Consider the following 120988-nt stretch of genomic DNA (forward strand, 5'->3'; position numbering starts at 1 on the left):
ACTTCCCGTCCTTGCTGTCATCATGATGAAGGGAAGTTACAACTTTTCATCCCTATTGGCCCCTCTTTCTGCCCATATAACCCTGGCTCTACACTTCATTGATTAAAATTACCTCCAGCCCCAACCACTTAAACATTCAACCTGTTCTGTGTTTTTGGTGATTGTCTCAGTTGATTTCATCCCCAGTTTCCTGTGTTGCTGTGATAAAATATCAATAGGCAAAAAGTAATTTAGATTAGGTTTATTTTCAGCTCACAATCCCAGGTTATAGTCTGTCACTGTAGAGAAGTCAAGGCAGATACTTCAAAGAGCCAATCATATCACATGAGATAGAAATGTATGCATACCTGCTTATTTGTTCATGCTCAGACTGGTTTCCCCACTCTTATATTGCCCAGGAATCCCAGCCTGGGGAATGGTGTCACCCATGGTGGGCTGGGTTCTACCAAATCAATGAACTTAATTAGACAAAGCCTCAAAGACACACCCACTGGGGAGCACAGTGCAGAAGATCCTTCATGGAGTCTCTATTCTCAGGTGATTCTAGGCTGTGCCAAGTTGACAGTTAAAGCTAACCATCACAGAGGTTTTGAGCAGAGGGGACCAAATATTCTACCCCCACCATCTGTGGTCCCCAAAGTATTGTGGTAACTTGGGGTGTAGCTTCACAGTCTTCGTGAAGAGGACCCAGCTTCTGCTAACTAATATTTTATTTTATTTTTAGCAGAACTTTGCCTTTTCTTTAAATATATTTTGATTGCATCTGTTTTTTTTTTTTTTTGCCAGGAGGAATGCTTCAAATGGATCTTTGTTCCACATAGTAAAAGTCATCTGTCTGCTCCAGATGTACCACCAGGTTTGTCCCCACCTCCCCTTTGGCCTCCTTCCAGCTGTTCCTTTCTTTGTGCAGCCTGCTCTATTTTATTGGCCTCCTCCTGTTCATCAAATACACCACACACAATCTTCTTCTAAAGCCTTTACACTGGCTATTTTTTTCTTGTCCTGACATCTGTGTGGTTCACTCTGAACTTCATGCCTTTGGAGTGCCCGTCTTGATCAACTTCAAGTTTCTACCCATTCACTGCCTGCTTCTTCTTCTCCCTCTTACACTCTATATGTTACTTACTTAATTTTTGTTAGCATATAAAGTACTAGGATTTGTTATGACATTTTCAAATGAAATTATTGAAATTATTGATATTTTCTTTCTCCTCTACTCTCATCTGTTTCTTTGCACCCTCTGCATACCCTTCCGCTCCCACAAGCCTCCCTTCTGTCTTCATGTTACATGTGTCCTATTGCCCATTCCCTTTCCTCAGCACCTCTTTTCTCTTCTTGTGATCTCCTTTCTACTTTCTCACACACACTGCCACCCCCCCCCCAACAGTAAAAGACAGGACATGTGTATGAGAGACAACACAAGATTTTTGTCTTTCTTAGTCTGGTTTGCCTCAGTCAATATCTATATAGTATTTTTTCACCTTCTCCCACACTCTCTAGATTGTATCCTTATTATGTGTGCAGCCTGATTTCCCCAGCTTGGCCATAGGTCCCCTGAAGGCAGAGGCTGTTCCTGCTTTGTACTTCCAGATATTTTCAGCAACTGTGTGAATTGGCTTTGTGAGCTATGCGTTCGCAGGGAATGCACTCCACTTGGCAGGGTAAGATCCAAGGAGCCAGTGTAGAACAGCTGCTGGGCTGGAGGGTGGAGTACCGTTTATTTTTACTTGCCTGAAACACTGTGACTCAACTAAATTGCCAAAAAGCACTAGCTGGTAAGATGGCTAGGAAATTCAAGTACATAGTGGGCACCTGTTGTCTACTGACTCCCGTAGCCAAGATTTTGGAGCTGTACCGATAACACATTGGTGGGAGTGTGTGAAGAGGTATGGGGAAAGCTAACAAATGGTGGTGACTTCTGGGTAAGCGTGTGGAGTCTTCACTACAAGTCAGGCTTGCTTTCCAATGCTGATAGAAACAAGATTGTGGGTGTCCAGTTCAAATCAACTTTCGTGAAGTAAAGGAACAAAGACATAAATTTCCAAGGGTTTTTAACATTCTGCTTTCTCCAGACTGTTTGCTGGTAGTTCTTTTCCCTTTCAAACAGTTTTCAATGATCTCTTTAAAGTTAATTCATCTTTATAGGAATATACATGTGTAGCCAATCCAGCGACAGAGCTGAGGTTGTCTAAAAAGACTTTCATAGCAGTGAGATCAAGCGAGAAGTAGGAAAAGTCTCCTGTCAATTGTTAGACTCATGACTCAATCTAAAATAAATTAACCCAGAGTAACTCATACACAGATTGAGCTTTTCTTTCAGGGAAAGGCACAGTTAGCAGAACAATCTTCCAATATTTTTGCTCATTTAACAATATGCTGTTGTAACTGACAGATGCACAAAAACCTTGCAAATGAAACATTAAAACTCTAATGGCAAATACACTTACCCCAAGAGCCATTGCTGCATCTTTATATTTGGGGTTGGTTGTTGTTGTTCTTGGAGCTGGATGCCCTGTTGGCATACGCAGACCAAGCTGATGGGTAGTGAGGATTCCCGGAGATGTAATGTAAGAAAGTTGCCCAGTCTGTACTTGGTTTCCTGTGTTTAGAAAACCCAGAGGTGGTTGAGGATGAAGAGCCATGGAGCTTGTTGGTGCGTAAGGATTGGGAATGGTGACATGCATCCCAGGGTAGGTAGTTGTCTGGGAAGACGTCATTATGTCCTAAGCAGCAGAAAACATACAAAAGTAACACATTTACCAAGATAAGAAATGAAAGGACACCTTGTCAAGTGTCCGTTTTCTATGCAAATGGGAGAGAGCAAGTGAGTAGATACTGGTTAGTGACAAGCAATAAAAATTTGATTCTCATTTGACCTTGGAATCCCATATATCCTGGGGCTCAAAATAAGTAAAGGAGGGATGATGGGAATACATTTCGTTTTCAGTTTTTCATATTGAGTTTTGCAGTGTGTTCATGTACATGTGCATGTGCACATGCATGTGTGTTTTTCTGAGTTCATTGCTTTTGAAGGACTTCAGAAGGCAAGGGGGACTGAAGTGTCAGGATTCTGAACACATGGTCTGAACAGGTGCCCCTATTAAAATGCCAGTGGTTTGATACAACAATGGGTTTGTTATATAATTTATACTTCGACAAAGGGTGAAGACATTCCTCCCCCAGGGCTCTTTGACATCTGTGAATACAAGAAGATGGCTTGCAGAGAAGATCTCAAAAATGAATCCAAGGATACTGAACACAATGCTTTTTGTGTGCAGTTTTCTTCTTTCTTTAAGGATTGCTAGTGACTTTTGTCCACATTTAATCATGGAGATTTACTTCCATTCAAGTTTCCTTGGCCACACTGGTATTGGAATTTAAAATAGTTCCACACTAGCCCAGACTGGGGTATAATAAAGGTTTATTTATTTAGGGGTAAACTCACAGAAAAAGGAGTGATCAGCAGTCCTGGAACTGAATCCAGCAGCCAAGGGGCTTGTGCACACCCCTACATCTGCTGATATAGTATCCAAGACCACCTCCTAAGTGGGCCAGCTTCCCAAAGGCCATTGGCTGAAGGAGTTCTCACAGCACCTCTCCCTTTTGTCTAAATAAGGAGGGTTCCAAACCCAATACAAAACTATATACAATAAGAACAAATACCAAGTATAAAAATTAGAATTCCAACCAGCATAAACAATATCAATCAAGAAACACATGCTAAATGTTTCAATAGTTATTCTATCCTAAGCATTCTAAGTCTTATATTAGAAATGGCTTGGCTAAGTCATGAGACAAAAGTAACTATGACTATCTAGTCTTCAATCCTATCAAAAACCCAAGAAAGGAAAAAGAATTCCAACAGCACATTGGGCCTGAGATGCTGAATGAATAAGAACCCTCAAGAGTAGTTTATCTAAATAAAATAACATTAGGGAGACTGACATCAATGGCCATATGTGAGCTAGTGATTTTCCCTAACAAATAATTTTAATCTTGGACCTCCTTCCTTGCCATCGAGTTGCATTATTGACATCAATATTGTTTTCTATCTGTTGCTGTAACAGATTAGCAGTAAGCTAGTGAAGCCTCCCCTCAGACTTCAAATGAACTCTTTAGGATAAAATTCATTGCATACTGCAGGAGGTGTGTACTGTGTTCAGTTATAAGCATCAATTTGGGCTTAGAATTCTGGCTCTGACACCAGCTAAAGTTTTGTCGAACTTTCTTTTCTGTTATTTCTCTGCAATACGGTGCTAAAATCAATAAAAGAATACCTTCCTTCTAGGGCTGCGAGGAGTGATTCCTCATGACATGCAAATAACTATTGAAACAGGAATCATGCTTGACAGACCGAGTTTCTGAGACTAAATATTATTCCAGACCTTTTTTGTCTCCAACCTGATACTTCATTAACTATGGTACCTTGAGCATCTTTCTCAATTAAATCCTTGTTAGCTCCTGCATCTAAGCTGTAAAACAACAGATGTTGCCATTTAGTTGGTACAAAGTTTGAATGATGGCAGTTTTCATAAAGCCATTTGAAGACTTGCCACCCTAGAGCAAGAGCTTGAAGAATAGCAGCGACTATTGTGGAATTAGCACCCAAAGTCTTATTTCAAGTAGAGAATGTAAGCCCATTTGGCAAAAAGGGTTGGACTTCAAGAGATCAGTGCAAAGAGGGAGGAGACAGGAGATGGGGTATAGTAATAAGGCAGGACAAAAATTCTCCTGGGCTTAAAAACTGAGTCCATTGAAATGATTGCCCTATGAGAGAAGGTGAGGGAGAAAGAGAGATAGGGATGGAGATAGAGACAGATAGACACACAGAGAACATTATTGTCTTTGTTGCAGATCATTGCATATTTTTGCATATATTTTTAAACATATCATTTAAATTTGTTAAGCAATTTTCAAGATGTTTATTTACCATCGATTTCTGATTTTATATCTGTTACCTAGTTTCTGCATATGGAAGTTTCATACATAATACAGACTCTATATTTTTATCTGACTCTATAAAACCCATGCAAGCCTCAGGATGTATTTGTGCCACATCAGGCTATTGTTTTATAAAATGATAAGAAATGACCCAGTCCGTACTTTTTGGTTAATACCAAAATGACTTAATGCATACACATGATGTCCACAGGTACAAGTGATGCCAGGATGACGATTTACTGATTATCCAGTCACAATGATGATGCACAGAAGGGAAAGCCAATAAGTTCAGTCACGAGTCATGTTCTTTTTTTATAGAGTTAGTTCATTTTTTTTCACTTAGCAATTGATAAGCTATTTATAATCAGTTGTCTTTTTTAAAAAAATGAGAACTACCACAACTAATTTTTAAGCACATGAATACATAAAAACACCAAATTTTTCATGAACTCTAAATCATAGGGACCACAACAATAAGAGAAAAACTAGCCAATAAGCTAATTTCAAATAAAGGTGGGAAAAACACAATTGTAATTTCTATTTTCCTCTTTTCTGTCTTTGAGCAGAGTAGAGTTGATACTATCATTTACAATGTATTACAGAGTAAAATTGGTACTATCATTCAGTGTACTACAGAGTGGAGTTGATACTATCATTTACAATGTATTACAGCATAGAATGAAACATCAGAGTGACACAGATATTTTCACAGAATCATGCAGCAATACATCTAAAGGCATCATCTTTCAGCAAATGTAAAATGCTGACCCAGTGAAGGACCCCTCTCCCCACCTTCATTTTCCAGAAAGAAGCATCTTAAATGTCTCATCCAAGTGCTTCAGTGTGTCTGTTGTTCTATGTGGTCCCATGGTCACCACGTTATTTCCAAGGATTCCCACTTGTTGGTTACTGTCCCTGGAATTTTATACATCTGCACCCACTGTTCTTAGCATGAGATGTATAGTTATGCATATAGAGATATACTTGAAGTGCCTCTAACCTGCCTTGTAGTAATTGTCTTCGTCTCCGGGTTTCTCTCTCCCTCCTTTATCAGCTGTCTCAATACAGACTCAAGACTTAACTCCAACCCAGAGACTAGAATGCGGCAGCGAACCCACCAGTCAGACCAGCCCCATTTCATACCCACTGAGAAAGAGAGGCAGAGTGGTTTCAGTGGACTTAGGCAGCTTTCCTGGCACCTCTGGCTTTTCTTTCTCAGCTCTAAGATCTGTTCTGGTCTCAGGTATTTATCTGGAGTTTATAAGTATCTTTACTTCCTTGCTTCAAATTAGCCTATCCCACTTCTACATAATTCCAAAGTCCTTTTATTGCCTGGTTTCACTCTAATTATGGGACTATGTTGTAGTTTACTTTCCTCTCATTTATGCTGGGAAGTGTGCTCTGGGTCTTGTTTTAAATTTATTATTTCTTTTTTTTTTATGTTTGAGATAGGATTTTATTATGTAATCTTTTTTTAATTAATTAATTAATTTTTTCATTGAGAAAAGAAAGGAAAAAAAACAAGTTTCCACCTCCTCCCAGCCTCCCATTTCCCTCCCCCTCCTCCCACCCTTCTCCCCCTCCTCCCACTCCTCTCCCCCTCCCTCTCCAGTCCAAAGAGCAGTCAGAGTTCTCTGCCCTGTGGTAAGTCCTAGGTCCTCCCCCCTCTGTCCATATCTAGGAAGGTGAACATCCAAACTGGCTAGGCTCCCACAAAGCCAGCACATTGCGTAGGATCAAAACCCCGTGCCATTGTCCTTGGCTTCTCATCAGCCCTCATTGTTCGCCATGTTCAGAGAGTCCAGTTTTAACCCATGCTTTTTCAGTCACAGTCCAGCTGGCCTTGGTGAGCTCCCAGTAGATCAGCTCCACTGTCTCAGTGGGTGGGTGCACCCCTCGTGGTCCCGACTTCTTTGCTCATGTTCTCCCTCCTTCTGCTCCTCATTGGGATCTTGGGAGCTCAGTCCAGTGCTCCAGTGTGGGTCTCTGTCTCGATCTCCATCCATCACCAGATGAAGGTTCTATGATGATATGCAAGATATTCGTCAGTATTGCTATAGGCTAGGGTCATTTCAGGTTCCCTATCCTCAGCTGCCCAAGGAACTAACTGGGGACCTCGGCTTGGGCTCCTGGGAGCCACTCTAGGTTCAAGTCTCTTGCCAACCCTAAGGTGGCTCCCTTAACTAAGAATTGTGCTTCCGTGCTCCCCTATCCAACCTTCCTTTATCCCAATCCTCCTTTTTTCCCCAAGTTCCCCCCATCCTCCCCTTCTCCCTTTTCTCTCCCCATCTCCCCTTACCCCCATTCTACCTCACCCCCAAGATCCCAATTTTCTCCCCGGCAATTTTGTCTACTTCCCATAGCCAAGAGGGTAACTATATGTTTTTCCTTTGGTTCACCTTCTTACTTAGCTTCTTTAGGATCACCAATTGTAGACTCCGTGACCCTTATTTATGGCTAGAAACCAATTATGAGTGAGTACATCCCATATTCATCTTTTTGAATCTGGGTTACCTCACTCAGAATAGTTTTCTATTTCCATCCATTTGCATGCAAAATTCGAGAAGTCATTGTTTTTTACTGCAGCGTAGTACTCTAGTGTGTATATATTCCATACTTTCTTCATCCATTCTTCCATTGAGGGGCATCTAGGTTGTTTCCAGGTTCTGGCTATTACAAATAATACTGCTATGAACATGGTTGAACAAATGCTCTTGTCATATGATAGGGCACCTCTTGGGTATATTCCCAGGAGTGGTATTGCTGGGTCCAGGGGTAGGTTGATCCCGAATTTCCTGAGAAACCGAAACACTGATTTCCAAAGTGGTTGCACAAGATTGCATTCCCACAAAATTTATTATTTCTTTTCATTTATTTTACTCCTGACCTCAGTTTCCCCTCCCTCCTCTCCTTCCATTCACTCCCCACACCCATCCACTCCTCTGTCTCCATTCAGAAAGGGGCAGACCTCTCATGGGGGTCAAGGAAGCATGACACACCAAGCTCCTCTCACTGCCTCAAGGCTGGGCGAGGCAACCCAGCTTGGGAATAGGTTCCTATAAGCAAGTTTAAGCGCCAGGGGCAGGTACTGATCCTACTGTTAGGAGCCCCACAAACAGACCAAGCTACACAACTGTCACACACACACACAAACTGCTTCTTTTGGTCCCAAACAGGCCCCCAGCTGTTGGTTCAGGGTCTGTGAGGTCCCACAAGTCAGCTATCTCCGTGGGAGAGTGGGTTCCCCTCTCATGACCTTGACCTCCCTGGCTTGTACAGTCCCGTGTGCCTCTCTTCATTAGGGCTTCCAGGGCTTGGCTGTGGATCTCTGCATCTGCTTTCATCAGTTCCGAATGAAGGGTTTCTGATGACAATTAGGGTAGTCACCAATCTGATTGCAGTAGACAGCCAGTTCAGGCACCCTCTCCGCTATTGCTAGGAGTCCTAATTGGGGTATTCCTTGTGGATTCCTGGGAGTTTCTCTGACACCAGGTTTCTCCCCAACTCCCCCCCCCCCACCCCGAAATGTCTCCTCATCAGACATCTCAAATTTCATTACTCTCCCCCACCCCAGTCTAGCTCCTAGCCTGCTCAACCGGATCCCTCATGTTCTCATCCCTCGCCCCACCCCCAGTTTATCTAGGAGATCTCTTCTCTTTCCCCTTCCCAGGGAGAGCCATGTGGTCCTTTTTGGGCCTTCCCTGTTACCTAACTTCTCTCGGGCTGTGGATTGTAACCTTTTACTTTACAGCTAATATTTACTTATGAGTGGGTACATACCATGTTTACCTTTCTGGGTCTAAGTTATCTCACTCAGGATGATTTTTTTCTAGTTTCATCTATTTGATTGCAAATTTCATGATGTTATTGTTTTTTTTTTTACAGCTGAGTAATACTCTGTTGTGTAAATGTACAACATTTTCTTTATTTGTTCTTTAGTTGAGGGGCATCTAGGTTATTTCCAGGTTCTGGATATTATAAATAATGCTGCTATGAACATAGTTGAGCAAGTGTCCTTGTGGATTTAACATTCTTTGTTTATATGCCCAAGAGTGGTAGGTCTTGAAGTTGATTGGTTGATAATTTTCTGAGAAACCACCTTTTTGATTTCCAAAGTGGCTGTACAAGTTTGCACTCACACCAGGAGTTGAGGCATTCTACATCCTTTCTGGCATAAGTTGTCTTTAGTGTTTTTTATCTTAGCCATTCTGACAGGTATAAGATGATATCCCAGAGATATTTTGATTTGCATTTCCCTGATGACTAAGGATGTTGAACAATTCTTTAAATGTTCTGGGACAATTGAGATTCTTCTGTTGAGAATTCCCTGTCTAGATCTGTACCCCATTTTTAAACTGGATCATTTGGTATTTTGATGTCTATTTTCTTGAGTTCTTTATGTATTATGGAGAACATCACTCTGTCAGATGTGGACTTGGTGAAGATCTTTTCCCATTCTGTAGGCTTCTATTTTGTCTTGTTGACAGTGTCCTTTGCCTTACAGAGGCTTTCTGTTTCAGAAGTTTCTGTTTATTAATTGTTGATCTCAGTTTCTGTGCTACTGGGGCTACATTTAGGAACTTGTCTCCTGTGCTATTACGTTCTAGGCTACTTCCCACTTTCTCATCTGTCAAGTTCAGTGTGGTTGGATTTATGTTGAGGTCTTTGATCCACTTGAACTTGAGTTTAGTGCAGGGCCATAGATATGGATCTATTTTCATTCTTCTACATACTGACATCCAGTTATGCCAGCACCATTTGTTGAAGATGCTTTCTCTTTTCCATCTATATTTTTGACTTTTTTGTCAAAAATACAATGTTCATAAGTGTGTGGATTTATGTCAAGGTCTTTGATTTCATCCATTGATCCATCTGTCTAACTGTTTTTTTTTTTCTGGTACCATGCTGTTTTTATTACTATAGCTCTATAATAGAGCTTGAAGTCAGGGATGGTGATACCTCCAGAAGTTCCTTTATTGTATAGGATTGTTTTAGCTATCCAGTTTTTTGTTTGTTTGTTTTTCCATATGAAGTTAAGTATTGCTCTTTTGAAATCTGTGAAGAATTGTGTTGGAATTTTGATGGGTATTGTATTGAATCTGTAGATTGCTTTTGGTAAGATTGCCATTTTTATTATGTTAATCCTCTCAATCTATGAGTGTGGGAAATTTTCCATTTGCTAATATCTACTTTGATGTAGGAGGCCCTTCTGTATTTGTGTTGCTTTCATTGGTTATTAAAGAAACCGCCTTGGCCTAGTTGATAGGGAGGAACTCAGATAGGCGGGGAAGAGAGAACAGAATTCTGGGAGGAAGAAGGCAGCAGAGAGAGAGCTGCCATGAAGCTGCAAAGTCAGACAAGCTGAATCTTTCCTGGTAAGCCACGACCTCGTGGTGACATACAGATTATTAGAAATGGGTTGAATCAAAATGTGAGAGTTAGCCAATAAGAGGCTAGAGCTTATGAGCCAGGTAGTAATTAAATTAATACAATTTCTTTGTGGTTATTTCAGGGTTAAGCTAGCCGGGTGGCCGGGATGACAAGCAGCCTGCAGACCCAGCTGTAAGCCAGTCTGGGACTGAATGCAGCCCGTTCCTCCTTACTAAATGGACTATGGATATTTTCCTTTGTTAAAAAAAAAGAGGGGGAAGTGGTTTGGGAAATTTGTCTGTATTCTGTCAATCATGTTTTAAATAAATGCTGATTGGCCAGGCAGGAAGTATAGACAGGTCAACCAGACAGGAAGTAGAGGTGGGGCAATGAGAACAGGAGAATTCTAGGAAGGAGGAAGCTCATTCCTTCCGGAGTCCTACCCAGATCACTGAAGAAGCAGGATGTGACCCGCTCTGCTGAAAAAGGTACTGAGCCATGTGGCTAACATAGATAAAAATAATGGGTTAATATAAGCTACAAGAGCTAATAAGAAGCCTGAGCTAATGGGCCAATCAGTTTATAATCTTATGGAGATCTCTGTGTGATTTTCCTTGGGGGCTTACTGGCTGTGGGAACTGGGCAGGACATAAACCCCAATAAGCAGGCCCTCATGTTACACTTCTTCAATTTCTTTCTTCAAAGACTTAAAGTTCATATAAGTCTTTCACTTGTTTGGTTAGAGTTATTCCAAGGTAGTTTATATTATTTGTGTCTATTGTAAAGGGTGTTGTTTCCATGACTTCTTTCTTAGCCTGCTTGTCATTTGTACATAGGAGGACTATTTTTTAAAAAAAAATTAATCTTGTATCCAGTCAGATCACTGCAGGTGTTTATCAGCTGTAGGAGTTCCCTTGTAGAATTGTCATTTATGTATACTATCATATCATCTTCAAATAGTGAAAGTTTGACTTCTTTCTTTCCAATTTGTGTCCCCATGATACCCTTTTGTTTCTTATTGCTCTAGCTAGAACTTTGAGTACTATATGAAATAGACATAGAGAGTGGCAAGCACAGACTTCAACATTGGCAACACACAGGCCGAGCATGGCAAAAACAGACTTCAACATTGGCAACACACAGGCCGAGCATGGCAAAAACAGACTTCAACATTGGTAAATAGGCCTGAACATGGCAAACACAGGCCTGAGCATGGGCAAACAGGCCTGGGCATGGCAAAAAAAGGCTTGAGCATGGCAAACATGGTGCTGTTGAGTTTTGGCCTTTCCCCCTTTTCTCTCCCTTGTTAAACCATTAGATCACATCCCTAAAGCTAGCCACCAAGGTCTGTTCCTTGGAACCCTGGAGAGGCAGGAAAACATCTTCTGACATTACAATAGTATAGTGTGTCTATTTCGTACAAGTATTTTGGCCTTAAAGTATGTGCCTACTGAAGAGTTTGAATCCCACTAGTAAAGGGTTGATAGGTTGTATGTCTCGCACTGGGAAGGTATTAAAGAGCAGAGCACATTTTCACACTCACTAAATGTTTGCTGAGGCCCAGCTCCATGGTGGTCATAGTCTGTACCTTTGTGATGAACACGGGAGGACATTCCTGCCACTTCTCTAGGCTGATTTCTTTAGGTCCCCCCCCCCCCACTTGTTTATCTGAAAGGGTTGACTGTGCAGAGTGTCTCCATCTTCAGACTTAGGATCTCATCTCAGAATCCTCACAGTTCCCTGGTGAGCATCAGCTCTGGCATGGAAGGGCACAGCTGCAGATGCTGCTGTGTGTGCTGTGTTCATGTTAGGGTGGGAAATGTTTCTATCATAGTAAAACCCTTTATTTCACTTGTCATATGGTTGAGTTTCAAAAAAGTATGACATTTATATTTTAAGTACAGAGGAGTCTGATATTGCTCAGATCCAATTGCCTCTGGAGAATTTTTTTTTATGAGCAGAAGGCCATTAACCATCTCCATTCCTGATTGAAATGGTAGCTAGTCAGAAAGGAATTAACGTTAGCACTCTGTGCATTTAAATACTTCAGTGGCAGATATTCTAATGCCAGTCTTCATGTACATCTTCAGACTCAGTAGATACAAAATGAGATCCCAAAGCATCCTACATCTTCAGAATCACTAGATAATTCTGACAGACGAAGCCTAGGAGAGTAGAAGTCTGTGAGTGCCATCAAGGCAAATTTCACACCTATTCAACAGAGCTGCTAAAATGACAAAGAAATACACTCTATTCATTCACTTCTGCATGACCATGGCACACAGCACCAGGTTTCAGAAAGATAATTTCTTTTAAACAGATCACTTACTTATTCCATGTTCAACCCACTCCCTCCCTGATTCTTCTCCCCTTCTCTCTGTCTGTCTGTCTGTCTGTCTGACTGACTGACTCTGTATGGTTTTGTGTATCTATATAAAATTCAGGGTTTATAAATGATAGAAATACAATATTTATCTTTCTGAATCTGGTTTATCTCACTCACTCATTTTTCTGCTGATGGACACTAGGCTGATCCCTAACTTGGCTCTTCTGAATGCTGCATTCTTGAACCTGAGAGAAGCAGAAGGGTGTCCAGGAGCTTCTTGTATTATTTTAAGACTGCAATATATGAATCTAAATTTATTTCCACAAAATAAAAGCAAAAACAATGGAAGACTTAGTATGTAAGGTCTTACATGGGAGGATTACAAATAGTGTTTGGAAAGAGAAGAAGAAAGTGGCCATGAGAATGAAGAACATTATGGAACCTAATGCAGACATTTGTTTCTGATTTCTCTTTCTCCTCTGCTTTCATATAACCCAGGGCAGACTGACTAGCCTCCAGGCCATAGAGAAACATCAGTATATCCCTCAAAGGGTGGTTGTGAGGGTGAAATGGGGTGAGCACATCATCTGCTCAGTATGTTTGCTGCCTAGAGCGGTTGCTAAGATGTCCTATTATTGTCTTAGGGACAGGAAAATAATCTTCAAAGCTGGAGTTTGTAGAAATATGGGAGTGGCGGGGCTGCATTCCCAGCACCCCGGCCGCCTGCTCGGCTAGCTTATGCCCCAAAATAACAACACACAAACTGTATTCATTTAAACACTGCTTGGCCCTTTAGCTCTAGCCCTTACTGGCTAATTCTGATATCCCGATCAACCCATCTCTAATAATCTGTGAGCACCGGTCTTACCGGGAAGATTCTAGCCTAAGTCCATCCTGGGTCGGAGCTGGGGCATGGCGTCTCTCTGAGGCGTCTGCTCTGGAGAGGAGAGCTGTGGAGTCTGAGCTCACTTCCTCTTCCTCCCAGCGTTCTGTTCTGTTTTCTCCTCCCACCTATCTTCTAACCAATGAAATGGGCCAAGGCAGTTCCTTTATTAGCCAATGACCTTCCTCCAAAATTTCCCCTTTTTCTGTTTAAACAAAAAAAAAGAAGGCTTTAACTTTAACATAGCAAAATTACATATAACAAAACAGTTAGCAAGTAAAAGTTACAATAATCTTTATCATAACTAAGGAAAACTATAACTATAACTAACTATTCTTAACTCCATCAAAGACTCCAGAAAGATACAATATGACCTAATCAAACAAGAAAAAAGCAACTTTTAAACTCTAGAAATGACAGAGACATCTCGCTACCTAGACAGTCACTCAAAGTTCCTCTGTACCTTTGGGGCATCCATCTTCAGCCTACAGGCCCATAGTTTGCAGCAGACATTTCCACAAAGCAGGAAATTTCAAAGGCAGTCACTATCTGCTTGTCCTGAAGAATGTCTTGCAGATTCTTTCATGAATCAGGAACCCCGAAAGATTATCTCACATTTAGGCAAGTTCAGTAGTCCTCTCTCTGCGGGTTCTCTGTGTCCAGGCAAGAGCAGTTTCTTGCCAAAATGGCTATCAAACTCCATAAAGATCCTCTTCGATGCCCATCTTCTTCCTGAAGTAGATTGGTGCTGCCAGGAGCAGAGTATCTCATTGTCATGCAAAGTCCCAAGTTATTAAAATATTTAATAGCATATTCCATAGTCTTTGAAAGATATGAAGAATGCCGATCTAACTGAAATATATATCTATATATCTAGAAAATCTAAGTAACATGACTACAAATGACTATTATTAATGATTATCCATTAACAACCTATATACATTACATTTTTAAGTGAACTATACAATCTCAATACCTTAACCAAGATCAGAAATACATATAGATATAACAAAATTGACCTTAAATCTCTACCAATAAAGCAAAATCTATACTAATACAAATTATTCATATCTATATCATATCCCCCTTTAAATGTTAAAGAACGTTTATAAACCATATTTGGGAACATGGGTGCAGTTTTTTCTCTCCAAACTGCTTCCTGCTGAATGGGGATGTTGTTAATTAGGTCTTTCATGGTATAACCTGTGTGCTAGTTTCATCTCAGTTGGCAGTTGAGCGAAGCAATTTTCTGAAGATGTTCATTCACAACAACCCTTCAGGAGGGCGTGGTCCACCATACCAAATCGGAATAGAAGAAATGAACAGGGTCTCATCCTCTGTGAAAACAAAATAAGAAACTCCTTTCCAAAGCATCATGTCCTTAGATCCAAATTTCAAAGTCATACCCTCATGATATCCGTTCTGATTCCACTTGGCAGCCCATATAATGAAATTTCTCTCTGTACTTAGCTCCTTCACAGTCAAAAATTTTAAAGAAAACACAATGTACATAATTCAGACTCTCTGTGAATTTTCCATTTTTACATGGCTTATTTTTACTCTATCACGTTACTTTATTCTGTCTCTTTAAAGACTTTACCTTTTTTTTTTAACATTAACTTTATTTTCTATATTCTTTTTCTTCTCTCTCCCAAGCCTACGTACATTCATCCAACAGTGTGACTCATTTAGTGGTCTGAATCTGTCCTATTGTGAATCTGCAATTTTTTACTATCCAGGAGCACTTTTGATTTGCGCCTTTAAATCACTAGGCGCTTAAGAATCTAAGCTGTGACATTCCTAGGTTAGCTTTTTGCTTTTTGAGCATATATCTTTGACCTGGAATAACTCTGTAGACCAGGCTGTCTTTGAACTCTCAGAGATCCGCCTGTCTCTGCCTCCCAGGCATTGGGATTAAAGGTGTTTGCTACTACACCTTGAACTCACAGAGATCCGTTTGTCTCTGCCTACTAGGCACTGGGATTAAAGGCAAGTGCTACCACACCTTGAAGTTACAGAGGTCTATCTCCCTCTGCCTCCCAAGTGTTGGGATTAAAGGTGTGTACTACCACACACAACAACTCTCTTCCTTTTTTTGTTTTTTGCTTTACTTCAACTTTTAGTCTGCATATATTTTTAACACACTTTAAACCATTCAGAAATTTTCTCTGTCTTTGAATCTCTCTTTACTGTATATCTCTCTTTTTCTGACCACATGAGTCTTTAATTTACCAAGCAATCTCAGTAGGACTAAAGCTGTGGCTTTGCCAGCTAGATCCAGTCCATTCCTTAGCTTTCCAGCCTCATGGCTGAGGTACTGGCTGTCGCCATGTTTACTGCCACAACTCTATGGCATTTCAAGGTCCCTGCCAGCAAGTGAGCTTCTGCAGCCTGTGCTTGCAAACTGCACGAACCGCCTGCGTAAAAGAGTCAGAGTTTGCCCTGGCAGGACAGCCCAGAAAGCCGGCATTTTTAAACGGCGCAGCTTTTTTCCTGCTACGGCTGAAAACCGAAAAGCATGCGTTCAGCTTTTCGTCAACACTGTTTAAGTGTTTCGTGGCAGGACCTCTTAATGAGCTGCAGGCTTTGCAGCTAAAGCTGAGTCAGGAAGCCTCTCTTAAATGAGGCGCTTGCTTGCCTCTAGCAAACAGAGTGCCACAAATGCTTTAAAGCCAGAGTTCACGCTAGCAGCACAGCCCCAAGAAATTGCCACAAGAAACGTGCTTTACTCTATTCTTTTCCAAGCTTTCTCAGGCTTTCTGTGGACTCAGTTAGCCACACGTCTGAGCGCCATTTGTAGAAATATGGGAGTGGCGGGGCTGCATTCCCAGCACCCTGGCCGCCTGCTCGGCTAGCTTATGCCCCAAAATAACAACACACAAACTGTATTCATTTAAACACTGCTTGGCCCTTTAGCTCTAGCCCTTACTGGCTAATTCTGATATCCCGATCAACCCATCTCTAATAATCTGTGAGCACCGGTCTTACCGGGAAGATTCTAGCCTAAGTCCATCCTGGGTCGGAGCTGGGGCATGGCGTCTCTCTGAGGTGTCTGCTCCGGAGAGGAGAGCTGTGGAGTCTGAGCTCACTTCCTCTTCCTCCCAGCGTTCTGTTCTGTTTTCTCCTCCCACCTATCTTCTAACCAATGAAATGGGCCAAGGCAGTTCCTTTATTAACCAATGACCTTCCTCCATCAGGAGTTGAAATGGATTTGGGGAGCAAAGGCAGTGGGGGGTCCTAGAGGAGTAACAGACTTGTCATGGGGACTGGAGTGATTAGGAGAACAGCCTGCTCTGAGGTGCACCAATGGGGCCTGCCTGTTTGCTTTAGGTCACAGGGCTTTATGGAGAACCAGAAAAGAGGATCCCAGGAATATGCTGCAAAATACCTGTTCCTCTCAAAACATTTGACCCAAGAGAATGAAAACCCAATGTGTTTAGAATTGATCTCTGAATTAAATTATTAATTATTATAATTGGTAAATTAAAAATGACATATGCTCATAGTGTACAATATAGTGTTTTTATATATGCTTTCCTTGTGGCATGATTAAGTCCAGCTCATTTACACATCTGTTCACACACACGCTTCTCCTTTGTGGGGAAGTTTGTGAACATCTTTGTGTTTGAATCTCAGGAGTCAGCGTTGCTGAAGGAAATTGTAATGAGGTGATTTCCCCCGAGGTTCTTGAAGAACAGAATCTGATGTAGTTATTTAAAGATTATTGACTGAGCAGGTAGGTGCTCAGGAGGCTGAGGTTAGGAATGAACGGTTTTGTTCTCATGAAGCTTTCCTCCTGATGATGTAGGCTGGCCCAAGTACGGTGTTTTGAGTAAGAATGGCTCCCTTAGTCTTGTGTATTTGAATGCCTAGTCACCAGGGAGTGGCAGTACTTGGAAGGATTAGGAGGTGTGGCCTTGTTGGAGAAAGTGTGTCACTGGCGGCAGGCTTTGAGGTTTCAAAAGCCTCTGACAGTCCAGCCCCTGACTCCTAGCCTGTGGATCAGGATGTAGCTCTCAGCATCCTCTCCAGTGTACGGCATATGGCCATGCTTCCTGCCATGGTGGACTAATCCTCTGAAACGATAAACCGCCCCCAGTTAAATGTCTTCCTTTATAAGAGTATAAGGGCCTAAGTTGCCTCATAGACACCCATCTTGAGACATGTGATGACGGGGAGTTGAACCTAGTTCCAGAAAAAATAGCTACAAAATGTGGTGTGACAGTGAAATTTGAGCAAATATCGTAGATGCAGCCAATTAGAAGGCAGGGCAATGAAGCTTAACAAGGTTCAGATATTTCTGCAGATATCCTGCTAGCAACCTGTGTTTTCACACCAACTAGCCTGACCAATGATTTTAAAAATTGCCTTGTCAGCTGGGTGGTGGCATACACCTTTAATTCCAGCACTTGGAAGGCAGAGGCAGGTGGATCTCTGGGAGTTCAAAGCCAGCCTGGTCTACAAGAAAAAAAAATTAAAAAAAGAAAAAAAAAGAAAAAGGAAAAAAAATTGCCTTGTCCCTTACCTCCTACCCAATCCTGAAATGCCAAGACATGTAACTTCCTGCTTGTGGATTTTCCTTTAAAAACTTTCCTTCCCTGTGTTCGGAGCCACACTCCCTCCCTCCTCTGTGTCTGTGTGTTGGAGAGCTGAAGTTCAGGTACGAGCTTCTCAAACAAAGACCTTTGTGTATTTTCATTAGAAATCGATTTTGTGGTCTCGTGGGGGTGGTGTCCCGTGACAGGGGCATAACAAGAGTTTGGGGGGGGCACAAGAGAAAAAAACCAAAAAGAATTGCTTTGATCCCCGTGTCTCTTCACAGCAGTAGAACAGTGACTAGAACACCAGGACAATGCACAGTTCTGAAATCTAGCCTCCCCATTAGAGAGGCATATCGAGTCCATAGGTAGCCATTACCTGGAACCTGCACGGGGACCGGCCTTGCTGTGAAGCTCAGGGCCTGTGGTGTTGCTGTGGTGCAGGAACAATCCTTGGTTTAAAAGCAGAATTTCTCTTGTTTCACACACTCTTGGCCTTGAATGTCTGCTTTGTACTCTTTCACTGTCTTAGTTACTTTTCTGTTGCTCTGATAAGACACCATGTCCAAAGCAACTTCCAGAAGAGAGAGTTTATTGGGGCTTCTGGCTTCAGAGGCTGAGTTCATGGCCGTGTGGCAGCAAGTATGGCAGCAGGCAGGCAGGCTGACGGGCAGGCAGGCTGATAGGCAGCAGGCAGGCAGGCAGGCAGGCTGATAGGCAGGCTGATAGGCAGGCAGCAGGCAGGCAGGCAGGCAGGCAGGCAGGCAGGCTGATAGGCAGGCAGCAGGCAGGCAGGCAGGCAGGCAGGCAGGCTGACGGGCAGGCAGCAGGCAGGCAGGCAGGCAGGCAGGCTGATAGGCAGGCAGCAGGCAGGCAGGCAGGCAGGCAGGCAGGCTGACGGGCAGGCAGCAGGCAGGCAGGCAGGCTGACGGGCAGGCAGCAGGCAGGCAGGCAGGCTGACGGGCAGGCAGCAGGCAGGCAGGCAGGCTGACGGGCAGGCAGCAGGCAGGCAGGCAGGCTGATAGGCAGGCAGGCAGGCAGGCAGGCAGGCTGGCTGACGGGCAGGCAGGCAGGCAGGCAGGCATGGCGATGGAGCAGCAGCTGAGAGCTCCCATCTTCAGACGCATCCATGAGGCAGAGACCTGACTGGGAATGGTGTGGGTCTTTGAAACTTCAAAGCCTGCTCCCAGTGGCACACCTCCTCCAACAAGGCTGTACCTCCTAATCTTTTCCAAATAGTTTTACCAACTGTGGACCAAGTATTTAAATATGTAAGCCTTTGGGGGGGGGTCATTCTTATTCAAACCATGACACTTGATTCTTCTCCAGTTCTGAGCTCCACTTATTTAAAAGAATAAGAGTCCTGTTTGGTGGTCTTTTCCATATTCTCCTTTGGGATTGGAGGGAAGGAGTGGAGCCCCATCCTGTCTTTCTGTCAGAGAGTAGAAGTGAGGGATTGAACACAGGGCATCTCTGCCCTGCATCATCAAAGGCAGTTTTCACTCCCCCTACCGTGCATTGCTCACTGGAGAAGAGGTGAGGAAGGTATAGAGAGCCTGGCATATCTTGAAGGCCATCTTTTCTTGCTCTTGGTCCTTCTCTGATTTTACAGAATCTTAGCCTTTGCATTGTTAACAACAGTTTCTTTTGGTAGGTATAGTCTATCTTAAAACATCAAAATAAGCAAAGCAAAGAACTTGGTGAAATGTCCTAGTTAGTTTTCTATCACTGTAGTTAAGCACCATGCCCCAAAGAACCCCAGGCAGGGAAGGGTTTATTTCATCTCACAGGTTCTCTTCATTGTGAAGGGATCATGGCAGGAACTCCAGGCAGGAAATTGGAGATAGAAACTGAAGCAGAGGCCATGGCAGAGTGGTGCTTACTGGCTTGTTCTCAGGCACGCTCAGTCTGGAGCCTCGTTCTAGGCCCTTCCTACTTTAATCAAGAAAATGGTTTACATATTTGCCTAGAGGGAATCTGACCAAGGCATTTTTGAATTGATATTCCTTTTCCCAGAAAACTCTTGCTTGTATCTTGTTGACAAGAAATTAACCAGGACAGTAAATGATGGCATTAATATTGTGCTGGATGGCAGACTATTTTAGAATGAAATATTGAAGTAAGTGTGGGAAACTTAGAGTCAAACCAAGTCATTTCTTAGGGACTTTTTATGTTATGGCCTCTGACTTTCATCAGAGTGAATCTCTGGCTCTATGTTGTTGTTATTATTATCACCATGATCATCATCGTTATTTTTGTTTTTGAGACAGGGTTTCTCTGTGTATATCTGGCTGTCTTGGAACTCACTTTATAGTCCAGAGTCCAGACTGGCCTCAAACTCACAGAGATCCCCCTGCCTCTGCTTCCGTGGTATTAAAGGCATGTACCACCATCGCCTGGCTCATCATTAATATTTAAATATCTCTTCCAGCACTTTTCTTAAGAGTTAGTCATGTACCTAAATACTTCACTGAATCTGTCATGTCAGGCTTGGTAAGACATGTCATCATTTTGCTTATCCCAAAGAAAGAAAAACTCTGCTATTCACCTATGATACTGTAAAATTTCAAACATGGTACAGTGTGAGGAAAAAGTAAAGAATTAATTCAATACAGTGCATCTAGGAAAAAGATGTTCAAATGTCTTTTGCAGTTCTGTGTGGGTAAAAGGTCTATAAATACACCCGAGGATGAGCTCTACTTTACTATTTTTGACAAGCACCTATATCAAGTTTATTTAAAAGAAAAAATTGTGTCATCTGACTAAAGTTGTTTTAATAATGTTTCCTAACATATTGCAGCACACACTTTTCCTGTCAGATGCTAAGACTCATCACGGCTGTTTCCTGTAACACGCAAAAGCCAATTTTTAACAAGTTTCATTTCCTACAAAGATGAAAGCAGAGCTGTAGGTCACAAGGGGTGGGCGGCCCCTTACTGCGAGAGCTAATGACGACTAATGTCAGAGCTGTTACAGGACAAGAGCTTTGGGACATTCTAGAGTCATCCACTTCTCAGCTGAGCCTCAGAGTCCTTGCCCTTGAGGCTGCAACCTGCACATTTATTTTGACTGTGTTGGCCGTAGTGGCTATTCCTGTCAAAGCTGAGGATCCAGAGCATGGTGCTCTACCACACACTACCGTCAACACAGCATGAGGACTTCAGTTAGCTGGAAATGACACCTGGAAGTGTGTTAGGACACCTGTGATAACCGGAGTGACATGAGCAGTAGGTAGTGCCAGGTATGCATCGCACCCTCTGCTCTACAGCTGTTGCTGGGATGCAGACTAACACATCAGAATTCTGGGTACCTACTGGAGACAGACTCTGTCTGTGCTGGTACGGCTAGTCTCTATCCTCAGAATGACACTGATGATAGCAGGCAATACATTTTGTTCATTTTGCTAAGAAACATGGCCTTGTACCTAGTCTGAATAGTTTCTTGCCAAGCTTCTTTGGTTTTTGGTTTGTTTTTTTAGAGACAGGGTTTCTCTGTGTAGCTTTGGAACTTGTCCTGGAACTGGCTGTGTAGACCAGGATGGTCTCGAACTCACAGAGATCTGCCTGACACTTCCTCCTGAGGGTTGGGATTAAAGGTCTGTGCCACCCGATTCCTGCCCTGAGTCTTATTCAAACCCCTGCCCATCTCTCTCCTTTACAGTAAAGATATCTCAAAAGCAGAGTCAACTCTCAGTGTGAATTCTTCGTAGCTTGTTTACTTTCCAGTGTACTGGACTCTATCTTTTCTTATTAATGCTTTCCTGCACACACTTCCCCTAACCTTGGACCCAGTGCCCCTTGCTCAGCTCTCATTCTTGAGAATGTCTCCATGGCAGTGTTCTGCTTCTCTTCCTTGCCCCTTGAGGCCTTTTCTCCTTAGCTTCCTGTGCTGGCTTGAATAGAATGGCTACTGTAGGCTCATATGTTCCCCAGTTAGTGGAACTATTGGGGAATTATTAGGAGGCCTGGTCTTGTTGGAGGAGGTACATCACTGGGGGCAGCCTTCGAAGTGGCAAAAGACCCAAGCCATTTTGGTGTGTTCTATGCCTCCGGCTTGTGGATGAGATGGGAGCTCTCTGCTGCCGTTCCAGCTGCCTGAGGCTTTGCCTTCAGTCCACCTTCAGAAACTCTCTGGAGTCAGAAGCCTTCTTTTTATAGGTTGCTTTGGTCATGAAGGGTTTATAATAGCAACAGAAGAGTAACTGAGACACTTCTAAAACAGGACTGTAAGTCCTCACCTTACTTTCTTATATGTCCTCAGTCTCATCTTCGTAAGTTGCCTTTTCTCTGACAGGTAATGCAAGCATTCCTAATGAAGAGCCACTGTCCTCTGGGGACTTTCGTCTGTCCCCGCATTTTCAGTCCATCAAGTTTAGGTGACTAATTCATGTACTTTTGTCTTCCTTTTAGGGATCGTCTTTCCTCTTTTTCTCTGCATATATTCTCACCTATTCTCTAAGATGTAGTTCAGATACTTCCTGTTTGAAGTGGTGTTTTTTTTTTTTTCCGTAGTTCACCTTCACTGAGTTTCCTCTTATGCTGTATCATTGAGCGATTATTGGATGCTGAGCAATGGGGCTTATAATGTCACTTAGTTATTCCTGGCTGCCTCTTATATCATGATAGCTTTTGAAAACACTTTTAAATACCATGCAATCCACTCTTTTAAGTTATTTTTTTCTTTCTTTTTTATCAAATTCACAGGATTGAGGAAAGATCAATTAGTAGCCACTCCACCTCCAGTCTCAGGAAACTGTTCTGAACATGTCATATAAATTGAATCAAACAGCATTTTACTGGCTTCTTGTTCCTTAGCATGTTGTCTTTAAGTTTCTGAAGAGAGTATCCTTTCAACCGACGAGTAAGTTTTCACATGGGTGGGCCATCATTTTTCAGGCTACTTCATTAGTTGATAGATATTCGAGCTGTTTCCAATTTTCAGTTATTTTTTTCTGTGGATAATTATACTCAGGTGTGTGTTCACATTTCTGTTGTCCTTGGGCAACTATCTGCCTGGTTGCAAACTTCTGGGGCCACATGGAAACTTTGAATTTAGCATTTTTGGTAATTGGAAAATAATTTTCCGAAGAGATTCATCACATCAGCCTGTGTTTCGATCAGTGTTTCATGAGCATTTTGATCCCTCCTGCTCCTCACCGGCGTTTGCTGCTTTCCTGCTGTTGGTAGCTGACCTCATGATGCGAAGCTGTGTCCGTCGCTGAGGTTTTCAGTCACATTTTCATAGTGCATAATGGACAACTTATTTGCTTGTTGGCTATTTGTGCACTTTGTTTGGAGAAATCTGTGCTCAAATCGTTTGCTAATTTTAAATAAAATTAGGCCATTTGCCCATGTATTATTTAACTTAAGCTTCCTCTGTGACTTCTAGAGACAGCACCTTTATCAAATTCAGGATTTGTAAGTGTTTTCCCCTTATGTGGGTTGTATTTACACTTTTGAAAATTGTGTCCTTCCAGTCAGAACATTTCTAGGCCCTGGAGAGGTGGCTCAACTGTTAGTAATGTTTAACTGTTCTTGCAGAGGGCCGGGGTTTGGTTCCCAGCACCATGTGGCAGCTAAAAGCCACTTGTCTCTCGTGCCAGGGGACCTGACACCCCTCCCTCTGGCCTCTGCAGACTCCAGCGCACACGTGACATGTGTGCTACAAATCAACTCACAAAGGCTCACATGCGCACACATAAGTCAAATGACAGTATTTAAAAATCACAACATTTAAAATTTATGATGGCTTTTTTGCTGGATGCTTGTTACTTTGGTATCACATTTAAGAAACTGCTGTCTAATTCAAGGTCACAAATCTTAAATCTGTATTTTTCTTCTAGGTATTTTTTAATGGCTGCTCTTACAGTTTTGGTTCTGATCCATTTTGAGTTAGTTATTTTCATACTGTATGAGGTAAACTTTCAGCTTATCTATTTATATTATTTTGTGTGTAGCTATCATGTGTCCCAATGATCATTTGTTGAAATGATTATTCCTTTTCCACCGTGTTTTCCTGGAGTCCAACTCATTATCTTTGTATACATTTTATTGTCTTCAATCAAGCACTAACATTTTTGAAGTTAAGGTCTTTGTCTTATTTTTAATTATACCTTTCTTAACAGCTATGCCTTATCACGTTATGGTTTGGCTCTTAAGTCCCCTCTAAACATCCGCTGCTAAAGCTTGGCATGCCCTTGAAGAGCTGTTGGACCCAAGCCTTTTCAGCTGTCTTTCTGCTCCCCAGCTGCCCCAAGGTGAGCAGCTTCATGCCACCTCATGCCTCCTTCCTTGATACTCGTCTGCTTAATAGTTGGTCCCTAAACAATGGAGCCAAGCAACCTCTCCACTGATGGGTATCTAGTCAGTAGGTGTAACTGGCTTCTTTTGTTTATTTCTTTTACATCCCAGTCAAAGTCCCACCATGCTCCCCCTCCACCTCCCCTTCCCTACCCCTCCCCATCTGCTCCTCCTCCATCATTTCAGATAAGGCAGGGCTACCATGGGTATCTGCCATGGTATATCAGGCAACTCACTTTTCTTTTTTTTAAAAAAAATTTTTGTTCTTTATGGCTACAAAATTGTTTTTACAAAAATAAAAATTGAGAGGAAAATCTAACTTAAAGCTAGAGAAATATCTGTTGTTTTGATAAACAGGTCTACCATTGGGGAATGTTATCGGATGCTACATTGACAGAGGATTCATGAGGGGAGGTCAGCAACAATTTTCATTCTTCTTAAATAGACATTAAAGTTATCCCATAAAGAGAATTTGGTAAAAATGGATTATTTGGAAACCTAACAATGGATAAAGTTCTTAAGGAAATGATGATTATCAGAGGGGGGAAACTTAGAATACTTCTTTTAGAGATTTTCAGCTGTTCCTCACCTCTCACTTCCCCTTACTCCAGCCACTGCCGCATTATTTAATTTAGGCAGGGGCACCTTCTATGTGTTGGATGTGGAGAATCATGCTGTGGCTTGCAAGAGGGAGCAGTAACTAGTAATGATCTACTGGATGAATAACTTCCTTGGGAGCATGCGTGAGGCTTGTAGGGATAGCTCAGTATGCCTCGTGTGTCTCTATTCTAACACAGATTGGTTTTCAATACAAACTGAGGCTGCAGAATCTGATAACACGAGTAAGGAAATACACAGAGTGGACTCAGCCATTGCAGCTGTGCACACACAGTTTTATTCATCTAGAGCTTGTTTGGAAGGCTTCACAAGGGGAAATATTCGACTTCCGTTTTCTTTGTAATAACAGGAAGTACCTCCCACCAGTAACTGCTCATAAAATGGGAATATTCTGAGGAGTGTAACTTAAGTTGTCCATATACCCATCATGCCTCAAAGCAAACTGATCGTGACATCTGACTGATAGGGTATAGCAAGCTGATCATGGCGTCTGACTGATAGGGTATAGCAAGATCTTCTTAGGCTGACAGTGTTTCTAGGTCAGGTGTTAGCCTCCCTGCACATGAACAGAGGGAGTGTGGAAAAGTAGGGTGTCCTGAGAGTTGGCATCTTAACTATGTTTTTTCTAAGATTATTTATAGCGCTTAGTATCTACATCTTATATCTTGCCAGCTGATTGCACGTTAATGTCTTGACTGGTTTTCTGATACTGTAAGTATCTAGGTGTTTATACTCACTTGGTGTCAAATTCAGTTCTGACTCTTCTATGACTCAACACATGGCTCATAGCCGTACAGACATTGGGTATAAATACTTTGGTCGTTTCAAACATCATCAGGATTTGAAGAGCTGGTCTGAGTCACGTCCTTACAACTATTAGGTGTGATGGGTCAGGATGCATTGGCTTGCTGCCTATTTTCAGTTCAATTGTAAAATAGTGCTAGGGATTTTCTCATGGTCGTGAGAGATCACATGAAAGTGTTCTGTAAACTGTTTTATCCTCTGAACTGTAAGCACAGCTGTTGTGTATGGTGTGAGGTTTGGGTACCCGTTATGTCACACCATCCTTTCTTCTCGTGGCTAAAGGGTTCAAGGAGGTAAACAATGTGATCAGAAGCCCAGAAACAGGGGTCGGACAAAGTTAAGACACAGAGACTCGCTTATGTGTAAGGTCTGCTGTTTGTACAGAGACAGGGTTAGTTACTGCCTTTTGCAGCTTTCCAAATGGGATCCAGAAGCTTGAGAAACATGCCACAGTGACCTTTCCCCTGAAAAAATTGTGCCTCATTCCCTTCCATCATTGCTTCTATTTTCCCTAAGACAGCAATGCAGAAAGGACTCCACCAAAACTGTAGGTAGAATCGGAGAGTTCAGAGGTGGATGGGACAGTTGTGTGTTCTTTCCCTCAGCTGCAGCTGCTGATGGAAAAATGGAGAAAAATTTTCGAGACCACTACGAAAATGCCCATTCCAGAGAAAGGTGGATGAGGAGTCTTGCAGGATTTTTGCCCTCGTAAGACTCGCATGCAAGCAAGGGACAACGCAGTCTGCTACAATTGCTACATTCTCCAAATGGGAAGGAGAGCTAGATGTGGCTTCTCTATGCAAAGATAAGCTGTAGAAACATGGAGACTAGACGTGGAAGACCTCAGGATGGGGGGGGAACTATGTGTCTTGGAAGCTCTCTAAATGATGATGCTTATAGAGGAAAAACGTTTAAGGAGAGATCTCATTTTCCACTGGCAAGGATTCCTGTTCCTGGGGAGGTTCTGGAAAGTTCACTTCTGTTTCCTCTTCTTCTTCTTCTTGCACTGGGATGATTTCAATTTCTTCTTCATTTTTTAGTTGGGGAGATACTCCGCTTAGCTCAATGATTTCTTCTTTCACTTTAATCGTCTGTTCTTTTTTTTGTCCAGCTGCTAGCAGAACTACATTCTAGAACACAAACAAATGCCTTTTGACATTTACCCTTGACATGCCTCCTAACACTCTATGTATATTCAAATGTCAACTTATTCTCATGTTCTTCATTTAATTAGCCATATACTATAGATGCCTGGTATAGGAGGTTCTTCTGTTCTTGTGTTGCTTTCATTGATTAATGAATAAAACTGCTTTGGGCCTGATAGGGCAGAACTTAGGTAGGTGGGAAAAACAGAACTGAATGCTGAGAGGAAGAAAGCAGAGTCAGAGAGAAGTCATGGATTCTCTGCTGGAGACGGACACTGGTTAGAATCTCCCGAAAGCCACTGCCACATGGCAATACATAGATTAATAGAAACGGGCTAAATCATGATGTAAGAGTCAGCCAATAAGACGTTAGAGCTAATGGGCCAGGCAGTGTTTAAATTAATACAGTTTCTGTGTGATTATTTCGAGTGTAAGCTAGCTGGGTGGCTGGGACAGAAAGGGGCCCTGCTCCCTCCAACAGATTCCAGGATTGGCTACTTGGACATGCAAATTCTCATCAAATCGAGTCTGAGTTAATTGTTAAGGACTTCAGGCATTTGGCATTTTTCCCAGAATAATCATACCACATGGAAAAATAACACCAAAATAGAGGAGTTGTATTCCAGAACTGATTTGCCATTAGTGATCATAATGATGGAAAGTTAGTCTCAGTCTGCGGTCTCCCCATCTGTATAATGAAGGAATCAGTGATGGGTTTGAAACTATAAGCTAAGTCTTACAGTCTGTAGTTTTGAGGAAGTTTATAAGAGGGTTGCTATTGGAACATTCATATTTCCCAGCTTTGGAGACTCTTTGAAATACATTGCTTTGGAAGTGAAATGAGGTGAAGAGGGTGGGGGGAGAGGGGAGCACTGCAAAATCCAAGAAGCAGCAACTTTATTGGCCTCCAGCCTTCAACCATCCACGTTACAGATTAAGTTGGGAGGGGCATGTAATCAAGGTATGCGTAAGAATGCCCCCTCCCACCCCCGTAGGCTCAAAATTTTGAATACTTATTCTGTGATTGGTAGAACTGTGGGAATGATTAGGAAATATGGCCTTGTGGGAGGAGATGTGTCACTGGGGTTGGGCTTTGAGGTTTCAAAAGTCAGAGCCATTCCAGTTAGTTAGCTCTCATGCTTGTGGATCAGATGTGAGCTCTCAGCTACTGCTCCAGAGCCACACCTGTCTGCTGGCTGCCATGATCATGGGCTCTAGCTAATCTTCGGGAACTATGCGTTCCAAATAAATGCTCTCTCTTATCACTGCCATAGGACAGTAACCAAGACAGGGGGGAGTGGGAGTCTGAAGAAGGACAAGGAAAGCTGGTGGCAGGCCCACTGTGCAGGTGTGAGGAACTGCAGGAGCTGCTTGACCAGAGCCTCACCTACCCTTCAAAACATCTGCTGCCACTACTGGTCGTTTCTGTTGTCCGGAAACAGAATAAAACCATTTTATTCCAATGAAGTTCCTAGTTTCAAATTTTTGTCAGATTATTCTATGTAAACAGTTCTTTATAGATACTAATTTTCTAGAAATATGTGGACAGGTAACTCCAACTTACAGGTTTGGATCTGGAACACACTCTTTTCCAATCGTTTTCCACGACGCCAGCTGTCACAAGTTTCTGGAAGAAGGCAAAGATCAGCATCACTGACAAAATGCCCTGGAAACCAACAGAACAGAGGCAAAGATGAGATGACGGCAGATGGTAGATGGCGTGCTTGGTGCTCAGTGACGCCTGACGCTTGACGCCTGATGCCGGGAACTCGGTGAGCGCCAATTCAGCTCAGTTCTTCAGGCGAATAAGCTGAACCGCTGTGGGGAATGGCTGCTACCAAAGGCAGTGTTTTTTACAGCCCACGTGCCAAACCCAGCAAGAAAGTAAGGTGGGCTTAGGGAACTGAAGAATCAATTCTTTGTAAGAAAGAGTCCCACGTTAAATTCTGTCAGCTTGGTCAGGTATGGTAGCTCATGCGTAGGGTACTCGCCCAGCATATTTGAGGTCCTGAGTTCTAGTCCCACTGTGTAAACTAGGTAGGCTGGCAGGTGCCTGCAAACTCAGCACAAGGGGAGATGGAGGCAAGGAGATCAGAAGTTCAAGGTCGTTCTTAACTACACAGTAATGTGAAGGCCAGCTTGGATTACATGAGATCCTGGAAATTGGATCAGCTTTAGAGGATGTGATATCACACCAAGGAAACTCCACAACACTTGGGAAATGCATTGCCTTTCCTCTTTAAACTGCATTTCTTCCATATTTTTATTAATAATAATATTAATGTCACCAATGATATTAACAATGATGAATGATGAACACATAAAGTGTGGTGACACATGCCAGTAATCCCAGCATTCAGGAATAGGCAGCATTGTTGCGAATTTGAAGCTAGTCTGGGCTAAATAGTCAGCAGCGGACCAGCCAGGGCTACACAGCAATCCCATTTCTCAGAAGAAATAATAAATTCACAGTTAGCATCTTCTGTACCATGATTCCACGTGCCTTGCTCATGCTAACTAGTTAGTTTCTCAAATCAACCCAAGGAGATACACAGTATCGCTCTTACTCTCTGTGTTTTCCAGCGGGAGAAACGGAAGCAGTTTATGAGGACGGTTTTTGCCCAAAGCCACATTCAGAAAAACAGCAGACACAGACTACCTGGACCCAGAGTTGATGTTCATAATAAAACATAGCACAGTTCTCTTCCTGAGGAGCCCGCTTCCGTGCTTACCAGGAACACAGACTGCATGCTGTAGCAGTACTGCGTAGATGGGGAGTGCTTGTGGGAGGAGTTAGCCGGCTCACAGTTGTAGATATCAACGTACAGGTTGGGAGCTTTGCTAAGATTCAGGCGCTCCATTTTTAAAAAATGAGAAACTGTGATGTTCAGTATGTCCATGATTGAAAGAATTATCCCAGAAGTGGCAGCAAAGAGGCTCAGAGAGTTCATTATCACTTTTGCTTTGACCTGGAACAGAGGCAGGTTTGTTAATTCAATTTCATTTCTGTTCAGAAAACCTAAAGCTGGGTGTGGGGTTCCAGCTGCCATCGGCACACCTGAATTCTGGTTCTGTTCTCCCTATAGCTTTTAGCCTCTCTGTCACTGTGAGACACATCTTTTAGCCTCCTTCTCCCTTCTTTTCCAGTCTTCTCATCTTATTCAATCACCATCCACCCAATATCGAATCCATAATTCCAGCGGTCCCTTACCCTCATGTTGTATCCCTGAACTTCTTTCATTGTCCCCATCTCCCCAGATGTGCAGTAAGACTTAATGAGCATCCAGATTATTATCACTTTGCATAGTGAGGCAGTGGGCAGAGGGATAAGAAGAATTTTATATCATGACTAAAGATGGTTGATGCAGATATAGATAGAACCTTCTAGGTTTGTACCATCCATTAAAAAATATGCATCGGCCATAATAATGCTCCACTCCCTACTGACCATGTCACCCCCAGTCAGCTGTCTCCCCCCAATACCATCAGGGCAGATGTCTCTCAATACGCAGGCCAGAGGATGTGGTTGTGACTGCTCTGTCCTGCATGGGTGATCAAAGTTTGACATATCCCATGCCAAGTACCATGATGGTATGGCATTATTGATGGCTGTTTCAGGAAACACATATTTCATTCCTAGCTACATGACCTATTAATGGCAATTTGGTAGTTTTGTTTGGATTTCATATTTGTAAACACTTTGTCTCTTCCCCTAAATTGAAATTTTCAGACTGTGTATAGAGAAGAGGCATCCCAAACCTCTGAGATCCTTACCAGCTCACAGTGACTTAGGTTAGCAAGTGAAGGTATTGTTAAGAGAGTTTTCTGGAGAGAAATTTGGTAGTGCGATCTGGTCCCCCATCCAGGTTTAGGAATTCTGTATGTTACTTGTTTTTAAGAAGCTATAAACGAATCCTTAAGGATGAGAACACACTGTAGGCCTTACAGATTCCACCGTCCTGTCACACACAACACCCCATTCATCTTTATCTTGATCCCCTATGTCAGTACTAGTCCCTCCATTCATGGGGTGAAAAGTCAGGGGTACCCCTGTATTCACTTACTCAGGGTTCTGACTTAGCTAGAACCTGACTCAAGCATATGGATCAGAACATTTTCCTAAATAGTGTGGGTGAGAAATGACTTTCTTTCAGAATATGTCAGGTCTATCATCTCTACAGGGGACCCAGCCTGGAAAGACTGTAAGTGCTGTCTTCTGAGCTCTGCCTTGGATTCTCTTGCTATGGCTAGACTTAAGGCAGATGCCAGTTGTAGTTTTTATGAAGAAAGTTGCATCATAACTAGAATGAGGTAGGATCCTTTGCTCCTAGAGAATCTATGATCGCTAAGCTCTTCAAGGGTCCCCAGGACTTGTTTTCAATGGAGAAAGTAGCCATTGTGTCTGGTGTGTGGGAAAGCCATGCGATCACTTGCCAAGCTCTTCCGGGAGGTTTGTTCCGCTGCTGCTGCCAGGAGTGATCCCGAAGTAATATACTGCAAAGAAAGTGGTGGGTAGGGAGGGGGAAGAGGAGAGGGAGGAAAAGGGAGCAGAGGGGGAAAGGCAGAAAAGGGTCACTGTTTTCCACTGATGATTTATTGGGAAGGAACCACCTACATTTTCAGTAGCATTCATTAAACTATATATCAAATTTTATCCCATTAAGTTATTTCTAGGTAGCTGTTTTTCTTTATTATTCAGGCTCACATACCCACTCTGTACTGTTCAACCTCAGGGGACCATTATTTAGGAAGACAATAAGAGAGACAGAATTCAAACTTCTGTGTCAGTGAGAACCCTTTGGGCCCATATCATCAAATGGAAACATAAGAAATCACCCTCAGTAACATGATTTATTCCTTAATTTGACTAGTTTTAAAACACAGTTAGGACTGGTGTCTGGGAGCCATAGGTAGGAGAGAATGTCAGTGTGAATTAAAACACTTAATCTTCTCCTTAAAATAAAAAGTAAATTATTATTTATTTTATGTGTGTGGGTACTGTGAATTGAACCCAGGTCTTCTGGAAAAGCAGTCATTGTTCTTAACCACTGAGCCTTCTCTCCAGCCCATCTCTCTAGTTGTAATAAGTGAAAATGTTCTTTTGGGGTCATCGTGATTTAACAGCTTTAACGTAGTGCATAAGGCCATACTTATCTTGAGTATATACATTTCACCAAAACGCTGGCCACTATAGGAAGTAATAGTGATTATTTCTCAACTCCCTTTCCTAAGGTTCAAGTGCAGAAAGGGCTTACAGCCAATCTTCCTTCATTCTGAAAGCTTCACTTCTGGACTCCCTTAGAGGGACACAGTCATGAAAAGCTTCACTTCTGGACTCACCCTTAGAGGGACACAGCCATGAAAAGTGTCCTGGCAGAATAAACACTACGTAGCCTCATGGCACACACAAAATTATACGTTTGTGAAACATGAACATTAAGTAGCCCAGAAGAGTGTTGCTGTATTTAGACATACAGAGGGGTTATTTGGGATGGGAATAATTTCATCAGGTTCCATAGTAACTAACAAGTTGTAGTGAGATGCAGGTGATTAGGATGTTCCCATATCTCCCCTCCTTCCCAAACACAAATATCTGGTGTCTCCTACCCTACTGGAGTTAGCTGTGGAGAGACCCTGCTCTGTGCAGTCTTCCTTCCCTGGGAACAACTGGCAGAGCTCCATTCTGTGAGTCCACATGAAGCGTGGCCATGCTCAACCACATGAGCCACGTGGTGTAGTCTGCCTTCTTCTCACTTGGCTATGTCAACCCCATAACCTTCTTCCTGTCCATCTTCATTAACATAGAAACAATCTAGATCTTCCTGAACTTTTCCCCTCCTTTAACATCTTACAAAGGATTGCTGTTGATCCTAACTTACCATAATGCCTCCCCAGAGAGGGTACCATACACTCAGACAGATGGGCGCAAAGACCCCCGTGGGGATCATCAGCAGTCCCCCCAGGGAAATATGGAAGAGGCCATTCATGATCTGGACAGCCTGGGGAGAGAAGAAAAGCACTGGTGGTGAACTGCGCCCATCACTGGTGGAGGTCAAAGGCAAGGTGGGAAGCCTGAGACCGGGTTAGAGACCATGCAAAGGTACCAAGTGGAGCAGAAACACTGCCAAGAATTTTGTCTCCTCATTCTCTCCCACCACATAGGGCTTTTCCAAAGAACAGATGTGTCTGGAATTTGAACAATGAACCAAAATGGAAAACCCTTAACCTCCAAGCCAAGAGATGCTATAAGATTATCCTGCAGTGGTCCAGGGAGTAACTCCCTTTGTACCCTCTGGCTCAGCCCACTGTGTGAGATATAAAGAACACACACACTTAGATCTGCCTGTTCAAGGTAGGCTGAATTCTATACATAGTCAGAAGCATTAGCATCTGTAGGCCAGAGCGTCTCCAGGGCGTGGAATGGAAGAGAATAGACTTACCCCCAAAGCCTTGGATTCTCTCATGAAGAACCTTTGTGTTGGGCCCACCAGCGAAGAGGGCCTCCTGAGGTTCGCCGTTTGAGAAGGCTGCATGGCAAGGGGGCCTTTGGTAGACTGTATTGGGAAGGTTCCACTCACTGAGTTTCTGGGTGTTGTCATTCTCTTCCCAAACTTCTGAAAATAAAACAGTCAGGTGAGATCAATGTCAGAGTCTTGGGCAATCTTATCTTCTGCCACCACCTAAGACTTCTCTTAGTGTTCTCTTGATGGTGCCACCGAGGCATGCCTTCTTCCTAGTAGCTTCAGGTGTGAGGCAAGGTCTAGCCCTATGCTCTAGGAAAGGATCTGGAGGGTCTATCTCAGGTAAGGCCATACGGGCCCAGGAGTCTGAGCTAGCATGCCTGCTAATCATGTCTGGACACATATTAATGTTCCCAAACCACTATGCAGTCAGTTACTCTACCAATGAGCTATACTCCCATAACAAATATGAATTTATGTTCATATGGGTTTTTGTCTGTTCTGGTGCTTGGGCCAAGGCCTTGTGAACGTTAGGAAAATATCACTGAACTTCATCCCTGATCTGTGCGTTTGTCCAGCTGGTCCCTCCTTTGGTGTTTTTCTTATGATTTCTGCAAAACATATTTTTTATTGACTTGTTTATCTATTTGTCTCTGAACAGCATAGTGGCCCATAGGTGTCATGCCTGATTATGGTAAGGACTGTCCTTACAGTCAGGAAGGGATGGTTCTAGGTCTCTCTCTCCCTCCAACTCTGACTTTGAGCAGGTCACATCAAGAATGCTCTGTCGTCACACGTAAGATCACAACCCCTGAGTCAGACTGTCTGCTCTGAAACATTAATTCTAATTACTCTGAGGTACTGGACAAGTTCTCTGGGTCTCAGGTTATTCAACTTTAGACTGGAAGTGGTAATGATTCTTGTCTCACAGCTTCTATGAGATAGATGGTGACAGTTTATGTTCGTGTGACTTTTTTCACCCAGGCTTAAACATTGGCTATCCTCAGAGGCCTTGTCTGAACCCTCAGCCTATCACGCATGCTCTTACATATTCTCTCTGCCTCAATGCATCTTGCTCTGTTCACCACATTCCAAGTATTACTATGGCAAATTACTCATTTATTGCAGTCTTCTCTCTACAGAAATAAATGACGTTGTTGCCTCTTGACCAGCAGCTAACATAATGTTCATGTTAAAGCTTCTCAGTAAGCATTGAAGGAATGATAGATTTATGCAAAGCATGCGCATCTTAATAAATATCAGCTGCCTTGTTGTAATTCTTTTCATATCCTTCTGAGCTGTAGTTTCCACTTTATCCATCTGTAAAGTGAGAACAGTACCCTTCTCATAGAATTCTGAAGAATGAGTGCGTATATGTGCCTAGGGGAAGAGGGTAGTGAGTGTCGTCTGTTAGTGCTCACAGTTGTTTCTGAGGCGATGAGGTGCTGAACCACATTCTCCCCAGCTCTGACAGGCTAAGGCCATCCAGCCTTCTTCACATGCTGTTTGCTGGGAGCATTCATCCATTGGTTACTATTGGATGTCAACCACATGTATGAATTCCCTTGATATTTTCCTGTGCCCTGGATCTCCTTCTCTAGGACCACACCTCTGGCTCATCTTTATTGATTGTAAGCTGTGAAACAGGCCTTGGGAATTAAGACTACCTGGGCTCCTGAGACTTACGCTAATGTCTTGGAGAGCTGGGGAGTTAATCTCTTAAACTTCTGCCAGTTTTATAATTACAAGGAAATCTCATCTGGGACATCTCTTCTGAGCCCAGTAGAGGCAACAAGGGATGAATCGTTGCCTCTGCTTTCCAGAGGAGAGGACAAGGCCGACAAGTTATGTGTGATTACTAATGATCTACAGTAAATCCTTCAACTTGTCAACTGCAGTGTCCATGACTCACTGCTTTGACTCCTGTGGGGGACAGTTTGGTTTCTCTTCCTTTCTCTTCAAAATATGCACACTCTACACGACCTAAAGTGATACAGAACATGAGCTGTCTGCAGCATGGGCTTTAGGGAAGAGTTTCTCACTTCATTTTCCTCCTGTTCTAAATTACCAGATGTCACTTGGCCCCAGGGGAATCTGCTTCATGCCACAAACCATCTCACGAGACTGCCAACCAAAATAAAAATTATTTACTTACCAAAATGAGTTCTGGTCTAGAACTAGAAAAATCTCAGAAACCAGTTTGCTCTCATCACAAATAAGGATCCTGTCCCTGGATGTGGGGCATGCTTTTGCAAAGACCTTATACGCAGTTGGGGAGCCATTGATACCGATGCTCATTCTGTGAACCCCAGGCTACACTGTATGACTGTAGCTGTTTAATTGAGCGTGTACTGTGTCCCCACGGATACTAGCTGTGCTTTCCCCAGCTTTTTTTTTATACCTCTCTCTTTTAGTAAGCATTGCATTTCCTTTTAGTGGGTGCATAGAGGTCCCTGTAATTTTTACCAGTATCTTTTGGCAACTATGAAATGAACTAAAGTTCACTTAACTCCATTCTAGGGGACTAATTTTAGTGATGGCGACTTAAAGTACAAGATCATAAATTATTTTGGGCGATGAAAATGACTGGACTAGCACTGTAATTCCAGAGGCTCCTTAAGTCTTGGTTCTGTGTTGTTGCTGATATAAACCTTTTATTTGGGCAGGGTTTAGTGGGGCTGTCAGTATGGGCTTTTGGCAATAATGGAGAGAAGAACATTTTGTCTTTCTGTTAGAATAGTATCTTTCTAATAACTTTATTTCTCCAAAGTGTTGAATAAATATTACTACAAAATACTATTTTATAAGCAAATATGACTGACATACGATTTTGTGCTAATTATCCACCTCCCCCTTCTCACACACATGGGGGCGCCGTAGAGGGTGCAAGAAAATTACATCCAGTGGAAACGCGTGAAATTCGAGCTGGTCCATGTACTCCACAAATGTAGATTTCTCCACCTTTGCCTTATCATTAAAATAAATTATACAGAATGGCTTCAGTGGACTCCAGCTCACAGAAAAGATTGTCTGATAGATTAGCAGAGGTTACTGACCACATTGGTCAAAATGTGACGACACAGGGCTTTATTTTCACAAATGCGAAAAATGCTGGCACTGAAATCACGACTTGATTTGCTCACACACCGTCCCATTTTATCCCTCCACTGCAACTTCCACAGCCCTTTTGACTTCCAGAGCCACCACCTTCTCGTTCCCCTCAAGATATCACAGCTTCTTCCACAGCCGTTTTTGACTTCTGGAGACATCACCTTCTCATTCCCCTGAATATATCACAGCTTCTTCTATGGTTTTGGTTTGAATAATAAGTTTTAGGTCCAATAACTCCATCATCTGCTGAGATGCTTGACGCCCCCAACCTCAACTTCCTCCTTCCATTCAGAACAGCTTTTTACTGACTCTTCCTCCCTCCTGCACCTATGGCTGCAGGCGAATCTTCTTACACCTTCCCTTCTCAACCCTCTCAGCCCAGTCCCTCCCACCAGGTGCTGCTCTTTCCAGAAATCCCTCTTCCTGGGACCCACTCTCGCTCTTTTGTGGCATCACGCACATCTATGACCTCTGTAAAATTAGGATAATATAAGATGTGCTGCGATTGATAAGGAAATAAATACTCAGGGAATAATTATTCCTGGCCCTTATCCAAACAAAATGTGCTACCTTGTTCCCTAGTCCCTAACCTCCCATCTAACAGTCTCGCAAGGTCCCCCATTACCACCCCATTTCCCCTTTCTTCACTTCAGCTTGTCAGATTTTGCTGTCTGCCACTTCCCCAACTTCCTCCTCGCTCACATTTTTTCAACCAGTTTCTGCCGCTCAACCGAAACTTCTCTGTAAAAGGCCTTCTCTGGACACAGTGCCTTGGGTCACTTTATTTTGCCAACTGCTCAGACTTAAGAGGTTTAAACGAGGGGGCTTGTGAGATGGCTCAGGTCATGTGTCACAAGCGTGAGGATCTAACTATGGGTCTCAGCATCCACATGAACTCCAGCTGTGGTAGCATGCCCCCCAGCATCCACATGAACTCCAGCTGTGGTAGCATGCCCCCCAGCATCCACATGAACTCCAGCTGTGGTAGCATGCACTTGTAACTTCAGTGCAGAAAGTCCAATCCCTGGAGCTTGTTGGCCAGCCAGTCCAGCCGAATTCATAAGTTTCAGATTGAGTGAGGGACCTGTCTTGTGACTGAAGAAGGCATCTACCATGAAGCTCCATCTTCCACGTGTGTGCATGGAAGTGCACAGACACACTCAGGCTTGGAGGCAGATTTTACTCTTGCTCCTTCAGCTCCCTCCCATATTCAGGCACTAGCAAAACCACACTATTTCCACAACTGCAGTACTGCTCACACACGGGCCTTTTCTCTACGTCTCCTATCACCTGCGGATTTATCCTGATTTCCTTTCCTGGTAGAGCACAAGAAAAAACGGTCTTGTGAATCAGACCATTGGCTTATTGGCAAGGCTGATGGCCCAGGTTCCCTCAGAAAACTGGCTCCTGCGGTGATCCTCTGACTTACCTGTGCTGGCCTCTGCTCACCACCCATTGCCTACAGCCATTCTGAGAGGCCGGCAGTTAGGGGGAGGGTGGCACAGCCAGCCTTGAAATCACCACAGCTGAAATCACGCTGCCCTTTTTGAAAGTCTCGCCAGGACCACCCCAGTCTGAAAGGCTCTCTAGTCTCTCAAACCATGACTCTCCTCATCCACCTCCCTTTCCAGTCATTTAAACAGAACAAGCTCATTCCTTACCTGGATCTCCAAGTCTTCAAGGCTCAAGGGCCGGTTTAGACACGGCTGAGTCAGCTGTCCGCTTCTCCTATCTCAAGTACTTGAAGATGGGTGAGATAGACCAGGCCTGGGGCTGGTGCCTCTGATTGACACCAGGTGACAGGAAATTAGTCGCTTCTGCTACCTTGAGACTTGATCCAATCACTTTGCTTTGATAGAAAGGATATACAAAAAAGTTTGTGCCTTACCGGGAGGTTTCACTTCTTGAAAAAATACCCCTGGGGCCTGTCGGCTGTGCTTCATGCTACCTTAGTTAGAAGAAGTTCTACAGCCACCACCCTGGAAGCAGCTGTGGGTGGTGGGTCCCTAAGGGCTAGGAGGGCGCTAGAAACTCTCCAGAGATGGGCTGCTCGGGATGGACTTTACCTTCACGCTTCACTTTTAGGGTTGAGCAGGTGGGGAGGCACCCATGCAAAGACTCAGAATCCCCGAGCAGGTCCACTTGGGAGTGGGGTACTTGTCGCCTTTCAATCACATTTCTCATTTGTGCATACGCTGTTCTAGGGGGCTATGTAAATCTTGTGTCAAATTTAGCAGAAATGGCCTGAAATACAATTTGGCCTCCATAGCACATGCACCCAGAAGCGTGAGGCAAGCAAGCTCTATTTCGGGTGCTGTGAACTGAAATGCCACGTTTACATATGAGCCCACCCTTCTCCTCCACCTTCCTGCTGCCCTCTCTCTCTGTAGTATTGCCTGGAGCTGTATGGCCAAGTTCAGTGCCAGGTCAAGGAGGTAAGTGGAGCGAGTTGGTGGCATGGGGAAACTCTAAATATCTGGAGGAGAATAAAAGATTTTTCTTAAGGATATTATTATCCTCTCTTCCATATACATATGCTCATATGTTAGGCTTCTTAATAATTTTTAATTTCCTTGTCAATTACTTTATTTCATTGGAGATAGAGAGGTGTAGAGAGGTAACTTTGCCCACTTAATCTGAAGGGTTGACACACAGGAACTATATTAACTAATCTGAGGCTATTCACCTCTCTCTCGCCTCTCGTTTCCCCCTCTGTTTAAGCTGGTTCGGAGATGTATAATCAGGACCACTGAGCAGAAGCGTTTCTGGGGAGGCTGGTTTTGGTGGAACATACAAGGGTCATCCCTCCATTACTGAAGTAGTTTGTTAGTGGGGTAAGCTGCTGTTTGGGTAGAGAACACACTGCCACTCAGAACACTCAGGTGAGGGGCATGAAAATGGCAGGTCCCCCGGCCATTAGAGATTCTTGGGCGTGTATCTGTTGTAGTGTGTCAGTAGATATGATGATGTAATGCCTTAGTCTGTTTGTGCTGCTCCAGTAAAAGAGCCAAAACTTTTGCAAATTTATAAATAACAAAGACTTATTACAATTTATTAGTCTGGGAAGGTCAAGGTCAATGGCTCCTTGCCTGACAGGGCTTTTGTGCTCTGATATCCCAGTGAGAAAGGCCTGAGGGCCAGAGACACACACTCAGGGAGGGATTGGGGGATGGGTACTCACTGGTTTCCATGGTGACAGTGTTAGCGTTTGTAAGGGCAGAGCCCTTATGGCTAATCACCACTTAAGGCTCACTTCTCAGTATGGTCACAATGGGAGCTAACTTTTCTAATTAAGGTCTTTAAGAATATGCTCAAACCAGGCTCTCCAGGCTGGAGATGACTGTGAGACCTGCAGCTTGTGTCCAGGCACAGTGGGTGGGTTAGAGATATGTGCCTTTCAGTGTATTGCATGTGGGAGCAGGGTGAGGCCTTGTGGATGTATAGCCTTTGAGAGTCCTGTCCAGGCAGGGATGCGCAACCTAACCTTCGTATCTTTTCCTAAGTTCCATTTTCTTCGCCTTGGGATGTTTATTCTTCTTGTCTTTCTAGCCAGTGAGATGGCCTTGTCTCCATGTGAATCCTCCCAAACTGACTCGAATTCAGGTTATATCTTCAACTCAAGTTGTCTCGGCTGGTTTGGACTGAGCGTGTTCAAATGCCCACCACAAGTAGGACTTGTGAACCACACCGCATTGGAATCTCCATTTTCTCCTGCTTTATGTTTGACATTTTGTTGATGCTATTACACCCTTAACAAATCTTTCCTTTGAAATATCATCTTGTCATTATCCCATGCTTCTGAGTTTGAAAAGATGCTGTCTGACAGTGTACATAAAAGTAGAACAAACAACTTACCTGGTTAGCCTTTGCAGACCCACATAGTCTCAAGTCCCCACCTCTCAGTACTGTGCTTCCCTCTTCTCAAGACTGCATTTTACACTATGATTATTTTGTCATTTCCTTATTCAGCCGTTGGTCTCTATGTCTTTTAAAAGCAGGGCTACGCTTTTCTGAGTCTTGTGCTTCTGAAATGTTACAAGACCTAAGGACTCTCTTGGGCTTTTTCTCCCATGAAGGTGAGGACCAGTAAGCTTCTCAGAATTAGTAAGTAAGGTGACGGCCTGTTGTTGGCTGCTCAACAGAGCCCTGGCACCCACAGTTACTGCCTTCAGAGGGATTTTGTTTCAGAGCATTGGTAAGGGAGAAGCAGGTTCCTCAGTACTGAGGTTCAGTATTGAAGTGAGATCGAATCAGGCTACAGGCCTGAAGATCCCAATGTTGTACTTACAATATAAGTTCAGATACTCAACATTTTTATAGTTCTTTGTATTCTGAAGGAATGTTTCCCAGTTTTAATAGGAAAGTAACATTCATCAGATGTCCATTCATATACCAAGCTCTGCCTGTGTAGAAAGTCTGACAACATAGTATCAAATGATAGCTTTATGATGAAAGAAACCAAGGCTCAGAAATGGAGAAATTAGCCCCTAGACACACTGCTAGAAATTGATAAAACTAATGTTTTAAAAGCAAGAAAATCCTAATTATAAGCCCCTATACCATTTACTCAGAGACTTAAAAGCTCCACGTGCTGACGGTTCACAGCAAGGCATTAGGGAGGCGTTACTGAGTTTTAGCCTTGGAATTTAAAGCCCATAGTGTTTAAAACCTCTGTTTAAGTCACATGACTTGTGCATGATAAAATAACATCTAATAATTCGTCTACTAAGGCCTTACCTTTATGTGTCAGGTTTCTCCTTTAACTATTTCTAGAGCTTGAACATCACTCACGCAGTTACCAAATATTCTTGGACCAGTACCTCAATCCGTGGGAAATAAAAACCTTGGTCTTTTGTCTCTCCCCCTCATACATGCACCTTCCAGCTTAGAGCTGAAATGTAAGAAGCTTGTAAGTTTATTCATTTGAACAGGATAGAGTTCTTCCTGTGCCCAGGGCAGCATGAACTATGAGGTTTGCAGTTAGGAATCTTAATTCAAATCCTGGTTTTAAATGAGATGCCTTTGTGCTCTCAGAACAGTGGGCTGCTTTGAGTTTCATTCTCATGGCTGTGACTGAAGGCACACCTTCCTTAATGGGCAGCCACGACGGTTGAAACGGCATGGGCAGTGTCTCAGTGCTAGTGTTATCAGTTAGCGTAGGGCAGTGAGGTACAGTGCTGTGGTGCTCAGAGTGAGGACTGAAAATCTTCCTGCATCCTCAGGACCTCTTTGGGATCCATGAGTTCAAAAGCGTTTTCAAAAACACGAGGACATTAAATGGTTTTATATTTTATTTGTATATGTGCCTGCATGGGTATATGTGCACCGCAATCATACAGGTGTCATGGGAACCTGAAGAGGGTGTAAGAGACCCTGGAACTTCAGTTCTCGGGTCTCTCCAGTGTGGATGCTGGCAATCAAGAGCAGGGAATACTCCTAACTTGAGCCATCTTCCCAGCTCTCCCTTTAGCTCTTTCACTAGAACATACTGGTGTATTCCACAGGTTACAGAGCATGAGACATGATGGACTGTAGGGAAGGGTCATCGGGAGTATCTAGTTGCTCCCACCAACACACACACACACACACACACACACACACACACACACACACACACACACACACAATGATGTCTTAAAGCAGTCCCTTCTGCATTGGAATCACCTGTAAATCTCTGAAAACTATTGAGTGGCTCCTACCACAGGCTGATGTAAGTGATGTGTGTTTGCCCACGGTGCACTCAGCTTTCTGGAAGTTCCTCAGACGATGTGAGTGTGCAGCCAAGTCTGCGAACTGTTTTCTTAGGGGTTTTGAGGATTAAACCAGTGCTATTCTTCACATTACTTTGAAACATATAGTTTGTTTTGGGAAAACATTATTTCTGTCATCATGTAATGGCTCTTAACTTTGAAGGGTATAAAGGGGTTCAGAGACCCAAAAAGAGCTTGAGAGATGGATACCCGTAGGTAAGGAGTGACACCTCTCGGGCTGTGGATTGATGTGACTTACCACAGCAATCTTTGTGACCTTGAGAAAATCGTATCCATTTCGTGCTTCAGCTTCCTTGTTTGGATGAAACAAAACTTGCCTCAGTATTTTGTGAGGTCAGATGAGCAGCTCTGTACCGTCTGACACAAAGTCTGGGATATGGTAGCTCCATCAGTATTTGTCATCCTTGATTACTGAGTATTCATTCATTTGCTTCTCTCTGTTACTATGGCAAATACTAGAACCGAAAGAAATTTAGAGGAGAAAGGGGGTTCTGTTTGGCTTATACGTCAGGTCTGAGACTCAAAGCAGGAATCGGAAGCAGAAATCATGGAGGAATACTGCTTTCTCTGCTCTCTGACCCATCTCTACAGCTCCCCCCACCTGCGGGAGATATCGCCTCTCACAGTGCCCCAAACATGACCACAGGTCGTTTTATCTGGGCAACTACTCAAATCGACCATTCCTCTTCCTAGTTAACTGTAGTCCGTGTCAAGTTCAAAATAAAAACGAAACAGCATGCTGCAGTCACTCTTGCAGGTGCTGGACGCATAACAATTGACAGCCTTGTGGCTTCAAGCTAAATTTTCTCATCAACTCATTCTTCCTTTCAATTCATCTTCCCGCTTCATGGAGCAGGAGCCCTTGTGTGGTGTCTCTTGGGGGACTTATCAGGAAACTGTCATGAGTGGAGAAGTCAGATGACGTGGTCACCCGAGTTTGAACTTCGGTTCATATCTTATAGAGTGGCCATGCCACAACGAGCAAGAAGGATGATCACACCAAAGTGAGTGTTCTGTTGGGTGAGGAAGTGGCCTTCCAAGGGTACAGGATGGATTTCATCACCCAAAATGGTCCCCCTTGAGTCACCCCCAACCTTTTTTGCTTCAAAACTGTGAGTTTTAAGTATGTATGTGTCTTGGCTCTTTCTCATGAGCCTACTATCCTCTGAGATGTATTGCTTTGCATCTTTATTTGCACAGTGCTATTCAAGAACAGCATTCCCCAAGTTATTCTCTGGTGTACCACAAAGTTGAGAAAAAGAGGGAGATGAGCAGCTCGGTAATGCTGAAGATCATCAGCATAGCCAAGATCCCCTGCAACAGAAGCAAACAGTGGAGTCAGGACATTAGGACAGAGGTGGCTTTTCTGATCACAATGAAGCAGTTGAAACTACACAATAAACCCTCCTCTCTCAACTTAGTGAAGGATAATGGGAACATAAGCTGTACTAGCATGGCACAGGAGAGCATTATTTTCTTTAAGAAAAATCAAACAGAATGTTTGCTAAATGATATGCAGGTAATTTTCCATTTTATAGACGCAGCATCCAAAGAGGAGTGCATATCAGAAAAGTAGTCTCTTGAAGGACAAAGACAGAAGAAATCCAAGAGATAGGAAATGGTAGAGACAAAAATAGAAAAGGCAAGGAAAACAGGGGGGAAAGGGAAAACTACTGCCCCAGAAAAAGAGCAGCACACAGAAAAGCAGACACGGAGAGAAAGCTAGACTAGAAACACCACTCAGTCCTTTCTAATTGCTATAGAAAATTTTGTTTGGTTTTGTTTTTCAAGACAGGGTTTTCTGTAGCTTTGGCGCTTGTCCTGGAACTTGCTCTGTAGACCAGGTTGGCCTCAGACTCATGGAGATCCGCCTGCCTCTGCCTCCCAAGTGCTGGATTAAAGGTGTGTGCCACCACCACCCAGCTACAGAAAACTTTTAAAGTAGATGGTACCATGCCGGCTAAGAGCACACATAGCCCTACACACTTGGTCAGGAATTCACAGGCTGGACCCTGGCACAGAGCTGGTCAAAGCCTGCCCTCTTCCAAGACTGGATCCTTCTGTTGCCATTGCAAAGGCTCACGTTATTGGCAGTCTATTCTATGCTGTATTTGTCTATTGTATTTTTATGATAGCTTGAATAACTATTTAAGATCCCCTGGTTTATTTTAACAGTGATCCAATGTGTCATGGTGTAAAGTATTTCAATACTTTACTCCTCTGTGACAGGAGCTGATATATTTCCTTCTTTTTTTGTTCTCTTCGCTGTTTGTTTGTTTTACTTTGAACAATGCCGCAGCAGTGTTCTTGTAACGCATGTTTATATATAGGTGGTTTGTTTGCAGTGGAGATCGACACTGGGCTGAAGCTGGGTACCGTTTATGTAAGTGGATGTTGTCTCCCACTCTAACATCTCAGATGATGATGCATCTTTACATCACGTCTCTGCTTGCCATCCTACCTCCTCATTACTCCTTGGCTGCAGCCTGGGACCTTCTGATTGAATCCTGCTGGATGCTGAATGCATCAATTAATACATTTCCAGGCTTTTGATAGGGAGAAAGCTAGTTGAGGAATTTTATACATGACTTAATCAAATTGAGGAAGTTCTTCCTCTACTCACGGCTTGTTGAGTGTTTTTGTCATTTGACGATGAATTCAGTCAAATGTTTTATTTTCTATGTCCACTCAAATATCATGTGGATTTCATCTAGTGTTTTGCTGATATGGTACAATAAATATATAGATTTCTTTAAATATACATTCCATTCTTGGGACACATGAAACCTGGTTGTAGTTGTAGTTGGTGATCCTGTGTATACATCACTAGATTCGACATGCTTGTATTTAACTGGGGACTTTTACAGCTATATTTATAAGAAATATAGGTCTGGAGTTGTCGTCATGTGTTTTTGGTGTTTGGGTCTGGTTAATTTCAGTCTTACAGAACACATATCATCCAGACACTGTCACAGTGTTGTCATGTTAGTAAGGTTGTCTATTAGTTATCTTTTTTTTTTGAGACAGGGTTTCTCTGTAGCTTTTGGAGCCTGTCCTGGAACTAGCTCTTGTAGACCAGGCTGGCCTTGAACTCACAGAGATCCGCCTGCCTCTGCCTCCCGAGTGCTGGGATTAATGGCATGCGCCACCACCGCCCGGCTCTATTAGTTATCTTAAACCTTAAACTAGCATGGGGAAAATAGAAAGATAAGAAAGTCACAGTTAATGGCCGCTGGCACTTTGAAGGAGGACACTTTTGCTCCAGTAATCTTTAATGAAGAACACGCAGTTGCTAAGCTCAAGGAGTTGGAGCTGCCTATGAGCTGTATCATATCTTGTAGAACATTTACTTTGGAATTTCTTAAGGACTGTTGTTTGAGACTATGTGAGGTGTGGCAGTGACGGTGGTGGTTTAGTAATGCTGCAATATAATCTTCTCTGAACATATCTATATGTTATATAGATAGAAACACATTATATCTAGTATTATATATATGTATATATTATCTTGTTGAAAATCATCACAAAGAGTGATGATTAGACTGTATTATTGGCATAGGAGCGCAGTGTATCTTGTTCCTGTTAGCTGCCATCTATAGAGTCATTTCTTTTTATACATGTTTTCAGTTTGGGTTGGAAAAAGTTAGAGGGACTTCTAGAAGCTATTGGTCATCTAGCCCCATATATCCTTTAGCGTTGGCAAGATTCAGTTCAAGTTGTGAGCATTCTTGGATCACCCAGTTGGTGTCTACTGAAAGTTAAATATCTCAGGGGGTGGGGATGGGGCTGAGGCATGGGAAGAAGTCAGATGTTTGGTTTGTGGATACAGTTTCTTGAGTTTGTTTTCTTCTCTATTTACTCTGTCCAATCAGTCCTCTGTACCACATTGGGCAGGGCCCTTTGTTTTATCCTTACTTGAAGATTAAGAAGCCTATTGAGGGCCCAGGACACTGTAGACCTACCTTGAGTGGACACTGGCCCTTCACCTTGCTCTCAGAATTAGATTTCAGAAGGCCAACACTGACCCACAGCTGTGACACATAAGCAGCTTGGGTGTTCTTTAACGTTCTGTTTAGAAATTCCAAGTCCTAAGCTTTTCTTCTACAAACTTATAGTTTGCAAATAGCAAACCTTTAAGGCTTTTAAATGTCTTTGAGTGAGTTTTGTTTTATTTGTTTTATAGGTAGCACTTTGTTTTCAGAGGATTGATTTGGAAAGTTCTGCTCAGCATGACCAACCAGTTTCCTCTTATATGATCCCCTTATCTGATTTTGGGGGTCCTATTATACTCAATCACACCAAACACTGTCTTAGAACAGCTCTCTTTTTACATGAACCCCATTCTCTCAGGTAGTTTTGAACTTCTTCAATAATTTTTTTTGGTGGCATTTGGATTAAAGCTATTGCCTCATCTCAATTAAGTGTGCACTCCACCATGAAGATACTCATGTTAACAGTCTTTAACTACTTGACAATCACTTTATTTCTATATAGATTCATTCATATCTTTTACATTATTTTACACTAATTATTGTTGTATTTTGGGCAGAGCAGAAATGTTTATTTTCAGTTTACCGTACTTTATCAGAAATATAATCTAAACATTAAAATCAAATAAAAACCATAGACAAAATTATAATGTATATTGGAAACTTTGAACCACAAGCATACAACTAAGCCTCTATCTTTTAGTATCATTTTCTATATATATTATACTTATTTTGCGTGCATGCTTTATACGCTTTATAAGTTATTGAGTGTTTATTGTTATACTCCACAATGCCTGACAAAATGTTGGTTTGGTCCAGTGGACTCTTGAATGTCTTGAGTACAGAGAAATGTACACATGTCCACAATACTGTCTGGATGGTGCTGGGTGCTAGCCTTTTGTTTAAACCATCTCTTCTCATTCTAGAAATGGCGCAGGGGACTTACAATGAACAGAGTGGTAATAACACCACACTGACTAGCATCTGGAGAATAGCCACAGATGAACTGTCCATCTAGAAGGAAACCAAATATGAGGAGAACGATTCCAGCTGTTGCTCCCAGGGCACTGAGTAAATTCATCACCTGGCTGATTTTTATCTGCAATAGAATCAGAACGGAACACAAGACTCAGGCCTACCTTGTGCCACAGACAGAGCAGTGGGGATGGGTGAATACTGGAGAGCTAGATTAGTCCCAACACCAAGAAACCACCATGTGATCATTTAAAACCTTTGCAGCTCATAATAGTCTTCGGGCATTCATCCACAGTGGATGAGAGAAGTCAGCTAACCTTTGATCCCCTCTCCATCTCTTAAATTCTGTGCCTGGGTTAACTTCCATTCAAATAGAGGTGGCTGTGGCCTGTTTAAATGTTCATTTAAGACTGTATTTAACCCAACACTGTACTCATTACTTTGTCACTGGTATCTTCCGAAAATTACAAACTTTTGGGTCTGGTGAGATGACTCAGCAGATAAATGAACTTGCCACCTGACAACCTGGGTTCCATGCCTGGGACCCACATGGTAGAAGGAGAGAACCAGCTCCTACAAGCTGTCTTCTGACTTCCGCAGGTACATTGTGACTTCCACAGATACACCATGACTGCCACCGATACACTGTGACTTTCGTGAGGACTGACTACCATGGGTACATTTGTGTGACTGCCCCAGGTACACTGGGACAGCCATGGGTACACTGTGGCGTGAACAAGCACCCCATACAATACCTAATAAATAAATGTAAACATATTTTAAAATTACAAAATGTTAGGATGTTCTTTGATTCAAATGACTTACTGACTTATCACTATCTAATGTCTTTGTTGCTTTGAGTGAGATAGAATACTCTATATCTACAAATTTACATAGACCAGCAACATATTCTTTACCTCTGGAGTCTGTTTATGATTTAATTAGGTTGTCTACATCATGCTGTTCCTGTGAGTCAGACTATGGCCTGGTAAAGCATCTAGTCTGCAGTAGACTCCAAAACTACTTATGGAAGAGAATGAATGACTAGAGATCTGAGACCCAATCTGCATAAAACCTAAGATCATAGACAATAATTGGACTGGTCCGTGCCTCAGTGTCCTTAAGTAGAACATGAAACTCAAACATAATAACCTGGAAAAGTCTCCTGATAGCTAATGACTTCTGACTCTATGATGACTTTCAGAGCCAGGCAAAGTATGTAGTAATTATAATTTTTACAAGGCAGAAATAGAACTCACCATGTAGTCCGTAGTTTTTCTTTTTAGTGCAATCAGAAATGCTCCAGAGTTAATGAACTACAAACAAACAAACAGATAAAAAGTATCTCCATGATGGACATGGTAAGCTGATGTGGAGTGTTTCTCAGGTCATGTCTCTGTCCACTTCTTCCTTATGCCTCTCTCCTAAGGTCACAGAAACACCAGGGAAGTGAGGAGGGTGAGCCACCTCTGTCCACAGAACAGAGGACGAAAAAGAGTCATGTCCTTTGTGAGCTACCTCTGTCCAGAGAGAACAAAAGGGCTAGGTCTGCTTTAGTCTGAGCCACCTGTGTGAAGAAGAGGCTGTTTTTACCTCACTGGACTTTCAATTTCCTAATCCATTTCCTGTTAGTGATATCATGACTCAGTTTCCAAATGACATCAGTGTCATCATTTTAGGAACACTAAGGTCATATAGTCATTAGAGTCCAACCAGTGTGTTCTGTTGGATGGGAACACTGGGTACAGTTTTGGTCAACAGACTGGTGAAAAAAAGAAAAGAAAAAGGAAAGGAAGGAAGAAAGGAAAGAAGGAAGGAAAGAAGAAAAGAAGGGAGGAAGAAAGGAAGGAAGAAAAGAAGGAAAGAAGGAAGGAAGGAAAAAAAAGAAGAAAAAAGGAAGGAAGAAAAGTAAAGAAAGGAAGGAGAGAAGAAAGGAAGGAAAGTAGAGAAAGGAAGGAAAAAGGAAGGGAGGAAGAAAGGAAGGAAGAAATCACACACACCAATTTTTATGGAGGTCGATCAAGTATGGGAGCCTCGTTGCTTAGTGGAAACTTAAAATCTGAGCTTGGCCCCAGCTATGTTTAAATTTTCAGCCCCGTGTTCCAGCCCCATTTGTAGTGGATGCTCTCCCAGACCGTCAGACAGACAACGAGACCTCCCTGCCTTTATATCCAGACACTGCCCTGTTCCCACTCTTTGTATACACTTTTTTCACCCAAGTAAACAACCCTTCATTCTTTAAGCCCTGGTCTTGCTGGAAATGACTGAAAAGTTCCCTTTACACTTAGATATCTTTCCTTTGGAAGCAGCTTCTGTGTCCTTGTCAAATACTTGTCATAGCCTGTGGTATGAGGACTTGTGGCCAGGGACTGCCTTCTACTGAATCCCGCACCCTGCCCCTTCTCTGATGCTAAGAAGGTGCTAAATTAATGTGGACTATGTGTGATTAAGTAAACATCTCTGCATGGCTCAGAAGGCACATCCAGGAGCTGTCCCTGTCCCTGCTTCTTCACTTTCTGCAGAGCAAACTGCTTGCTTATCAACATCAGAAGCAACACCACAAAGGTGTAAGAAGTACACTGATCTCTTGGCATGGTTTGTTTCTTATTAGACTGAATGTCCATTGGAGGATAATCAATGTCCTAAAATTTGAATCCTTATTGTCTTGCTCTATAAAAACAGTTTATCATGTGTTGCAAGAAATTTTGGATGAATTAATGGACCAATAAACAACCATAAAACCCAGAGAAATATTCTCTCAAAATTTCAAGACCCAAAGATGGGCTACCGCCGGGCGGTGGTGGCACACGCCTTTAATCCCAGCACTCGGGAGGCAGAGGCAGGCGGATCTGTGTGAGTTCGAGACCAGCCTGGTCTACAAGAGCTAGTTCCAGGACAGGCTCCAAAACCACAGAGAAACCCTGTCTCGAAAAACCAACCAACCAAGCAAACAAACAAAAACAAAGATGGGCTACCATCAATCTGGTGATTCAAAGGAGGATAAACGTAATTGCAATGAGGTTATTTATGCCTTTGTGACATCTTCTACAGAATTATATACCCAAGTCTGTCTTGCTTCATAACTAAGAATTCATTCACTAACACCTTGCCTGGTTGATATGCCTTTAAATTGAACTAAATGCACTGTACTCACCAAAGCAGAGCCCCAAAATGGATATCCTGAGATAAATATAAAAGGAAACCTTGGATATGGGTTTACCAAGGTGAAAAGGAAAACAACTCCAAATGAAAAGTTCATGATTCCACACAGGATCTGGGTTGTCTGCAAAAGAGGGGAAAGTGAGCTCAGAAGAGGCACAATGGTGGCGTCCATTCTACTTAAATCTTTAGTTATGGATTTGGCCGTCACCCTCTTTATAATCTAGGGAAGGATAATGGACGTCCCCTTATAATATTCCTTGATGTTTTGTTAATCCCTCCATCTGATTTGAATTTAAATTATGGAACCAGCTTGGCCAACCAAGGGGCTACTCAGGAAAATCCGTTTGGAGGTGAGTGATCCTCTGAGCCTTTTGAAGCAGGGTTGCATCCCCAGGCCTATGCTCGTAAGGCATATTCTCAACCTACTGTTAATGCTAGGCAGGGGGTCTGTGGGTGCTAGAGAAGCCTGGTGAGAATGACAGAAAGGACAGAAGGTGTATGACCCAGGGGCTTTTTGTCGTTTATGAGCTTTGCACTTTACTGCCTCAATCTGGGTGAGGTCTTTTGCTGCAGTACCAATTTTTGGTGGCCGAATCCTAAGAGGTATGGTAGGCATTTTTGTCATATCTGGATGTCTGTCCCTCTTAAATGTCCCAATACCAACTCAATCCATATGTCCTCAGATGGGCTCACTTTCCTTTTTTAAGCCTGGTTTTCTGACTTCTTTGTTGTTGATGCTGTCGTCCTTTTAGGCTTGGGGTCATCAGTTCACCTATTTTTTTCAACTTCCCTGAGTGCCACAATCCCAAAGTAGCTAACTTTCCTATTATCTCTAGTTGTGAAATCATGCATACTTCAGCCTGACACCAAGCCTGACAAGCAGAGCTCGATCCCTGAAACCCAGATGGTGGAAGGAGAGAGTGCACTCTGACCTCCACACGTGTGCTGTGGCATACATATGACCATCTCTGCACACAAATGAATGGATACAGGTGAAATATAAATAGCAGCCTGACAAAGGAATTACAAAATCATACATATTTGATTTGTATCCCATCATCCTGCTGTAGGCAAAATCGGGATGCTTATTTCATAACTTTGTTTTTCCACGTGTTGGTGGATATACAGAGATATTCTTCCATTGTCCGTCCCTCACCCAGGGCACTCATTGACTTCTTTCACTTAATATGAAAATGAGATTCTTTATGCTTCCTCTTGGCTTGTTACCCTCTTCTTGTATCACAGACCTTCATTACTGGGTCTATTATACTACGTGGCTAAAACATGACTAATTTATCAGGCAGGTCGAGTCTTTTTATTCTTAGTCTTCTTAAATCTTTTAAGCCCAGATTGACCCTTCCCAGCTCTCCTCCACCACCCCCTTCCCTTTGCTTCCTGGGCATCACTTTCCAATGCTTTCTGCATCTAGTATGCTTCTCTTTTCTTCTTTCATTTCTATTTGTTGGAATTCCATCATTTCTTCAGAATCTGCATTAAATGTCCAATTCATTGTGAGTTGTATTCATCCTCTTTTAATTGTCCCAGCTCTGGGCTCCCATTGCCACTGTCACTGTTTTTACTCTTATTAGATACTCCATTGAAATACAGTTCTCAGTATATTCATGCTATTTTTATGTTTGAATGACACCTCATTTTCCTCAGTGAGGAAAAACTAGCTTGTATTTATTTCTGTGAATACAGCAACTAACATAGATGCTTGCACCTAATTCCACTTTTGTTAAAGTAATATAAGTGATTTCATTCAAAATCGGATTCCATTGTATTTGAAGAAAGACTGAAGCAGATTGCACTAGTGGTCTTCCACTTGCTATAGGATGATCTTTCTTATTTCCTTCTTTTCTTTTCCCTGAAAAAGTCTACTTTCTATTTTCCATTATGGGAGACTGGAGTTCAAAGGACAAAATATTCTCAAAGATATGGGTGACATTATAACCTCAAGCATACCTCTCTACCTCTCACTTTCCCATTTTCTTAAGAAAGGTTTGGTAAATAAAATTAGTATTTGTAGAATGAAGGAGATGATTGATGGAGAAATTAATGTTTGCCAGGACTCCATCTGTGGACAGAGAACTACAGGCAACTAAAGACTTCTGAGAAAGGGAGGATTCATCTTTCCTATGCTCCAGCCCCACCCTGTGAATTGATTATCCAAGGGCAAGTGGTCAGCAACACTGTCAAAATCAGAAGATTGTTTTTATTTATTTTCTTTTTCAAATACAATCTTCTCATTTAACATAGCTATACCTATTCCCACTCTCTCCCTTTCTCCCACCCTTCCTTCCCCCCACCTCCCCATCTATTCTTCAGAAAGGGTCAGGCTTCCCATGAGGAGTCAACAAAGTCTGACATACTACTTCCAGGCAGGACCAAGGCCCTCCTCCCTATATTTAGGCTGAGCAAGGTATCCCTCCCAAAAAGAATGGACTCCAAAATGCCAGTTAAAATACTAGGAATAAATCCTGGTCCCACTGCCAGTGACCCCACAGAGTGCCAAAGCCTCACAACTGTTCCCCACATCCAGTGGGCCTAGTTTGGTCCTATGCAGGTTCCCCACTATCAGTCCTGAGTCAGTGAGCTCTCACTAGCTCAGGTCAGCTGTTTCTGTGGGTATCACCATCATAGTTTTGACCCCTTTGCTCATATTATTGCTCTTTCTTCTCTTGGACTGATCTCCAGAAGCTAGGCTCAGTGCTTCACTTAGATCTCTGTATCGGCTTCTATCAGTTTCTGGTTGAAGGTTCTATGATGACAATTAAGGTATTCATCAATTTGATTACAGGGGAAGGCCAGTTTAGGCATCCTCTCCACTGATGCTTAAAGACATAGCTGGGTCATCCTTGTGGATCCTGGAAATTTCTTTAGTGCCATATTTCTTGCTGGTCCCTTAACGACTACCTCAATGAAGGTATGTCTTTCCTTTCTCTCCTTCTCTGACCTTCTCTCTTCTTGAGCATCCCATTTCTGGGCTTGCATGAGAAGGTATAAAAGCATGTGTTGCAGTATGCCTCATAGGGAATCTGGCCTAGCTTCTACTTGATTGCAACTTTTTTTTTATTTTTGAAATTGACTAGAAAAATCTCAAAGCTTGTTAGTTTGGCGGTTATGGTTTTTAAGAGTCCAGGAACACTGAATTTATTCATCTTGTGTTTTCCTGTTCACAGAATCGTGTGCACAATTTATACAGAAGCACAGTGCTTACTTCATAATTGGAGTGGAAATGAAAGTTGGAGTTCATCCTTGTTGAAGAATGTGTGCTCAGATAGTTCTTACCCACCCCGCCCTGTATAGAATATACATAGGGACAAATTTTACTTACCCCCAAGACCTTCAGTTTTCTAATAAGGACTTTCTGCACTCGGTTTTGGACATTATAGACTGAGGCTGTAAGAGTTGTTTGTTGTTCTGGACTGATGACCTCTGGAGGAAATACCAGGAACATGGGACTATTCTTATTGTTTGAATCCATGATAGTGTAGCTGGTCTTTTTTAAGTGGAAGGGAAGGATGTAGCTGGTCATCCCATTTAGACCATGTTTGTTTCCTGTACTGAGGCTCTCTAGGGCACTGGCATTATTGCCCTCTGGCTTAGAACCATAGAACCATAAAGTCACAGAGTCATAGAATCTCAGGAATGGCCAAGAGCCCAAAGCTATGAATTAAAGTGCCCACGTCCGTGTATTGCATTGGAGAAGCTGACTAGTGGTCTTGGTTTGTCAGTAGACACTGTGTCCTTGGGCAAGTCACATAGTCCTCTGTTCTTACAATTACCGCATACGTATATTAACCTGGGAAATCTTTTAGATCCCAAGTTTCCAGTGTTTCCATTTTGATGCAGAGAGGACAAAATCTCTCAGGCCTTAGAACTATCCATATTTTTTTTAAAAAAACACACACCTTATTCATGTTGCTTCTCGCTTAGAAGATATTTTTTGCCACCTCACTTTTGTAGCTTTATGTTATAAATTACCCCAAAGCATAGTGACTTCAAAGAACTGCAGTTTTATATTTTTGGGCACTCTGCCATGTACATTGCTGATTTCTCCAGCTGGTACTGTTCTATAAAGCCCTGCCAAGTTTTGTCCCACATCTGTGGCCCGCTAATGGATCGTGTAGTTAGAGGAGAGGGGAGAGCATTAGTCACACATCTCAGAGTTCAGGCTTTTGTTTTGTTTCCAGGACAACAATGCTCCTCAGACATCTGCTGAGTCATTTACTAGTGTCCCATTGGCCTTGGCAAATTCTGTAGGCAGTTTAGACTCAAGTGATAAAGGAACAGACGACTTCATTACTGGGTCTTGTCTGTCAAGCTGCAAGGACATAAATGAGCAAAAGGTGCACGCATGCATGTGTGTGTGTGCATGTGTGTGTGTTTATGTGATGTGCATATGTGTGCAGGCATTTGTGGTGGTCAGAAGAGGTTGGCACAGTTCCTAGAGCTTTAACTCAGGGTGGTTTTGAGCAGCCCAGTGTGGGTCCCTGTAAGAGTGCTATTAACTATTAACTACTAACGCCAGCTAGCTGTGCAGCACTGCTGTGCACTCTCTTTCTGTTGATTTCAAACCTTCCTTCACTGAGTTTTCTGTCAAGTCCAGCATCTTGAGAGCTGAAGGTTACGTCCATAGGGCACAGTTTGTTTTGAGTGTACCTTCCTCACGTGCACCTTAAATGGACATAGATTCCTGCTGATGGTCAGCCTTCATGAAAACCATCAGGTCCTTTGAGTTCAGGAATCTTTGGGTCGATGTAATGCCCCATTGCAATGGGCTATGTGCACTTCATTGCTCATGTTTTAGCTTTGCTGTGGGCCATTTTCCTCCCACGCATGGTAACATTCTCATAACTGCCTGATAAGTGGATAAATGATTAATTGTTCATTATGTTTTAATTTATCCACATCCTTTCTCATGATGCAACACAAGATTCATCCTTGGAGCATGAAAATTCAGAATTAACCCTAAACCCTTTTTAAAGAGTTAAATTAAATATTTAATTTTTAAGAATTTTATATGTTTCCATGTTTCCAATGACTTTTTCTGTGTCTCATGCTCCAATAAGTTTATTTACTAGTTCTAAGATCAAGATAAAGTTATCCATTAGCTTCTAAATTCATATTAGTTTATTTATTGAAACATGTCTTATTTAGAGTGATGATGATATAATACATCTATTTTGTGTGAATTATGTTCTGATATGTAAGTAAATTTTAGTAAAAATAAATAAAAGTACTATCAGTCAGCATTACTTCTTTTATCGTTTCTGTTCTAACCATGATGGTCAAATATTTTGTCTCACTTTATTTCAGTAGTTCATTTTGGCTGCTTCTTTACCAGCTGAATATGTATCTATGATCTTAACTTTAGGAACCTTGACAGAATCACGTGAGCTGTGAGGATGGCACTGTCCCGTAGTTCTGCACTGCAGCCAGTTGTTTGCTATTAGACATTTCAGGTTTGTTCCCACATGGATGGTGTGTGAGCTCAGCCTTGAAAAGCTTTACATAGCCTCACATATCTTATTTTCTGACATTATAAAACCTCATCTTTTCAGGAAAGGCCCTCTAATCTTTTCAAAATTTATTTATTTTGCATCCCAACATCAGCCTCCCCTCTGTCTTCTCTTCCCCTCCTACCTCCCTCAATCCCTCTTCTGTATTTTTTCTTAGAAAGGGGCATGTCTCCCACTGGCATCAACAAAGCATTGCACACTAAGCTACTGAAGACCAAGCACCTCCCCCTGTATTCAGGCTGGGCAAGGCAATCCAGCACGAGGAAGAGGTTCCCAAGAGCCAGCCAAAGCACCAGGTTCAGCCCCTGCTCCTATTGCCAGGAGTCCCACAAATAGACCAAGCTATACAACTGTCACATATATGCAGAGGGTCTACATCAGTCCCATGAGGGCTCCCTGGTTGTTGGTTCAGACTCTTGAGTTCCCATGAGCCAGGCTAGCTGTTTCTCTGTGTTCTTCTGTGATGTTCCTGACACTCAGGTTCCTACAATCCCTCCTTCCTCTCCTCAGCAGTACTCCCTGAGCTGGGCCCAATGTTTGGCAATGGGTCTCTGAACCTGCCTCCATCAGTCACTGAATAAAGCTTTCTGATGACAACCTGGGTAGTCACTAATCCGATCACAGGGATGGCCACTTCAGGCTATACGTCCACTGCTGTCAGGAGTCTTAGCTGGAAGGCCCTCTAATCTTAAAGTGGTTTATGAATTACTGGATACTATCTTTTAGGCCTTAATGTTCTTCATTAAACCTTTTGTCTTAGTGTTTTTGTTGCTGTGAAGAGACACCATGACTAAGAGAACTCTTGCAAAGGAAAACATTTAATTGGGGTTCACAGGTTCAGTTCATTATCATCATGGCAGAGAGCATGGTAGCATGAAGTCAGACATGGTACTGGAGAAGTATCTGAGGGCCCTAACCTTGCAAGCAACAGGAAATGGTCTGTCTGTTACACTGAGGGAAGCTTGAGCTAAAGAGACCTCAAAGCCTGCCCCCACAGTGTCATACGTCCTCCAACAAGGCCATACCTCCTATGCCATTTTCTATGAGCTTATAGGGGACAATTAGATTCAAACTGCTGCTACCTTTATCACGCTGCTACCTGTTCTTGGGAAGTTATGACAATGCTAGCAGTCAGACCAAGGTCAAGGTGTCTTCTCTGATCCCCTAAGAAAGGCTCCCATGTCCTTTCATTGATATCATGCTGTAGATGAAGCTTATTTTTCTTTGTTTTGAAATGTCTTTATACTGAAAAATGCTCTTCTTCCAAAGACCCCTATCCAACCGTAGAGAGGACAGCGGCAGGTGTCCTCTGCCTGGGGACCTCCAAGTCTTCTGGGTGCCATTTGCTCTTTCAATTATAAACACTGACTCTAGATCTTACCCCCATAAAGGACTGTGAAAATCCATTATTTCTCCCAATGTTTTCAGCTATTTTGGGGGACTAACAAGGAAACAATAGAGGAAGAAAGTGGCTGGGGTTTCTGTTTTGCTGAGTTATCCTGGGCTGGTGTCTGACTTTTATGAATGGCGACTCTTCTCACTGTGTTGCCATTGCACTGAATTCTTATTACTTCCAAGTAGTAATAATGCAACATGTCAAGATGCATAGATTATTTTAAAGTAAAATTGAAAACTTTTTATAGAAGCCACAAGGGCAGGCACTAGGGAGCTCCTATTGGATATATCTTCTGACGTATACTTTCTATTTCCTGTTCATTGACGTATCACTATGACCATTTAACCTCTCTATATGTAGTGTTCCCTTTTCGACTACCAGGGATTTTTCTGTCAAAGACAAAATTGTATTTGATTCATGAGGTCAGATGATTTTTAATGCCCTTGCTCTTTCTACCATCTAAGAAAAAAATACGAAAGGTTTGTGTTAGTATTGTTTGGGCTGCCATAACTAAGCACCTGAGATTGAGGGATTTCAACAGCACAATTTCATTGATTCTAGAAAATTGAAAATATGAAATCTGGGTACCAGGAAAATTAGATTTCAAATCTTTTAAGATTAATATAATTACAACATGTCTCCTTTCCCTTTGTTCCTTTCTTCCAATCTCTCTCATATACCCTTCCTTGTTCTCCTTCAAATTCATGGCCTCTTTTTTCACTAATTGGGACTATATACTTATATATTTCTAAATATAATCTGTTAAATCTTTATGCGTATGTTTTCATGACTAACTATTTGTCACTGAACAACCATTTGGTGTGCCCTTCTCTGGGAAAGATCTCCCACTCCCAGCTTTTCTCAGTTGTCTGTACTATAGTTCCTTGTGTAGAGTGGAGAGATGGTGGCCTTTTCTCATCCAGTCTGGTATGTCAATTGGTGTCATCCTCATTCAGTTCCTGTCTGGGCAATCATGTTAATAAGACTTTATGGATTTAGTCTTTGATGTTACTACATGACAGAATCTCACACCAAACTCCCTGATTATGTGGCTCTTACAATTTCTCTGCCCTTAGGTGTGGTTTTGGTTTGTATGCTTCCACTAATACTGTGCTCCACAAATCCACACTTTGAGTCATTGTGGTTTTTATAGTGGTCTCTGTTGCAAAGAGAAGTTTCCTTGTTGTGGGGTAAAGATTACACTTGTCTGTAATCTGGAAATGACATTAACGTCCCCTCCCTGAGGACTAATTTTTGCGGTGCCAGAAGGTACCATACAAGCTTCCAAAAGAGGAAGGAAACCAATAGTCCTACCGAGCTATGATGCCAATGAACCACACCAACCAGCATGGCACCATAACCTTAAGGGTGTAAGAGTGGCACATAAATCTTGGTGGAAAACAAAAGCTCTTTAATTATACTTAAGACCCATTTGACAGGAGGGAAACCATACCTGGTACTAGAAACCTAGTTTTCAGTGTTGGTGAGATCATGGCTGCTGGAGGAGAATCTGCAACCCCTAATTTATTAACCCAGCATAATCCCAAACAACAGCTATACACAGCCGTTCTTATACCAGCAAAATTTAGGTTTTTGTGATAGCACTCTTGGCTTTTAGGTGGCTGATCTCTTCTGATGCCTTTATATGACATTTCCTCAGATCTGAAGAGGATTAGAAAACTGTGCTTGGCTTGGAAGACAGAGAGGGGAACTGAGATTTGTTTTTTTTTTTTTTAAACACAATTCACTTTGGCCACAGAGGGTGAAATTGACTCCCAGTACTGACAAAGCTGTGAGTGCAGGCATGTGTGAGAGAGCGAGCTCTGCAGCTTCTTTCAATACAGTCTAGTTTGCCATATTTTCTATTAGAATATGCACGTGACTACCCTTCCCTGACTTCTACTCTTCTCTCTCTAGCTTTGCTTCCTACTTCAGCAAGTATTGGGCAAACATAGTACACCTATCTTCAAAACAAATGTGCGGAGAAAAAAATATTAGCATATGAGAAAATAGATCCGTTAGGTAGTAAGCTGTGGGATGAATTGACAATCATACATTGGAATACTATAATCGATGACAAAATTGTATAGCTTAGATGAGATTTATTTCTTCACTCCCAGAAGGTTTTGATATAGTCTTGACATCTGGCTTGTTTTCATTTTGTTTTAAAAGGGAATGAGTTCTTTGAAGGTCCTGCATGCCCTTTATCTCTGGTGAGTGAATTAGACAGCCAGCACAGGTTAGAGAATCAGCTGCTTCATCCTCATCTGGCTCCATCAGCTGGGATCTGTGGTTTTTGGTTAGATGTGTATGTCAGTCTGAGTCCTCAGATTGCTGTTGATCTTTTTGATAGCATGAGGAAGAAGTGACATTCAGATCTTTGGATGAATCTGAACAGGGCGTATTGTTCTGCACCTCTTGCTCTGAAACTATATTGGATAAACAAGTTATATATGTGTATGGAACCAAGCTCTGACAAGAAACAGGGTAATTATCTGGCCTTATGTCTTCTGACTGCTCGTCTTTTGGTTTTTGGCATGTATTTTCTATGTCTTCTGTGTCTTGGGGTTCCCTGTCTCTTGTTTGTACATCATCTGCCGCATGCATATCTCCTCTTAAAACACCAGATTGTTGGTCGTTATCTTGACACAGACCTACTTGAAATACAAAGTTACGCAATTGACGATCTTTGATGTGTTGGACTATGGTGCTGCGGGGTTGGACTTCTTGATATAGTGCCCTTTGCCTTAAGGATTCTCTTTCTAATAGCTCTTGGGATTCCCAGTCCAAGGAAGGCTGTATTTCAAACTGCCATTCTTGTGCTTTCCAGTCTTTGTTTCTCCAGCCTTGACTTCTCCAGTCCTGGGATCCCAGGCTAACAGGCTGCCAGGATGGAGTTGACCAATATGAACATGACCTTTCTGAGAATTGAAAGCTTTGGGAGTCCCAGTCCAAACATGACGGCATCGGGGTTCTCCTTACTAGCGCTTGCTGTCTTTCTTGCTGGCTATTCAGGGCTTTCTGCTCTAGAGACTGCTCGTCTTCAGATGGTTGAACTTGTTCTTCTGGATGTGGCTTTTCATCACACTGCTGATCTTCTTCCTCCTTGCTGTTAAGCTGTTCTTCTGGGTATAGCTCCTCTACAGATTTTTGGTCTTTGCTTTGCTCATTTTGGGGTTGTTGTACTGGGACCTCCTCCTCTTTGACCTGCTGCTGATCAGATTGCTGGTGGAGGAATAGCTCTGAGGTTTGAGTATATGCATCTTGTTTCTCTGTGGTGTGCTTCTTTGTGGATAGCCAGGCTTTGATTTGCTGATCTATGGATTTCCGTCTTGAAGTTTTCCTTTGTACGTCCACAGAATGTCTCCTTGGGGCTTCGTCACCTTTGATTTGTAGGTCCAGGGAATGTCTCTTTTGAGAGAATATTTTATGTTTGCCTGGCAAGGATAAGGAAAGTCTTCTTGGGGTTGTCTTGCTCATATTAGAGTTCCACTCTTGAGTCAGCTCCATGACTTCTGTTCGAATGTCTCTATAAAATATTTCTGGATCTTGCTGGATTTGAACTTCAGTGTTTAGTTCTTGAAGATCTGAGGATGACATGTCATGGGCCACTGTATCTAGGGTTTGTGTGCTTTGCGATATTTTTTCTGGAGATAGTACATCTTGGTATTTCGAATCATGCGATGGAGTTTCTTGAGAGGAAATCTCTTGTGGTAGAGTTTCTTCAGATTGAGTCCTTTGGGATGGTATGTCTAGAGTTAATGTATCTTGGTGTGGGCTTTCTTGGGATGGAGTCTTTCGGGATGAAATATCTTGGTATGAGCTTTCTTGGGATGGAGTCTTTGGGGATGGAGTATAATGGTGTGAAATCTTTTGGGATGGAGTATATTGGTATGGAGTTTCTTGGAATAGAGTATTTTGAGATGGAGTATCTTGGAATGATGTGTCTTTAGTTAGTATATCTTGGAATGACAGCTCTTGGGATGGAGTCTCTAGGGATAGAGTCTCTTGGGAAGGTATGTCTTGAGTTAGTATATCTTGGTGTGGACTATCTTCTGATTGAGTCTCTTGGGATGATATGCCTTGAGTGAGTGTATCTTGGAATTGCATGTCTTGGGATGGGGTTTCTTGAGATGGTATGTCTTCAGAAGGCAAGTCCTCAGATGTCAGATCATAAGACTGCAAAATACGGGATGATGGGGGTTTAGATTGTAAGACTTGTGTTGACAGAGCTGCCATTAATGTTTGGGATGATAAACTGTCAGGTAACAAAGGGGAGAAATTATGTGAAGATGGAGCTTTTAGAAATTTGGGTGACATATTTTGGTCATCAATCAATTTGGGTTGCAGATCAGAGGTTTGACGTGTAATAGATTCTAGGTCCTCATCATTCAGGTTATTGCTTCTAGACTCTTTTGGGGAAGGAATATTTTCTGAAGACTTTGGTGTTAATGGGGGAGGTAAAGCATCCAGTTTAGTTTCTTCCTCTGGGGAGGGTGGAGGAATAGTCTCCTGTTCATCTGGAACATGCATAGAAGATGTACCCTTATCACTTTTCTGTGAGATATTTTTGGGAGCTGAAGGATTTCTTAAGCCTCTTAACTTGAAGAAAGCATAACCTCCTAAGAAAATGGCTGTTACATTTGAAGTTGTATTATCACTGGGAGAATATCCTTGAAATTCAAATTGTAATTGATTATTTTCTTCTGGCACAGGCTGTTCAGTATTTTGAGGAACTTCTGAAGGGAAGAAGAATACAGCCTATAATACCAAGGGGAAAACAGAGTGTTAGTAGGCCACAGCTGCCTTTTTGTCATTTTCTTACTGTATTCTCATACTATCTTTCCTCTCTCATGTGCACATGTAAGTAGAAGGGAGATGAAGCTCTCCAGCCTTTGCTGTCTGTTCATCAGCATTGATTTGGATGAGTCACTATTCATATATCCTAGATACTGAACAAAGAAATTTGATCAAAATTGCCTTTTTTCATACTGAATAATACTAAATTTTCTAAGACATTTAAAGTATCCAGTTAATATTCATATATTTACAATATCTAGTTAATGTTCATATACAAATGTCTACTATTTGATTTGTTAATTATTTAGATGAACTGAATGTTGGTGATTAAAGACAATCAGAACTCACCCTTTAAGTGCTGAAAATTATAACCAGAATAACATATGAGTAGATGATGATAAAAATCACCCAGTATGATGCCTACTATTGAAATAGGTACTAGGTTCTGAGGAAGAAGTTAATTTACAGTATCATTTAAAAGAATGATACATTCAAGAAAAATGTCTATCCAAGAAGATGAAAGACTTCTGCGTTGAAACCTCCAAAATATTGCTGAATGTATTTGTAAGAAGAATTAGACAAATGGAGATCTTCTCCATGTTTATTTATAACAAGACAAACTTGTTTAAAAAATCAATGCTATGCAAAAATGTAGTAATAAGAGCAGCGGGGCTGCGTCCCCAACACCCCAGCCGCCTGCTAGCTTATGCCCGAAATAACAACACACAAATTGTATTCATTTAAACACTGCTTGGCCCTTTAGCTCTAGCCCTTACTGGCTAATTCTGATATCCCGATCAACCCATCTCTAATAATCTGTGAGCACCGGTCTTACCGGGAAGATTCTAGCCTACATCCATCCTGGGTCGGAGCTTCATCGCGTGTGTCTGCCCGAGAGCGGGGCATGGCGTCTCTCTGAGGCGTCTGCCCCCCGAGAGGAGAGCTGTCGAGTCTGAGCTCACTTCCTCTTCCTCCCAGCATTCTGTTCTGTTTTCTCCACCCACCTGTGTTCTAACCTATGAGGGCCAGCCAAGCAGTTTCTTTATTTTTTTTAACCAATGGCCTTCCTCCATCACAAAAATATACAGATTTAATGCTATCCGTGTCAAAATAAAAATATCCTCATTCTCAGTTATACATAAAACATATTTCAAACTTATATGGACTCTTAAGGAGGCCAGAATAGCAAAACTATTTAATCAGAAGAATATTTGGTGATATAATAGTTGCTTATTTTGAAACTTCAATCAAGTTATGGTAAGATAGACAGGTAGATAAAATAGAGGACCCAGAAACAAGCATGATATAAATAGTTCATTGAGTTTCAACAGTGATGCCAGGATCACTCTTTGTGAAAGGATAGTCTTTTTTAACAATCAGCACTAGGAAAACTGTTTAGCCACATGCAAAAAATAGATTGAACCTTTACCCAATACCATAGACAAACATCAGTTCACATTGGATAAAACATTAAAGCCAAAAGGTGTGTACTTTTGTGGGCCCTATCCTCTTTAATTCCTTTAAAGAGTAGTGCTGGAATGGTGCTACCCACATTCAGGATATATTTTACCTACCCTTTCCTTTCTGAAAACATTCTCACAGACAAACCCAGAGATCTAAAGTCATCTAGGCTCTTTGTAATCCAATTAAGATGGTAACCGAGATTAGTTGTCACAGTTGGATTTGGTGGCAGTTTCATGGGTAAGACAACAAGAGAGGAATGGGGAGAAGGTTCATTTGACAAAGTGCCTGCTGTACAAGGCAATTCTGAATTAAGATGGCCAGAAGTCATGTAAAGCATGCCAGTGTGTTCTTGTTACTCTAACAGGTACAGTGAGAGATTCAGTCTCAAACAAACATAGACTGGTCCAATTGAAGAAAAATATACAATGCTGACCTTTGGCACAAACAAGGTGCATGAATACACATGCACACGCCACATACACAATATCACAATATACTCAAGCATATAATAACAAGAGAATGAAAAGAATACAAAAATCAGATTTGATAAAAATATGCCTTTTGTGCATTGAAGCTACTGTCCAGAATGTAAAAAAGATTAACAATCTGAAGGGACAGGATGGGATGAAATATTTATAGATCATATGTCTGATAAGAAATTACCAAACTGTATATATAAAACATTACAGTTCAACAACAACAAATGAGAAACCTAATTAAGAAATGGGCATGGGTCTATAAAAATCTCTTGTTCAACCTCTTGATCTACCTCTGCTAAGAGGCGTATGAAAATCGACATTAACCTTTGGGATGGTGGGGTTGAACTATATCTTGATTGTGATGGTCATTAAGTAGATATATGTAATTTGTCAAAACTTGTCATACAGCATACTTAGAATGAGTGTGTTTGATTGTTTAAAGTTAAAAGCAAGCAAGGAAGCAAGCAAACACTGTAACTGGAGATGTCTCATTCATTTCTGGTCACCCAGATCTGAATAATCACGTAGAAACTATATTAATTCCATCTCTGTTTGGCCTCCTAGCTCAGGCTTCTTATTAATTAACTCTTACATCTTAAATTAACCCATTTCTATTAGTCAGTGTATCACCACAAGGCTATGGCCTACTGGTAAGGGTTCAGTGGCATCTGTCTCCTTTGGCAACTACATTGCATCTTCTTAACTCTGCCTACTCTTTCTCTCTATCTCTGCTTGGCTTTTCCACCTGGCATTATTCTGCCCTGCCATAGGCCGAAGAAGCTTCTTTATTAACCACTGGTAATAAAACATATTCACAGCATACAGAGGGGAATTCCACATCAAAACACTGTCAAGCACAGTCCAGACTGCTGTCATAACTCAGAAAACACAGCCAGGAGCAGCACCACACTAGTCATAGAACACAAATCCTATGTTCTGTCATACCGGAGATGTTAGTTAATCCCTGTGTTAAATCTTAATTCATTTTGATGTAGAATAAGGGTGTTGTTATATATTAAAATGGTTATTATGTTGACACTGAGTGAGTACAATATTGTTTGACATTCTAAATGAACAGTAAGGGTATATGCTCTCAGGGTCACGTGCTATGGATTTTCCACAAAGTCCCATATTTTTTTTTATTATTTTCAGGATGATAAAGAATTCTATATGAACAGAGATGACTGAGGACAGTAGATAATTCAAGAATGGAAAGCAAGTTATCTTTATGTGAGCATCACTCTTAAGCTTGGACCCCTCTGATCTTTCTAATTTAGGAGTTTCAGTGTGGCATTTGAGCATATTGCCTCTGCACAGAAAATAGATGCCAATGTGGGGTGATGATCCCAGTGTGGATGCAGTAGTAGCAACCTCTATGCTATTTTTACCCTTAGAGGGAGGAAGCTTGTAGGCAAGCTGGCCTGGAGTATACAGTAGTGAATAGCAGGAGAGACCTTTTCTCAAAACAAAGGTGAGGACCAACATCTGTGGTTGTCCTTCTCTCTCCACACTCACACTGTGTACATACACACAAGAACACACACGTGTATACACACGTACATGCACACACAGAGATATTCAATTCTCATGATAATCTTGGGCGCACCTTTCTCGAACTGGTCCAGCAACTGCTTCTTAAGAATATAATAGTCACAGAGATGCTGAACTCCACTATGGTGATGATTAATAAAATGGACAAAATTCCCTAAAAATAAGAAGGAGAAAGAAATCATATTTAGGACAGAAGCAGCATCACTTTAAAAACAGAAGCCAAGAATACTTTAGACCCTATGACCAAGTTTGGGAAAACTTATATTCATGCTGTTCTGTAGCTATTAAACATTGCATCATTGTCATGTCTTTCTGTATCAGTAGGGCTAAGATAGTCTCTAGGGTGAAACAAGGAAGGACACAGTAGAATGCAGTAGCATTCCTATAGTCACTTGCCATTTAATTACAAAACCTTGTTTTGTTTCCTGTGTGAGAACACAGTACCCCAATGCCTGCTTTTTCCTGCCCCAAGGTAGCTGGGGATGCCCATGTTTTGGAAGTGAAAGTTTCAGTTATGTATTCACCTATGTGTCAACTAAAACAAACCTACAAGATGGATCGAGTACCCATATTGACATTTTGCTACAAGATGGATCGAGTACCCAGACTGACATTTTGCAGGCGCTACTTTAAGGTAGTGTCTTCATTGAGAGGTGGGAGGGTGCAGTATTCTAAAAGCTTAAATACTGAGGGCAGCAAAAGCTGGGTACAATTGTGCGCAAGGTCACACTTACCCGGGAGAGTGAATAAAGCTCCCTGTCTCTCAGTTTCTTTTGAACACCTGCAGAAGCTTAGATAATGGCCTGGAGTGTGTACACACCCTGCTGTGTTAAGTCCTGTGCTGTCTGCCTTCCAGCCCGAGAGAACTAGCCCCAGTCCTTATAAAACTTCCATCTATGCACTTGGGTCAAGTAGGGCAGGATTTTATTCCCTATAATTGTTTTCTGGCTCTCTTTAGGAACCCAAGTATAATTTGGGACTTTATCTCAGCACACTCAAGGAGGTCCTTTAGTTTACTTCAACAGATGATTGTGATTACAGGAATTAAATCACAGGAGATAATTTCCCATGATTCTACATCACTTTTGTTCTTATTGGTTCAAATTTTCAAATTCTAGGATCCAAGTCTTCAAGATGTTGCTATCAGAAACAGATTAAAAGTCCAGAGTTTTCTTGGGACCAGAGGAAAAGGCCCGTTGGCATCTTTGACATGATTGAAAATGATGTTGGGGCTGGCATGGTGATAGCACTTTGGTATCAAGCCTGACAGCCTTAGTTTAAGCCTCAGGATCCTCATGTTGAGAGGAGATAAAGAACTTCTGTAAGCTGTTCTCGAATGTTCACATGCAAGCTGTGGCATTGTGGACCACACATACCTCAAGTAAATAAATGTAAAAAATCATTAAAATAATTTAATGTCATGTATTGCTTATATGATAGACTCTTAAAACCTTAATTTTAATTAGGAGCTGGAGATAGTCAGAAATTTTGAGCACTGGCTCTTTCCTGGAGGACCTGGCTTCACTTTCCAGAATCCACACAGTAGCTAATAAACATCTATAATTCTAGTCCCAGAGCATCTAGTACCATCTCTTGGCTTCAGAGACACTAGGCATGCACATGGTATATAGTCCCACATTCAAGCAAAACACCCCCACACATACAAAAATAAATTAACAAAATAAAAATCACATGTATAATTATATTTCCTCATAAATTAATATATCATATACTCTACCAAGTAAAAATTTACAATGATATGAAATGGCTTGTATATTTAAAAGATTGCAACTCCTCACTTTCTCCCACCATAGTTTGTTTTATACCAATAGAGTAACTTTTTGATTATCAAAAAGTAAACTCTAATACAATTGAAGTAATAATAGTTATAATATAGCTATTGAGTATGTATACTTTGTCAAGTATTATTTGAAGTAATTCTTTCCACAGGTCAATGAGGCAGCTTTTATATTAATATCTTAAATTTTTACAAGAGAAAACAAGCCAAGATACGGAGCTGTACAATATTACACCAAGCTCACAAGCTCCCCGGAGCTATAAGTACGATTAAAAATCAAGAGACTGTGGTTCTAGAAGCAGCTATACTTGAGGTCAGGGGTAAAAAGCAACTCATCATTGTGCTGTGGACATAGCCTGGTGGCTAAGGTCACACAGACTCCTCATCCAGAATCAGGTCACTCACAAGAAGAAGCGTTCTGCCTACGACACACGTTCCTTCGAGGGAGGGCGCCCAGCAGAATTTGTGCTGCTGTGTAAAGCTGACGAGGATCAAGGCAATCCCAGCTAATGCAACCAGCGAGCTGAAGATATTCATGGTTGTGACTCCTGGTCTCTGGAAAATAGATTTAAGACATGGTAAAGTAAATAAAAACTAAAGCTAAAGATGCCTTGTAGGAAATTCTAGGAACTTTTCTAGTTCTAGAGGCTGCATCAGGTCCATGTGATTGGAAGGTCTGACAAGTTCAGTTCTGACTGGTCAAAGCCAGAAGGCAAAGCAAACTGTAGAATGGGCCAACAATGCCCTGTGTTTAGCGATCCTGAAATGTCCATCTCATCTCAACACAAATCATCTTTCACAACCTGGAAGGACATGGTGCCTTGGGAAATATCTCACCTTGGAAATCAGATTTGATTTTGAGTCCTGCTTTTATTAGAACTTGTACCAACTATTTAATCTGTCTGAGTCTCAATTTCTACCTTTGAAAATGAGAATGACTTAACTGTAATCATTTATTTTCTAAAGATTTAGTACATATACTAAATATATATCACTACCACATTAGGCCCCAGACATATAAAGATTCATGTGCGAACTGACAGCTCACCATCTGGCTCACTTACATTCCCCAGGAAGATTGAAACAATGACCAGCACAACTGTCTGGTTAAAGATGGTAAAATCTGGATTAGGGGTTAAAGTTGCCCTGTTTTGTTCTTCGTGCTCCAACATGGGAGGCATAAAAAGCTGATTGCTCCACTTAGTTCCTTTTAATTTTTAAAATTATTTCATTTATTTTATGAGAATTTCATATGTGAGTATTGTGTTTACATCACCCCCCCACTCCAGCTTCTCCCGTGTTCTATCTCCTCACTTCTCAAATTCATGACCTCTAATTATTAATGATTATTTTTTACATATATGTACATATAAATTTATAATACAACCTACAGAGTTAATTTAGTGTTGTTCATTTGTATGTTTCTTTAGGACTGAACACTTGGGATTAGATCATCTATGAGGCTTATCCCTGAAACAAACTGATTGCCCCTATCTCAGCAGTCATAGATTATAGTTCTTCAACTACTAGATTGTAGTTCTGGGGTGAGGCCTCATGATATTTCTCATTCATATTGGCATGTCAGTTGGTGTCATTTTTCAGGTCTTATTTAGGCAACCATGGTGTTGAGATCACGGGTTCAGATCCCCTGTCATAATGGAGGATGCAGTTGTACAGTAGATGCTCTGGCCCTTACAGTCTTTCTTACACCCTGCGAGCTGTTCCCTGAGCCTCCAGTTGTACTGTAGATAGATCAGTTGGTGTTGGGCACCCTCTGCTTAATTCCTTTTATTCGTTCTCAGTACATTTGATGGGAGAGGTGGGCATGTCTGAGTTTCTTACAAGAGAGCTGTGTTGTGGGCATCATATTATTTCCTTCATCATCATTCTTAATTTTTAGAAAGAAAGTGTCATTCCAGAGTGTATCTACTGTACCTCTGTGGGCTGTATCTTGTCTACTAAGGTTGGAAATGAAGCCATGAGTTTACATTCCTGGAGCTGTGGCAAGCCTGGGAAGTGCACTTACAGCTATTCACCCTAAGCTGAGATCTTTATTGAAGAAGATCTTTATTTGGTTTTGGCAAAACAAACAAACAAACAAACACACACACACACACACACACACACACACCCCCCCTCAAAATCCAAAAAGACACAAAACCAAGGAGCATGCAAATCTGTCATACACTCTCCATATTAAGTCCTTTGGTCTCTCTAGTCTCTGTTTTGGCTTCCACAGGGAACATTAACAGACTCAGGTCTCTGGATATATGACCCCTCAAGCAGATTGTGTCTTACAAAGAGCACAGCCAGCCCTAGTCCCATCTGATCCTTATTATGGGATTGTCATGTCAGGTAGACCCTTACTGTCCATCATGGAAGGAATTAGGAACTAAGTGACTGTGGTCATCCCATCCATGCAGTCCCACCCCCGTGTGTCATGCCATGCCTTCTTCCGTCTGTAAAGCTCTCCACGAGGCATAGATAACCTTTGTGGCTATCTCAGCTCTGGAAGAAGACAATATAGATGCTGTCCGCATCTATCTCCAGAGGAGCAGATGGAGGCATTCATTCCTCTCCCTAGGACCACTCTAGGGTTTGTAACTATCCCCAGGAAATTGACAGAGAGCCATGAAAACGGATCCAGTGACTCAGAGAGGAAGCCCAGAGCTCTAGGGCTTCCTGCAATGATTAGCTGAGAATAAGAATATTTACACAGCACCAAGCCTTTTGTAAGTATTATCTCAGTCCTCACAGTAGCTCTTAGGAATCTCCCTTCAAGTTGACAGAGCAATGAGAGCCAAGCAGCTCTGACTCAGTCCTACAACCAGGAAAGGCAGAGAGAGGAATATAAAGTGACAGGAGACAGAAGCTCAGGATTCAGTCTGGGGTTTCATAGAGAAGGCATTCAGCATTCAGTCTAAGGACTTGTAGCGACGGGATACCCCATTCGGTCTGAGGATTTCATATAGGTATGAACTAGTGACTGGCTGCTCTGCTTCTCTCTGATCTTTCAACTTTCACCCCCCTAGTATCTAACTCTGGGTTTTTATTATTAAGGTCAAGTAAAAATTGCACTACAGAAAAAAAAAATTGCACTACAGCCTCCGAGCAAAGCACCTGTTGTCATTGGAGGCGGGGCTGGGGATAGAAAGTGAGGGTGACAGGGTTCTGGGGTGGGTTTGGTTCAGATAGTGTTTTTCAACTTTGAGACTGTAGATGTTTTGTTCAGATGATTTTTCTATTGTTGTAGGAAGTCTTCCCATGTTCCCATTGGTTTAAAGCTTGCTTAGAGGGGGCTGAAGGGAAGACTCAGTGGTTAAGAGCTGGCTGCTTTTTTAGAGGACCCAGGTTCAGTTTTACATAGTGGCTGATAAATATCTGTAACTCCAGTTTCAGGGGATCTGATACCCTCTTCTGGCCTCATTGGGCAAAACACTCCTACACATAAAATAAAAACAAATTCAAAAAGTATGCTTAGAGACAACCCTGGCTCTTACCCTCCAGCTGCCAATAGTATACCCCACCTAGTTTTGACAACCAAAAGAGATCTCGGATGTTGTGAACTATTCCCCGTGGAAAGAGAAGGAGCAAAAATCTACTCCCAAATAAAAATCATTTAACTTCAGCAATATAGGATGGTTCCCAATGGGTGACTTTCAGTTCTCTTGACAAGAGAAGTGGGAGAAAGGGAAAGAACACGGGGCTAAATCATCCACACGTTGGGTTTGAACCACAAATTTGATGCATAAAAGATCTTCCTGAGAGTTCGAGGCCAGCCTGGTCTACAAGAGCTAGTTCCAAGACAGGCTCCAAAAGCTACAGAGAAACCCTGTCTCGAAAATCAAAAAAAAAAAAAAAAAAAAAAAAAAAAAAGGTCTTCCTGAGAAACACTGAAGCTTAAGGCCAAAGCTGCTACAAAGCAAATGGATTTTAAATCAGGTAGAAGTGATTAAAACTACTTACCCGATTTCGTCTTAATTTATCATTGAACACTGTGATGAATCCTGTCAGAGAAAACTGTTGGGAAGACAAGAGGCAATGGTTAACAGGTGGCCCATCTAATCTGTCTACAACACAGTCTCCTCTGGGTTTTCAAACTGTCAGCGGTACTCCCCCTCCCCAGCATCTAGCCTTTCCAACCTGAGTGTTAGGGAGAAACATCCTTGTTTTAATTCCATCTATAGGGGTTGGTATCGGCACCTGGGTCTTAGCATCTAAAATCCGTATGCTGCAATACAGACACTGGGAAGCTTCTGCTGGCATTCCTCTGCTCCACCTGCCCCCCCACCTCCAGACTCCCTCATGCCCTCTCTCTTGGGGCCTCACAGTATCACCTTCCTTCTCTGGGCAACCACATCTTTCTAGTTGATGTTCCCAGGATGGCTGTCTTCCTTGAATTCATTTCCCCCTCAAAAACCCACAGTGAACTCTAATGAGAACACACCTTTCAACAAAAAGAAGAAACACGGTCATCGGTAGACACCATTTGCCCTGATGCTGAAATGCATACAGCCATGTTTAATGCTGCCCTCTTCACAATAGCTAGAGGTAGAGTCAGCTCAGATGCCATTAGCTAATGAGCAGACAGTGCCTAGGTGCTTCCATGTTATGCCACGGCCGTGCATGCACTTTTCTCAGTTGTTTTCCCATGACACACCCTTAGCTAGTGCCTTTGGTCATAGCCAGGAGAAGCATCCATTCCTTTTGCCGCAGCTCGTGAGAATCCCTGTATGAAGTGCTTCTCTGCCCCGGGGCCAGGTGGGTCCTCCACTACACCCTCACACATTTCTCTGGCGCACTTCTAGGTGTAAGATCATTTGGCACACTTCTCAGGAAGGGCTTTTCCCCACAGTACTTAGAGATCTGGAATGTTACCAAGAAGATGAAGTTGTGTGTTCAGTAAATGTCTTTCCCATGAAGACTGATTTGTTTTAATTTAAAAAGTCATTCTTTTTTCAATTTACATACCAATTGCAGTTCCCCCTCCACCCCTCCTCCTGTCCCCCCCCCCCCATGCCTCCCACTTAGTTCCCCATCCACTTCTCAGAAAGGGTAAGGCCTCTCATGGGGAGTCCACAAAGTCTGTCTTGCAAGGTTGAGGCAGGACCCAGTCCCTCTCCCTAGAATTGAAGCTGAACAAGGTATTCCTCCATAGGAATGGGCTAGAAGAATTGATATGTTTTAAAAAGCAGTAAATCAAGTCCTACTAAACTTCACACCTGTCACTCTCACAACTTGTATTGGGAGAATTTGGTTGGACAATGGGGAGGTGAAGCCTACTGCATGTACTGGCTTTTGAGGATCCTATTCTCTTTTGATGTATACCTTGCTCAGCCTAGATATAGTAGGGAGGGCCTTGATCCTTCCTCAAAGCAATGTGCCTTACCCTTTCTGAGGATTGGATGGGGGTGGGGTGGGGGGTAAGTGGAAGGAGTGGGAGGAGGGGAAGAAGTGGAAACTTGGATTGGTAAGTATAATGAAAAAGATAGTTTGGTTTTTTAAAAATAAATAAATAATGAGTACTAAAAAAACCCAAAAAACCAAACAAAAACAAAGAAATCCACTTCCTATTCTTTCATTGGGAAAATGAAATGTTATCATTTGTTTTGGAAATACAAATTATTGAAATGGCACAGAATGCTTATCAAAACACATGACTGGTTTTCATAGAGACAGTGGTCCCATTAGTTAATTCAGTTATTTGCTTATTGATTGATTGATCCATGCCTTCAGTCATGCATCTCATATCTCAAGCATGGTCCTAATTTCTTTTATTTTTTTTTAATTTTATTTTTTATTTTTTTGGTTTTTTCGAGAAGGAAGTAAACAGACCCGATTCTCATCCTCTTGTATGTTTTGATGTGAGATACTCTAGTGAGTTTACTCTTAAATGTGCAGCAACAGTTAGGAACCAAGCTGGAGGGTTTGGTGTTGTAATAGGAGTGGCGGGCCGCTTCCTGCCACAAGGCCACTCGCACGGCTAGCTTTACCCGAAATAATTACATGGACACTGTATTCTTTTAAACACTGCCTGGCCCATTAGTTTTAGCCTCTTAACCTATTTCTAATAATCTATGTAGTACCACGAGGTGCGCTTACCAGGAAAGATCTTAACCTGCGTCTGTCTGGAGTGGGAGAACCATGGCGACTCCCTGACTCAGCTTCTTTCTCCCAGCATTCTGTTCTGTTTACTCCACCCACCTAAGGGTTGGCCTATCAAATGGGCCTAGGCAGTTTCTTTATTAATTAACCAACGAAAGCAACAGATTAGAAAGAAATCACTCCCACATCAGTTCAGTGGAACTAGCATAGTACTAAGAACAAAATTGATGGCTCCATGGTCACCTGTCAGTGACAGTCCTAAACCCCTCTGGGACTAAGAAGGGTACTGAGCTATGATGACCCTCAAGTTTTCCTCCTCCTTGGGTCCTGTTCTTTGAGTGATAACTGCATGAATTCCTGTTCTCAGGCTACCGTGTCTGCACGTGGTAAAGTAGACTGTCTGCCTGCTTCGTCATCCAGGTTGGTACTGCGGGATGCACTCTACCCATGGGCTTTGGACAAGCACCTAGGGACAGCTGTTACTGTGAGGGTGGCAGACAACGACCAATGGGATAATATGGAATAATTTCTTTTACCGAAGAGTGGTTTGCCTGTTTGGTGTCTAGGAAGGGACACACTTAGGAAATTATTGTCAAAGAACTGAATGCAATTCCCATCAGTCTTTATAGCAATTTCTGACATGTTCTTAGCATGTGGTACTTACAATAACTGCTCCCCAGAATGGATATCCTGTGAGGATCACGAGAGGAAATTTTTTGGAGAAAAAGATGAAATTCAATGCTAATATAATCCCAAGGCCCACCATGACCAGAGAAAGGAGAATCTGGGTGGCCTGGAAGGAGAAAATGAACATGAGGTTACAAGAGCCCAGGCCTCCGGCTGCACACTACCCCAGTACAAAAATCTTCCATGTCCCCATCATGCTGAGTCCCTCCAAAATTTAATTCTTCACTCGGGTCCTTTACTATTTCCCAAGATCCCCAGTATATCTTGTAGCAGACATAGTTGAATTCACGCGTGACTAAACCCCGATTGCAAACTTCTTAAGGACAGGTCCCCCAAACTACTCCCTTACCCCCTTCCTCCTCTGTCACACTGGCATCTTCTGGTTATCCTCACACTTAGCTTCTACAATCGACAGTGTGGCCCATCCTTGGTTTGCATGGGAAAGTGGGTGGGAGGCTTGGTCCCAGGACAAAAATCTGAGGATGCTTAAGTCTCTTACGTTAAAAATGTTATGTATAGATAATCTGCACACATCCTCTTGTTTGTACATTGTTTTCCCAGACAGGATCTCCTGCATTCCAAATTGTGCTCAAATCATCAGGTAGCATAGGGTGATTGTAATCACCTGGCTCTCCTGCCTCCACCTCCCAGTGCTGGGAGAACAGGCTTGCATCACCACACCTGTCTCCTCCTGTATCATTTAAATTGTCTCCTAGGGTGGTAGTATGCAATGGTCCATATACACAAGCACCAGAAGCCTTTAAGCATCATCTGCCTAGGAGTGAACAAAACACTTGCTAGAATGTAAATGCATGAAGTAGCTGCTTATTACACTGTCTGTGGAATGTGTATAAGAAAACTAGCTGTACATATTCATTTTTTAAAATATTTTCATTCTGTGTTATTTGAGTCTATGCATCCTGAGACCTATACCTCACTGATGAACTTTGACCTCGCCTTCCCTGACTTCTTAGTTTCTGTGAGAGGCACTGCCATAGCCTGGGGCCACTTCCTAAGAAGATTTTTGGAAAAATTACATAGTTTTCTGCTTCCCCTGTGTTGGAAGCCAGAGACCAGAACTAGCTCCCCATGAAAGAGCCATAGGACTTCCCTGGGGTTAGGTGAGTTATTAGACTAGTCACTCCTGAAAGCTCCTTAATCCAGCACCTCAGAAACATGTCTGCATTGACCACTGAGAGTTAACATATAATTCAGACAAAAGGCAAACTGCATTGCCCTTCTAAAGAGATCTTTTCTCTATTTTAATCAAAATCCTTGGAAATGGCTCATGATGACTCTTCTCTGAGGATCCATTTTTTCACAAGCCATTGGCTTAGATGTACTGCCTTTTCAGTTTTTGAATAGTTTGTACATGAATATATGTATCACATTAACCCATTACCTTCTTTTAGCCTGCTCGCATCCATACTGAACCTTTCTTTTCCCCAACTAATCCTTAATTTTCATGTCCTTTTTGGTAACTCACTGACTTTATTTAGAGTTACCTATATAAGCAGTGACTTATGTTATGGGGCTATTGATTGGAGCATGGGCAAAACTTATCAGTAGCTGCACTTTTGGGGAAAATTACTGATTCCCTTGCTGCCCCCCAGCAATCATTATCTGTCAATAGCTCTCTGGGGAGGGTGGAGACTAGTGAGCTTCCTTGACTGTAGAAGGATACTTTGCAGATGAAATGGCAGGGAGGAAGGGAGACCAACTCCCTCCCTGAATATGATGGCACAAAGCCACCTCTGTAGACAAAAATGGAGAATTGGCCCCTTTCCTCCCTTCTGGGATGATCCATGAAAAGGCAGAACTCACCCCCAAAACTTTTGGCTCCCCCTTCAGGAGATCAAGCAGAGAGTTATGAGGTCTGTAAGGAAAGGCGGTCAAGATGGTTTCATTTGGGTCTATAGTGATGACATGGCTCCTTCTTTTCTCCTCAGATGGTGGCTCCATGATTTAGCAGTAGAGCTCTGTTAGGAGAAGGAGTGAAAGGACATTGCAGCCGTAATCATGATGTATTTCCTCCCTAGGGCCACATAGAGACCTCCGCAATGAGCCCGTAGCAACTGCATAGTACTAGAACCACAGAATCCCAGTCATTGAGTCATAGAATCTGAAAATTCTAGAGTGTACCAGCCTTCTCAATTCTTATAGAGGAAGCATGAAAAACAGGCTCTAGTATAAGCTTGCTTAAAAAGCATATAGTAGGCACAAAATTAGCTAGATGGTACACACAAAACAAGTGCCTGTCTGTACCTGTATTAATATATATGCGCACACACATATATGTATACACACACACACATATATATATATATACATGCACACATATATTTCACAATTCTGCTCTGATACTCTACCAAATATTAATTACAATTATACATGGTTTAGAATTTTTTCAGGCAAATCTTTTATATTCATGTGTTTATTATGATTTCAACTGCTAAATCGCTGAGGTAAGCAGTTGAATCGGGCCAAGGTCCCAATGAGGAGCAGAAGGAGGGAGAACATGAGCAAGGAAGTCAGGACCGCGAGGGGGGCACCCACTGAGACAGTGGGCTGATCTATTGGGAGCTCACCAAGGCCAGCTGGTCTGGGACTGAAAAAGCATGGGATAAAACCGGGCTCACTGAACAATGGCAGACAATGAGAGCTGATGAGAAGCCAAGGATAATGGCACTGGGTTTTGATCCTACTGCATGTACTGGCTTTGTGGGAGCCTAGCCAGTTTGGATGCTCACCTTCCTAGACCTGGATGGAGGGAGGAGGACCTTGGACTTCCCACAGGGCAGGGAACCCTGACTGCTCTTTGGACTGGAGAGGGAAGGGGAGAGCAGTGGGGGGAGGGGGAGGGAAATGAGAGGCTGGGAGGAGGCAGAAATTTTTTTCAATAAAAAAATAAATAAAAACTTAAAAAAATAAAATAAAGTAAAATATGAAAAAAACTTTTTATTTTTTTTGTGGATTTCATATCATGTATCCTGATCCCACTCATCCTCCCCTTCCCTTGATTCCATCCTCTGACCTTGCAATCTCACCCCAAAACAAAATCAAATTTTAAAGTGAAAAGAAAAAAACAAAAGCAAACAAAATCTCAGTGTGGACACTGCAGTGTGTCACAGTGTACCCTTCAGTTCACATTCATTGCAATGAGTCAAGGATCTGGTTCAAAGCCTCTGGCTTCTGCTACGCTATTGACACTGGACCTTCATTGGGACTTCTCTTGGATATCCTTTTGTTGTCCTGTGTGGTAGAGATCCTGATGTTTTGGATCTGTAGGCCTGGCCCCTTCACATGCTCCAGCAATCCATAGGTGAGGTGGATATTGGGGTGGGCTAGCTCATAGGCCTGGTTCTGGGCCTGGGTGGTAGCTGGGTTGGTCGTTCTGCCAGTTTGCTTCATTGTCATCACCCATGCCGTTATATTTGAATTAGAATGTATGAAATGATGGTGGTAATGGCAATGATGAGGAAAAGGCAGTAAAGGCGTGCACTGCTCTTTCAGAGGGAAAGACAATAAAGGGGTGCACTGCTCTTTCAGAGGGAAAGACAATAAAGGGGTGCACTGCTCTTTCGGAGGGAAAGACAATAAAGGGGTGCACTGCTCTTTCGGAGGGAAAGACAATAAAGGGGTGCACTGCTCTTTCAGAGGGAAAGACAATAAAGGGGTGCACTGCTCTTTCGGAGGGAAAGACAATAAAGGGGTGCACTGCTCTTTCGGAGGGAAAGACAATAAAGGGGTGCACTGCTCTTTCGGAGGGAAAGACAATAAAGGGGTGCACTGCTCTTTCAGAGGGAAAGACAATAAAGGGGTGCACTGCTCTTTCGGAGGGAAAGACAATAAAGGGGTGCACTGCTCTTTCGGAGGGAAAGACAATAAAGGGGTGCACTGCTCTTTCGGAGGGAAAGACAATAAAGGGGTGCACTGCTCTTTCGGAGGGAAAGACAATAAAGGGGTGCACTGCTCTTTCGGAAGACTGGAGCTCAGTTCCTAGCACTGATATCTGGTGACTCATAACTGCCTAAGGGGCATCTCACACTTCTGGCCTCTGAGGCACATGCATTCATATATACGTATGTACACACATGTGGGTGCCCGCACGCGCGCACACACACACACACACACACACTCTTGTTAAAAAATGAATCCAAGAAAAAGAGATCAGTTTTCTTTGTACTCTGCTTTCTGAGTTCTCTATAGATTTTAGTTGTCTTTTTTATTGCTTTCAGGCGTGTAGGGGAATGATCTATGCTCTCACGCATTTCCATAGTTTATTTGGAAACCTTACATATTTATTTCAGTTACACATTTGTTTCTGGGGAGCAATATTGGAAGTTCTCTTTCTTGGGTGAGCAATGTTGATTTTTTTCCAATCCAGGATTGAAGTTGCTATTGCTTTTCTACATCCAATGGCTTATTCAGTCTAGTACTTAGATGAGAGAGTATACCATGATTAATTATAGTCTTCAAATTCAAATAAAAAAATAAAGCCAATATGTTGGGTCTCTAACTCAGTGGTAGAGTTCTTTCTTAGCATGTGCAAGGTCCTACATTCAATACCCATTCCTAACATATGTGAAGTCATTAGTGAGACAGGAATAAGTCATTGTCTTGCAACAGAGTCTCACTCTATACCCAAACTGAACATGAACTCAGGGCAATCCTTCTGCTTCAGCCTCTCAAACCCTGGGGTTACAGGTGTGAACCATCATGCCTGGCTAGGATCTATTATTATTTTTCATTGCTGGGAATCAAACCCAGGTCCTTGCACAGACTGTGACATTTCCAAAGTGTAGTAATAGGAGCGGCAGGGCTGCGGGGTTGAGTCCCCAAAACCCCCCAGCCGCCTGCCCTGCCCGGCTAGCTTTACCCGAAATAATTACACGGACACTGTATTCTTTTAAACACTGCTCTGGCCCATTTCTAATAATCTATGTAGCGCCCCTAGGTGCGCTTACCGGGAAGATTCTAGCCTAAGTCCATCCTGGGTCGGAGCTGGGGCATGGTGTGCGTCTTCCCTGGAGCAGGCAGCATGGCGTCTCTCTTGCGTCTGCTCCGGAGAGCGGAGCTGTGGAGTCTGACCTCACTTCCTCTTCCTCCCGGCATTCTGTTCTGTTTACTCCACCCACCTAAGGGTGGGCCTATCCAATGGGCCTAGCAGTTTCTTTATTGCTTAACCAAGGAAATCAACAGATTGATATATGACACTCCCCCATCACTTCCCCTTTTTCTGTTTAAACAAAAAAGAAAGGCTTTAACCTTAACATAGCAAAATTACATATAACAAAACAGTTATCAAGTAAAAATTACACCAGAAACATTTATACATGTAACAAAATTGACCGTAAATCTCTATCAATACAAATTATTCATACCTATATCATTTCCCCCTTTAAATGTAAAAGAACATTTATAAACAATATTTGGGAACATGGGCGCAGTTTTTTCACTCCAAACTGCTTCCTGCTGAATGGGGGCGTCGTTAATCAGATTATTTAGGGTGTAACCTGTGTGCCAGGTTTATCTCAGTTGGCAGTTGAGCAAAGCAATTTTCTGAAGATGTTCACAGCAACCCTTCAGGAGGACGTGGTCCATCATACCAAATCGGAATAGAAGAAATCCATAGAGTCTCATCCTCTGTGAAAACAAAAGAAGACTCTCTCCAAAGCATCATATCCTTAGACCCAAATTCTGAAATCGTAATACCCTTATATCCATTCTGGTTTAGCTTGGCAGCCCATGTAATGAAATGTCTCTCTGTACTTAGCTCCTTCACAGTCAAAAATTTTAAAGAAAACACAATAATACAAAGAATCCAGACTCTCTGTGAATTTTTCATCTTTACGCGGCTTATTTTTACTCTATCACTTTACTTTATTCTGTCTCTTTAAAGACTTTACCTTTTTTTTTAAAACCATTAACTTTATTCTCTATATTCTTTTTCTTCTCTCTCCCAAGCCTACGTACATTCATCCAACAGTGTGATTCGTTTAGCGGTCTGAATCTGTCCTATTGTGAATCTGCAATTTTTTACTATCCAGGAGCACTTTTTATTTACGCCTTTAAATCACTAGGTGCTTAAGAATCTAAGCTGCGACATTCCTAGGTTAACTTTTTGCTTTTTGAGCGTATATCTGTAGACCAGGCTGTCTTCGAACTCTCAGAGATCCGCCTGTCTCTGCCTCCCAGGCATTGGGATTAAAGGTGTTTGCTACTACACCTTGAACTCACAGAGATCTGTTTGTCTCTGCCTTCTAGGCACTGGGATTAAAGGCGTGTGCTACCACACCTTGAAGTCACAGACGTTTACTTTAAGAATTTTAACTTTTAGTCTGCATATATTTTTAACACACTTTAAACCATTCAGAAATTTTCTCTGTCTTTGAATCTCTCTTTACTGTATATCTCTCTGTTTCTGACCACCTGAGTCTTTAATTTACCAAGCAATATCAGTAGGACTAAAGGCGTGGCTTTGCCGGCTGGATCCAGTCCATTCCTTAGCTTTCCAGCCTCATGGCGGATATACAGGCTGCAGCCATGATTATAGCATTTCAAGGTCCCTGCCAGCCAGCAAGCTACAACAGACGACACTCAAGTCCTCTCTCAGTAGCCGGCCCTCCTACCTCAAACAGTCAGAGTTTGCCCTGGCAGGATGGCCCAGAAAGCCGGCATTTTTAAACAGCGCAGCTTCTTTCCTGCTACGGCTGAAAACCGAAAAGCATGTGTTCAGCTTTTCATCAACACCATTTAAGTGTTTCGTGGCAGGACCTCTTAATGAGCTGCATGCAGGCTTTGCAGCTGAAGCTGAGTCAGGAAGCCTCTCTTAGATGAGGCGCTTGCTTGCCTCTAGCAAGCAAAGTAGACCAGAGAAATTGTCACAATCAAGAAAACATGCTTTACTCTTTCCCAAGCTTTCTCAGGCTTTCAGTGGGTTCAGTTAGCCACACATCTGGGCGTCATTTGTAGTAATAGGAGCGGCAGGGCTGCGGGGTTGAGTCCCCAAAACCCCCCAGCCGCCTGCCCTGCCCGGCTAGCTTTACCCGAAATAATTACACGGACACTGTATTCTTTTAAACACTGCTCTGGCCCATTTCTAATAATCTATGTAGCGCCCCTAGGTGCGCTTACCGGGAAGATTCTAGCCTAAGTCCATCCTGGGTCGGAGCTGGGGCATGGTGTGCGTCTTCCCTGGAGCAGGCAGCATGGCGTCTCTCTTGCGTCTGCTCCGGAGAGCGGAGCTGTGGAGTCTGACCTCACTTCCTCTTCCTCCCGGCATTCTGTTCTGTTTACTCCACCCACCTAAGGGTGGGCCTATCCAATGGGCCTAGCAGTTTCTTTATTGCTTAACCAAGGAAATCAACAGATTGATATATGACACTCCCCCATCACCAAAGGATGTCAGATAGTCTAGGAATGCATAATGTCTAACATTTAAGCAACAGGAATGTGCAAGCAGCACAGAGAAGGAGCCGCTCCAGCTCCATGACCTCGCCAGCATCCATCACTTTAGGACTGCACACTGTCTGTGCGCTCTCTTTGGAGAAGTTATGAAGTCTGTGGTCATTTTGGAATGTTGGGCCCTAGAATCTTGCTGACCAGACTTTGAGGAAATGATTTCCAGTGGAGATGAAGTGGCTCATAATGAAAGCACGACAGGAAAGCTTTTCTTCAGAGGTTTATTTGGATCTCCCAAGGCTGAGATTTCAGGAACGTCCAGCTGTGCTCTGCCCTGAGTGCCGGCTTTCTTCCTTCTTCTGCTGTGTTTCCTACTCATGGCCTCAAAGAACTGCTTTTGACCAGTTGATCTTGTGACTCAGGCATGAAATATGTACTCTAGAAGGATAACATTTATTAATAGATTGTAACATTTTGATTTTCAGAGCAGGGTTTAAAATGTTCTCATTTATTTCCCTCAAATACAATAATATAATAGATATTATAGTAATATTTTATAGTAGTACTTTTGCAACTTTATCACAACATGTAATTGCTACAATATTAAGCAAATTTCACTTTCCATTTTTTCATCTTGTTGCTTTATAGTAACTTCGATGTTGAATCATAATTCCTTAAAATTATAACATTTTCTATTGTGTAGCATTTAGGAGAAGTGAAAACAGTTTGAAATTATAACATAAATGTCTAAGAGGAAGCAAGGGAAAGAGCAGAAAAATAAAGAAAAGAGTAACGTCTTGGTAAAATTGCATTAGCCAGGGCTTGGCCGTGGAGACAATGTCAGTGTCCACAATAAGAGCAAGGCTGGATAAACTTTCATACTTCCCCGCATAGTTTTTATAAGTTCTGGTTCATTCATGAAATTTTGTGAGCTAACTTCTAGAACCAGCTAGTTTCATCAGTGCTGCTATCATGTAGGCACTATCTTATTGTGTTGATATTTTGTTTGTGATTTAACAAATAAAATTTGCCTGAAGATCAGAGTGTGGAGCTAGCCACACTAGTTAGCCATAGAGGCCAGGCAGTGGTGGCACACACCTTTAATCCCAGTACTTGAGAGTCACATGCTTTTAATCCCAACACTAGGGAGGTGGAGACAGAGAGGGATATGGCTGGGCAGAGAGAAGAATATAAGGTGGGAGGAGACAGGAGCTCAAGGCATTCAATTTGAGGATTACTAGAGACAGGATCTTGCCCTCTTAGTCTGGGATTCAGTAGAGGTAAAAAGTCTCTGTAGTGGCTGGCTCCTTTACTTCTCTGATCTTTCAGCATTTACCATAATATCTGATTCTGGGTTCATATTTAATAAGACTAATCAGGAATGTGTTGCATCTGATCACAGATGACCATTCAGTGAACACTTATTTTCATTATTAAAGTCACTTTCCATCTGATCCTTTGAGCCTGTATCATTGCAGCTCAGAGTGGGGACACAGCAGGTGTCCCAGAGATATCAAGGTACTTACCCCAGGCTTGTTGGAATAGACTTGCTTCCACCAAAAGACAGAACTGTACGCGGCTAGCAAAAACTCCATCACAGTGAAGATGAGGATCAACGCCAGCCCACTCTGAAAAGCAGCACAGGCCTGGGTGTGACCCCACACAAAGCCTTTGGGCCCTACTGAGAGGGGGTGGGGTGTGTCGGGGAGGGTTATTGAAGCCCTCAGCAATGGAGACCAGAAGGAGCAGAAACAATGGCTTAATCCTTCTCTCTACTTTCTCATTCAGATTTCTTAGTGATCAGAAAGAGATGAGAAGGAAGAGTGACTGGCTGTCGGCTCTGCTGGTCTTCCCCATTTTGTTTGTCCTTGGTACTTTTCACTCAGCCCATTTTCAGGTGTGGATTCAGATTCACTTGCCCTGTAGGGTCTTCCCTGGGTTCCTTCAGCGCGCAACTTCATGGCTCCGATTCTGAAAATTCCTCTGATAATTGTTTCTTCATAGTCTTTCTCCCCCATACTTTCCTACGAGAGCTTATTCCATGTTTCCTGTCACTTCAGGGTCTGTGTCACTCCTATTTCTCAAAGTTGATATGATCTCTTGAGATATTTCCTCAGGTGCATCAAATCTGCCTTCACTGATCTCAGCTTTTAATCGCTAAGATTTTGACGTTTCTAGTCATGGTTTCTATTCATCAGCCCCCCCCCCCCCCGGTCCTTTTTATCATACCGTCTTTGTCTCATGTTTTGGCTTTGTCCTGGTCAGGGTTTCTGTTACAGTTATAAACACCATGACCAAAAGGGCCTTAGAGGGAAAATGGTTAATTTCAGCTTATATTGAGGGAAGTCAAGGCAGGCACTCAGGGAAGGAGCCCGGAGGCAGGAGCTGAAGCAGAGGCCACGGAGGGACATTGCTTATTGGCTTGCTCAGCCTGCTTTCTTACAGCACTCAACAGGACTGAGCATTTCCCGCAAGTTTCTCTTGTTTATCATTACACAGTTTAAGTGCATATGTGATGGTGACGGTACTAGTGTGTGTCTTCAATATGTAAGATTCTGATAAGTGGGCATTATTGCTATGTCCCTAGACAGCTACTTTACGTCTGATTTTGTAAGGATCTGAGGAATATCAGGGATACAGAAGCAGTTTTAAAATCCCTTTATTAGAAACTCCCCACCCCCCGCCCCACCCGGTGTCTGTGGAACTGTGGGTTTAGATTGCCATCTGCACTGGGTTGAGCGAGCTGAGGGCAGGGATGCGTGAAACTTCCGGGGGCACTGAGTACCATTTTCTTGTCTGACGTCACAAGTCAAATGACTTTCAATCTCTATTTCTAATACATTTGTAGGGCTGTTGGTGTGTGCAGATGAGCCTGACAACCCCAAACCCTTACCTAGGCACTAACAGTCCTCGACTCTAGCTCCTGTTTCTGTGCAGACTCCCCCAGTTTTCTGCTTTGACTTTAGAATGCTAATTAGCTTCTGCAACCTACGCCATCTTTATTTCTTTCTTCCTCCAGCTCCTTTTTATTTTCTTACAGTTTTAAGCACACACACACACACACACACACACACACACACAGTTACTTCTGTTTAGGTTAATGCTGTTTTTATTAAATATTAGTATCCCTTTGAAGTTGGTTTACTCTGCCTTGCTGCATCTTTTCTGATATTGTGGAAGTTCTTTTTGGCTCTCCGAATATAAAAGTAGCAAACAACCTGATGTACTAAAACTAATCTTAATTAAAACAACCGCCCAGTATCACAATGGGAGGACACTTCTCTCATTGCTTTACCCTGTTCATCTTGCAGAGTGACCTCCTGGGCTTTCTCATGCTCACTTCTAACCAAATAAGTCTCTGCTCTTTCACTTCCTCAAGGTCCCAGGTCAACACTTTTGCTCTACTCACATGGCCAGGCTCAGAGGGATGTGAGTCCAAAGACTTTCACACATTCTCCAAGACTCCTAAATTAGACGGACACAAGGGAATGAAAGATGTGGGCTTGGTCACTCATTGCTCCCGCTTGGAGAAGTCATGAAGGAACAATCTTCATCTTTAAAAGACTCCTTATGGTTTAGATACTACTAACCTACATTTAGAAAAATGGACTCAGCCAGGCTTGTCACTATCAACAGGTGGTCAAATTTGGGTGAAAGGTGACAAGAAAATTCTGCCCAGGAACACAGATGTTTTTCATAGGAGTCATGTCTACTGGTCAACTGCCTTCTACCCCTTCCCTCTTTGCCAGTCCTGAGCAGATGTGCACTTGAGGAAATTAAGCATGTTGTGTCTGCTCCAAGTCTGAGAATACATGTGACCAAAGGCACACATCTCTAATGGGTGGAGCTTTCCAACTCCAGACAACAACCCATAAACAGCTTCCCAAGTTCAAGTTCAACACGCATAACAAAGACTAGCATTGCCTATTGTGATTTAAAACTCTCCATTGTATTTTCTTCATCTCTTCACCTTCTTCCCCTCTTTCCACCATGCTTCCTGCATCCCTCCAACACAATCTGCTAACTTTCTGTCACACTCAGTTTTTTTTTCCCTGCCTGCCGCAAACAGTCAGACCAACAAAACCAGAGACTGCTGAAAAAGCAGAAATTACTCAAAGGGGAGAAACTGGGATTTTCCATGCCAAGATTTTTAGTCTGGAATCGCTTACCATGGCACTGACATAAGCGAGGAGACAGTTCTTGTCCTCATTCATCCAATAGTGGGATTCCGAATAAAAAAATAAGGCCAGAAATCTCTTTTCTGAACTGCAACGAGGAGAGGCAGTCCCCAGGGCTATGAGGTTCTGGGTGAGGAGGAAGAGGCCAATGGCAGCAACAACAGAGCTTGCTGCGTTGGAGGCCAGGCTGCTCAGTGCCTGGAAGAGAGATTCTGTGTTGGATTCTCATCACCAGCTTAGTGTAGGACGTTCTGTTCCCTCTGCCTTTTATACTGCAATGGTCCTTCCCAGAGTTGTTTCTAATAGAATCTGGCCTCTCATCAGGCAGTCTGTGGATGATTTGTCCTGGTATTGCTCAGCACCCTGCAGTTTTTCATATGAGGCAGTCAGAAAATGTGTCTTCAATGGGATAATGTGAGAAGTTCCTCGCAGTCTGGCTCCCTGACTCTCTATGACACTAGATGCTGAGCTGGGACTCCTTAGTCTGCTGCCAGGATCTCCACTGACTTCCCCAGAGCTCTTAGAACTTTCCTTTGAAGACCTCCTAAACTATGGTCTTTGGCATCCTCTGGAGAACCCAGGCTATACTTTTACCTCACATATTGAAGCAGCTTTAGAGAATTGTGAACACAAGCTGAAGAGCTTGGATACCCTAAAGCAGTGGCTCTCCACCTTTGTAATCCTGAGACCCTTTAATACAGACCCTACATGGTGATCAGGCCTAAGGGAAGAGAATGCACTTTCATCTGACAGCTAACAAATGTGCACCTCCTTTTTCCACCCAAGAAAGGGCAAGAAGTATTGGTGCTTGGGCTTAGTCCCTGTGGTTCTAGCTATGCCCACCCACAAACTACACAAGGAGCAGGTAGTAGCCTTGATAACACAGTAAGAGGAAGCAGTAACACTGCTGCTCCTGTGAACAGCAGCCCTTCCTACTTCCGGCCACATGCCCACCCAGGTGGGAAAGGCACATCCTGACTCCAGAAGCCACAGGGTCCGGCCAGCTATGGCTGAGAATACAAAGGTGGCTTAGGTGCTGGCACCTGCTCCTGGTGGCTGAAGCTACAGTATAAACCCATGGGTTGTGGGGTGGTTGGAGAGTTCCCAGCACTAGGTGGGGTCATAATTCTGAGCTTGGAATCAGGAAATGACTCCCATCTCAACTGTTACTGATCTCTCTGCATGTGTGACCAGGCAAGTCCCTTTGTACTCCGGATTTCAGGTTTCCTCCCGTCGTATGTGGAAAATGAACATGTTCACTCAGAAGTGACGCCCCAGGTGTGTCAGTGGGCCAGCTGAAGAATATATGCTCCCTACCCTGTTAGGAGCTTTGTTTCCCCAAACTGTGCGTTGGAGGGCTGGAACGACAACAATTAACTATGGGGTTTCAACTATTACAACCAACTAGAGACTGATGGTCTTTATACTTACAAAGGGTTTGATTGCGATTTTCCCGGAGATTATCGAGAGAGATCCAACAAAGGCAAACTGTTCAGAAAGAGAGAGAAAAGAAAGAGTTGGCCTAAGCTGCTTTCAAATGACTGGCAAAAAGCAATGGGAAACTTCTAGGGGGACAACCCTGCAGGAATGACGTGTCCATATTACTAGGGAAGCTTCATATCTTCATCTTCTCAGGAAAGTTGGGTTTATGTTATTGGGAAGCAGCAGTTGCTGCAGACAAGATACAACCAATGCCTGGCAGATACTACTAATATTGAAAGGGGAGGTTGCGACAATATGAAGACAAGGAGGACAGCAGAAGCACCTAGGAATGAGCCTCTCATGTAACAAGGGACAGAGAAATATGGAGTTGAAGCTGTTGGTGTAGATGGAATGAGTATCACCCAGAGTTTAGGAAATCAGGAAGACAAGATACGACATTAAGCCTTGCTTATGGCCACTGAGAAGGCAGTACTTGATCACAGTGGTACTAGGAGCCCAGCAAGCAGAGGTGGTGGTCTGGGAAGCTGGTACATGGATTATGCTTGTGGCATGAGTATTGTGTAGTCACAGAAAATGAGAGTCAAAAATGAACTAATAGTATATTTGCTAATGAATGTGGGCGCTGCCACCACGGTTATACAGTGAACTCCACAACAAATTGTGCTGTGGGGACAGGAACAGTCATTCTTGCACACTGTGTAGTTGTACCCATGCAGGGACCAAGGTCACTAAAATCCCTTTGTATAATTCATCTTCCAAGAATGTTCCCCTTTCCCTCAGTTTTATAAGATTCTCTGTTGAAGAGAAATGATCATTGGTAGGAGGTATACACTGGGTTTAGCTACCCTGAAATAAGATCCAGGAGGATCCTTGCCCGTGAGCCATTATCTGACAAGAAGCCCAAGAAGTCTGCAGATGTTCAGGGTTACTGCAACCAGAAGAATGCCTCTGTTTCCCATGAACAATCCTGTCATTACTTAGATAAATGTCTGCAAACTGTGGCGTCTGGTAGAGGTTCCAGGTCAGCATTGCTCACTCTACCTGAGAAGTGGATTACTTTTCTATTGGCCAGAAACCAACGGCAGCTTCAAAACCTCAAAGAGGGATGTCAATAATATTCCTCTTGTCCGATAAGAAACGTGCCGATACACCCAGTGCGTTGTCTTCTCCCTGTGTCTCCTGTTCTAATGAGACCACTCATAAGGTGCTGACTTTTGACTGGGAGAGACAGGGCATGAGACAGGAGTGTTGAGATGGCCTCCTCCTGCTTTCTTTCCTCTCGAAGAGGAAGCTATTTTTATCACTGAGTGCCTGGTGTATATTTAAGAAGCCTAAACGCCCTTGGAGACCATACTTTACTTACACACAGGGATCCAATAAATGGGTACCCGAACATCAAAGTGGTGAAGGCTGCTGGGTTGATGTGGGAAGAGTAGGAAGCTGACACAAAAATGCCCCCAAAGCTTGCAATCGTCAGGGCACACAGTATCTGGATGGTCTGCAGCAGACAAGACAGGGGGTTCAAGAACATTCTTTAAGTAGATGCAAAGGATTATTTGAGTACAAACTGACTTATAAGGAGTGTTAAATATGATTTTCCTTATTAAAAGGGGGAATATTCAAGGAACAGATAAGTCTGTTCTAAGAGAAAAATCCAAAATTTACCTGTTTTATTTTTTTTGGAAGGCTTATTGAACTCAGGAAATGATTGTGCAAAAGTCATATTACTTCAAAATTTTCTTCAGAAAACATTTCACTTTTTGTAAAGTCACTGGGAGAAGTTGTATGGACTGGAGTCCAGCCAGGTGAATACGGAGAAGTGTCAGTGTAGGCCTCGGCTTCAGCTGAGAGCCGTTGAGAGTAATGTTTCTAGCGCTGTCACTCATCCTTTTTTATGTGTCATTTGAATTTAAAAATCATGTGATTGTCACAGCACCAGATGTCAGGCTAGTTTGCATGTTTAAGGGCACCGCATTCTCAGCAGTATTCGTGACAACTGTGTTACTGACGAGGAACATGAGGGAGTTAAGTTGTACAAACCTGCACAAATGTCAAAAGACCAGGAACCTTGTTTGGCCTTTCCAGTTTGAATGAGAATCTGTACTTCGATTCAATATATTGTAATTCACACACAGACAACGTAACCCCAAAGTAAGAGATGTCATTACCACAATTCATCATTGAATACCCATGTACCAAGAAGCAGGCATGAAGTAAATGGCAGCCACTCTGTTGGACCCTTCCATCCTACATGTGCCATGTAAAGACAAGCTCCATGGCAACTGGGGTGGAGAATTACTAGAGCATGTTATCAAGGATGGGGTCCATCGAGGATGGAGATTTGTGATTAAATAGACGGGAGACATTGGAATAGAACAGAGGATCCGGGAGAGAGAACACACATGGTTTTAGCCACCTAATATTTGTCAAAGGTATTGTCTTCAACAAATGGCACTGGGGAAACTGGAAACCCACATGTCAGAGAATGAAGCTTGATCCCCATCTCTCACTTTCACGAAAATAATTCAGAATAGAGCAAATATGCCAGGGTAAAATCTGAAGCCCAGCAGCTGCTAGAGTCAAACATCAGGAACACACTTCAAGACAAAAGGATTTTATGAAAAGAAGCCCAGTAATTCAGATAACAATGGGAATAAGATTGCACGGAATGACGAAACTTCGGGCTAGCAGTGGAAACAAACACGAGAGCGAAGGGAGAGTCTGAAAATGGAAGGAAGCCATCGATGACTATAGATCCTCTGTAAAGTCCCCAAGTTAACCACTAAGAAAACCAAGGCAACCAACTAATAGGCTTGTGAACCGAATACATAATTCTCAAAAGAAGGAATAAAGATAGAGTACAAATATTTAGAGGAAACACAGCATCCTAATGACTGGTTAGAGGGATGGAAATAAAAGCTGCTTTCAGATTCCTTCTCCGTCCAGTCAGACCGGCCATCATCAGGAAAGCAAACGACCTAACGTCTGATGAGGATGCAAGGAAAGAGGAACAGCCAAACGCTGCTGGGAACGTAAACCAGTGTGGCCCCCGAGGAAATCAATGTGGTGCTTCCTCAAACAGCTGAAAGTAAATTAGAAGCAGCATATGATCCAGACACTGCCTCCCGGGTATATCCCCAAGAGAGTCAAAGTCAGCACACCACAGAGAGGCCTGCACATCCAAGCTCACTGTTACACAATAGCCAAGGCATGGGACCAGTTAGACGTCCATCAGCAGAAAAACACACCGTGGTCTTCATACACAATGTAGTTTTATTCAACCATGAAGGAGAGTAAAATAATGTCCTTTATTGTGAAATGGGTGGAATGAAGGATCGTCATACTAAATAAAATAAGACAAGCTCAGGAAGACAAATACTGTGTTTTCTCTACTATGAAAAATATACACTTGAGTATATACATATATACGTAAACATGACAATAGAAGATACTGGGGAGGGGAAGTGATCAAAGAGATGGAAGGTAAAACAATGAGAGGGAAAAGGCGAATGCCATGCTCTCTTGATGTGGGATTTCTCTCTGCTGTGATTACTGTTGATGAATAAAGAAACTGCTTTGGACCTATAGCAGGGCAGAACTTAGCTACACTAAAGGCAAATGAGAAGAAACTAACTTCTTAATTATGCAGTGTTCTGGTGAAAAAGGCACAAGTAGTTTTAATTTTTAATTATTTAATTAAATGGAAACCCTAGGGGAGTACAGTTTCTAAAACAGTTACATTTCACAGTGTGGTTAGCTTGTGGAGCCAACCGGGAATAAGTCAAGGATTCTCCCAGACCCACTATAGCTCTGTAGTCTGGACACAATCTTATTATCTCTTTGTGTTCTCCCTCTAACAAGATGGACTTACCCCAAGAACTGTGGCTTCCTTAGGCACAGCAACCAGCAGGTCATCTTCTTTCTGGTCCGTGTGTCCACCTTCCTTTCTTTTGTGAATAACGATGTCCATTGGAAGGCAGGTCCCCAAACGCTCTTGATGCCAAGCTGCAGAAGCGTGACGCTGTCGATGCTAGAAGAGGCACTGAACTCATCAGTTCCTAGGGCTGGACTGACAGACACTCACAGGCACCAGAGACTGTAGGGAGTGAAGAAGGGTGGCTTTCTATGAGAAGTGGGTACATCAGGGTGTGATGACCAGAGCCTGGCTTGCTTTCTACAAACAGAACTGGAACCGAGTTTCAGGGGGAGCATAGGAGAGCTAGCTTGCTGCCCTTCATCCATGATGAAAAAGAAACATGCTATGGGGGAAAATTGCAAACATTTCAAGGCACCCCACAATTTGGAGCTTAGTAATCCAAGCATATTTTAATCTGCAGTCCTGAGTGGACTCGCCTCATGCCCATCCCACAAGCCTCTGCTTTCAGCTCCCTTTCTCTACCTCGTGTGCCCCTGCTTCCCCTATAGTACCCCCATCACATTGGCCCTCACTCTGAAGCTGTTTATGCTGTCTAATCCCCCACTATTCATTCTCTCTCCATTAAATTACTGGGTGAGTTAGTTCCTTGGGCAGCTGAGGAGAGGTAACCTGAAATGGCCCTATCCTATAGCTACACTGATGAACATCTTGCATATTACCATAGAACCTTCATCTGGCGATAGATGGAGATAGAGACAGAGACCCACAGTGGAGCAATGGACTGAGCTCCCAAGGTCCAAATGAGGAGCAGAAGGAGGGAGAACATGAGCAAGGAAGTCAGGACTGTGAGGGGTGCACCCACCCACTGAGACAGTGGGGCTGATCTATTGAGAGCTCACCAAGGCCAGCTGGACTGGGACTGAAAAAGTATGGGATAAAACCAGACTCTCTGAACATGGCGAACAATGAGGGCTGATGAGAAGCCAAGGACAATGGCACTGGGTTTTGATCCTACTGCATGAACTTGCTTTATGGGAGCCTAGCTGTTTGGATGCTCACCTTCCTAGACCTGGATGGAGGGGGGGGGGGTGGAGGACCTTGAACTTCCCACAGGGCAGGGAACCCTGACTGCTCTTTGGACTGCAGAGGGAAGGGGAGAGGAGTGGGGAGAGGGGGAGAGAAGTACGGGGAGAGGGAGAGGAGTGGGGGAAGAGGGAGAGGAGTGGGAGGGAGGGGGAAGGAAATGAGAGGCAGGGAGGAGGCAGAAATTTTTTCAATAAAAAGAAAAAAATTACTGGGTGAGTACTTTTCTGTCTACAAAAAGAACAAGCCTAATCCAGAATTGCACCACTTTTTAAAAAACTCATGTTGAATTCCAGGCACTTGAGCACCAAAGGTCTTAATCCTTCTAAGGGTCTCACATTCTAGATGTTAAGTACATATCATATATTTGTAACTCAGAACTAAGAAGTTGAAGGTCACCAAAAGCACTTACCTGCTGCATTGCATGTGTTTAATAATACACTGTAGCAAATAGCAAATATAATTATCGTTAGTTTGTTGTGTGCCTAACTTGTGTGTACCTGGGCTGTGTCTACTGGGCTCAGGAGCTTGCAGTATTTTCCTCTGTGTGACAATAATCTCCTCTATGTGATATTGTCACCTAGCATCTTCATTCCCAATATTAACAGTTCCACTCCAGAAGAAAACAGTGCTCCTCCAGATCAACAGTACCAAAATGAACCCCAGCATCTTGTTTCTACTGGGGGAGATGGGGACAGCACTGCCATGGATGTCAAATGCTATTTGTACCTGGAGCACTGGCTGTCACTCACGAGTTCACAGTCTGTTCCTAGGAATGGCTGTGATCCTGGGGAAGTGTGTTAAAAGTGTTTCTTGGTGAGCTCCCAATAGATCAGCCCCACTGTCTCAGTGGGTGGGTGCACCCCTCATGGTCCTGACTTCCTTGCTCATGTTCTCCCTCCTTCTGCTCCTCATTGGGACCTTGGGAGCTCAGTCCAGTGCTCCAGTGTGGGTCTCTGTCTCTATCTCCATCCATCACCAGATGAAGGTTCTATGGTGATATGCAAGATATTCGTCAGTATTGCTATAGGATAGGGTCATTTCAGGTTCCCTATCCTCAGCTGCCCAAGGAACTAACTGGGGACATCACCTTGGGCTCCTGGGAGCCACTCTAGGTTCAAGTCTCTTGCCAACCCTAAGGTGGCTCCCTTAACTAAGAATTGTGCTTCCGTGCTCCCCTATCCAACCTTTCTTTATCCCAATCATCCTTTTTCCCCAAGTTCCCCCTATCCTCCCCTTCTCCCTTTTCTCTCCCCATCTCCCCTTACCCCCATCCCACCCCACCCCCAAGATCCCAATTTTCTCCCCGGCAATTTTGTCTACTTCCCTTAGCCAAGAGGATAACTATATGTTTTTCCTTGGGTTCATCTTCTTACTTAGTTTCTTTAGTTTCACCAATTGAAGACTCTGTGACCCTTATTTATGGCTAGAAACCAATTATGAGTGAGTACATCCCATGTTCATCTTTTTGGGTCTGGGTTACCTCACTCGGGATAGTGTTTTCTATTTCCATCTATTTGCATGCAAAATTCAAGAAGTGGGGCTGATTTATTGGGAGCTCATCAAGGCCAGCTGGACTGGGACTGAAAAAGCATGGGATAAAACTGGACTCTCTGAACATGGCGAACAATGAGGGCTGATGAGAAGTCAAGGACAATGGCATGGGGTTTTGATCCTACTTAATGTTCTGGCTTTGTGGGAGCCTAGCCAGTTTGGATGTTCACCTTCCTAGATATGGACGGAGAGGGGAGGACCTTGGACTTTCCAGAGGGCAGGGAACCCTGACTGCTCTTTGGACTGGAGAGGGAGGGGGAGAGGAGTGGGGGGAGGGGGAGAAGAGTGGGAGGAGGGGGAGGGAAATGGGAGGCTGGGAGGAGGCGGAAACTTTTTTTTCCTTTTTTTCAATAAAATAAAAAAAAAGAAAGACAAGAGGAAGAAATAAAAGATGATGTCAAAAAGTCTGTACCCACGAGAAATGCTGACAGCAATCTCAGAGCTTCCTCCCCCCCCAAAAGAAGTGTTTCTTTCCAGAACTGCCCCCATATTGGGAAACCTGGATTTTGATTTGAATTTTGTTGTTAAATACATCAACGCAATCACTTCCAGTCAAGCTTAATAACCAATCTCCCTGGTTCTGATTTCTTTCCTGGGTTTTCCAGGTTTCATATCCAAGAACTCTATCTTATCCATTTTTCTAAGTGCTATGTTAGGAACTGAAAGCCTGGCCGATTCTCTCTAGCCTTTCAATGTTCTGTGCCTTTATTTTCTGTTATTTTAAAATTAATTTATTTTTCTTAAGAACATAAAAATAAAGTTTGCACACGCCTTCAATCCCAGAACTTGGGAGGCAAAAGCAGGCAGATCTCTCTAAGTTAGAGGTCAGCCTGGTCTGTAAGAACTAGTTACAGGAGCGACTACAAGCCTACAGAGAAACCCTGTCTCAAAAAACCAAATAAATAAGCAAACAAATAAGGAAGGAAAGAAGTAAATAAAAAGAAAATCTTCCTCCTTTTTATGTGTGATTTTACCCAAATTATAACACTGTACAAACGGATGTTCCATGATTTCAGAACTTCTTTTTACTGATTTGTCAGTAGACATCTTTGATGAATTAGTATAAGAGCCTTAAGTATAAAAGCCAAATGCTAGATTCTGACATATGCCATATTCTGACATACGACATAGATGAACCTCAAAAGCAAAATCAATGAAGTCAGTCAGGTAGAGAATGTCAGATGCTGTGTGGTTCAACTTACAAGGTTCCCTGACTACTCAGCTTAGTGGAGAGTGGAATGGCAGCTGCCAAGGGCTCGGGAAGGACCGAGGAGCAGCTGTTTAGTGGCTATGCTTCCACTTTGTAACGATGACCAAGTTCTGGAGTTGGATGGTGGTGAGGGTGTCACAACACGGATGGCCTTGATGCCCCTGAACTGCACACTTCTGTGGTAAGAATGCTACGATTATGTAAGCAGAGTTTAACTCTGAAAATCCCAAATGAATGCACATTTCCAGATTCATTAAACCCGACACATGTTCTTGAACATTTTGGTTGTTTCCTCTTTTACTGCCATGATCAATGCTGCAAGAAACATCTGTGTACTTTGAAATATTCTATGACTTATGCTTATTTTATCTACTAAATTATATCCTTATGATAGCATGTGGAGGTTTTGTTTTACAGAATTTAAGCTATTGCATTTAAATTTGAATATGTAAAGTTATTTTAACAACAACTCTACATAATGCAAGGGTTTTTTTTTTTTGAGTTTTTTGTGTCTCCTGACTGACATCATTTCTTCCAAATCCAACAACGAAGAGGATGCTTTGTCCTTCATTATAACGAGGAGAAGTGGAAGTAGACCAGAGCTTTTGAAAAAGGTTCAAGAAAATTCCTACTATTCAGGCAAGCAACTCTGTACAATACTTTTCTGTGTTACAATATTAGGTTATAATTATAGTTTCCAAATTCAACATTTGCTTAAGCCCAGTCTTCACTGAGAACAATTTTTGTAAGAATGGGTGATAACAGTGGGGAAATGCGGGAAACTGTGGAAGGACATCCCTTCACATCTCAAGTGAAATCTAAGGGTGGTTTGCTTTTTGGCAAGTAAGGAAACAAAGGCTCCAAAAGGGCATCGGACTCACCAGTTCATGCAGGTGATGAACAGAAAGGACAGGATGCGAATCCAGCTCCCTGTCTCACCCAAGCACAATCTTCCCCAGGAGTTCTAACCCAACCGAAAGCACTTACCTGTTCTCACAGCCCTGTCTGTGTTCCTGTGCCTGCTCACTCAGATCCAGGGTTTGCTCAACCTCCCACCAGCTGTTTCCCCCAGAAGTTTCACTGTCTGCTTTCGACACTCAGGCAGTCTGTGATTTCCCCGGAATGTATTCATGATTACTCAAGATGTGAATTTGTGGTAATTACAAGCAGTTGGCAAATGAAAAACTGTTCTGCTTCCCCTTTCTGAATTTGAGGTTTGGGAAAAAAAAAACACAAAATAAAAGTTTCTCAAGAAACAAAGAACTGTGGTCCCATTGGAACTAATTCCCTGCATTTCTATGTGGGGTGAAGCAAGCACATTGGTTGCATTAAATCTGTCTTCTTATCTGCTGAATGAGATATGGATGTTAATAATTTGACTATCTGACTGTTGCAGAATTAATAAGAAAGGAAGTAAAAAGTTTATAAAAGAGAATTATCTCTAATGACAACGGTACATAAGGACTTGAGATAATTTCAAATTTTTCTTTGCGCAATCTTTCCAGACATTGAAGAAAGAAATTGAAGAAGATACCAAAAGACGGAAAGATCTCCCATGCTCGCAGATCAATAGGATTAATATTGTGAAAATGGTCATCCTACTAAAGGCAGTTTACTGATTCAGTGCAATCCCATCAAAATTCTAACACAATTCTTCATATAGAAATATAAGACAACCCAGGATAGCTATATTAGAGTACTACTCAGTGGTAAAAAAAAAATGACTTTTTGAATTTTGCCTGCAAATGGATGGAAATAGAAAACACTATCCTGAGTAAGGTAACCCAGACCCAAAAAGATGAACATGGGATGTACTCACTCATAATTGGTTTTTAGCCATAAATATAGGACATTGAGCCTATAATTCGCGAACCAAGAGAAGCTAAATAAGAAGGTGAACCCAAAGAAAAACATATAGTCATCCTCCTAGATATTGGAAGTAGACAAGATTGCTGGGCAAAAATTGGGAACTGGGGGGTGGGGTGGGATGGGGGAAAGGGGAGATGGGGAGAGACAAGTGAGAAGGGGAGGATGGGGAGAGCTTGGGGGAATGAGATGGTTGGGATAATGGAAGTATGGATATGGGAGCAGGGAAGTATATATCTTAATTAAGGGAGCCATTTTAGGGTTGGCAAGAGCCTTGACTCTAGAGGGGTTCCCAGGGGTCCAGAGAGATGTCCCCAACTAGGTCCTTGGGCAACTGAGGAGAGAGAGCCTGAAATGACCCTATCCTATAGCCATACTAATGAACATCTTGCATATCACCATAGAACCTTCATCTGGCGATGGATGGAGATAGAGACAGAGACCCACACTGGAGCACTGGACTGAGCTCCCAAGGTCCAAATGAGGAGCAGAAGGAGGGAGAACATGAACAAGGAAGTCAGGACCACGAGGGGTTCACCCACCCACTGTGACAGTGGAACTGATCTATTGGGAGCTCATCAAGGCCAGCGGGACTGGGACTGAAAAAGCATGGGATAAAACCGGACTCTCTGAATATGGCGGACAATGAGGGCTGCTGAGAAGCCAAGGACAATGGCACGGGGTTTTGATCCTACTGCATGTACTGGCTTTGTGGGAGCCTAGCCAGTTTGGATGCTCACCTTCCTAGAACTGGATGGAGGGGGGAAGACGTTGGACTGCCCACAGGGCAGGGAACCCTGAGTGCTCTTTGGACTGGAGAGGGAAGGGGAGGGGAGGGGGGCGTGGGGATTGAAGGGAAGGGGAGGGAAAAGGGAGGCGGGGAGGAGGCTGAAATTTTTTATAAAAAAAAAGAAAAGAAAAAAATCCTGAATTTCGGAAAATAAAACAACAACTGCTGTGTGTGTGTGTGTTTGTGTGTGTCTAGACCTGGCGTTACTAGGCATCTGCAGCATTCTTTGACAATGTGACACAAATCTTAAACTGTCAAGTCAGCCACCACATAACTCAACACAAGGTGCTGGCACACGGTGCTGCTGGCTGGCTCCAGCCTGCAGGCAGCAGCGGGAAGCCACATTTCTGTAAGCTGTGGCCCACTTGAGAGTCTGTGGGACTAGGAAGCTGTGTCTGGCTCCTTGTTTGTGTGTTTGGAACTTTTCTTTTAAAGATTTCTCAGGTCCTATGTGGAACTACTTGCCCCCGTGTTGGACGACATATGTTTTGAGTCTTTCTCTGTCACACCAGCCAGCACCCAAATAATGACAAAGAGGCTTCTTATTAATTACAAAAACTCAGCCTTAACTTAAGCTTGTTTCTAACTTGCTCTTAATGTAGCCCATGTCTATGACTCTACATGCTGCCAGTGGCTTGTGGCTTTATCTATCCTCCTGCATGTCCTGCTTCCTCTGCGTCTGGCTGGTGACTTCCCCTTTCTACTTCCTAGAGCTCTCTCTGTCCAGAAGTCTTGACTATACTTCCTGCCTAGCTATTGGCCATTTAGCTTTTTATTAAACCAATCACAGTGGCATATCTTTACACAGTGCAATCAAATATTAAATTTTATTTTATTCATGGATATGGAAAATCATTATTTTGGTTATTTTGTGTTTTTCTTTTCCTTGGGTGCATGGAGTTTCCTTTTGTAAATTGCCATCTAATAACAAGAAATGTAGAATTGGTTCCCTCTAGAAGTAAGGGTCAGTATTGCAGGCAGAAAATTTAAAACAAGCTTTCTGCCTTTTAACATTCATATGTAAATGATTCTTAACAACACTGGGAATAACAGACTTCTTGTTTGGGTTCAGGCTTCACCCCAGCCCCTGGCATTCAAATATCCAAAAAGTTTGGAATGTTTGGGTGGAAGTTCCATCCCAAGCCTCCTCCCCTGGGAGTTGCCTCAGTCCAGACTCCACACCTGAGAAAGCCTGCCAGATGATGACCCCTCCCCAGAGATGCTCAAGACCACTCCCACAGGGCATTTAAACTGCGCCCCAGAGAACAAATGCGGGGTTTTCCAATCTTCCTTTCCCAGCTTTTCTTTGCGGGGCTAGAAAGCCATCTGGGAGCATTGTTATCCATTAAACCTGGGCTTTTTTAATTCGGTTTGATTTGGTCTGATTTGGATTACTGTGTTGGTGGACAGGTTTATCAGGGTGCGAAAACTTTTCATTTGGAGGTCCCACCGAGGGAGCTGTTTCTCCCACTGGCCTGGGGCCATGTGTTGGGAAAAACACCCTTCTGCCCACACCTGCTCTCTGCTAGGCTAAGATTGGCTTTGCCAGGGTAAGTTCTGAGTCCCAAGTCATTGCCTTAGAGGCCCAAAGCCTCATGCAATTTTCTAGCTGTCCTGTGAAAGATGCAGCCGCACCAGGCTCCCGACCTGTTACCAGGACAAGGACCTGCGTTGTCCTGTGGGATTCCTTATTCAGGAGACATCCTGTTCAAGGTATTTCTCACATTCCTCTGGTTTTTTTGACCTAAAATCTACCATAATGGACACATTGCGCTAGGCTATGAGTCCAGACATAAACTTGCTAAATAGAAGCCTGATCCCCAAATTCCCTTGGGCTTCCTTTTGCAAAATCTTTTAAATTGGGGATATTTGACACTATATGTCCCTTGCTGCCTAAAGATTTTTGCTGGCATGAACAAGTAAACAAACCCCACATATGCCCATGGCCTGGCTACTGTGCTCCCGCTTCTCCCTAACCACCTCCCTGCTTCTCTCACCCTTTGCTGTTTGTCTGCATTCCTGGCACGATTCCCCTGTCCTCCCACTCTGAGCTGCATGGGTGTTCCGTCCTTGTGTTTCTGTTCTCCCTCACAGCATCTGCTGAGCTGGCTCTCAGTGGGACCACCTGTGTGCTCACCCGGCTTCTGCAGCCTATGCCAGGATTTTTAAGTTGGCCAGCTGATGCAGTTTCCTGAAAAGAAGTTTTGTTCATCTGCCTGTTAATATATGTGTGTAAATAATGTGGCCACAGTATGCGTGTTTTGTGTCTGTGTGTGTATATGTGCTTGTTTTAAAATCTGGAAAACTTGTAACCCCAGATTACAATAGCTCTGGGAAAATGCAGACAAGTGGACAGCTGCCATTACTGGTTGTGGTCAAAGTGGAAACCTCAGCGCCATCTTCCGTAAGAGTACCCACATGTGCTGAACCTACCAAGGAGACATTCTGCCTCCAATATACTTCGGCTTACTAAGATATTCCTTCTAATCTTCTTGCCTCTACTAGCATTAGTAAGTTGTAACCGATTGGGTAAACTATATGTCTAAATTTAACTTATGTCTAATTTGAATATACCTGACAGGTAATGGTACCCTGATTCTCAAGTGCGTTTATAGATCTGAGAGTATGGCATTTAACAAAGAGTTTCTTGTGACAGAGAGACATGCCAGCTCCTGCAGCATCCTTTAGCTCCTCCAAGAAGATGCATGGTTACAGAAGACCTTCTGCCTGGAGGCTTGCCTTTGGATATGGCAAAGCCACCCACACAGCAAAAAAGTTGCCTTCCACCTCATCAGCTTCCTGGACACTACACGAGGATTGATCATCTCATCCTGCCAAGACAGGTAGACTGAACCCTACCCCCACAGAAAAATCTTCGGGCCTCCTAGGCTCAGCAGTTAAATGCAAGTACTGCTTCTAAGACTGGTATTTGCCGAAGACTATGGAGAGACTTCTGATTGCCTGCCAAGCTAAAAATAGCTGTTTCGTTTCCGCTTATTTAGTTATCCCTCTTAGATCTGTCTGATGGCATTTGATGGCTTAAGGTACTAGTATTTTGTACTTGATTTGTTAAGTTTCCTGCTAAAAATACAGACAGGTCTGCCTCTTTCACAGGCTTCATAGTCCAAAATTAACAGGTTTCATACATATCTTCAGAGGTACAGAGTTTCCAATTTCCTTTAATTGTCTTCTAAAATGTTCATGCCTTTTAACCTAAAGCCATAATCTTTTGCTATGACACCAAGATGTAAATCTGTTCCAGCTGTCTTATTGACTATATAAACATTCAATAATAGACCATACTCCTCCATACCAGATATGCAACTGACATACAAGGATTAAGAATGCAACTATTAAAATTGGAGAAAATAGGAGTTGGGAGGGTGGCTAAGTAGTTAAAGACACTTGTTTTCACAGAGGGCCAGAGTTCCATTCCCAGCACCAGCATCAAGTAGCTCACAACTGCCTTTAAATCTAGATCAGAAGGATGTAACTCCCTCTTCTGCTTCTGGGCATTTACACTCACATGGCATGCACACATTTACACATAAGTTAAAACTAAATTAATTTTTATTATTTTCTACTATTCCAGGAAGAAGATAACCCTAGTATTGGTGTTTTCTGGGTCTGGGTCTTCAGGGCATACTTTTGACAGAGAATCTCTAGATATATAACTCTGATGTCCCATCTCATTGTTCAGCCTTCCTCAGTTGTCCTGGGCATGCTCCAGCCCTGACGGCAAGATACCTGAAAGGACCCTGCAGCACATCTGTAATTGCCGTGACTGAATGGGCACAAACAGCACCCAGCTGGGCCTAGGTTTCACCACTGCCCCAGACTGACCACACATGTGACAGACAGCATCACATCTTCTCCTTTGGAACTTGCAGTCCAGCCTCTTTCTGCTGATCTTGCAATGGGTGCAGTGTTGCATGCCTTGCTCCAGCTTCCTCAGCTCTAATGACTTCCACATCTTGACTGTTACCCTCAGGGCCCACTTAGAGCCTTTCTCTGTGGATCGTCCTTTCTGGCATTTTAAGATACACCACCATTTGTTTACCTTATATTTACTATCATTTTCTTTCCAATCAATAGACTTAGACTGCAGACACCTGATGCCCCCTGCCCAAGCATGTGATTAAAGTTAATGTCAACAGTGATGTTTATTGTATCCACATTGAGAAGATAAGCATGATGTCTAACCCTATAGACCAAGTGCATGCACACCTTCCCTTTCAGAAGTCACTCAGTTCTATCACCCACATGTATGAGGCTTCATCCTAGGAAGTTCAGTGCCTTACTCTATGTCTGCAGAATTCAGCCAACTTGAAGGCAGTTCTCCAAGTAATAGAACGAGGAAAGCATACACAAAGCACTGTACAGCACAGGAAAACTCTTATCTCTTCCCCCTCTCTCCCATCACCATACATAGGTACAATAAGCATCTACAAGATCACTCACACAACTTTCTCATGCACTCTTGTTAGGTCAAACAAGGAGAGTAATACATGGTACAAATCATGTGCCCAAATTTTTTATAACTTTGATAATATGGCATTTTATCTTTCTGTTTTGTGCCCATGTGTACTCATGTACACACACAATAAGAGTGCTACCACATATAAGTGTTCACCCCAACACCCCAAAGTTCAGAGACTATATGCTTTTCTGCACCCTTCATGAATTGTTGTTGTCTTTACAGCAATTACCCAGCAGATGGTAGCAAAGCACCTTGGTACCGAACAGTCATTTCTACTTTACTCATACAAGGAAAGAGAGAAACTAGAGGCCTGAGTGTCCATCCAGATAAGATAATACACGGGCAAGAGACTGTTTAGTTTTACCTGAGGTCCAAGGACAATATACATCAGGACTGGGTGAGGAATGGGTGGAGTCTGTTCATTAGTTTTTTCTGTCTCCTCTTCCACAGGGCTCCATGAGCCCCGAGGGGAGGGATTTGATGGAGACATCCCTTTTATGATCGACTGTTCCAAGATATCTCACTCTCTGCAAAACATCTGGCTATGGGTCTCTGTATTTGTTCCCATCTGCTGCAGGAAGAAGCCTTTCTGATGATGGCCAAGCAAGGCCCTGAATATAGCAGGAGGTCATTAGGAATCATATGTATATTAGAAATGTGGCATTATGTTTTATTCTAGTTCTCTGGGCTACATAGGTTCTTGTTCTTGATTACTCAAGCAATGTTGGGTATGGGGTTCATCTTGTGAAGTGGACCTTAAATCAAATCAGATATTGATTAATCAACAAAGGAAGCTCTCGCGAGCTTTGCGCCACCATTGTCCAAGAACACCTCGCATACACAGGACACCATTGTCAGAAGTTTTGTGGCTGGCATGGTTTTACTTTTCTTCTATGTCATCCTGCAGAGTACTTTTCTGTACCAAAGACATTAAAATGTAGGGTTGAAGGTTCTATGTCGGTACCAGCTCAACTTGTCTATGTTCAATGTGTTGCATAGTTTGTTGCCTTTCATTCTTCTACACGTGGACATCCAGTTTAACTAGCACCATTTATTGAAGATGCTATCTTTTGCAGTGTGTATTTCCAGCTTCTTTATCAAAAATCAGGTGTGTGAATTTGTGTTTTTCTGTTTTTGTGCCAATGCTGTGCTATTTTATTACTATAGCTTTATTGCTATAGCTTTTTTTATTACTATCATTTTGTCTTTCTCTGAGATAAGGAATGGTGATACCTCCAGCAGATATTTTATTATTTATGATTGTTTTAGCTACTTTTGGGTTTTGTATGTGTGTTTTTCTGTATGAAGCTGAAAATTGTCCTTTTGGATCTATGAATTGATGGAGGTTGCATTGAATATGTAGATTGTTTTTGTAGGATGGCTATTTTTACAATACTAATCCTACTGATCCATGAGCATGGGAGATCTTTCTGTCATCTGACATCTCCTTCAATTTCTTTCTTCAGTGTTCTAAAATTTTTATCATACAAGTCCTTTACTTGCTTGTTTAGAGTTAGCCCCAAGAGAGTTGAAATACCTTGGTGGAAGGTATTGCTTCCCTGATTTTCTTCTCAGTCCACTTGTATATAGGAAGACTACTGATTTTTTTTTGGGGGGGGGCGTTAATTTTGTGTTCACCTACTTTGCTGATAGTGCCTATCAGCTTTAGGAAATTTTTAGGGTCACTTATTATACTATCATATCATATGCAAATAAAGATACTTTGACTTCTTCCTTTCCAGTTTGTAGTATTCCCTTGATCTCATTCAGTTGTTGTATGGGTCTAGCTAATACTTCAAGTACTATATTGAAAAGCTATGAAGAGAGTAGACAATCTTGTCTTGTTCCTGATTTTAGTGGGGTTGCTTTGAGTTTCTTTCTATCTAAGATGATGTTATCTATGAGTTTCCTGTAACTGCCTTTTGCTATAGAATATCATTTTAAGATGTATTACATTTGTTTATACTGTGGAACATTTACTGAATGATGCAAAGATGTATTGCATTCTTTTATGTTGTATTTGTTCAACTCTGCAAAGCTGTGTTACTTTGCCTGTCTAAAACACCTGATTGGTCTAATAAAGAGCTGAACGGCCAGCTGTAGCAAGGAAGAGAAAGGATAGGTGAGGCCGGCAGGCAGAGAGAATAAATAGGAGAAGAAATCTGGGGAGAAAGAGATCAAGGAGCAAAAAAAGGAGGAGAGGAGGATACTAGGGGCCAGCCACACAGCCAAACACAAAGAAAGAAGTAAAAAGAAGGTATAAAGAAATAGAGAAAAATATAAAGCCCAGAGACAAATGATAGACGGGATAATTTAAGAAAAGTTGGCTGGAAACAAGTGAAGACAAGGCCAGATAAAAAAAGAACAAGATTCTATGTGTGATTTATTTGGGAGCTAGGTGGTGGGTCCCCAAAAGAGCAAAGGGTCAAAAGAGTAAAACAAAAATGAAAACAAACAAGAAAAAAACCCAAGAAAACAGCCTACAACAGTCTTAATTATGAGAAAGCATATCTCTTGTATCTCTAATCTCCCCAGGACTTTTATAATGAAGTGGTATTAGATTTTGTCAAGGCCTTTTTTTGCATCTAATAAGATAGTCATTTGGTTTTTATCTTTGAGTTTGTTTATATGTTTATCAATTTACGTTATGTTAAGCGATTCTTGCCTCCGTGGGATGAAGTTTGCTTGGTAATGATGGATGATCTTCATATGTTTTTGGATTCAGTTTGAAAGTATGTTATTGAGAATTTTTGGATCTATGTGCATGAGGAAATATGATCTGTAATTCTTTTTCTTTGTTGGATCTTTATGTGGTTTAGTTTATATAGCTTGGGTCCTGTGCCCTCATAAGCTGGGAATATTCCTTCTATTTTATTTTGTGGAATAATTTGGAATGAACTCTTCTTTCTGTAGAATTCTGTACTAACACCATCTAGCCTTGGGCTTCTTTTTTGTTTAGTAGAATTTTAATTACTACTTCTGTTTCACTATGGGTTATAGGTTTGCTTAAACTGCTTATCTGATACTGTTTTAAATTTGATAATTGGTATATATCAGGAAAATGATTCTTTCTTTTAGATTTTCCAATGTGGTGGAGTGCAGCCTTTTAAAGCATGTCCTAATGACTCTGGATTTCCTCAGTGTGTGTGTTACCCTTTCATCTCTAATTTTGTTAATGTGGATATTTTTTCTCTGCCTTTAACTTACATTGGCCAAGGTTTTGTCAATTTAATGATTTTCTCAAAGAACCAAGACTTTGTTTCATTAATTCTTTTTTTTTTCCATTTCAAGACAGGGTTTCTCTGTAACTTTGAGCCTGAATTGGAACTCATTCTGTAGACCAGGCTGGCCTCATACTCACAGAGATAAACCTACCCCTGCTTTCTGAGTGCTGGGATTAAAGGCATGGGCCACCACTGCCTGAGTGTGTTGTTTGTTTTGTTTTTTTATTTTATTGATTACAGCCTGAGTATTTACTGTTACCTACTTCTTTTTGAGTGCAATTTCTTGTTTTTGTTCTAGAGCTTTCAAGTGTGCTTTTAAGTTTCTAGTATGAGATCTCCTCAATTTTTTAAGTAGGCACTTGATGTTATGAACTTACTTCTTCCAATAGTCTTCATTGTGTCCTATAAGTTTGGGTATGTTGTGTTTTAATTTTCATTGAGTTCTAGAAAGTCTTTCATTTATGTGTTGATCATTTTTCTTCCTACACTGAGTAGTTCGGTTTCCATGAGTTTAAAGCTTGTTGTAGATGACCTGCTTTAATTTGCATCTGAGCATCTATAAATGTCTTTTACATCTATTTGATTTGTACATCAGTTAGTTCTGGCATTTCAATCTTTCTGGTCAAATAGAATGCAGAGTGTTATTTCAATTGTCTCGCATCCGTTGAGACTCGCTTTGTTTCCAAATATGTGGTCAATTTTGTAGAAAATTCTATGTGGTGCTGAGAAGAAGGTATATTCTTTTGTATTTGGGTGAAATGTTCTGTAAATATCTGCTAGGTACATTTGCATTATAACTCCAGTTAGATCCAGCATTTCTCTGTTTAGTTTTTTTCCTGGATGACCTGTCTATTGGTATAATTTGAGTATTGAAGTCTCCCACTATCAGTGTGTGAGGGTCAATATGTGATTTAAGCTGTAGAAGTGTTGGGTGCCCTTGTGTATGGGGAACAGATGTTAAAATTGCAATGTCCTCTTGGTAGATTTTTTCCTTTGATGAGTATTTAATGTTTTTTTATCTCTTTTGATTAGTTTTGGTTTGAAGTCTATTTTGTCAGGTATTAAAATGGCTACTTCAGCTTATTTCTTATGTCCCATTTTTCTTGGAATATATTCCCAACTGCTTACCCGGAGGTGATGTCTATTCTTGATGTTAAGGTGTGTTTCTTACATGTGCGAGAAGGATGGATCCTGTTTTCACATCCATTCTGTTAGGTTGTGCCTTTTTATTGGGGGAATTAAGACACTTAATGTTGAGAGATATCAAGGACCAATGGTAGTTGATTCCTGTCATTGTTGTGTGTTTATTCTTCCTTTCTTTTGATTTGCTGGTCAGTGATTATTTATTCCTTTTGTTTCCTTGGGTATGATTAACCTCTTTAGGTTGGAGCTTCCCTTCTAGCATCTTTCGTTGAGTAAATGTATACATAGATATTGCTTAAATTTGGTTTTTATCATAGAATGTCTTATTTTCTCCATCTATTGTAATTAAAGGTTTTCCTTGGTATATTAGACTAAGCTGGCAATTGTGGTCTCCTAGATTCTGCAGAACATCTTTCTAGACCCTTCTGGCTTTTAGATTCTCCATTGAGAACTAATTGGCTTGCCTTTATATATTACTTGGTCTTTTTCCTTTACAGTTCTAAATAATTTTTCTTTGTTCTGTATGTTTAGTGTTTTGAATATTATGTGTCTAGGGGACTTTCTTTTCTGGTCACATCTTTTTGTTGTTATGTAAGCTTCTTGTGTCTTTAGAGGTATGTCCTCCTTTAGGTTAGGGAAAATTTTCTATGATTTTGTTGAAAATATTTTCTGGGCTTTTGGCCTGGATTTCTTCTCCTTCTTTTATTACTATTATTCTTAGATTTGGTCTTTTAGTCTTTTCATTGTATCCCAAATTTTCAGGATGGTGTGTGTGTGTGTGTGTGTGTGTGTGTGTGTGTGTGTGCGTGTGTGTATGTGTGTGTGTGTGTGTATGTTTTCTTTGAGGTCCCCATTTCTTGTGTCTTCAATGGCTCAGATTCACTCTTCCATCTCTTGTATTCTGTTGGTAAGGTTTGCCTCTGTGGTTCTTATTTGAGTTCCTAAATTTTTCATTTCCAGGTTTCCCACAATTTGGATTTCCTTATTTTAGGCCTTGAGCTGTTTTGTTCATTTCCTTTCACTGTTTGTTTGTATTTTCATAGATGTCTTTAAGGGATTTATTTTCTCTTTAAAGACCCCTGTCATATCCATAAAGGCTTTTTGTTTGTTTGTTCTTGTTTTTAGAGACAGAATTTCTCTGTGTAGCTTTGGAGCCTGTCCTGGAGCTTGACCTACAGCCCAGGCTGACCTTGAACTCACCGAGATCCACCTGCCTCTGCTGGGGATAAAGGTGTGTACCACCACTGCCCAGCTCATAAAGGCTATTTTAAGGTCTTTGTCTTGTGCTTCAGCTATGTTGTAATTCTCAGACCCACTGTGGTAGGGCTGTTTGGACTACTGAAGACATATTATCCTGGCAGTTATTGTGTTTTTATAATGGCATCTGTTTATACTGGTATTGGGTTTGAAAAGATTGTAATTTGAGGTGCTGATATCTGGTCTTGTCTTTATTGGGTGGATGTTTTGTTTCTTACTTTATATTGCCCTCTCTTATTCTTAGCAGGGAATGGTGGCTGTTTGTTTCCGGGTAGGGAATTCTTTTGGAATCCTGATCAATATGGCCACTGGGGTTCTGGGTACAGTGAATTATGTATTAGGAGCTGACATTTCAAAATGGGGATGGGCTAGAAGGGATGTCTCTGGGAGTCTACTGGATGGAAGAAAGGAGGATATTCTGCCTGATCTGCTTAGTCCCCTGGGAATGGGGGCAGAGAATGAGAAGAGGCTACAGCAGGTAGATTGGTGACGAGCTTGTGAGGAGACTGGGGGATTAGATTTGGAGGAAAGGATGGAGAGTGAAGGTCTGAAGTTTGCCTACATGCTTTTGCTGGCCTGCTAGCTTCTCTAGCAGGTTTAGTTGATAGGTTCTCATTGACTGCTTCCTGGAATTGGGGCCTGGGAAAAAGAGATGCTTTGGGGGAAATAAAGGTTGAAGGGAAAGATCTCTATGATCCCCCAGAGCTGGGGAAGGGGAGCAGAGGAGGCAGTATGAGGTGGTCTGCTAGAGAGCAGGGAATGAGATTAGGAGGTCAGATTTGAAGGACTGGAGGGAGAAGTGAAGATCTTCAGTAAGCCTACCTGTTTTCCTGACCAGAGTGGCTTTTGGGTTTCTAGGGAATATCTGTTGGAGTTGGAGACTGAGATAAAGCAATGAGCGGGCAGTGGTGATGATGGTTTGGAGGAGGAGATCTGTGTGATCCATTGGATGCGGGGGTGGGTATGTCTTTTGAGTGTTCTTATATGTGTATGTATTTAGGGTTGATCAGTTACAACTGGATAACCTATCAGGGAGCTTGGTCTTGGAGAAGACTGAACCTCTCTCAGCAACCATTGATAGCCTGTAACCTTTATCTATGGGTGGGGTCTTGTGAAATTTCCCCTATCCACTTTGGTATGTCATCTGGTAATGTCTTGTTAGCCTTGTTCAGGTACTCATAACGTAGAAATTTCATGGGTACAGCTTTCCTGTCATGTCTAGAACTATCTAGCAGAAAGTGTCTTGGTCCTCTGATTCTTTTAATTTTCTGTTCCTTCTTCCATAATGTTCCCTGAGCCTTCCGTATAGGGACTGGGTTATGGATATTTTAGCTGTGCTTTGTACTTTTCATCCAGTTATTGTCTGCAGTTTGACCAGTTGTAGTTTTCTGTAACAGCTTCCATGTACTGCAGCAAGTAGCTTCTCTGTTGAGGGATGAGAGCTTCACCTACATAGAAAAATAAGAATATGTATTTAGAATGCAGTCAGAAATGACGCTGCTTTAAAATTTTTAAAGTTGATTTTCTATAAGCTTGAAAAGTGATAATCATCTTTATTGCCATTAACCAAATACTTCCTTGTGTTATTCACTAATTCTTATTGTTTCACAGAATAATTATTGCTAAGTCAGTTGCATGGCAGAACATTTATGATTTACACTGTTTTACACTGTATTAGCCAACAGTGAATATACCCGAGAGAGAGAGAGAGAGAGAGAGAGAGAGAGAGAGAGAGAGAGAGAGAGAGAGAGAGAGAGATGTTCAATCTGGTATGAGACAAATGCACCTGAGTATAGAACCAGAAAACCTAGGATCAAGTACTAGAGCCTATATATTTTAAGTGCATTTCCTGAGGAAAGGAAATGTCCTCAAGGGCCCTTGGTTAAGCTTAGCATTGCATATATCTTCTCCTTTTCCTTTAGATACAAATCTAGCCATGAGGAAAGTCATTGAGAAGTTCTCTCTCTCTCTCTCTCTCTCTCTCTCTCTCTCTCTCTCTCTCTCTCTCTCTCTCTCTCTCATGCATACACACACACACACACACACACACACACACACACTGAGACTCTGTTGTGTCTGAAAGATTCTAACAAATGCTATGAATAAAGAAGAATGGCTGGAAAGAGAGGGAGGAGTTAGAGATCTCCATACATTCTTTCTTACATTACACTATGATAAATTATGGTCTGAGGAAAGAGAGTGACTTGTGTGCTAGGAAGACAATGAGTGTTTGTGACCAATCCACTGTGCCTGACTCTTTTTGTTTTCTGTCTCCTTTCCGTACACCTGACATTAATGTGAGCCACAGGAAGGAGGTGGTGGGCAAGAATATGGGCTCTGAATCCTCAGTCAACCTCTGGCGCTCTGGGAAGTTTTCATGAGAGGCATTAAGACATGAAGCCTTGGCTCTGGGCAGAGGACTTCTCACATTTGGGGAGAAGGTTACAGATAGATTAATTAAGTTCATTGAAACTCGGTTTTAAAGGTATTGCTTATGTTCAAAGGAGCTTGTGAGAACACTCGAGAATGAGCAAACACTTAGTACAGATATTATCAGACTAAGTATGATGATGACAGATACAGCTGCAACCTCAAATTCAAGGACTGATTTTGGTTCCTTCCACCTCCATCCCATTCTGAGCTCTAGGTAAAGATAGGGGAATTTGCTTGGTAAAAGTAGGGGCTTTTGTCTCTTATTTACCCCTGTTCCCTTTCTCTTCTTTAATGTTCTTATGGCATGGGTGCTAGACACTGAATTCTGGTCCTCTGTAAGAGCATCAAGTGCTGCTATGAACATAGTTGAGCACATGTCCTTGTGGCATGATTGAGCATCCTTTGGATATATACCCAAAAGTAGTATTACTGGGTCTTGAGGAAGGTTATTTCCTAATTTTCTGAGATATCACCACACTGACATCCATAGGGGCTGTACCAGCTTGCACGCCCACCAGCAGTGCAGGAGTGTTCCCTTTACCCTACAACCTCTCCAGCATAAGTTGTCATCAGTGGTTTTGATCTTGGCCATTCTTACAGGTGTCAGATGGAATCTCAGAGTTGTTTTGATTTGCATTTCTCTGATGGCTAAGGATGTTGGGCATTTCCTTAAGTGTCTTTCAGCCATTTTAGATTCCTCTGTTGAGAGTTCTCTGTTTAGGTCTGTACTCCATTTTTATTAGATTATTTGTTCTTTTGATGACCAATTTCTTGAGTTCTTTGTATGTTTTGGAGATCTTGGACACTCTTCTGAGCACGTCACTGTGCAACTCCATGTCCATAATCACTACAAGCTGCCACCACTGTGTCAGCAAAGAATCTGGGGCTTCAAAGTGTAAAACACAGGAGCCAGGAACCAATCTGTCTTCAGAACAGGACACTCACAAGCCTGACCACTCTGTTATTCTGACCTCATTTTTCTTCCCCTTTTGTGACCACAGAGTAGGGTATCTACACAGTTCACTACAGTCGCGCATGTTGAGTTCTTTCTAATGGATTTAGAGTGGCAATTGCGGTGTCCCTCAGGCTCTGACAGGTGGGTACCACCCAAAGGAGCTTCTGTTCAATTCTGAGAACTAAGATGGCATTTCCTTTAATCACCTTCCCACTTTGTCGTCTGTGAAACATCACCTTTTTCTCTTTGATGTTGTACGGCTGCACCATTTGCTTGTTTCTGTTAGCTTTGCCTTACACACTTTCCACATTATATGAAACCTGTAAAAATGTCTTCACAAGAGTTTAGTTTTTTTCTGGTTTCCTGTTTTTCCTAGAGGTACTTCATATATTTTTGTTATGCATCTTTCACATTCTTTCTTAATGATGGTCCTCTGAGATGTTTTATATATCAGGATGACCCCATTTTGCTAACTTAATCAAGAGTCTCTATTCTTAAAAAGTCAAGCACACATTAGCAATTTAAATATTTGCATAATTTCTTTATAAAATTGTTTTTACTAGTCATCTTGCTTTGTTTCTAACAGCTTTAATTAGTTTTTAGTTAGTTCGTTTTCGATGTTTGTCATATAAGTTTCACTCATATTGAAATAGTAGCAACTTCAAACATTTAGTTAAAACCTTTTCTTTAATCTTTGCAGAATAGCACATGGAATCTCTCCATTTTAATACTGATTTTAATTTTAATATAACACATTGACTATTTCCCTTAATTATTTAGTTATGATAAAGGGATTCAGATCAAGACAATATGCCCACGCAGCATGATTAATGTTATTCTTCATCTATGTTTAAGTGAATAACAATTTTGAATAATAATGAGGGTTTAATTAGTATAGTAACTGTATCAAGTTGCCTATAACTTTTTCCTTAATTTCTTTTTAAAAGATTTGTCTTATTATTTTTAATTTGTGTGTTGATGTGTATCTGTGTATACATATCTGCACGGCTGTAGAAGCCAGAAAAGGGCAGATATGGGTCTACTGACATGGCTATTGGGAACTGAATTCTGGTCCTCTGCAAGAGTAGCAAACCCTCTTAACTGTTGGGTAAACCTCTCAAATCCCACCCTGAGTTTTATAAATTTCAATAGGATGTCCACATAATAAATATTTGTATCATCAGTATGGCAAAAGACCATGCTAACTTGTGAAGAGAGAAGCTTTGTAGTTATCCACTTCCCCTAACTCTTTTATTAATTTTTTGCTTCCTCTTTCATAGTGTTCTCTGAATCTTGGGAGAAGGGCATATGATACAGACAGCCCTTTTAGAGTTTGACAGTCTTCAGTCCCGTTTTCTTTGCACGCTGAAAAGTTGTGGGTCTTTGTCAATCACTGTCTAATAAAAAAAAGATGCTTCTCTGATATGGACTGAGACATGAACCCTTTTCTCTTTGTGGTAGAACTACAGTTAGAAGAACAAAGAACACAAAGCTGGGTAGGTAGAGGGAGGGAGTGGATCTGGGGGAAGTGGGGAGAGGAGGTGAATACATTGTATGAAATTCTGAAAGAACTAACAAAATGAAGAATAAAGAAAGGGTTTTTTCCCCCCTAAACTCCCAGTCATCAGTCCATTATGATGGGGATGGTCTATCTCTGACCACACTTCCTGGCACACAGTCATGTGAAGCAAACTGTTGACTCTGTGGTTGGGAGGTCGGAGAGGAGGAAAGATGCTAGTTCCACTACCCGTGGTCTCAGACATCTCACTAAAGCCACTGTAGCACAAATTCTTTTTTTATTAAATTTATTTTTTTATTTACATTACGATTTATAACAGTAGCAAAATTACAGTTATGATGACGCAACAAAGATAATTTTGTGGTTGGGGTCACCACAATATGAGGAACTATATTAAAGGGTAACAACATTTTTTTTTCCTGTTTTAAAAAATTTATTTATTTATTAAAGATTTCTGTCTCTTCCCTGCCACCACCTCCCATTTCCTTCCCCCTCCCCCAATTAAGTCCCCCCCCTCCTCAGCCCTAAGAGCAATCAGGGTTCCCTGCCCTGTGGGAAGTCCAAGGAACCCCCACCTCCATCCAGGTCTAGTAAGTTGAGCATCCAAACTGCCTAGGCTCCCACAAAGCCAGTATGTGCAGTAGGATCAGAAACCCATTGCCATTGTTCTTGAGTTCTCAGTAGTCCTCATTGTCCGCTATGTTCAGAGAGTCCGGTTTTATCCCAGGCTTTTTCAGGCCCAGGCCAGCTGGCCTTGGTGAGTTCCCAATAGAACATCCCCATTGTCTCAGTGTGTGGGTGCACCCCTTGCGGTCCTGAGTTCCTTGCTCGTGCTCTCTCTCCTTCTGCTCCTGATTTGGACCTTGAGATTTCTGTCCGGTGCTCCAATGTGGGTCTCTGTCTCTGTCTCCTTTCACCGCCTGATGAGGGTTAATATTCAGGAGGATGCCTAAATGTTTTTCTTTGGGTTCTCCTTATTTAGCTTCTCTAGGATCACTAATTATAGGCTCAATGTCCTTTGTTTATGGCTAGAAACCAAATATGAGTGAGTACATCCCATGCTCCTCTTTTTGGGTCTGGCTTACCTCACTCAGGATAGTGTTTTCTATTTCCATTCATTTGCATGCAAAATTCAAGAAGTCCTTGTTTTTTACTGCTGAGTAGTACTCTAATATGTATATATTCCATACTTTCTTCATCCATTCTTCCATTGAAGGGCATCTAGGTTGTTTCCAGGTTCTGGCTATTACAAACAATGCTGCTATGAACATCGTAGAGCATATACTTTTGTTGTATGATAAGGCCTCTCTTGGGTATATTCCCAAGAGTGGTATTGCTGGGTCCAGGGGTAAGTTGATCCTGAATTTCCTGAGAAACCGCCACACTGCTTTCCAAAGTGGTTGCACAAGTTTGCATTCCCACCAGCAATGGATGAGTATACCCCTTTCTTCACAACCTCTCCAGCAAAGGCTATCATTGGTGTTTTTTATTTTAGCCATTTTACATACCTTATTCCAGTTCCCACTCCCTCCTCGCTCTTATCCCACTTTCCTCCCACTCCAGCCCCCACCAACTCCTCAGAGAGGTTAAAGTTTCCCAATGGGGAGTCAACAAAGTCTGACACATCACTTTGAGGCAGAACTGAGACCCTCCCCCCTATATCTAGGCTGAGCAAGGTATACCTCAAAAAAGAATGGGCTCCAAAACAAGCTCATCTTATCACTCCTCCCTCTCTTGGACCGGTCTCTGGAAGCTTGGCCCAGTGCTTAGCTGTGGCTCTCTGCATCTGATCCCATCAGTTGCTGGATGAAGGCTCTATGATGACAATTAAGGTAGTCATCAGTCTGATTACAGGGCAAGGCCAGTTCTCTGCACACTCTCCACTATTATTTAGGGTCTTAGATTCCTAAGAATTTCCCTAGTACCAGGTTTCTCACTGGTCCCATAACAACTCCCTTAATCAAGACATCTCTTTCCTTGCTCTCCCTCTCTGTCCTTTCCCCATCTCAACCATTCTGTTCTACTCCTCAACCCATCTCAACCCCATGTTCTCCTCCTCCCTCTCCTTTCCCCCTCCTTCTGCTCTTCCTTCTCCCCTCTATACTCGAAATTTTCTCAGGAGATCTTGTCTAATTCCTCCTTCCAGGGGAATCCTTGTATGTCTCTGTTAGTGTTCTTGTTACCTAGCTTCTCTGGGATCAAGGTCTATGGGCTGGTTACCCTTTGCTTTACATCTAATATCCACTTATGAGTGAGTACATACCATGTTTGTCTTTCTGGGTCTGAGTTATTTCACTCAGGATGTTTTTTTTCTAGTTCCATCCATTTGCATGCAAATTTTAAGATGCCATTGTTTTTTTACTGCCAAGTAGTACTCTATTGTGTAAATATACCACATTTTTTCCCCATTCTTCAGTTGAGGAGTTTCTAGGATGTTTCCAGGTTCTGGCTATTACAATTGATGCTGCTATGAACACAGTTGAGCAAATGTCCTTGTGGTATGAGTATGCATTCTTTGGCTATATGCCTAAGAGTGATTTTGCTGGGTCTTGTGGTAGGTTGATTCCCAGTTTTCTGAGAAACTGGTATACTGATTTCCAAAGTGGCTGTACAAGTTTGTACTCCCACCAGCAATGGAGGAGTGTTCCCCTTACTCTGCTTCCTCTCCAACATAAGCTATTATTGATGTTTTTTTATCTTAGCCATTCTGACTTGTAAAAGACGGTATCTCAGACTCATTTTGATTTGCATTTCCCCGATGTCTAAGGATGTTGAGCAATTCCTTAAGTGTCTTTCAGCCATTTGTAATTCATCTGTTGAGAATTCTGTTTAGATCCATATTTTTGTTGTATTATTTAGTATTTTGATCTCTATTTTCTTGAGTTCTCTATGTATTTTGGAGATCGGTCCTCTGTCTGATGTGGGGTTGGTGCTCTATAGGCTGCTGCTTTGTCTTATTGTTTGTATCTTTTGACTTTCAGAAGCTTCTCAGTTTCTGGAGGTCCCATTTATTAATTGTTTTTCTCAGGGTCTGTGGTACTGGGGTTATATTTAGGAAGTGGTCTCCTGTGCCAGTGCATTGAAGGCTACTTTCCCACTCTCTCTTCTATGAGGTTCATTGTGGCTGGATTTATGTTGATGTCTTTGATCCATTTGGACTTGAGTTTTGTCCACGTAGCACGAATTCTAATTGGTCTAATAAAAGCCCAGAGTGAGATATCAGAGGGTGAAAACAGAGAGATCAGAGAAACAGTGCAGCTAGCCACTAGAGAATTCTTACCTCTACCAATGCTCATACCAAAGGGGTGGTCATGTCTTTAGGAAACCTCAGACTGCATGCTCAGATTGCATCCTCAGACGGACTGCTCCAGACTGCTGCCTCAGACTGCACTGAGTTCCTGTCTCCTCCCAGCTTATATTTTCTCTGCCCGGCCATATCACTCCTGTCTTCACCTCCCTAGTGCTGGGATTAAAGGTGGGATCACCTGTAGGTGAGCTCTGTTTCTCTTTTAGACAGATTCAATCTTATGTAACCCAGTGTAACCTTGAACTCACAGAGATCCATCTGCCATTCTTTTGCTCTCTTATGTAGAAACTAAGATTTTTACTTCGACATCAGGGAACAAACATATTGAATTTTTTCCATTGATATTAGGGAACAAAAGTATCAATTTTTTTTCAATCCTTTCCAAAAATTCCCATGATTTGTTCTGGTTTGATACAAACTTACTGAGAAGTGGCTCACTCGTAGAGGTGGTATACACCCTATCCAGAGGCCCCACCCACTCTTTATTTATATCATAATGGATAAAGAACAAAGGACATCCCCCTCCCTCTTGAGTACAGATCAAGGAGGAGTTCACATCCTAGAAGTTTACACAAAGTGCTGGACTTTGTTTCTTTTTACCATAATTGTTCCTGACAACTTAAGAAATGTTAGTGGTCAAACTCCTTTATCAGCTCATGCACACTCATCTGTCCCCGAGACAGCCAGCAGATTCTCATGGCTGCCAGAAATAAATAACATTACACACAGAGTTAGAGAAGTGGAAATGGGAAGAGACCCAAAAGTAGGTCATAGCAAAATATGTCAGGTGTCCCAGCATTGCAGGTCCAGTATGAAGAAGTGACTAGGAAAATCAGAGAGTTGGTCTCTAGTCTTGTTTTGCACAAAACCACGGATAGATATTACTCAAAGCCAATAATAAAATGATAATGGTGTGATGAGACCATTGCACTAACTTACATCAATTTGTGACTCTTTTCTTCTTTGGGGCACTCAGGCAGTGCCATATCCCATGCCCCTGCTAACCTGTCCCTTGGAGGAGGCTGATGAAATAGTTGTAAGCTTCCTTCCTGATTTCATGGTTCCTGGGGCAATACAGACCACACTGCTTCCTGAAAACACAAAATATTTTCCTGATGTGTTCAGGCTGTTGAACATATAAACTCAGGTAGTTGTGACTGCATGTACATGACTCATCCAAGATCAAATCAAGAAAAATTCCAGCATGGAAGTGGGAGGGGCTTATGAAGTCTCACTTGTAGCACAAATAATAAAAAATCAGAGACAGATATTGGGGTTCAGCCTAAAACTCTGAAAAGCAAAGCAGTCAAACCACTAGAGAAGTCTTACCTCTACCAAGGTTGGACCACTGCTGACTAAGCAGCAGAGCCTCTCTCTCCTCCCACTTTATATTCCCTCTAGTGTTGGGATTAAATGTGTGTGACTCCCTAGCACTGGGATTAAAAGTGTGAGCCACTACCACCTGGATTTGTTTCTGCATTGATCTTATGTAGCCCAGAGTGGCCTTGAACTCACAGAGATCCATCTGCCTCTGTCTCCCAAATCCTAGGATTGAAGTTCTGTGCCACCACTGCCTGACATCTAGTGGCTTAGCTTGGCCCTTCTGATCTTCAGGGAGCTTTATTTATTAAAATACAAATGAAATATCACTACACCTGAGGAGCCATTGGCAGTTGATGGCTTCTAGGGAACAAGGGTCACTTTTCTTCAGGTCTGAGCACTCTGAGAGGCTATCTATCCACCCTCCAGAACAATCTACTGTACATATAGACAGTACCAAGTGGACTCAGTGGGTTTAAAAAGAGAAAAATGTAAGAAGTTTGGAGGGAAAAGAGATAGGAGAGTTATGGAAGAATTGGAGGAGTGTGGCAAAGGGCAGTGGATTTAATAAAAATGCATGCATATTAAGAAATTCTCAAACAACAGAAAATTTGAAACTAGACATTACCAAGCAGGATGCATTATTGCTAAGGCCCAGAAAATGACACTCTGAAATCTGGTGCCGTGGGCATTCTGAAGTAGACAAACTCTCAGAATTTGGGTCTCTTTGTCCCACCTGTTTCCCTTTATCTGAATCATGTCTGAGTTTTTTAGTCTTCCTTAGAAACACAGGAAACACTTAGCTGACCATGGATTTCCTCTTCCCAGAAGGAAAACAGTTCTTGTGAAATCTTGTTAGCCAGCAAACATGAAGTGAAAATCAAATGTCACATCTGGAGACGAGCAGAACTTGTCTTTTCTTTGACCCATCTATCTCCCCTGAAAGTCAAGACGTCAATCTGACCTCCACCCTCCATGTTCTCTCTCCCTTGTGGAGAGTATGTGGATTTCTTCATCACAGTAGGTCATTAGGAAGTCAACTCCTGTGGCACTCCTATGTACGTGAGTCAATTTCTCCTTGTTGTTTCTTGTGCAACAAAACATAGCTGTCAAAGTTTAAACTTTTCAACATAATTTTCTTCTATTACTAGAATTCCTACACACACGACTGAAGAGGGATCATATATATTTAATATAATCCATGAGGATTTTTAAGACAGGATCTCCCAGTACAGACCATACAGGCCTTGAACTATTAATCCTCCCCCATCTACATCGGATGAGGCTGGGATCAAGCTCAATCCTTAAGGTTTTATTTTTCTTAGTTGTATGTTGTCCAGGAATGTAATATAATAATATCAAAGAGAAGATATAAAAAGAATACATGCTAAAATGATTCCATTATTAAAACATCAAACCTAGGTGAAACATCATAGGTATTAGAAGCTGAGACTCTACTCTTGATAGCATGGAAAGAGCAAAAAGGAATCATGTCTTCAGAACATCAGGTGTCTTTTAATTTATTTTTCAGTCTTGGAAGTAGACATGTAGACATGTTTACTTGTGATAATTAATTGAGTTGCACACTTACAGTGTCTATGCTTTATGTTTTTCACCTAACTGAAATATTAGCACTAAAATCTATCTCAGGCTTTAATTTTGTTTAAAGAAAGAACTCAAACTGACACAAAAAATGCTGCTCAGAAAGGTTTTCCATATTCTTATGAAAACTAATTATGTAGCAGCCACACTGATCTAAACGTAATACATGCTGATTTTTTTTAAAGCATTGATCATTCTTTCTATTATGCCTATCCAGGGACAAAACACTGAAATTCAGGTTTTATTTCTAGCTAAAACAGGAAGAGGTAAGTAAGGTATGCTTTCATGCAGAACTGAAAGGATAATGAAGTAGAACATTACGCATTTGTTCTATGCCAGCCTTGTTTTGAACCCTTTAGGGTTCTGCTTTACTGTAATTCAGTTGAACACTACTACATTTACCAAACTTCACCCTTCTCCAAATCCTAAAATAAACTCATTTCTTCCTTTGATTAGATACCTATTTGTTGTTGCTATGGCAACAAGACAAGATTCTAGCTAGGATATATATTTGTCCTTACAGGAGGATGATAGCTATTAATCTATACAGAAAACACACCTCACACAACTACAGATATGTATACTACCAAGCCATTTCTAAAGTACTGACTCCAGGAAGATGGTTGACAAGAAGTTCTTAGACTTCACCCTTCTTACAAAAAATACCTAAACAATGAATAAGCAAATATATTTTCATGGAAACATCTAAAAGAGAACATGGAGCTACAGAACAAGGCTGTTGTAAGTCATAAAGAGCACAGTCACTCAAACAACTGTATTTTGTTTTGGAGGGGGTGTCAATGAAACCAGGACCTTCATGATCTTTGTTGCCCTGCCTTACAGGAAATGAATCCCTCATTGCATATACAAAGCCTTGCCTCTTAGGAGTTAGTTACCCTGATCTCCACTCTGGGGTATGGAGTCTTGACAAATCAAAACAGCTATCTGTCCCTCCCAGTGCATGAATAGACATAGTGCCTTGACTACTTGGGAAATGGTGCCATGGTCGAGTCAAGCAGTAGCACCTCCAAGAGCCTTCTCCTACTGGAGAACTATAGGGCTAGCTAAAAATATGCTCATTGCTGTGTTATGGTGAAGGCCCATTAAGGGCCCACTCTTTCCTTCTAGTCAAGAGAAATGCAATCTCTGGCCTGGGTAGAGGCCTAACACCCTGAATTGAGCAGATCAATTTCCAGGCAAGGGACTATTCCTCAGGAAAGTAGGATCATCTTATGATGTAGGATTCCCCTCTGTTTGCTGTGATTACCATTAATGAATAAGTAAAGCTGGTTTGAGCCTATAGCAGAGTAGAACAGAGGTAGGCAGGGAAAACTAATCTGAATGCTGGGAGAAAGAAGGTAGAGTCAAGAGATAGCATGTAGCCACTGCCAGAGACAGACACACTGGAACTTTGCTGGTAGGCCATGAACCTTGTGGTAAATATAAAGTAATAGAAATGCGGTAATTTAATATGTAAGATCTGTCTAGGAACATGTTATAGTGATTGGCCAAGCAGTGATTTAAGTAATATGGTTTTTTATGTGGTTATTTCAGGTGTCTGGGCAGCTAAGAAACAAACAAGCAGCCTCTTACAACAAATTGGTGTTCCAACATGTGCTAGCTAAATCTTTAAAACACCTGAGAGAGCTTGGAAAAGAATTCTAGACACTATAAAACAAAGTTTAGTCATGATTGATTGATTTATTTTTTGCATGGGCTCTACTTGCTGGTGGCATGCTGCAGCTCCTTTAAGAGAGGCCTTCCTGATTCAGCAGTAGCAGAAAAAAGAACCCACATGGTTCTTAAAATAATATTCTCCAACAGCAAACAGCCAGCACACCTTGCCTTGCTATAGTAGTAAGCAGACATATTGCTGAATCTCTTGTTTTCTTGACCAATGCCATAATGGTGTCATACCTGTCTTAAAAATTAGATTCCTGTGTATCATAAGTCTTGGATCCTTGCCTTGTCCCACCGTAGCAGGACTGAGAATCACCACTGAATGCTGCAACATCCTAATATGTTGCTATTGAGTCTTAATGGCTCCAGATCCAAATTGCAATTGCATCTGGATGCGCTGAGCTCAACCTTCTGCTTTTCCAGAGCCCATGTGAATATTTTGACCCTGCTTCCAGAGTCGTAATT

The 120988-nt window shown here is 42.2% G+C and overlaps 5 protein-coding genes across 7 annotated transcripts in view; all 5 read right to left on the reverse strand.

The window, feature by feature from the left end:
- Positions 1 to 2718, reverse strand: part of LOC142851082 (membrane-spanning 4-domains subfamily A member 12-like) — a 12711-nt gene extending 9993 nt beyond the window's left edge. The window contains exon 1 of the mRNA XM_075974990.1: positions 2448 to 2718. Coding sequence (XP_075831105.1) covers positions 2448 to 2717 — 270 coding nt within the window. The 5' untranslated portion in view covers position 2718. The remainder of the gene's footprint in view (positions 1 to 2447) is intronic.
- Positions 2719 to 25229: 22511 nt separating this feature from the next.
- On the reverse strand, positions 25230 to 38280 carry Ms4a1 (membrane spanning 4-domains A1). 2 transcript variants are annotated; one of them, XM_075973538.1, is made up of 7 exons: positions 38158 to 38280; positions 33365 to 33538; positions 32804 to 32923; positions 31359 to 31418; positions 29657 to 29893; positions 28489 to 28590; positions 25230 to 26909 (listed from the first exon to the last, which is right to left on the reverse strand). In XM_075973538.1, the coding sequence occupies exons 2-7, from the start codon at positions 33521 to 33523 to the stop codon at positions 26691 to 26693; spliced, it is 897 nt and encodes a 298-aa protein (XP_075829653.1). In that variant the 5' UTR covers positions 33524 to 33538; positions 38158 to 38280; the 3' UTR covers positions 25230 to 26690. The 2 variants fall into 2 exon arrangements, with proteins under 2 accessions (XP_075829653.1, XP_075829652.1); XM_075973537.1 differs by having other exon boundaries at positions 26556 to 26909; positions 33365 to 33535; positions 38158 to 38241.
- Positions 38281 to 43494: 5214 nt separating this feature from the next.
- LOC142850669 (membrane-spanning 4-domains subfamily A member 5-like) lies at positions 43495 to 53880 on the reverse strand. Its single transcript, XM_075974598.1, has 5 exons — positions 53731 to 53880; positions 50386 to 50514; positions 48491 to 48547; positions 47203 to 47355; positions 43495 to 43581 (listed from the first exon to the last, which is right to left on the reverse strand). The coding sequence occupies exons 1-5, from the start codon at positions 53878 to 53880 to the stop codon at positions 43495 to 43497; spliced, it is 576 nt and encodes a 191-aa protein (XP_075830713.1).
- Positions 53881 to 59627: 5747 nt separating this feature from the next.
- Positions 59628 to 76160, reverse strand: Ms4a14 (membrane spanning 4-domains A14). Its single transcript, XM_075975231.1, has 6 exons — positions 76023 to 76160; positions 74176 to 74304; positions 71373 to 71426; positions 67812 to 67961; positions 65664 to 65762; positions 59628 to 62075 (listed from the first exon to the last, which is right to left on the reverse strand). Exons 1-6 carry the CDS (start codon positions 76158 to 76160, stop codon positions 59628 to 59630), a joined length of 3018 nt encoding a protein of 1005 aa, XP_075831346.1.
- Positions 76161 to 79902: 3742 nt separating this feature from the next.
- On the reverse strand, positions 79903 to 96028 carry Ms4a7 (membrane spanning 4-domains A7). Of its 2 annotated transcripts, none has more exons than XM_075973539.1 (7): positions 95935 to 96028; positions 91095 to 91319; positions 88587 to 88721; positions 87212 to 87268; positions 85772 to 85978; positions 83129 to 83230; positions 79903 to 82040 (listed from the first exon to the last, which is right to left on the reverse strand). In XM_075973539.1, the coding sequence occupies exons 2-7, from the start codon at positions 91191 to 91193 to the stop codon at positions 81978 to 81980; spliced, it is 663 nt and encodes a 220-aa protein (XP_075829654.1). In that variant the 5' UTR covers positions 91194 to 91319; positions 95935 to 96028; the 3' UTR covers positions 79903 to 81977. The 2 variants fall into 2 exon arrangements, with proteins under 2 accessions (XP_075829654.1, XP_075829655.1); XM_075973540.1 differs by having other exon boundaries at positions 91095 to 91253; positions 95935 to 96027.
- Between the last annotated feature and the right edge of the window lie 24960 nt (positions 96029 to 120988).

Source organism: Microtus pennsylvanicus, chromosome 5, assembly GCF_037038515.1.
Source record: "Microtus pennsylvanicus isolate mMicPen1 chromosome 5, mMicPen1.hap1, whole genome shotgun sequence".
In the NCBI taxonomy this organism is placed as follows: domain Eukaryota; kingdom Metazoa; phylum Chordata; class Mammalia; order Rodentia; family Cricetidae; genus Microtus; species Microtus pennsylvanicus.

What these genes read in the sequence shown, in the direction of transcription:
- Ms4a1 (XM_075973538.1), bottom strand. Translation starts at nt 33,523, where the DNA reads ATGACAACACCCAGAAACTCAGTGAGTGGAACCTTCCCAATACAGTCT. An exon ending in CTCTCTGGGGAGGCATTATG is followed by an intron (nt 31,419 to 32,803) that starts GTAAGTTAGGAT and finishes CTTTCTTTGCAG; the next exon opens with TATATTACTTCGGGATCACT. An exon ending in GCATGCAGTCTGTGTTCCTG is followed by an intron (nt 28,591 to 29,656) that starts GTAAGCACGGAA and finishes GTTGGTTTCCAG; the next exon opens with GGCATTTTGTCAGTGATGCT.
- LOC142850669 (XM_075974598.1), bottom strand. Translation starts at nt 53,880, where the DNA reads ATGGATTCAAACAATAAGAATAGTCCCATGTTCCTGGTATTTCCTCCA. An exon ending in CATTTTGGGGCTCTGCTTTG is followed by an intron (nt 48,548 to 50,385) that starts GTGAGTACAGTG and finishes GTTTGTTTGTAG; the next exon opens with TTCATTAACTCTGGAGCATT. An exon ending in GAAAAACTACGGACTACATG is followed by an intron (nt 47,356 to 48,490) that starts GTGAGTTCTATT and finishes ATTCTATTGCAG; the next exon opens with ATAAAAATCAGCCAGGTGAT.
- Ms4a14 (XM_075975231.1), bottom strand. Translation starts at nt 76,160, where the DNA reads ATGGAGCCACCATCTGAGGAGAAAAGAAGGAGCCATGTCATCACTATA. An exon ending in TAGGCAGAACGCTTCTTCTT is followed by an intron (nt 65,763 to 67,811) that starts GTGAGTGACCTG and finishes TCTTATTTTTAG; the next exon opens with GGAATTTTGTCCATTTTATT. An exon ending in GCTGGACCAGTTCGAGAAAG is followed by an intron (nt 62,076 to 65,663) that starts GTGCGCCCAAGA and finishes TTGGTATTATAG; the next exon opens with GCTGTATTCTTCTTCCCTTC.
- Ms4a7 (XM_075973539.1), bottom strand. Translation starts at nt 91,193, where the DNA reads ATGGACATCGTTATTCACAAAAGAAAGGAAGGTGGACACACGGACCAG. An exon ending in TCGCTTATGTCAGTGCCATG is followed by an intron (nt 83,231 to 85,771) that starts GTAAGCGATTCC and finishes GCTGCTTTTCAG; the next exon opens with AGTGGGCTGGCGTTGATCCT. An exon ending in TCTATTCCAACAAGCCTGGG is followed by an intron (nt 82,041 to 83,128) that starts GTAAGTACCTTG and finishes TTATCCTTCTAG; the next exon opens with AGTACATATTTCATGCCTGA.